This window comes from Ranitomeya variabilis, chromosome 3 (assembly GCF_051348905.1).
Source record: "Ranitomeya variabilis isolate aRanVar5 chromosome 3, aRanVar5.hap1, whole genome shotgun sequence".
Classification (NCBI taxonomy): domain Eukaryota; kingdom Metazoa; phylum Chordata; class Amphibia; order Anura; family Dendrobatidae; genus Ranitomeya; species Ranitomeya variabilis.
Window position 1 is genome coordinate 503111249 of NC_135234.1, and position 144179 is coordinate 503255427.

Here is a 144179-nt window from a genome sequence, read left to right on the forward strand (position 1 = left end):
ATATACGGCAGATAGGAGTTGGGCCATAGAGAATCATTGGGCCGAGTGTAATGTGTATTTTACGGACGTAGTTTATGCGCTCATACATCCGTAAAACTCGCTAGTGTGAGGCCGGCCTAGCTGTGCACAATCCTGCTGAAGGGTTCACTTAAGTATTTTGTGTGACATAATTCTGATTTGACGGTATAAAAATTAAAAGTTTGAAAATTGTTAAATTTTTGCCAAATGTCCAATATTTTCACAATTAAAAGCAAGTCATATAGAACAAATGTTACCACTAACATGAAGTACAATATGTCACGAAAAAACATTTCAGAATCACCGGGATCCGTTGAAGCGTTCCAGAGTTATAACCTGATAAAGTGACTGTGGTCAGAATTGTAAAAATTGATCTGGTCAGGAAAGTGAAAACAGGCTCGGGGATGAAGGGGTTAAAAAAATAAAATAAAATTCACTTCTGAATATGTCTTTAGCATGTGCCCTGTACATAAATAGGGCTGTTTATCAGTTAGATGAACCCTAGGTGCGGATTGAACTCGTGGCCTCTGGCTGCCAGTCAGTGCCAAACCACAAAGCAGCCAAAGTCACTGTGGTGAAGCGTGACTGAGTGACACGAATGTAACCGGAGTGCACGCTCCCTGGCGGCTGGCACCGGAGCCCGAGAACTCTGTCGGGTCCTCTCAGTTCTCGTACCAAACGGCTTCCTGCTCTGCCCACTGGGCGGAGGTGTGGGCGGCATCCTGCTGCGGACCGTGAATAAGTAGCGTTCTCCTCCATCCGCGAGCATCTCAGCCACTCGTCAGGTAGCCATCGCTGTAGGAGCACCATGTCGTACGGCCCCTTCTACAACCCGGTGAGTCTGGGGCTAGTTAAGGTCACGTGATCTGTGGACTTCTCCAGCTGACAGAACGTTTTCATGTACTTCCCCTCTCACCACACATTGGTGCTGGGTCTGACTGACCCCACCAGCAGGAACCTTCCATAGGATATGTACCTAACACTACTTCCTACTGGGCAAAACAGTAGACCCTGCAAATCTCCAGTGAATTGTCACAATGTCCGGGCTATAGACTTCTCTATCCTCAGCACCGCGGAGTAGTGGTCCTGTATGCTGTCTGCAGAACCCAGCACCTCTATATTCTAAGGCTCTTCTGCTAACACCTTAATTCAGAGCCCCGACCATGTTTCGCTGCTGGTCAGCGTCCTCAGGGGACACTCTGGTGTTTCGCCATATGACATGGCCTCCTACTCAGAGACCCAAGGGCTCTACCTCGGTCAGGAGGGTTTGCATAGAATAAACTATTGTTTTTGCTGTATGGAGGAGAATAGCAGGCTGCTCTACCCTACATTGGCGTTCTGTAGCAAACGTGTGCTGCACGGAGCCAATGGGCGACTGTACAGTCAGATCTGTCACTGGTGTACAGTACATACTGTTTAGGTCCATCCCAGAAATATTCTGTTCACAACGGGGCAGGGATTGAGTGTATCCTTGAAGGCATGTGCTGGATGTACGGTACCGTATGGCTGAACAGTGCCCACAACGAGCTTTAGGTGTGTTTTTGACGCTGTGTATTTTTGCTGTGCTAAAACGCAGCAAATTAGATGGGATTTATAGAAACCTCCTGCCCTCTGCACTTCTTATTTACGCCGTGTAAACTAAACTGCGTTGCGTTTTTCAAATCCGCAGCTTGTCAATTTGTGCACTTGCGCCTTATATTTACCTATTATGCCTATCGTGTTGTGTTAGGTCTTACAGTTTGACCCTTTATGCACAGCACTTGCACCTTATCTATCCATCCATGGATTTGTATGTTGGTCTAACATTCAATGGTTAATTGGTGTAACACTAGTATTTTGTACAGTTTTTTTATAAGATTAATTTTTCATGGTGGATTCTTGTGTATATATATATATATATATGGTTATAAACATTCTTTTTGGCATAATTTTTGGGACTATATTTTTTATATGTGTATATATATTTTTTATTATGAAAAATATTTTTTTTTTGCACAGCACTTTATCATTTAATGATGTTTATGTCCATATTCGATTAATAATAATAATTTTTCACTTGATTATATTTATTGATATTTATATATTTGGACACTACATAATTTGTTTTGATTAATTGCTGCAGTATAGTCTGTAAATTATTCACCTGTTTGGTTTCACACCGGCGGCTACTCATGTCTGTCACCTCTATTATGTATACTTAGGGTTTTTTTTATCTTTGTTCATTATCAATAAACATTAGTAATTTTTACTTTGGGCTCAGCACTTCTTTGTTGCTCTGTAGGCTCTTTTTGAGTGTATCCTTGAAGGCATGTCCTGGATGTACAGTACCGTATGGCTGCACAGTGCCCACAAGGAGCTTTTGGTGCGTTTTTGACACTGTGTATTTTTGCTGTGTTAAAATGCAGCAAATTGGATGGGATTTATAGAAACCTCCTGCCCTCTGCACTTCTTATTTACGCCGTGTAAACTAAACTGCGTTTTTTCAAATCTGCAGCTTGTCAATTTCTCTTGGGGGTACGTCGAGTTTCCTGTGTGAAATTTCCCCTTGGACTTTTAGATGCAGAAATTCTTCATGTAAAAAACACACCTGCAGTTTTAGTGCATCTTTGCAGCGAAAAAGCATGTAATCCGCACCTAAGGATATCATTAAAGTTTTGTCAAGGCAACAAAACGAGGCAGCTTTATTTGCAGCATGACAAAAAAAACTTCAAAAACATGATAAAATGCACACAAAGGCCGGCCTCACACTCAGCATATGTAAATACGGTCCGTTTTTTACGGCTGTAATACGCAGAAAAGTCCCCAAAATAGTGATCCGTATGTCATCCGTAGGCAGGGTGTGTCAGCGTATTTTGCGCACGGCATCCTCCGTATGTAATCCGTATGGCATCCGCACTGCGATATTTTCTCACAGGCTTGCAAAACCGACATCTAATGGATTTATGTGCTCAAATGTTCGTTAAAGCATATATACAGTATATATATATATCCAGTCCTGGACCCGTTGAAGCACACTCCGTGCGAAACGGCCGTCGTCCACGCTCCAACACCGCACCCTCCCGTATACCTGATGTCCTAAGGCGGATGTTTTAACCCGTACAAGTTATATCCAATAAAGAACACGAATATACACTGCAAAAGAAGGGTGAGTGCCGCATATTTTCTTCTTCTCGACGATATATATATATATATATATATATATATATATATATATATATATATATATATATATATATATATATGTCATTGAGACACATATATATATATTCTGTATTTATATTTACCGTAATTCAGCGCGAGATATGTGAAAAGCCGGTAATTCAATTGCCGGCTTTTCATTTCTCCTTCCCAAACCCGACATGATATGAGACATGGTTTACATACAGTAAACCATCTCATATCCCCTTTTTTTGCATATTCCACACTACTAATGTTAGTAGTGTGTATGTGCAAAATTTGGGCGCTGTAGCTTGTAAAATAAAGGGTTAAATTGTGGAAAAAATTGGCGTGGGCTCCCGCGCAATTTTCTCCGCCAGAGTGGTAAAGCCAGTGACTGAGGGCAGATATTAATAGCCAGGAGAGGGTCCATGGTTATTGCCCCCCCCCCCGGCTACAAACATCTGCCCCCAGCCACCCCAGAAAAGGCACATCTGTAAGATGCGCCTATTCTGGCACTTGGCCACTCTCTTCCCACTCCCGTGTAGCGGTGGGATATGGGGTAATGAAGGGTTAATGTCACCTTGCTATTGTAAGGTGACATTAAGCCAGATTAATAATGGAGAGGCGTCAATTATGACACCTATCCATTATTAATCCAATAGTACTAAATGGTTAATAAAACACACACACATGATTACAAAGTATTTTAATGAAATAAAGACAAATGTTGTTGTAATATTTTATTAGACTCTTAATCCATCTGAAGACCATCGTCCTGAAACAAAGTAAAAAAAAAAACAAATAACAATATTCCATACCTTCCGTTGTTATGTCCCACGAAGTAAATCCTTCTGAAGGGGTTAAATCATTTTACAGCCAGGAGCTGTGCTAATGCACTCGCTCGTGCCTGTAAACCCCGGGTACTGAAAGGAAAGCTGGGTGATCTGTAGTTACCTTGAGTTGCGGTGATGCGCCCCCTACTGGATGTCCTCATATGAACTCGAGCATGGGAACTTTTCCAAGGCTCCAGTTCATGAGGACATCCAGCAGAGGGCGCCTCACCGCAAATACGGATTTTCTACAAGATTTTATACAAGACCGTATATTACGGATGCGTAATATACGGCAGATAGGAGCTGGGCCATAGAGATTCATTGGGCCGTGTGTAATGCGTATTTTACGGACGTAGTTTATGCGCTCATACGTCCGTAAAACTCGCTAGTGTGAGGCCGGCCAAACACAAGTACACTAATATAACCCCTTAACGACTAGGGGTATTTTTGGTTTTGTGTTTTTGTTTTTCGCTCCCCTCCTTCCCTGAGCCATAACTTTTTTATTTTTCCATCAATATGACCATGCGAGGGCTTGTTTTTTGCGGGATGAGTTGTACTTTTGAACGACACCATTGGTTTTACCATGTCTTGCACTAGAAAATGGAAAAAAAAATTTCAAGTGTGGTGGAATTGCAAATAAAGTGCAATTCCACAATTGTTTATTTTTTGGTTTGGCTTTTTTACTGTGTTCACTAAATGCTAAAATTGACCTGCCATTATGATTATCCAGGTCATTACGAGTTCATAGACACCTAACATGTCTAGGTTCTTTTTTATCTAAGTGGTGAGAAAAAAATTCAAATTTTGTTTAAAAAAAAAAAAAGGCCATTTTTCTGGGGGCTGGCTGAGGGCTTATTTTTTGCGCTCCGATCTGCCGTTTTTATTGATACAATTTTGGTGTAGATCTTTTGATTGCCGGTTATTGCATTTTATTGCAATGTTGCAGCAACCAAAAAAAGTAATTCTGGCGTTTCAATTTTTTTTTTCTCGCTATGCCGTTTACCAATTGGATTAATTGTTTTTATATATTGATAGGGTGAGTCTGAATGCAGCGATACCAAATATGTGTATATTTGATTTTTATTTATTTTTTATTTTGAATGGGGCAAGAGAGGGTGATTTGAACTTTTATTTTTTAAATATTTAAAAAATATGTACGGTATACAGTACAGACCAAAAGATTGGACATACCTTCTCATTTAGGCTATGTGCACACGTAGGAAATGTGGTGCAGAATTTTCTGCACTAAATCTGCATCTCCTGGCAGAATCCGCAGGTGTGTTTTTTGTGCGTTTTCAGTGCTTTTTTTTGTGCAGTTTTGGTGCAGATTTTACCACTGCAGATTTCTATTAATGGAGGGGTGCAGAAACGCTGCAGAAACGCACAAAAGAAGTGACATGCACTTCTTTGAAATCTGCAGCGTTTCTGCGCAGATTTTTCTGCACCATGTGCACAGCTTTTTTTTTTCACATTGATTTACATTGTACTGTAAATCACAGTGCAGTTCTGCAGCGTTTCTGCTGCAGTTCTGCACCAATTCTGCACTAATTCTGCATCGTGTGCACACACCCTTAAAGATTTTTCAGTATTTTCATGACTATGAAAATTGTACATTCACACTGAAGGCATCAACATTATGAATTAACACATGTGGAATTATATACTTAACAAAAACGTGTGAAACAACTGAAATTATGTCTTATATTCTAGGTTCTTCAAAGTAGCCACCTTTTGCTTTGATGACTGCTTTGCACACTCTTGGCATTCTCTTGATGAGCTTCAAGAGGTAGTCACTGGGAGTGGTCTTCCAACAATCTTGAGGGAGTTCCCAGAGATGTTGGCCCTTTTGCCTTCGCTTTGCGGTCCAGCTCACCCCAAACCATCTCGATTGGGTTCAGATCTGGTGACCCCATCACTCTCCTTCTTGGTCAAATAGCCCTTACACAGCCTGGAGGTGTGTTTGGGGTCATTGTCCTGTTGAAAAATAAATGATGGTCCAACTAAAAGCAAACCAGATGGAATAGCATGCCGCTGCAAGATGCTGTGGTAGCCATGCTGGTTCAGTATGCCTTCAATTTTGAATAAATCCCCAACAGTGTCACCAGCAAAGCACCCCCACACCATCACACCTCCTCCTTCATGCTTCACGTTGGGAACCAGGCATGTAGAGTCCATCCGTTCACTTTTTCTGCGTCGCACAAAGACACGGTGGTTGGAACCAAAGATCTCAAATTTGGACTCACCAAATGAAAGCACAGATTTCCACTGGTCTAATGTCCATACCTTGTGTTCTTTAGCCAAAACAAGTCTCTTCTGCTTGTTGCCTGTCCTTAACAGTGGTTTCCTAGCAGCTATTTTGCCATGAAGGCCTGATGCACAAAGTCTCCTCTTAACAGTTGTAGAGATGTGTCTGCTGCTAAAACTCTCTATGGCAGGGCCGGCTCCAGGTTTTTGAGAGCCCCGGGCGAAAAGAGTGTCAGTGCCTCCCCCCCCTTTAACACATACCACGATTCATGATGCACAGATACAGCAGAGAAATATAGTTATAGGACAATGCCAGATTTCTTACATGAGTGATAGCTATTGTAAATTCTACAATACCATACAGCAGAGGGGCTTTATATAAGTCAACCCGTTACATGCCAATTATGCGAGAGCGATGCGCAAGCCTTGCATTGCATCAGTGTATATATACAGGACAGGAGGAGTGGTACTGTGCAGTGTATATATACAGGAGGAGTGGTACTGTGCAGTGTGTATATACAGGACAGGAGGAGTGGTACTGTGCAGTATATATACAGGACAGGAGGAGTGGTACTGTGCAGTGTATATATACAGGACAGGAAGAGTGGTACCGTGCAGTGTATATATACAGGACAGGAGGAGTGGTGTTGTGAATTCCGTTCTCGGGCTCCCTCCTGTGGTCATGAGTGGTACTGTGTGAGTTTGTTCTTGGGCTCCCTCTGGTGGCCTTTAGCGATATGGCTGGGCTCAGCTGCTTCATTTCCTTCTATGCTGGGCCTATTTAACTCACCTGGACCTTCATTTGTTGCCTGCTGTCGGTGTATTCAGTCCTGATTCTGAGCTCTCCTGAATATTCCTTGTGACCAGTCTCCTGCTGGAGAAGCTAAGTTTGTTTGTTCATTTTGCTCATTATTTCCTTGAAAACGTTTCTCAGTATATGATGAGTTCAGTCCAGCTTGCTTTTATGTGATTTTTGCTTGCTGGTTAGTTCTGGGGTGCAGAGGGCGCCCCTCACATCGTGAGTCGGTGTGGGGGTTCTTGTATTCTCTGCGTGGTTTATTTTTGATAGTTTTTGTACTGACCGCACAGAGTCCTATCTATTTTCTGTCTATCTAGTGTTAGCGGGCCTCATTTGCTAAACCTGTTTCATTTCTACGTTTGTATTTTCCCCTTAACTCACCGTTATTATTTGTGGGGGGGCTGTCTATAACTTTGGGGTTATTTCTCTGAGGCAAGTGAGGTCTTTGCTTTCTCTCTAGGGGCAGTCAGTTTCTCAGGCTGTGAAGAGGCGTCTAGGTTTTTAGATAACGCTCCACGGCTGCCTTTAGTGTGTTGGATAGGATCAGGATTGTGGTCAGTATAGCTTCCACATCCCCAGTACTTGTCCTAACATTCTGGTTATATGTATCAGGTCAGTTTTGAGATCCTACCACCGGATCATAACAGTACAGCAGGCCGCAAAGTGTTAATGCAGCAGAAGAGGGAGAAGAGAAATCCTGAAGTCATTTTTTTTTTTCCTCTGCACTGTGTTTTGTCTCTCTCCTCCCCTTAATCTCTGGGTGGTTCTGAGCTCAGCTGCAGATATGGACCTTCAGAGTCTGTCTTCTAGTGTGGATCATCTCACTGCTAGGGTACAGGGCATTCAGGATTATGTAGTCCGCAGTCCTATGTCAGAGCCTAAAATACCAATTCCTGAGCTGTTCTCAGGAGATAGATCTAGGTTTTTGAATTTTAAGAATAATTGTAAGTTATTCTTTTCTCTGAGACCTCGCTCCTCTGGTGATTCTGTTCAGCAAGTTAAAATTGTTATTTCTTTGTTACGTGGTGACCCTCAAGATTGGGCATTCTCTCTGGCGCCAGGAGATCCTGCATTGCTAAATGTGGATGCATTTTTTCTGGCTCTTGGATTGCTTTATGAGGAACCTAATCTGGTAGACCAAGCAGAGAAGGTTTTGCTGGCTCTCTCTCAGGGTCAAGATGAAGCAGAGGTTTACTGTCAGAAGTTTAGGAAATGGTCTGTGCTCACTCAATGGAATGAGTGCGCCCTGGCGGCGATTTTCAGAAAGGGTCTTTCTGAAGCCCTTAAAGATGTTATGGTGGGGTTCCCCACGCCTGCGGGTCTGAATGAGTCAATGTCTTTGGCCATTCAGATTGATCGGCGTTTGCGGGAGCGCAAACCTGTGCACCATCTGGCGGTATTTTCTGAGCAGAAACCTGAGCCTATGCAATGCGACAGGATTCTGACCAGAGTTGAACGGCAAAACCACATACGTCAGAATGGGTTGTGCTTTTACTGTGGTGATTCTACTCATGTTATCTCAGAGTGTTCTAAGCGCACAAAAAGGTTCGCCAAGTCTGTCACCATTGGTACTGTACAACCTAAATTCATTTTGTCTGTTACTTTGATTTGCGCTCTGTCATCCTACTCAGTTATGGCTTTTGTGGATTCAGGTGCTGCCCTGAATTTGATGGATTTGTCATTTGCCAGGCGCTGTGGTTTTATCTTGGAGCCTTTACAATTCCCTATCCCACTAAAGGGAATTGATGCTACGCCATTGGCCAAGAATAAACCTCAGTACTGGACCCAAGTGACCATGTGCATGGCTCCTGCACATCAGGAGGTGATTCGCTTTCTTGTGCTACATAATTTGCATTATTGTTGTGAATTTGGATTCTGGGCTCCCCCGGTGGCCGCTTGTGGAATTGGACTTGTCATCCTCTTTCCTGTTTCACCTGATTCCATCAGTAGTGGGTGTCGCTATTTAAGCTCATTTCTCTGGTGGTTTCTTGCCGGTCAACAATGTTATCTGATGCCTCTCAGTGCTTGTTCCTGCTTCTAGACAACTACTAGATAAGTTGGACTTTTGTCCATGTTTTGTTTTGCCTATTTGTTCCAGTTCACAGCTGAAGTTTTGTTACTGTGTCTGGAAAGCTCTCGTTGATCAGGGATTGCTACTCTGGCGTTATGAGTTAATGCCAGAGTTTAAGGTAATCTCTGGATGGTGTTTTGTTAGTGTTTTTCTGCTGACCATGAAAGTATACTATCTGTCTTCTGCTATCTAGTAATCGGACCTCAAATTTGCTAAGACTATTTTCCTGCTGCGTTTGTTGTTTCATCTGAACTCACCGTCATTATATGTGGGGGGCTACTGTCTTCTTTGGAATATTTCTCTAGAGGTGAGCCAGGTCTTATATTTCCCTCTGCTAGCTATTTAGGTCTTAGGCCAGAGCTGGGCATCTAGCGATAAATAGGAAATGCTACCTGGCTATTTCTAGTTGCGCGGCAGGCTTAGTTCATGGTCAGTATAGTTCCATCTTCCGAGAGCTTGTCCCTCTATAGGCTTGCTATGATCTCTGCCTGCAGAGATCATGACAGTTTGACCGGCCAATAAAGTGTTAAAGACCCAGGTTGAGAAAGGAGAGTTATAAGAAGTCTGCTGGAATTTTTTTTTTTTTTTTTTTCCTCCAGTCTGCCTTGCTGCAGTCTTTTTTCTCTCTCTCCTCCTAATCTCTGTATGCTCTGTGTGCACCTGACAATAATGGATCTCCAGAGTGTAACTGCGGGTTTGAATAATCTCATCACGAAAGTACAAAATTTACAAGATTTTGTGGTACATGCTCCGGTATCTGAGCCGAGAATTCCTTTGCCGGAGTTCTTCACAGGGAATAGAGCTAGCTTCCAGAATTTCCGAAATAATTGTAAGCTTTATTTGTCCCTGAAGTCTCGTTCAGCTGGAGACCCTGCTCAGCAGGTTAGGATTGTGATTTCCTTGCTCAGGGGTGACCCTCAAGATTGGGCCTTCTCATTGCCAGCAGGGGATCCTGCGTTACGCGATGTGGATGCGTTTTTTCTGGCCTTGGGCTTGCTTTATGAGGAACCTCATTTGGAACTTCAGGCAGAAAAAACTTTGATGGCACTATCTCAGGGGCAAGACGAAGCTGAAGTTTTCTGCCAAAAATTCCGTAAATGGTCTGTGCTTACTCAGTGGAATGAGTGCGCCTTGGCGGCAACTTTCAGAGAAGGTCTCTCTGATGCCGTTAAGGATGTTATGGTGGGGTTCCCTTTGCCTGCAGGTCTGAATGAGTCCATGACAATGGCTATTCAGATTGATAGGCGTCTGCGGGAGCGCAAACCGGTGCACCATCTGGCGGTGTCTATGGAAAAGACGCCAGAAAGTATGCAGTGTGATAGAATTCTGTCCAGGAGCGAGCGACAGAATTTTAGACGGAAGAATGGATTGTGTTTCTATTGTGGGGATTCTACTCATGTTATATCGGCATGCTCTAGGCGTACAAAGAAGCTTGATAAGTCTGTTTCCATTGGCACCATTCAGTCTAAGTTTATTTTGTCTGTAACCCTGATTTGCTCTTTGTCATCCATTGCCACGGACGCCTATGTTGACTCTGGCGCCGCTCTGAGTCTTATGGATTGGTCCTTTGCCAATCGTTGTGGTTTTGATTTAGAGCCTTTGGAGACTCTTATTCCTCTGAAGGGGATTGACTCCACCCCATTGGCTAATAATAAACCACAATACTGGACACAAGTAACCATGCGTATCAATCCGGATCACCAGGAGATTATTCGTTTCCTGGTGCTGTATAATTTACATGACGATTTGGTACTGGGATTGCCATGGTTGCAGTCTCACAACCCAGTCTTGGACTGGAGAGCAATGTCTGTGTTGAGCTGGGGATGTAAGGGTATTCATGGGGACGTACCTTTGGTTTCTATTTCGTCGTCCATTCCCTCTGAAGTCCCTGAGTTCCTCTCTGATTATCAAGACGTCTTTGACGAACCCAAGCTTGGGTCGTTACCTCCGCACCGTGAGTGCGATTGTGCCATAGATTTGATACCGGGTTGTAAATATCCAAAGGGTCGTTTGTTTAATTTGTCTGTGCCGGAACATGCTGCTATGCGGGAATATATAAAGGAGTCTTTGGAAAAGGGACATATTCGTCCATCTTCTTCTCCCTTGGGAGCTGGGTTTTTCTTTGTCTCAAAAAAAGACGGCTCTTTGAGACCATGTATTGATTATCGGCTTCTGAATAAGATCACTGTTAAGTATCAATACCCATTGCCATTGCTTACTGATTTGTTTGCTCGTATAGAGGGTGCTAAGTGGTTCTCTAAAATTGATCTTCGTGGGGCGTATAATTTGGTGCGGATCAGGCAGGGGGATGAGTGGAAGACCGCATTTAATACGCCCGAGGGCCACTTTGAGTATTTGGTCATGCCTTTTGGTCTTTCTAATGCCCCTTCAGTTTTCCAGTCTTTTATGCATGATATTTTCCGCGATTTTCTGGATAAATTTATGATAATATATCTGGATGATATTCTGATTTTTTCTGATGACTGGGACTCTCATGTCCAGCAGGTCAGGAGAGTTTTTCAGGTTCTGCGGTCTAATTCTTTATGTGTGAAGGGGTCTAAGTGCGTTTTTGGGGTCCAGAAAATTTCCTTTTTGGGGTATATTTTTTCTCCCTCTTCCATTGAGATGGATCCCGTCAAGGTGCAAGCTATTTGTGACTGGACTCAGCCCTCCTCTCTTAAGGGTCTTCAGAGATTTTTGGGCTTTGCCAACTTTTACCGCCGATTTATTGCTGGTTTTTCGGATGTCGTTAAACCACTGACTGATTTGACCAGACAAGGCGCTGATGTTGCTAATTGGTCCCCTCATGCTGTAGAGGCCTTTCAGGAGCTTAAGCGCCGTTTTGCCTCTGCCCCTGTGTTGCGTCAGCCTGATGTGAATCTGCCTTTTCAGGTTGAGGTTGACGCTTCGGAGATCGGAGCTGGGGCAGTGTTGTCGCAGAAAGGTTCCGACTGCTCCGTCATTAGGCCTTGTGCCTTCTTTTCTCGCAAATTTTCGCCCGCAGAGCGGAATTATGATGTTGGGAATCGGGAGCTTTTGGCCATGAAGTGGGCGTTTGAGGAGTGGCGCCATTGGCTCGAGGGGGCTAGGCATCAGGTGGTGGTATTGACTGACCACAAAAATTTGATTTATCTTGAGACTGCCAGACGCCTGAATCCTAGACAGGCGCGCTGGTCTTTATTTTTTTCTCGCTTTAATTTTGTGGTGTCATACCTACCGGGTTCTAAGAATGTTAAGGCAGATGCCCTTTCTAGGAGTTTTGACCCGGACTCTCCTGGTAATTCTGAACCCACAGGTATCCTTAGGGAGGGAGTAATTTTGTCGGCCGTTTCTCCTGATCTGCGGCGGTCCTTGCAAGAGTTTCAGGCGGATAGACCGGATCGTTGTCCGCCTGATAGACTGTTTGTTCCGGATGATTGGACCAGCAGAGTCATCTCTGAGGTACATTCTTCTGCATTGGCAGGTCATCCCGGAATTTTTGGTACCAGGGATTTGGTGGCAAGATCCTTCTGGTGGCCTTCTCTGTCACGAGATGTGCGAGTCTTTGTGCAGTCATGTGACGTTTGTGCTCGGGCCAAGTCTTGTAGTTCTCGGGCTAGCGGACTGCTGTTGCCCTTGCCTATTCCTAAGAGGCCTTGGACACACATCTCGATGGATTTTATTTCAGATCTGCCTGTTTCCCAGAAGATGTCTGTCATCTGGGTGGTCTGTGACCGTTTCTCTAAAATGGTCCATTTGGTTCCTCTGCCCAAGTTGCCTTCTTCTTCTGAGTTGGTTCCTCTGTTTTTTCAGAATGTTGTCCGATTGCACGGTATTCCTGAGAATATTGTTTCTGACAGAGGTACCCAATTTGTGTCTAGATTTTGGCGGGCATTCTGTGCTAGGATGGGCATAGATTTGTCTTTTTCATCTGCTTTTCACCCTCAGACTAATGGCCAGACCGAGCGGACTAATCAGACCCTTGAGACATATCTGAGGTGTTTTGTCTCTGCTGACCAGGATGATTGGGTTGCTTTTTTGCCATTGGCAGAGTTCGCCCTCAATAATCGGGCCAGTTCTTCCACCTTGGTGTCCCCGTTTTTCTGTAATTCGGGGTTTCACCCTCGATTTTCCTCCGGTCAGGTGGAATCCTCGGATTGTCCTGGAGTGGATGCGGTGGTGGAGAGATTGCATCACATCTGGGGGCAGGTTATGGACAATTTGAAGTTGTCCCAGGAGAAGACTCAGCGTTTTGCCAACCGTCATCGTCGTGTTGGTTCTCGGCTTTGTGTTGGAGATTTAGTGTGGTTGTCTTCTCGTTTTGTCCCTATGAGGGTCTCTTCTCCTAAGTTTAAACCTCGGTTCATCGGCCCTTATAGAATATTGGAGATTCTTAATCCTGTTTCTTTCCGTTTGGACCTCCCTGCGTCCTTTTCCATTCATAACGTTTTTCATCGGTCGTTATTGCGCAGGTATGAGGTACCTGTTGTACCTTCAGTTGAGCCTCCTGCTCCGGTGTTGGTTGAGGGTGAGTTGGAGTACGTTGTGGAGAAAATTTTGGACTCTCGTGTTTCCAGACGGAAACTCCAGTATCTGGTCAACTGGAAGGGTTACGGCCAGGAGGATAATTCTTGGGTCAATGCATCTGATGTTCATGCTTCTGATCTTGTTCGTGCCTTCCATAGGGCTCATCCTGGTCGCCCTGGTGGATCTGGTGAGGGTTCGGTGCCCCCTCCTTGAGGGGGGGGTACTGTTGTGAATTTGGATTCTGGGCTCCCCCGGTGGCCGCTTGTGGAATTGGACTTGTCATCCTCTTTCCTGTTTCACCTGATTCCATCAGTAGTGGGTGTCGCTATTTAAGCTCATTTCTCTGGTGGTTTCTTGCCGGTCAACAATGTTATCTGATGCCTCTCAGTGCTTGTTCCTGCTTCTAGACAACTACTAGATAAGTTGGACTTTTGTCCATGTTTTGTTTTGCCTATTTGTTCCAGTTCACAGCTGAAGTTTTGTTACTGTGTCTGGAAAGCTCTCGTTGATCAGGGATTGCTACTCTGGCGTTATGAGTTAATGCCAGAGTTTAAGGTAATCTCTGGATGGTGTTTTGTTAGTGTTTTTCTGCTGACCATGAAAGTATACTATCTGTCTTCTGCTATCTAGTAATCGGACCTCAAATTTGCTAAGACTATTTTCCTGCTGCGTTTGTTGTTTCATCTGAACTCACCGTCATTATATGTGGGGGGCTACTGTCTTCTTTGGAATATTTCTCTAGAGGTGAGCCAGGTCTTATATTTCCCTCTGCTAGCTATTTAGGTCTTAGGCCAGAGCTGGGCATCTAGCGATAAATAGGAAATGCTACCTGGCTATTTCTAGTTGCGCGGCAGGCTTAGTTCATGGTCAGTATAGTTCCATCTTCCGAGAGCTTGTCCCTCTATAGGCTTGCTATGATCTCTGCCTGCAGAGATCATGACACATTATGTTGTCGTGTTGGGTCTGCCATGGCTGCAGGCTCATAATCCAGTCCTGGATTGGAAAGCAATGTCTGTGTCAAGTTGGGGTTGCCAGGGATTTCATGGCGATGCTCCTTTGGTGTCAATTGCTTCTTCTACTCCTTCTGAAGTCCCTGAATTTTTGTCGGACTACCAGGATGTATTTGATGAGCCCAAGTCCAGTGCCCTACCTCCTCATAGGGATTGTGATTGTGCTATAAATCTGATTCCTGGTAGTAAGTTCCCTAAGGGACGACTTTTTAATTTATCTGTACCAGAACATGCTGCTATGTGGAGTTATATAAAGGAGTCCTTGGAGAAGGGGCATATTCGCCCGTCCTCGTCCCCTTTGGGTGCGGGGTTCTATTTTGTGGCCAAGAAGGATGGTTCTCTGAGACCCTGTATAGATTATCGCCTTCTAAATAACATCACGGTCAAATTTCAGTACCCCTTGCCACTGTTGTCCGATCTGTTTGCCCGGATTAGGGGGGCCAGTTGGTTCACCAAGATAGATCTTCGAGGAGCGTATAATCTTGTGCGCATAAAGCAGGGCGATGAATGGAAAACAGCATTTAATACGCCCGAAGGCCATTTTGAGTACTTTGGTGATGCCTTTTGGGCTTTCTAATGCCCCCTCTGTGTTTCAGTCCTTCATGCATGACATCTTCCGAGAGTATCTGGATAGATTTATGATTGTGTACCTGGATGATATTTTGGTCTTTTCTGATGATTGGGAGTCTCATGTGAAGCAGGTCAGGATGGTATTTCAGGTCCTGCGTGCCAATGCCTTGTTTGTGAAGGGCTCTAAATGTCTCTTCGGAGTCCAGAAGGTTTCCTTTTTGGGCTTTATTTTTTCTCCTTCTACTATTGAGATGGATCCAGTCAAGGTCCAGGCTATTTATGACTGGACTCAACCTACATCTGTGAAGAGTCTTCAGAAGTTCTTGGGTTTTGCTAATTTTTACCGTCGCTTCATCGCTAATTTTTCTAGTGTGGTTAAGCCTTTGACGGATTTGACCAAGAAGGGTTCTGATGTGACGAATTGGTCTCCTGCGGCCGTGGAGGCCTTTCAGGAGCTGAAACGTCGATTTTCTTCGGCTCCTGTCTTGCGCCAGCCCGATGTCTCTCTTCCCTTACAGGTCGAGGTTGATGCTTCTGAGATTGGAGCAGGGGCTGTCTTGTCGCAGAGAAGCTCTGATGGCTCTGTGATGAGACCATGTGCTTTCTTTTCAAGAAAGTTTTCGCCTGCCGAGCGGAATTATGATGTTGGTAATCGTGAGTTGTTGGCAATGAAGTGGGCATTTGAGGAGTGGCGACATTGGCTTGAGGGAGCCAAGCATCGTGTGGTGGTCTTGACGCATCACAAGAATTTGACTTATCTCGAGTCTGCCAAACGGTTGAATCCGAGACAGGCTTGATGGTCGCTGTTTTTCTCTCGTTTCAATTTCGTGGTTTCATATCTTCCGGGTTCGAAAAACGTAAAGGCTGATGCCCTTTCTAGGAGTTTTGTACCTGACTCCCCGGAAGTTTCTGAACCGACTGGTGTCCTCAAAGAGGGGGTGATTTTGTCTGCCATCTCTCCTGATCTGCGACGGGTGTTGCAGGAGTTTCAGGCCAATAAACCTGACCGTTGTCCACCGGAGAGACTGTTTGTCCCGGACAGATGGACCAGTAAAGTTATTTCCGAGGTTCATTCTTCGGTGTTGGCGGGTCATCCTGGGATTTTTGGTACCAGGGATTTGGTGGCGAGGTCCTTTTGGTGGCCTTCCTTGTCGCGGGATGTGCGTTCCTTTGTGCAGTCCTGTGGGATTTGTGCTCGGGCCAAGCCTTGCTGTTCTCGTGCCAGTGGATTGCTTTTGCCTTTGCCTGTCCCGAAGAGGCCTTGGACGTATATTTCCATGGATTTTATTTCGGATCTTCCTGTCTCTCAGAGGATGTCTGTCATCTGGGTGGTTTGTGATCGTTTTTCTAAAATGGTCCATTTGGTACCTTTGCCTAAGCTGCCTTCCTCCTCCGATTTGGTGCCACTGTTTTTTCAGAATGTGGTTCGTTTACATGGTATTCCGGAGAACATTGTGTCTGACAGAGGATCCCAGTTTGTGTCCAGATTTTGGCGGTCCTTTTGTGCTAAGATGGGCATTGAATTGTCTTTTTCGTCGGCCTTCCATCCTCAGACGAATGGCCAAACCGAACGAACCAATCAGACCTTGGAAACTTATTTGAGATGTTTTGTTTCTGCTGATCAGGATGATTGGGTGACTTTTTTGTCATTGGCTGAGTTCGCCCTCAATAATCGGGCTAGTTCGGCTACTTTGGTTTCACCTTTCTGTTGCAATTCTGGTTTTCATCCTCGTTTTTCCTCGGGTCAGGTTGAGCCCTCTGACTGTCCTGGGGTGGATTCTGTGGTGGATAGGTTGCAGCAGATTTGGAACCATGTGGTGGACAATTTGACGTTGTCCCAAGAGAAGGCTCAGCGCTTTGCTAACCGCCGTAGCTGTGTGAGTCCCCGACTTCTTGTGGGGGATTTGGTGTGGTTGTCTTCTCGTTATGTCCCGATGAAGGTTTCCTCTCCTAAGTTCAAGCCTCGTTTCATCGGTCCTTATAAGATTTTGGAAATCCTCAATCCTCTGTCATTTCGTTTGGACCTCCCAACATCGTTTGCCATTCATAATGTGTTCCATAGGTCATTGTTGCGGAGATATGTGGTGCCTGTGGTCCCTTCTGTGGATCCTCCTGCTCCTGTCTTGGTCGAGGGGGAGTTGGAGTATGTGGTGGAGAAGATCTTGGATTCTCGTGTTTCGAGACGGAAGCTTCAGTACTTAGTTAAATGGAAGGTCTATGGTCAGGAGGATAATTCCTGGGTTGTCGCCTCCAATGTCCATGCGGCTGATTTGGTTCGTGCCTTTCATTCGGCTCGTCCTGATCGGCCTGGGAGCTCTGGTGAGGGTTCGGTGACCCCTCCTCAAGGGGGGGGGGTACTGTTGTGAATTCCGTTCTCGGGCTCCCTCCTGTGGTCATGAGTGGTACTGTGTGAGTTTGTTCTTGGGCTCCCTCTGGTGGCCTTTAGCGATATGGCTGGGCTCAGCTGCTTCATTTCCTTCTATGCTGGGCCTATTTAACTCACCTGGACCTTCATTTGTTGCCTGCTGTCGGTGTATTCAGTCCTGATTCTGAGCTCTCCTGAATATTCCTTGTGACCAGTCTCCTGCTGGAGAAGCTAAGTTTGTTTGTTCATTTTGCTCATTATTTCCTTGAAAACGTTTCTCAGTATATGATGAGTTCAGTCCAGCTTGCTTTTATGTGATTTTTGCTTGCTGGTTAGTTCTGGGGTGCAGAGGGCGCCCCTCACATCGTGAGTCGGTGTGGGGGTTCTTGTATTCTCTGCGTGGTTTATTTTTGATAGTTTTTGTACTGACTGCACAGAGTCCTATCTATTTTCTGTCTATCTAGTGTTAGCGGGCCTCATTTGCTAAACCTGTTTCATTTCTACGTTTGTATTTTCCCCTTAACTCACCGTTATTATTTGTGGGGGGCTGTCTATAACTTTGGGGTTATTTCTCTGAGGCAAGTGAGGTCTTTGCTTTCTCTCTAGGGGCAGTCAGTTTCTCAGGCTGTGAAGAGGCGTCTAGGTTTTTAGGTAACGCTCCACGGCTGCCTTTAGTGTGTTGGATAGGATCAGGATTGCGGTCAGTATAGCTTCCACATCCCCAGTACTTGTCCTAACATTCTGGTTATATGTATCAGGTCAGTTTTGAGATCCTACCACCGGATCATAACAGTACAGCAGGCCGCAAAGTGTTAATGCAGCAGAAGAGGGAGAAGAGAAATCCTGAAGTCATTTTTTTTTTTTTTTCCTCTGCACTGTGTTTTGTCTCTCTCCTCCCCTTAATCTCTGGGTGGTTCTGAGCTCAGCTGCAGATTTGGACCTTCAGAGTCTGTCTTCTAGTGTGGATCATCTCACTGCTAGGGTACAGGGCATTCAGGATTATGTAGTCCGCAGTCCTATGTCAGAGCCTAAAATACCAATTCCTGAGCTGTTCTCCGGAGATAGATCTAGGTTTTTGAATTTTAAGAATAATTGTAAGTTATTCCTTTCTCTGAGACCTCGCTCCTCTGGTGATTCTGTTCAGCAAGTTAAAATTGTTATTTCTTTGTTACGTGGTGACCCTCAAGATTGGGCATTCTCTCTGGCGCCAGGAGATCCTGCATTGCTAAATGTGGATGCATTTTTTCTGGCTCTTGGATTGCTTTATGAGGAACCTAATCTGGTAGACCAAGCAGAGAAGGTTTTGCTGGCTCTCTCTCAGGGTCAAGATGAAGCAGAGGTTTACTGTCAGAAGTTTAGGAAATGGTCTGTGCTCACTCAATGGAATGAGTGCGCCCTGGCGGCGATTTTCAGAAAGGGTCTTTCTGAAGCCCTTAAAGATGTTATGGTGGGGTTCCCCACGCCTGCGGGTCTGAATGAGTCAATGTCTTTGGCCATTCAGATTGATCGGCGTTTGCGGGAGCGCAAACCTGTGCACCATCTGGCGGTATTTTCTGAGCAGAAACCTGAGCCTATGCAATGCGACAGGATTCTGACCAGAGTTGAACGGCAAAACCACAGACATCAGAATGGGTTGTGCTTTTACTGTGGTGATTCTACTCATGTTATCTCAGAGTGTTCTAAGCGCACAAAAAGGTTCGCCAAGTCTGTCACCATTGGTACTGTACAACCTAAATTCATTTTGTCTGTTACTTTGATTTGCGCTCTGTCATCCTACTCAGTTATAGCTTTTGTGGATTCAGGTGCTGCCCTGAATTTGATGGATTTGTCATTTGCCAGGCGCTGTGGTTTTATCTTGGAGCCTTTACAATTCCCTATCCCACTAAAGGGAATTGATGCTACGCCATTGGCCAAGAATAAACCTCAGTACTGGACCCAAGTGACCATGTGCATGGCTCCTGCACATCAGGAGGTGATTCGCTTTCTTGTGCTACATAATTTGCATTATGTTGTTGTGTTGGGTCTGCCATGGCTGCAGGCTCATAATCCAGTCCTGGATTGGAAAGCAATGTCTGTGTCAAGTTGGGGTTGCCAGGGAATTCATGGTGATGCTCCTTTGGTGTCAATTGCTTCTTCTACTCCTTCTGAAGTCCCTGAATTTTTGTCGGACTACCAGGATGTATTTGATGAGCCCAAGTCCAGTGCCCTACCTCCTCATAGGGATTGTGATTGTGCTATAAATCTGATTCCTGGTTGTAAGTTCCCTAAGGGACGGCTTTTTAATTTATCTGTACCAGAACATGCTGCTATGTGGAGTTATATAAAGGAGTCCTTGGAGAAGGGGCATATTCGCCCGTCCTCGTCCCCTTTGGGTGCGGGGTTCTATTTTGTGGCCAAGAAGGATGGTTCTCTGAGACCCTGTATAGATTATCGCCTTCTAAATAACATCACGGTCAAATTTCAGTACCCCTTGCCACTGTTGTCCGATCTGTTTGCCCGGATTAGGGGGGCCAGTTGGTTCACCAAGATAGATCTTCGAGGAGCGTATAATCTTGTGCGCATAAAGCAGGGTGATGAATGGAAAACAGCATTTAATACGCCCGAAGGCCATTTTGAGTACTTGGTGATGCCTTTTGGGCTTTCTAATGCCCCCTCTGTGTTTCAGTCCTTCATGCATGACATCTTCCGAGAGTATCTGGATAGATTTATGATTGTGTACCTGGATGATATTTTGGTCTTTTCTGATGATTGGGAGTCTCATGTGAAGCAGGTCAGGATGGTATTTCAGGTCCTGCGTGCCAATGCCTTGTTTGTGAAGGGCTCTAAATGTCTCTTCAGAGTCCAGAAGGTTTCCTTTTTGGGCTTTATTTTTTCTCCTTCTACTATTGAGATGGATCCAGTCAAGGTCCAGGCTATTTATGACTGGACTCAACCTACATCTGTGAAGAGTCTTCAGAATTCTTGGGTTTTGCTAATTTTTACCGTCGCTTCATCACTAATTTTTCTAGTGTGGTTAAGCCTTTGACGGATTTGACCAAGAAGGGTTCTGATGTGACGAATTGGTCTCCTGCGGCCGTGGAGGCCTTTCAGGAGCTGAAACGTCGATTTTCTTCGGCTCCTGTCTTGCGCCAGCCCGATGTCTCTCTTCCCTTTCAGGTCGAGGTTGATGCTTCTGAGATTGGAGCAGGGGCTGTCTTGTCGCAGAGAAGCTCTGATGGCTCTGTGATGAGACCATGTGCTTTCTTTTCAAGAAAGTTTTCGCCTGCCGAGCGGAATTATGATGTTGGTAATCGTGAGTTGTTGGCAATGAAGTGGGCATTTGAGGAGTGGCGACATTGGCTTGAGGGAGCCAAGCATCGTGTGGTGGTCTTGACGGATCACAAGAATTTGACTTATCTCGAGTCTGCCAAACGGTTGAATCCGAGACAGGCTCGATGGTCGCTGTTATTCTCTCGTTTCAATTTCGTGGTTTCATATCTTCCGGGTTCGAAAAACGTAAAGGCTGATACCCTTTCTAGGAGTTTTGTACCTGACTCTCCGGAAGTTTCTGAACCGACTGGTGTCCTCAAAGAGGGGGTCATTTTGTCTGCCATCTCTCCTGATCTGCGACGGGTGTTGCAGGAGTTTCAGGCCAATAAACCTGACCGTTGTCCACCGGAGAGACTGTTTGTCCCGGACAGATGGACCAGTAAAGTTATTTCCGAGGTTCATTCTTCGGTGTTGGCGGGTCATCCTGGGATTTTTGGTACCAGGGATTTGGTGGCGAGGTCCTTTTGGTGGCCTTCCTTGTCGCGGGATGTGCGTTCCTTTGTGCAGTCCTGTGGGATTTGTGCTCGGGCCAAGCCTTGCTGTTCTCGTGCCAGTGGATTGCTTTTGCCTTTGCCTGTCCCGAAGAGGCCTTGGACGCATATTTCCATGGATTTTATTTTGGATCTTCCTGTCTCTCAGAGGATGTCTGTCATCTGGGTGGTTTGTGATCGTTTTTCTAAAATGGTCCATTTGGTACCTTTGCCTAAGCTGCCTTCCTCCTCCGATTTGGTGCCACTGTTTTTTCAGAATGTGGTTCGTTTACATCGTATTCCGGAGAACATTGTGTCTGACAGAGGATCCCAGTTTGTGTCCAGATTTTGGCGGTCCTTTTGTGCTAAGATGGGCATTGAATTGTCTTTTTTGTCGGCCTTCCATCCTCAGACGAATGGCCAAACCGAACGAACTAATCAGACCTTGGAAACTTATTTGAGATGTTTTGTTTCTGCTAATCAGGATGAATGGGTGACTTTTTTGTCATTGGCTGAGTTCGCCCTCAATAATCGGGCTAGTTCGGCTACTTTGGTTTCACCTTTCTGTTGCAATTCTGGTTTTCATCCTCGTTTTTCCTCGGGTCAGGTTGAGCCCTCTGACTGTCCTGGGGTGGATTCTGTGGTGGATAGGTTGCAGCAGATTTGGAACCATGTGGTGGACAATTTGACGTTGTCCCAAGAGAAGGCTCAGCGCTTTGCTAACCGCGGTAGCTGTGTGAGTCCCCGACTTCTTGTGGGGGATTTGGTGTGGTTGTCTTCTCGTTATGTCCCGATGAAGGTTTCCTCTCCTAAGTTCAAGCCTCGTTTCATCGGTCCTTATAAGATTTTGGAAATCCTCAATCCTCTGTCATTTCGTTTGGACCTCCCAACATCGTTTGCCATTCATAATGTGTTCCATAGGTCATTGTTGCGGAGATATGTGGTGCCTGTGGTCCCTTCTGTGGATCCTCCTGCTCCTGTCTTGGTCGAGGGGGAGTTGGAGTATGTGGTGGAGAAGATCTTGGATTCTCGTGTTTCGAGACGGAAGCTTCAGTACTTAGTTAAATGGAAGGTCTATGGTCAGGAGGATAATTCCTGGGTTGTCGCCTCCGATGTCCATGCGGCTGATTTGGTTCGTGCCTTTCATTCGGCTCGTCCTGATCGGCCTGGGAGCTCTGGTGAGGTTTCGGTGACCCCTCCTCAAGGGGGGGGGTACTGTTGTGAATTCCGTTCTCGGGCTCCCTCCTGTGGTCATGAGTGGTACTGTGTGAGTTTGTTCTTGGGCTCCCTCTGGTGGCCTTTAGCGATATGGCTGGGCTCAGCTGCTTCATTTCCTTCTATGCTGGGCCTATTTAACTCACCTGGACCTTCATTTGTTGCCTGCTGTCTGTGTATTCAGTCCTGATTCTGAGCTCTCCTGAATATTCCTTGTGACCAGTCTCCTGCTGGAGAAGCTAAGTTTGTTTGTTCATTTTGCTCATTATTTCCTTGAAAACGTTTCTCAGTATATGATGAGTTCAGTCCAGCTTGCTTTTATGTGATTTTTGCTTGCTGGTTAGTTCTGGGGTGCAGAGGGCGCCCCTCACATCGTGAGTCGGTGTGGGGGTTCTTGTATTCTCTGCATGGTTTATTTTTGATAGTTTTCGTACTGACTGCACAGAGTCCTATCTATTTTCTGTCTATCTAGTGTTAGCGGGCCTCATTTGCTAAACCTGTTTCATTTCTACGTTTGTATTTTCCCCTTAATTCACCGTTATTATTTGTGGGGGGCTGTCTATAACTTTGGGGTTATTTCTCTGAGGCAAGTGAGGTCTTTGCTTTCTCTCTAGGGGCAGTCAATTTCTCAGGCTGTGAAGAGGCATCTAGGTTTTTAGGTAACGCTCCACGGCTGCCTTTAGTGTGTTGGATAGGATCAGGATTGCGGTCAGTATAGCTTCCACATCCCCAGTACTTGTCCTAACATTCTGGTTATATGTATCAGGTCAGTTTTGAGATCCTACCACCGGATCATAACAGAGTGGTACCATGTAGTGAGTATATCATACCTCCCAACCATCCCGGATCTAGCGGGAATGTCCCGATTTTGACAGTCAGCCCCGCGATCCTGGGCGGGACATTAGTTGTCCCGCACTGGTTGGGAGGTGTGTACATCCACGGCAGGGCCGTATCACGTGCTTAGGGCGGGGACAATGCAGGGGGCGGCACCTGAGCAAGGTTTGTTGTTGTGTTTTTTTTTTTTTATAAAAGCTGGGTCACCTCCCGACTGACCCCGGCCGCCTCCCACCCACCCTCCTTGAAGACGATACTCACCCTGCTCCAGCGATGCCTGGTCTCGGCTTCTGCAGCGCTCCTGAATGAGCGGTCACGTTGTACCGCTCATTAAGGTCATGAATATGCGCATATTCATGATCTTAATGAGCGGTATAACGTGACCGCGCACGCAGGAAGAAGGTGTTGCGCCGGGAGTCGGGACAGAGCGAGAGGGATGTCGGCGTGGCTGCGCAGAGAGGAACAGGTAAGTATGAGGGACGGGGGGACAGGTTAGAGGGGATGAAGGAGGACGGTAAGCCGTGCCATTCAAGATGGGAGCGGGGGGTGGAGAGATGAGCCATGCATACAGGAAGGGAAAATATGAGCCATGCATACAGGGGGGGAATATGAGCCATGCATACAGGGGGGGCAACATGAGCCATGCATACAGGAGGGGGGGAATATGAGCCATGCATACAGGAGGGGGAAATATGAGCCATGCATACAGGAGGGGGGGAATATGAGCCATGCATACAGGGGGGAATATGAGCCATGCATACAGGAGGGGGAAATATGAGCCATGCATACAGGAGGGGGAAATATGAGCCATGCATACAGGGGGAGGGGGAATATGAGCCATGCATACAGGGGGGAATAAGCCATGCATACAGGAGGGGGGGTCATTATACAGTATTAAGCATAATGTGGGATCATTATACAGTATGGAGAACAATGTGGCCATTATACAGTATGGAGCATCATGTGTGGCCGTTACACAGTATGGAGCATCATGTGTGGCCAATGGCCATTATACAGTATGGAACATCATGTGTGGCCGTTATACAGTATGAAGCATCATGTGGGATCATTATACAGTATGGAGAACTGTGTGTGGCTGTTATACAGTATGGAGCACTTTGTGTGGCCATTATACAGTATGGAGCACTGTGGGGCCATTATACATTATGGAGCATCATGTGTGACCATTATACAGTATGGAACATCATGTGGCCATTATACAGTATGGAGCATCATGTGGCCATTATACAGTATGGAGCATCATGTGTGGCCATTATACAGTATGGAGCACTGTGTGGCCATAATACAGTATGGAGCATCATGTGGAGCCATTATACAGTAAGGAGCATCATGTGTGGCCATTATACAGTATGGTCAAGCAAAAAAGGCAGCACACTGCAGCGCTAACACATGCAAACATGAAACACAGAAATTGAACTGCATTACTGCACTGAAAATATGAAAAATGAGAGCGTTTAGCGCATAAAAAAGGCCAATTTTATGTGTACCTGATAGCCACTTTACGGCATCTCTCGTATATCAGGTCCTGCGCTATCCTTCCTCGCTGAGAATAAACGTCTCCATGTGAATGGGTACTTATGAAAACCTCTCATGAGACTGACATTCTCTTTCTCTGTGGATGGGTACTGGACCTGCTGCAATCAAGACACCTGTGACTAGGAGGCAGAGTGCTCGGTCAGAAGGCTAGACAATACATTTGAAAAAACTGACCGTCACATCCAAACCTAGATCAAGTGTGAACAGGTGCTGAACCTTAGAGTCACCATTTTTCAAATTATACAGTATGGAGCATCATGTGTGGCCATTATACAGTACGCAGCATCATGTGTGGCCATTATACAGTACGAAGCATCATGTGGGGCTATTATACAGTATGGAGCATAATGTGGCCAATGGCCATTATACAGTATGGAGCATCATGTGTGGCCATTATACAGTATGGAGCATTATGTGTGGCCATTATACAGTATGGGGCACTGTGTAGCCATTATACAGCATGGAGCATCATGTGGAGCCATTATACAGTAAGGAGCATCATGTGTGGCCATTATACAGTATGGGGCACTGTGTGGCCAATATACAGTATGGAGCATCATGTGTGGCCATTATACAGTATGGAGCATCATGTGTGGCCATTATACAGTATGGAGCATTATGTGTGGCCATTATACAGTATGGGGCACTGTGTGGCCATTATACAGCATGGAGCATCATGTGGAGCCATTATACAGTAAGGAGCATCATGTGTGACCATTATACAGTATGGAGCATCATGTGTGGCCATTATACAGTACGAAGCATCATGTGGGGCTATTATACAGTATGGAGCATAATGTGGCCAATAGCCATTATACAGTATGGAGCATTATGTGTGGCCATTATACAGTATGGAGCATCATGTGGACATTATACAGTATGCAGCATCATGTGGGCCCATTATACTGTATGGAGCATCACGTGGGGCCAGTACACTGTACGCAGCATTATTTGGGGCCATTATACAGTATGGAGCATCATGTGTGGCCATTATACAGTATGGAGCGTCATGTGTGGCCGTTATACAGTATGGAGCGTTATGTGTGGCCATTATACAGTATGGAGCATCATGTGTGGCCATATTTTTTTTGTTTATAATTATTGTTTACGAAACATTGTGATCAGAAGTGCTAAATGGGTGTGGTTGGGGCGTGACTAGTTGTGAAATGGGTGTGGTCAGAGGTGTGGCCTAAAATTTGCCGCGGTGTGCTGCGCGCGCCGCTGACTTTGTCCCTCTTTCCCTTCCCCCTTCCTCGAAAGTTGGGAGGTATGGTATATACAGGACAGGAGGAGTGGTACCGTGCAGTGAGTATATACAGGACAGGAGAAATGGTACTGTGCAGTGTATATATACAGGACAGGAGCAGTGGTACTGTGCAGTGTATATATACAGGAGAGGAGGAGTGATACTGTGCAGTGTGTATATACAGGACAGGAGTAGTGGCACTGTGCAGTGTATATACGTCAGCAGACCCCAGGCCCCCAGCACCGGTATATACGTCAGCAGACCCCCAGCACCTGTATATACATCAGTAGCCCCCAGCACCCGTATATACGTCAGCAGACCCCAGGCCCCCAGCACCTGTATATACGTCAGCAGATCCCAGACCCCCAGCACCTGTATATACGTCAGCAGACCCCAGGCCCCCAGCACCTGTATATATGTCAGAAGACCCCAGGCCCCCAGCACCTGTATATGCTTCAGCAGCCGCCTGCTAAGTTCAGCAGTGCAGCCAGGGGTGGGAGTGCAGTTCTGGGAGAGCAGAGCAGGAGAACGTGCTCTCTCTACCCACAAACAATGTCACGCTGCGTTTTTAACCCCTATGTGCCTGCCTGCCCTGACTGAGTCTGAGATGCTTGTAACAGCGCCCACTGTCCGCACCTGTGGAACCGCCGTGCCCGCAGATTTAAAGGGCTGGCAACAGGAAAAATAGCTGGCAAGCGGCGAATGTATCCCAGACAGCGTGAGTGGGCCCCCCGTCTCGCCAGGGCCCCGGCACTTGACCAAGTACACCGGGTGCTGCTCTATGGCATTGACTTGGTCTCTAATCTGAGCTGCTGTTAACCTGCGATTTCTGAGGCTGGTGACTCGGATAAACTTATCCTCAGAAGCAGAGGTGACTCTTGGTCTTCCTTTCCTGGGGCGGTCCTTATGTGAGCCAGTTTCTTTGTAGCGCTTGATGGTTTTTGCCACTGCACTTGGGGACACTTTCAAAGTTTTCCTAATTTTTCGGACTGACTGACCTTCATTTCTTAAAGTAATGATGGCCACTCGTTTTTCTTTACTTAGCTGCTTTTTTCTTGCCATAATACAAATTCTAACAGTCTATTCAGTAGGACTATCAGCTGTGTATCCACCAGACTTCTGCACAACACAATTGATGGTCCCAACCCCATTTATAAGGCAAGAAATCCCACTTATTAAACCTGACAGGGCACACCTGTGAAGTGACAACCATTCCCGGTGACTACCTCTTGAATCTCATCAAGAGAATGCCAAGACATCCTGGACTGAAATGTCGCACATGGGCCAATAAACCACATTTATTTTTTCTATTGGAGTACTGCCTTCATTTTTCTGGATAATAGCATGAGGTTTGGTATATACCTGGAAGGATTTTTTGCACCCTTTGTTTTCTTTTGGTGCTGCTTTTTGTTTTCTTTTTCTATATTATAATATATATATATTTTTTTTTTACTTGCCTCAATTGTCATGTGACACTGGCGCTGATGAGAGGAGGTAATGACGTGCTTCCTGCACATGCATGTTAAATGCCGCTGTCCGCATTTTACAGCAGCATTTAACATGTTAACAACCGCTGGTGAATCACGATTCCACCCAATATTGCCTTGCGCAGGCGTGTACTCCGGAGGACAGAGAATGAACTTCAATCCAATATTGCGGCCAGCATGCAGCCAGCAGGTAAGGAAAGGGTGAATCAAACACCCGAAAACCCCGCCCATATGACCCAAAACCGGTCCCGCCAAATTCAGGTGACAGGTTCCCTTTAATGACCGGGCCAATTTTTACAATTCTGACCACTGTCCCTTTATGAGGTTATAACTCTGGAACACTTCTACAGAACTTAGCGATTCTGTTTTCTCGTGACATATTGTACTTCATGATAGCGGTAAAATTTGATTGATATAACTTGCGTTTATTTGTGAAAAAAACGGAAATTTGGCGAAAATTTAAAAAATTTCGCACTTTTCCAACTTTGAATTTTTATGCCCTTAAAACACAGAGATATGTCACGCAAAATACTTAATAAGTAACATTTCCCACATGTCTACTTTACATCAGCAGAATTTTGGAACCAAAATTTTTTTTGTTAGGGAGTTATAAGGGTTAAAAGTTGACCCGAAATTTCTCATTTTTACAACACCATTTTTTTTTTTTAGGGACCACATCTCATTTGAAGTCATTTTGAGGGGTGTATATGATAGAAAATACCCAAGTGTGACACCATTCTAAAAACTGCACCCCTCAAGGTGCTCAAAACCACATTCAAGAAGTTTATTAACCCTTCAGGTGTTTCACAGGAATTTTTGGAATGTTTAAATAAAAATTAACATTTAACTTTTTTTTCACACAAAATTTATTTCAGCTCCAATTTGTGTTATTTTACCAAGGGTACCAGGAGAAAATGGACCCCAAAAGTTGTTGCACAATTTGTTCTGAGTATGCTGATACCCCATATGTGGGGGTAAACTACTGTTTGGGCGCATGGCAGAGCTCGGAAGGAAAGGAGCGCCATTTTACTTTTCAATGCAAAATTGACTGGAATTGAAATGGGACGCCATGTTGCGTTCGGAGAGCCCCTGATGTGCCTAAACATTGAAACCCCCCACAAGTGACACCATTTTGGAAAGTAGACCCCCTAAGGAACTTATCTAGATGTGTGGTGAGCACTTTGACTCACCAAGTGCTTCACAGAAGTTTATAATGCTGAGCCGTAAAAATAAAAAATCATATTTTTTCACAAAAATGATCTTTTCGCCCCCAATTTTTTATTTTCCCAAGGGTAAGAGAAGAAATTAGACCCCAAATATTGTTGTGCAATTTGTCCTGAGTACGCTGATACCACATATGTGGGGGTAAACGACTGTTTGGGCGCATGGCAGAGCTCGGAAGGGAAGGAGTGCCGTTTGACTTTTCAATGCAAAATTGACTGGAATTGAGATGGGACACCATGTCGCGTTTGGAGAGCCCCTGATGTGCCTAAACATTAAAACCCCCCACAAGTGACACCATTTTGGAAAGTAGACCCCCCTAAGGAACTTATCTAGATGTGTTTTGAGAGCTTTGAACCCCCAAGTGTTTCACTACAGTTTATAACGCAGAGCCGTGAAAATATATATTTTTTTTCCACAAAAATGATTTTTTAGCCCCAAGTTTTGTATTTTCACAAGGGTAACAGGATAAATTGGACCCCAATAGTTGTCCAATTTGTCCTGAGTACGCTGACACCCCATATGTGGGGGGGAACCACTGTTTGGGCGCATGGCAGAGCCTGGAAGGGAAGGAGCGCCATTTGGAATGCAGATTTAGATAGATTGGTCTGCAGGTGTCACTGTTGTGAATTCCGTTTTTGGGCTCCCTCCTGTGGTTGTGAATGGCACTTTTGTAAGTTCTGCCCTTGGGCTCCCTCTGGTGGTTTCGAGTGGAACTGCTGCTCCTTGGGTTTAGCAGTAGCAGCTGCTTCCACTGATCGTTTCTCCTGGCTCTGCTATTTAACCTGGCTCTGGTCTTCAGTTAATGCCAGCTGTCAATGTTTCTGGGTTGGATTCAGATCTCTCCTTGGATTTCTCTGATGGCCTGTCCATTTCAGCAAAAGATAAGTTCTTGCTAGTTCTTTGGGTTGTCCATTTGCTTTGGACTTTATTGCTCAGCTCATGTTATGTTTCTTTTTGTCCAGCTTGTCATTATGATATATTCAGGCTAGCTGGAAGCTCTGGGGAAGCAGATTTGCCCTCCACATCGTGAGTCGGTGTGGAGATTATTTTTGTAAACTCTGCGTGGATTTTTAGTTTTTAATACTGACCGCACAGTATCCTTTCCTATTCTGTCTATCTAGATTAGTATTGGCCTCCTTTGCTAAAATCTGTTTTCATTTCTGTGTATGTCATTTCCCTCTCCACTCACAGTCAATATTTGTGGGGGGCTATCTTTCCTTTTGGGAATTTCTCTGAGGCAAGATAGCTTTCTGTTTCCATCTTTAGGGGTAGTTAGTTCTCAGGCTGTGACGAGGTGTCTAGGGAGTGACAGGAACATCCCATGGCTATTTCTAGTGTTGGTGTTAGGATTAGGAACTGCGGTCAGTAAAGATACCACCTCCTCAGAGCTTGTCCCATGTTGCTCTTTAACCACCCGGTCATATCAGTGTTGCTCTTTAACCACCAGGTCATATCAGTGCTGCTCCTTAACCACCAGGTCATAACAGTACAGCTGGCCTGCAATGTGTTGAATGCATCTCAAAAGAGGGGAAAAAAAGTTCTGAGCCATTTTTTTTTTCCTTTGCAGCCTGTTTTGTCTTTTTTCTCTCCTTAATCTCTGGGTGGTTCAGGATTCTGGTGCTGACATGGAGGTTCAGGGTCTGTTCTCGCGTGTGGATCAACTCGCTGCAAGGGTACAGAGTATCCAAGATTATGTTGTTCAGACTCCGGTTTTAGAGCCTAGAATTCCTATTCCTGATTTGTTTTCTGGGGATAGATCCACATTTTTGAACTTTAAAAATAACTGCAGATTGTTTTTTGCTTTGAGACCCCGTTCCTCTGGTGACCCCATTCAGCAGGTGAAGATTATCATTTCTCTGCTGCGTGGAGACCCGCAGGACTGGGCATTCTCCCTTGAGCCAGGGAATCCTGCATTGCTCAATGTAGACGCATTTTTTCAAGCGCTCGGATTGCTGTATGACGAACCTAATTCTGTGGATCAGGCGGAAAAAACCTTGCTGGCTCTGAGTCAGGGTCAGGAAGCGGCAGAAGTATACTGCCAGAAACGTAGAAAATGGTCTGTGCTCACAAAATGGAATGAGTATGCCCTGGCAGCAATTTTCAGAAAGGGTCTTTCTGAAGCCCTTAAAGATGTTATGGTGGGGTTCCCCACGCCTGCTGGTTTGAACGAATCAATGTCTTTGGCCATTCAGATTGATCGGCGCCTGCGCGAGCACAAGGTGGTGCACCATATGGCGGTGTCCTCTGGGCAGAGTCCTGAGCCTATGCAATGTGATAGGATTTTGACTAGAGCAGAACGGCAGGAATTCAGACGTCAGAATGGGCTGTGTTTTTACTGTGGTGATTCTACTCATGCTATTTCTGATTGCCCTACACGTACTAAGAGGGTCGCTAGGTCTGTTGCCATTAGTACTGTACAGCCTAAATTTCTCTTGTCTGTTACCCTGATTTGCTCATTGTCGTCCTTTTCTGTTATGGCATTTGTAGATTCAGGCGCTGCCCTGAACTTAATGGACTTAGAATTCGCCAAACGCTGTGGTTTTTCCTTGGAGCCTTTGCAGAGCCCTATTCCCTTAAGGGGGATTGATGCTCTGCCATTGGCCAAGAATAAACCTCAGTACTGGACACAGTTGACCATGTACATGGCTCCAGCACATCAGGAAGATATTCGCTTTTTGGTGTTGCATAATTTGCATGATGTTGTTGTGCTGGGTTTTCCATTGTTACAGGTACATAATCCAGTGCTGGACTGGAAATCTATGTCTGTGACGAGTTGGGGTTGTCAAGGGATACATGGTGATGTTCCTTTGATGTCAATTTCCTCTTCCCCCTCTTCTGAAGTTCCTGAGTTTTTGTCGGATTTCCAGGATATATTTGATGAGCCCAAGTCCAGTTCCCTTCCTCTTCATAGGGACAGCGATTGTGCTATTAACTTGATTCCTGGCTGTAAGTTCCCTAAGGGCCGACTTTTCAATCTGTCTGTGCCAGAGCATGCCGCTATGCGGAGTTATGTTAAGGAGTCTTTGGAGAAGGGGCATATTCGCCCGTCTTCGTCACCGTTGGGAGCGGGGTTCTTTTTTGTTGCCAGAAGGATGGCTCCTTGAGGCCCTGTATAGATTATCGCCTTCTCAATAAGATCACGGTCAAATTCCAGTACCCTTTACCTTTGCTTTCTGATTTGTTTGCTCGGATTAAGGGGGCTAGTTGGTTTACTAAGATTGACCTTCGAGGGGCGTATAATCGTGTTCGTATTAAATAGGGTGACGAATGGAAAACAGCATTTAATACGCCCGAAGGCCATTTTGAATCAGGGTGGATTGATTTAAATCACGCCGATTTAAATCATGATTTAAATCACGATTTAAATCAAAAGATTTTTTTCTATTTAAATCGGATCGATTTAAATCATGATTTTAATCATGATTTAAATCACTGATTTAAATCAAAAGTTTTTTTTTAATATAAATCACGATTAAAATGAGAAGTGAGAGCAGTGCGCATGTGCGCCCATAGTTACACGGACGAAACTAGGGGCAACGATCTAACGCCAGGGTGAGGGGGGGACCCCAAAGTAAGTAAAAATCTTTTTTGTTTTACTATATGGCAATAGGTAGGTGTTTAAAAGCAGCATGTCTTAATTGTATAAACTATTAATAGCCTCCACATTTTGTTCATACTGCCCCTTTAATTCCACACTTCTAGCTTGGTTTCACTTTTGGTTTAGTTTCTTTTTCCATTCAGTTGACATGCCCAAACTTGTTGGATAGTCAGCATCCTACAGAAACCTCTGGAAGAGCATGGCATTGTGAATGTTACACATATACAGCCTTTATTCTACTGAGTTAAACAACTCAGCTTTATCTCATGATGGAAGAACCTTTGGATGGTAAAATATTTTCCTCAAAAAGCAGTTTATTGAAAAAAATCCGATTTAAATCAAAAAAATCCGATTTAAATAAAAAAAATCCGATTTTTTTGATTTTTTTAAAAAAACATTGATTTTTATCCACCCTGTTTTGAATACCTTGTGATGCCATTCGGGCTCTCTAATGCTCCATCTGTGTTTCAGTCCTTTATGCATGATATCTTCCGGAATTATCTTGATAAATTCATGATTGTATATTTGGATGATATTTTGTTTTTTTCCGATGATTGGGAGTCTCATGTGAAGCAGGTCAGGATGGTATTTCAGATCCTTCGTGCTAATGCGTTATTTGTGAAGGGGGCTAAGTGCCTTTTTGGAGTTCAGAAGGTTTCTTTTTTGGGTTTCATTTTTTCTCCCTCGGCTATTGAAATGGATCCTGTTAAGGTCCAGGCCATTCATGATTGGACTCAACCCACATCTGTGAAGAGCCTTCAGAAATTTTTGGGCTTTGCTAATTTTTATCGCCGCTTCATTGCTAACTTTTCCAGTGTGGTTAAGCCTCTGACCGATTTGACGAAGAAAGGCGCTGATGTGATGAATTGGTCCTCTGCGGCTGTTGAGGCCTTTCAGGAGCTTAAACGTCGTTTTACTTCTGCCCCTGTGTTGCGTCAGCCAGATGTTTCTCTCCCTTTTCAGGTTGAGGTTGACGCTTCTGAGATTGGGGCAGGGGCCGTTTTGTCTCAGAGAAGTTCTGATGGCTCTTTGATGAAACCGTGTGCTTTCTTCTCCAGAAAGTTTTCGCCTGCAGAGCATAATTATGATGTCGGCAATCGGGAGTTGTTGGCTATGAAGTGGGCATTTGAGGAGTGGCGACATTGGCTTGAGGGAGCCAAGCATCGCGTTGTGGTCTTGACCGATCATAAGAATCTGATTTACCTTGAGTCTGCCAAGCGGTTGAATCCTAGACAAGCTCGATGGTCTCTGTTTTTCTCCCGTTTTGATTTTGTGGTCTCGTGTTATGACCTGGTGGTTAAGAGGCCACACTGATATGACCTGGTGGCTAAAACGCAACATGGGACGAGCTCTGAGGAGGTGGTATCTCTACTGACCGCAGTCCCTAATCCTAACAACAACACTAGTAATAGCCGTGGGATGTTCCTGACTCTCCCTAGACACCTCTTCACAGCCTAAGAATTAACTACCCCTAAAGAAGGAAATAGAAAGCTATCTTGCCTCAGAGAAAACCCCAAAAGGAAAGATAGCCCTCACAAATATTGACTGTGAGTGGAGAGGGAAATGACATACACAGAAATGAAATCAGTTTTCAGCAAAGGAGGCCATTACTAAACTTGATAGACAGAGAGAAAAGGATACTGTGCGGTCAGTATTAAAAACTACAAAAATCCACGCAGAGTTTACAAAAAATGAACTCCACACCGACTCACCGTGTGGAGGGGCAAATCTGCTTCCCCAGAGCTTCCAGCTAGCCTGAATATGACATAGTGACAAGCTGGACAAAAAAGGACATATTTGCAAAGCAATAGAGTCCACAGCAAATGGACAAATAAGAACTAGCAGAAACTTATCTTTTGCTGACAAGGACAGGCCATATGAGAAATCCAAGGAGAGAACCAAATCCAACCTAAGACATTGACAGCTGGCATGAACTAAAGCCCAGAGCAGGTTTAAATAACAAACCCAGGCAAAGCGATCAGTGGAGGCAGCTGCTACAGCCACCTAAAGGAGCAGCAGTTCCACTCGAAACCACCAGAGGGAGCCCAAGGGCAGAACTCACAAAAATACCATTAGCAACCACAGGAGGGAGCTCCAGAACGGAATTCACAACAGTCTCGTATCTTCCGGGATCTAAGAATGTGAAGGCTGATGCCCTTTCTAGGAGTTTTTTGCCTGATTCTCCGGGAGTCCTTGAGCCGGTTGGTATTCTCAAGGAGGGGGTGATTCTTTCTGCCATCTCCCCTGATTTACGGCGGGTGCTTCGGGAGTTTCAGGCTGATAAACCTGACCGCTGTCCAGTGGGGAAACTGTTTGTTCCTGATAGATGAACTACTAAGGTAATTTCTGAGGTTCATTGTTCAGTATTGGCTGGTCATCCTGGGATTTTTGGTACCAGAGATTTGGTTGCTAGGTCCTTTTGGTGGCCTTCCTTGTCGCGGGATGTGCATTCTTTTGTGCAGTCCTGTGGGACTTGTGCCCGGGCCAAGCCTTGCTGTTCCCGTGCTAGTGGGTTGCTTTTGCATTTGCCGGTCCCTGAGAGGCCCTGGACGCATATTTCCATGGATTTTATTTCTGATCTTCCTGTTTCTCAGAAGATGTCTGTCATCTGGGTGGTTTGTGACCGGTTTTCTAAGATGGTCCATTTGGTACCTTTGCCTAAGTTGCCTTCCTCCTCTGATTTGGTTCCATTATTTTTTCAGCATGAGGTTCGTTTGCATGGCATTCCGGAGAATATTGTGTCTGACAGAGGTTCCCAGTTTGTTTCTAGGTTTTGGCGGTCCTTTTGTACTAGAATGGGCATTGATTTGTCTTTTTCTTCAGCATTTCATCCTCAGACAAATGGCCAAACTGAGCGAACCAATCAGACCTTGGAAACTTATTTGAGATGCTTTGTGTCTGCTGATCAGGATGATTGGGTGACCTTCTTGCCGTTGGCCGAATTTGCCCTTAATAATCGGGCTAGTTCGGCTACCTTGGTTTCGCCTTTTTTTTGTAACTTTGGTTTTCATCCTCGTTTTTCTTCAGGGCAGGTTGAGCCTTCTGACTGTCCTGGTGTGGATTCTGTGGTGGACAGGTTGCAGCAGATTTGGACACATGTGGTGGACAATTTAACGTCTCAGGAAAAGGCTCAACGTTTTGCTAACCGTCGTCGGTGTGTTGGTCTCCGGCTTCGTGTTGGGGATTTGGTCTGGTTGTCTTCTCGTCATGTTCCTATGAAGGTTTCTTCCCCTAAGTTCAAGCCTCGCTTTATTGGTCCTTATAAGATTTCTGAAATTATCAATCCGGTGTCTTTTCGTTTGGCCCTTCCAGCTTCTTTTTCCATCCATAATGTTTTCCATAGATCTTTGTTGCTGAGATATGTGGTGCCCATGGTTCCCTCTGTTGATCCTCCTGCTCCGGTGTTGGTTGAGGGGGAGTTGGAATATGTGGTGGAGAAGATTTTGGATTCTCGTTTTTCGAGGCGGAAGCTTCAGTATCTGGTCAAGTGGAAGGGTTATGGCCAGAAGGATAATTCTTGGGTTGTTGCCTCCGATGTCCATGCTGCCGATTTGGTTTGTGCTTTTCACCTGGCTCATCCTGATTGGCCTGGGGGCTCTGGTGAGGGTTCGGTGACCCCTCCTCAAGGGGGGGTACTGTTGTGAATTCCGTTCTTGGGCTCCCTCCTGTGGTTGTGAATGGCACTTTTGTAAGTTCTGCCCTTGGGCTCCCTCTGGTGGTTTAGAGTGGAACTGCTTCTCCTTGGGTTTAGCAGTAGCATCGGCTTCCACTGATCGTTTCTCCTGGCTCTGCTATTTAACCTGGCTCTGGTCTTCAGTTAATGCCAGCTGTCAATGTTTCTGGGTTGGATTCAGATCTCTCCTTGGATTTCTCTGATGGCCTGTCCATTTCAGCAAAAGATAAGTTCTTGCTAGTTCTTTGGGTTGTCCATTTGCTTTGGACTTTATTGCTCAGCTCATGTTATGTTTCTTTTTGTCCAGCTTGTCATTATGATATATTCAGGCTAGCTGGAAGCTCTGGGGAAGCAGATTTGCCCTCCACATCGTGAGTCGGTGTGGAGATTATTTTTGTAAACTCTGCGTGGATTTTTAGTTTTTAATACTGACCGCACAGTATCCTTTCCTATTCTGTCTATCTAGATTAGTATTGGCCTCCTTTGCTAAAATCTGTTTTCATTTCTGTGTATGTCATTTCCCTCTCCACTCACAGTCAATATTTGTGGGGGGCTATCTTTCCTTTTGGGAATTTCTCTGAGGCAAGATAGCTTTCTGTTTCCATCTTTAGGGGTAGTTAGTTCTCAGGCTGTGACGAGGTGTCTAGGGAGTGACAGGAACATCCCATGGCTATTTCTAGTGTTGGTGTTAGGATTAGGAACTGCGGTCAGTAAAGATACCACCTCCTCAGAGCTTGTCCCATGTTGCTCTTTAACCACCAGGTCATATCAGTGTTGCTCTTTAACCACCAGGTCATATCAGTGTTGCTCCTTAACCACCAGGTCATAACTCGTCACGTTGCATTTGCAGAGCCCCTGATGTACCCAAACAGTAGAAACCCCCAACAAGTGACCCCATATTGGAAACTAGACCTCCCAAGGAACTTATCTAGATGTATTGTGAGAACTTTGAACCCCCAAGTGTTTCACTACAGTTTACAACGCAGAGCCGTGAAAATAAAAAATCTTTTTTTTCCCACAAAAATTATTTTTAGCCCCCCCAAATTTTTATTTTCCCAAGGATAACAAGAGAACTTGGACCCCAAAAGTTGTTGTCCAATTTGTCCCGAGTACGCTGATACCCTATATGTTGGGGTAAACCCCTGTTTGGGCGCACGGGAGAGCTTGGAAGGGAAGGAGCACTGTTTTACTTTTTCAACGCAGAATTGGCTGGAATTGAGATCGGACCCCATGTCACGTTTGGAGAGCCCCTGATGTGCCTGAACAGTGGAAACTCCCCAATTCTACCTGAAACCCTAATCCAAACACACCCCTAACCCTATTCCCAACGGTAACCCTAACCACACCCCTAACCCTGACACACCCCTAACTGTAATCCCAACCGTAATTGTAATCCAAACCCTAACCCTAACTTTAGCCCCAACCCTAACCCTAGCCCCAACCCTAACCCTAGCCCTAACCCTAATGGGGAAAATGGAAATAAATACATTTTTTTAATTTTATTATTTTTCCCTAACTAAGGGAATGATGAAGGGGGGTTTGATTTACTTTTATAGCGTTTTTTATAGCGGATTTTTATGATTGGCAGCTGTCACACAGTAAAAGACGCTTTTTATAGCAAAAAAGTTTTTGCGTCTCCACATTTTGAGACCCATAATTTTTCCAGATTTTGGTCCCCAGAGTCATGTGAGGTCTTATTTTTTGCGGGACGATTTGACTTTTTTATTGGTAACATTTTTGGACACGTGACAGTTTTTGATCGGTTTTTATTCCGATTTTTGTGAGGCAGAATGACCACAAACCAGCTATTCATTAATTTCTTTTGGGGGAGGCGTTTATACCGTTCCACATTTGGTAAAATTGATAAAGCAGTTTTATTCTTCGGGTCATATCATTTTTTTATGTTTTGGCGCTTTTATACGATAAAAGCTATTTTATAGAAAAAAAAATTATTTTGGCATCGCTTTATTCTGAGGACTATAACTTTTTTATTATTTTGCTTATGATGCTGTATGGTGGCTTGTTTTTTGCGGGACAAGATGAAGTTTTCATCGGTACCATGGTTATTTATATCCTTCTTTTTGATCGCGTGTTATTCCACTTTTTGTTCGGCGGTATGATAATAAAGCGTTGTTTTTTGCCTTTTTTTTTTTTTTTTTCTTACGTTGTTCACTGAAGGGGTTAACTAGTGGGACAGTTTTATAGGTTGGGTCGTTACGGACGTGGCGATAGTAAATATGTGTACTTTTATTGTTTTTTTTATTTAGATAAAGAAATGTATTTATGGGAATAATATATATTTTTTTTCTTTATTTAGGAATTTTTTTTTTTTTACTTTGTCCCGGGGGGGACATCACAGATCGCTGATCAGACAGTTTGTACAGCACTCTGTCAGATCAGCGATCTGACTTACAGCGCTGCAGGCTTACCAGCGCCTGCTCTGGACCCCGGAGTAGTCCCTGCAGGACCCGGATGCAGCCCCGCGGCCATTTTGGATCCGGGGCCTGCAGGGATAGGAGGTAAGAGACGCTCGGAGCAACGTGATCACATCGCATTGCTCCAAGGGTCTCAGGGAAGCACGCAGGGAGGTGCCGGATGTCAGCTGCGATAGTCAGCTGACACCCGGCCGCGATCGACCGCGCTCCCCTCGTGAGCGCGGCCGATCGCTATGACGTACTATCCCGGCGAGGGTCAGATAGGCCCAGGTCACCTCGACGGGATAGTACATCTAAGGTCAGAGAGGGGTTAAAAAACCAGATCAGGCCGCCGGCTCCCATAGGCTTTCATTGTAGCAAACAGCCGGAAGCGCCTTCAGGCTTTTTCACCGGAGACAAAAAACGTTGCAGTAGACGGTTTTTTCAGACGCCGGAATCGGAATTTTAGCCGGATCCGGAAAAAAACGGAAGGAACGCGGGGCCATGCGGCGCGATCTGGCGCTAATACAAGTCAATGGGGTAAAACTGGTTCCGGTTTTTATTTTTCCCGTTTTTTCTCTAAAGAGCCGGATTTAGCCTGAAACAAAAAGACGGATGTGTGAAAGTAGCCTAAACAAACCACTGAAATGTTGGGTCCATGGCTGGGAAACTCTCCAGTTGTCAGTCCTCAAAAAGCTGGGTGACAAACAAAAATTGTTATAAACTTCCAGTGCTGATCGTCTGTCATCATTCAGCATTTGACTCAGAAGCTGACATCTGAATAAAAGATCTAAAAACACTGACGCTGGAAACTTTGTAAAAACCAAACCCAAATTTGTGTCCATCTCAACTTTTGGTCGCAATTGTACGCTACACCCAAGTATATTATATATATATATATATATATATATATATATATATATATATATATATATATATATATATATATATATATATATATATTTTTTTTTTTTTTTTTTCATATGTGATGTATTTGAGGCAGCAGTGAGGGGTATGTGATGTGATATACTGTGACGCAGCCAGCAGTGGGGAAATTTAGGGCACATTACATTACATGAGGTAGCACCGAGTAGTAGAAGCAGTGGGAAGTATGGGCAGGAGAAGTGGGCACTGGGGCTTGTAGGATATTGAAATTGGGGCACTGTTGATTATGGGTCTCTGCCCTGTATATGGAGCAAAAAGTAGTGGGAGGTTGTTGTGGGTACACTATAATACATACAGTACGATGCGGCAATGGGGAGAATGAGTTGAAAAAGTGGCAGGCACTGCAGTTGTATGATAAATTTAAGCTATGGCAAACAGGTTATGGGCTCCGGTAAAGTTTAGGAGTTGCCCAACGATGGGGAAACGTTGATGGTTCACTAGATCGTGAATCCTGTTGATGCAACTCTCTATCTCTATGACATTATGGTTTTGTATAAAATACATTTTTATTATGCACAACAAACTATAGTGCTCAGTGCTGATTTTGTGTGATTTTATTATTTGTATTCTAATATTTATATTCTTATACTATACCTTACTCTTTCTGACATGTTTGTGGCTTATTGTGTAGATAAGAGAACTTGGATGTGTTTCATAATTGTGATCTTTTCTTTCCAGCCTGTTCCTTTTTGCACAAGTTTTCACAGTGGCATCAGCGATGGCACCGTGGTTATTATCAACGGCTCTATCCTACCTACAGCTGACAGGTTAGTATATTGGTATATTAGTGTATTCAGGCTGCAGCTGTGACAGAGAAAAGTAGCTACTCGTTCTTACGAATAAATATGGTGCAAGAATGGGCTAGCAAGAAACAATATAATTTTTTTTCAGCATCAAAAGTTCATCAAAAGTGTATAGAAGGCAATCTCGCCACAAATATACCAAAAAGGTGCAGGTCTTATCATGATGGTTTTTTTCTGTTTATGATCCACTCCTAAGTGCAGAAGTGAAAAAACCCTTACATGTCTAAGGCCAGTCTCACACGTCCAGATAATTCCGGAACCGGAAAAATCGGTACCGGAGTTATCCGTGTCCGTGTGCTCACGTGGCACATCAGTGTGGCACGCGTGCGGCAGCCGTGTGCCGACTGAGGACCACACGGACCATGCAGGAGACAGCGCTAGAGTTAAGAGCTGTCCCCCCTGCATGTGGTGCTGAAGCCGGAATTCATTCCTTCTCCCCAGCGAACGCTGCTGGGGAGAAGGAATGAATTCCAGCTTCAGCACCACACGCAGGGGGGACAGCGCTTAACTCTAGCGCTGTCTCCTGCATGGTCCGTGTGGTCCTCAGTCTGCACACGGACAGCACACGGACGGCATCTGTGTGCGGTACGTGTTGACACTCACCCATTGACTTTAATGGGTCCTTGTCATCCGTGCGTTCCCACGAGCACTGACATGTCTCCGTGTTTTTCAAACGGACACACGGTCCGTGAAAACACGCTGACATGTGCAGAGACACATTGATTTTAATGTGTCTACGTGAGTCAGTGTCTCCGGTACGTGAGGTAACTTTCACCACACGTACCGGAGCCACTGACGTGTGAAACAGGCCTAACACAGAGTTGGACCTTTTCTATGGCCCCCGGGGATCACGGTGCTCGGGCTGGCAGCTGCATTTTGCCGGCTCTTTAAACCCCCACGCAGCGTTCACATGCATTGAAGGATTACAGCCTGGCCAGCGTGAGGACATACTTTGTGTGTGGCATTAGTGCGCTATGCACTCGTGTCCCACAGATGAAGAGAGCAGCAGCGTCTGTGCCTCGCGGCCCTCCCCGGCGGCGTCTGTACCTCGCGGCCCTCCCCAGCGGCGTCTGTGCCTCGCGGCCCTCCCTAGCGACGTCTGTGCCTCGCGGCCCTCCCCAGCGGCATTTGTGCCTCGCGGCCCTCCCCAGCGATGTCTGTGCCTCGTGGCCCTCCCCAGCATCTCATATGTGATGTATAAGCTTCACAAATATTATTATCACAAAGAGTTGACTGTTCTCCAGACTGACACAAACCTGGAAAAGCAGCATGCTCAAAATCGCCTAAAATCAAAGCCAATCCAGCTATCACATTAGGGGTGACTGAATTAATTGCTTGACCAAATGTATTAGGTAATTTTTCAGTTGATAATTTTTTGCAGCCTTTGAATGATGGTAGAAATTTCAAAATGGCCCTTGGCAGAAAAAAAACAATTCCCCCATCCAGCAAGTGCTCTGATGACCTATTGAGCAGCTATCATGCATTGAATACCCTGTTAAAAATAATAAATAAATAAAAGTATGCATTCAACATATTCATTTTTTTTTATTTTTCTGAACAATCAATATATTTCTCCTTTAGGCTTGCCGTGAACTTTGCGTGTGGTCCTTGTGGCACTGATGATATTGCCTTCCATTTCAATCCACGTTTTGATCAGAAGACTGTTGTTTGTAACACAATGCAAAATAACAATTGGGGGATTGAAGAGGTCAAGTCTGAGTTGCCATTTCATTGGGCTTTACCATTTGAATTACGAATCCTTGTTACAAGCCTGAACTACAAAGTATGTTTGCTTAAAGCAATATTTGAAACAGGCAGGAAATGTGTTCCTGATCATATTGAGTTTATTTAATTTTGTTTCTGTTCTCTAAAATATCTCTTTCTTTCAGGTTTCTGTGAATAAACTTCACTTTTTGGAGTATCGTCACCGAATTTCTTTGCAGAGAGTCAATACTTTGACTATCGGGGGCCCTCTGTGTCTAACAAGTGTTGAGATTCAACCAAAAGGGGTATGTGACATTTTACTACCATGTTATCACAACTTGCAGGATAAGTCACTTATTGCTGGTCTTCCACCATTACAACCAGCACTCATTATGCAAAATGGATGGAGGGCGGTAATGTCACGATGGGGGTAGGCATGCGGCAATGTTGTTGCATAATGGCATCCTGTGATAATCTAATGACTTTTGCATCAGGGACTCGTGCTTGATGCCTATGCTTATATGCATTTTTGTCCCAGCGTTGCTGCTGCTCTTCAAGAGTCTCATTTGCCCTTTGTTTTCTTCGACATTGTGCCTTTGCTGCTTTCCTTTCATTGTCCTTTGCGTACTTTTTAGGAGGAGCCATGTTGGCATTGATATTTGCTTTTTAAAGGGGTTTTCCCACAAACAAAAGTTAATTTTAAAAATTGTCTGTGTCTGACTGTGTACCGAACATACCACAGATTCTGGGCAGGGGAGGAAGCAAAAGACAATACTGACATTACAGCAGGGGATCATAGTGGATTTATTTTGTGAGGTAAAATACTGTTTAAAAACAGTCAGTGAAATATTTTGCCTCACAAAATGAATCCACTGTGATCCCATGCTGTAATGTCAGTATTGTCTTTTGCTTCCTCCCCTGCCCAGGTGATGTGGTATGCTCCATACACGGCCAGACAGACAATTTTTAAAATGAACTTTCGTTTGTGGGAAAACCCCTTTAATGTGACCGGCTTCCTCTGCCTGTAGACACGTCGCTCATCTGCCGCCTGGATCAGCCGAATGAGTCACTGCACCTGCGCTAAATTCACGCAGGCGCAGTAAATGAGACCGCCGCCATCTTTGTGCAGACAGATAGAGGCGATCACATTAAAACTGCACATTCGCTCCTCCTGTACAAAAATGGTGGCAGTCCGTGAATCTTTCGGCGAATCATTCGGCTGATCCCGGCGGCATGTTTGTGACGGTGTTCCACTGGTGGTACCGTGCAAGAGGCTGTGTGAGTGTGTGGTGGGTATAGAGTGTGTGTGTGTGTGTGGTGCGACAGTGTTCCGCTGGTGGTACCGCACAATAGGTTGGTACCAGCAGCAGTTTCCATATTGAGACACCCATCACTTGGGTGTCCCAATATGGCGGTCGGTGAACTTCCTCCGCTTGGAATACTGGGATACGGTGACATCTGGACAGAACAGGAAATGAAAACATTACAAGGCAATTATATAAATGGATGGGGACCCTGAGCATTCCATTGTATATTATTTACAGCCAATGGGACAGCACTTGCCTGAATTAGTCCTATAGACTTTTAATGAAGTGTCAGTGCAGATGAAGCGCTGCTCAGATCAAATGGGACTCTCGATTCTCAAGTCTTATTGGTGGGGTCAGAATGGTGAGACAATTTGTGATTGTGGCACAGGCACTTTTAATTAATGTTTCTATTTCATTATTTCTCATTAGTCAGAATAGTATATTAATGGGGTATTCTTAGAATTGTAAGTCCTCTCATATCTATCAGGGTCTGACCATTGAGACCCCCAACAATCCCAAAAAAAGGCACTATGTTGTGTGAAGAAAGGTAAGTACAGCGTTCAGCTATTTCAGGCAGTCCCACAAAAAATAAATGACGCGCAAGTAGAGCATTTCCATTCCATTGGGATACCAAGATGGGGTTCTGCAGAGCCCTGTTCTCAGGATCAACCCACAACTATCAACAAGTTATCCCCTTTGCAAAGGTTTGGCAGTGTTTGGAAGCCAAAAGCCAGCAGTGGGTTGAAAATACAGAAGGTGTTCAAATCTTTCAATTAGAATCTTTCTGTTTATGTTCCTGTTATGACTGCTGATATAAGGTACTATATACTGTGTGCTCTTTTTGCTGCAGTTCAGGTTTTTTGTTTTTTTTTATGCCAGGTTTTGCTTGCCCACATTACTTTCCATTGTTAAAATTACATGTAGATTATTTAATATAGCATTCATTAACAGTAGCAATTTTCAGTTGCATAGAATACATTTTTAATCACTTTTTTTTTTTTATTAACCCTCCGTCAGGGGCAATATGTTTCATAATGAGTTTAGGGGCATTGCGCCTGTCCGACACAGGCTAGAAAATTGGCTATATTTTAATTTTTCAAAAATTTCAATGCTCTAACAGTGATCAGTTACCTTAATAGGAATGTAATAAATGAGAATACACATAATCAGGTGGAAAAAAAAATGTTTAATAACCAGAAAAGTAATATGTTTCTATGTCTTGAGCATCCTCCTCACTTTCTCCATCTTGATCTGTATCAGACACATCTGGACATTCTTCCACATCATCTTCTGAATCAATGTCACTGTCTTCCCCTAAATCTTCTTGCTGTAAGGGGTCTGTCTCATCAGCAAGCAGTATATTTTGCACTTGCTCAACATGAAGGGCATTGGACAAGTCAAATATTCTTCTCGCTATTTCAGAAGAAAAGCTGAAGCTAGAGAGAGAATATGTGTTGGAGCGCAATGTGCCTGAGAAGCACACTCTTACTTTTAACAAAACCTTCTATGACAAATCCACACATTTAGCACTAGATATTCATAAAACAAGCTAAAAAAACTATTGCTATGAATAAAAACAGCAAATACTAAAAGTCAAAGGTGTGACGCATTCAGGGGCAATGAGCCGGAGAAGCCAAAACACTGATATCTGATCTCCTGCAGCTCTGCAGCACAAGAGGCTTCTCAGGTTTCACACAGCCTTTAAAGTTAGGAAGGTCCTGGGAGGAGGGTGTTTCCCAGACAAACCACTGAAAATAGAGAAATGAAACTATATATACTCGAGTATAAGCTGACCCGAGTATAAGCCGACCCCCTAATTCTGCCTCAAAAAACTGGGAAAACTTAATGACTCGAGTATAAGCCTAGGATGGAAAATGCAGCAGCTACCGGTAAATGTCAAAAGTAAAAATAGATACCAATAAAAGTAAAATTAATTGAGACATCAGTAGGTTAAGTGTTTTTGAATATCCATATTGAATCAGAAGCCCCATATAATGTTCCATACAGTTCATGATGGCCCCATAAGATGTTCCATATTAGAATATGCCCCATATAATGCTGCACAAAGGTTAATAATGGCCCCATAAGATGCTCCATAGACACATTTGCCCAATATAATGCTGCACAAATGCTGATTATGGCCCCATAAGATGCTCCATAAAGATATTTGCCCCATATAGTGCTGCACAAACCTTTATTATGGCCCCATAAGATGAGATGCTCCATACAGACACTTGCCCCATATACCGTAGTGCCCTACAAACGTTAATTATGGCCCCATACAGACACTTGCCCCATATAGTGCTGCACAAACGTTATAGCCCCATATAGTGCTGCACAAACGTTATGGCCCCATAGATGCCCCATACAGACGCTTGCCCCATATAGTGCTGCACAAACTTTATGGCCCCCATATAGTGCTGCACAAACATTATGGCCCCATATAGTGCTGCACAAACGTTATGGCCCCCATATAGTGCTGCACAAACATTATGGCCCCCATATAGTGCTGCACAAATGTTATGGCCCCATATAATGCACAAATGTTATGGCCCAATATAATGCTGCACAAATGTTATGGCCCCATATAATGCTGCACAAACGTTATGGCCCCATATAATGCTGCACAAACTTTATGGCCCCATATAGTGCTGCACAAACGTTATGGCCCCATATAGTGCTGCACAAACGTTATGGCCCCATAGATGCCCCATACAGACGCTTGCCCCATATAGTGCTGCACAAACGTTATGGCCCCCATATAGTGCTGCACAAACGTTATGGCCCCCATATAGTTCTGCACAAACATTATGGCCCCATATAGTGCTGCACAAATGTTATGGCCCCCATATAGTGCTGCAAAAATGTTATGGCCCCATATAATGCTGCACAAACTTTATGGCCCCATATAATGCTGCACAAATGTTATGGCCCCATATAATGCTGCACAAACGTTATGGCCCCATATAATGCTGCACAAACTTTATGGCCCCATATAATGCTGCACAAATGTTATGGCCCCATATAGTGCTGCACAAACTTTATGGCCCCATATAATGCTGCACAAACTTTATGGCCCCATATAATGCTGCACAAACTTTATGGCCCCATATAGTGCTGCACAAACTTTATGGCCCCATATAGTGCTGCACAAACATTATGGCCCCCATATAGTGCTGCACAAATGTTATGGCCCCATATAGTGCTATATAGTGCTGCACAAATGTTATGGCCCCATATAGTGCTGCACAAACTTTATGGCCCCATATAATGCTGCACAAACATTATGGACCCATAGATGCTCCATACAGACACTTGCCCCATTTGTTGCGATAAAAAAAAAAATCACATACTCACCTCTCCGTCGCTCAGGACCCCGGCACTTTCAATAGTCACCTGCAGTGCACCTTGTTCTGGTGCCACTCCATGCTCAGCACTGACGTTCAGCAGAGGGCGCACACTAACTACGTCATCGCGGCCTCTGACCTGAGCGTCACTGCTGAAGACAGAGCGGCGCCCGGAACGAGGAAAGGTGACTATCGCACAGCGCTGCGCTCCCCTCCCCGATATACTCACCTGGTCCTGGCGCTGTGCAGTCCCTGCTTCCCCGACGACGCAGCTTCTAACGGTACTGAGCGGTCACTGTTACCGGTCAATACAGTAATGAATATGCGGCTCCACCCCTATGGGAGGTGGAGCCGCATATTCATTTACTGTAATGAGCGGCACCATGTGACCGCTCAGTACAGGAAGAAGCTGAAGCTGCTGCTGCCGGCGCCGGGGAAGCCAGGGACCTGCAGGGACCGCGCCTGGACTAGGTGAGTATTTTTAGACAGCCCCCGCTCCCCCTCCTCTGCCGACCCCTGAGTAAGACTCGAGTATAAGCCGAGAGGGGGACTTTCAGCCCAAAAAAGTGGGCTGAAAATCTCGGCTTATACTCGAGTATATACGGTAAGTTAGCTGCACCTGTCAGATCAGTTTCCCCTGACGGAGGGTTAAAAATCCTAAACACATTATATTGTTTGACAAAATTCTTTCAAAATTGTTTGCACTATCCCCATAGATGGCATACTTTTAATATAATATTCGTGAACAAATTCCTGATATATGTTCCTTTTCTAGTGTGGATTTCCCCACCCACCATGTCAGGCCAGTCTCACACGTCCAGATAATTCCGGTACCGGAGAAAACGGTACCGGAGTTGTCCGTGTCCGTGTGCTCACGTGGTACATCCGTGTGATGTCCGTGAGTCCGTTTTTAGGGTCCGTGTGCTGTCAGTGTGCTGTACGTGTGTCCGTGTATTGAAACAATTTTTTTTAATTTTAACCCTATGACAGGAAAAACGCACACGGACAGCACACGGACAGCATCTGTGTGCGGTACATGTTTACATGGACCCATTGACTTTAATGGGTCCGCATGATCCGTGCGCTCCCACCAACACTGACATGTCTCCGTGTTTTGCACTATCCCCATAGATGGCATGCTTTTAATATAATATTCGTGAACAAATTCCTGATATATGTTCCTTTTCTAGTGTGATTTTCCCCACCCACCATGTCAGGCCAGTCTCATACGGCCAGATAATTCCGGTACCGGAGAAAATGGTACCGGAGTTATCCGTGTCCGTGTGCTCACGTGGTACATCCGTGTGATGTCCGTGAGTCCGTTTTTAGGGTCCGTGTGCTGTACGTGTGTCCATGTATTGAAACAATTTTTTCAATTTTAACCCTATGACAGGAAAAACACACAGGGACAGCACACGGACAGCATCTGTGTGCTGTATGTGTTTACACGAACCCATTGACTTTAATGGGTCTGCGTGATCCGTGCGCTCCCACGAACACTGACATGTCTCCGTGTTTTGCAAACAGACACACAGTCTGTGAAAACACGCTGACATCTGCAGAGACACATTTATTTTAATGTGTCTACGTGTGTCAGTGTCTCCGGTACATGAGGAAACTGTCACTACACGTACCGGAGGCACTGACATGTGAAACAGGCCTCAAGGTGGTCAAATGCAAAATGTAAGTATCACCATTAACAAAGTGGTTATTGGCAATACAGTGCAAGTATTGTACTATCCGCAAATGTGGCTTGTGCCAAATGTATAATTCTGTGGACCCATCCTCCAATCCAACAGATGTCCAGGTTTAGGGCTTGTTTCCATTTGCGAGAAACACGTCCGTGTCTCGCATGTGGAAACAAAGCTCTGGTGCCGGCACTCCAGAGCGGAGTGTGCAGCTCCATGTGTTGCTATGCGGCCGCACGCTCCGCTCCCAAGTGCCGGCACCAGAGCTTCGTTTCCACATGCGAGACACGGACGTGTTTCTCGCAAATGGAAACAAGCCCTTAGGCCGGTTTCACACGTCAGTGGCTCCGGTACGTGAGGTGACAGTTTCCTCACGTACCGGAGACACTGACACACGTAGACCCATAAAAATCAATGCATCTGTTCAGATGTCATTGATTTTTTGCGGACCGTGTCTCCGTGTGCCAAACACGGAGACATGTCAGTGTTCGTGGGAGCGCACGTATTACACGGACCCAATAGAGTCAATGGGTCCGCGTAAAACACGGACCTCACACGGACATTCTCCGTCTGGGGTCCGTGTGCGTGCAGGAGACAGCGCTACAGTAAGCGCTGTCCCCCCCACATGGTGCTGAAGCCGCGATTCATATGTTCCCTGCAGCAGCGTTTGCTATAGAGAAAATATGAAGAATAGTGTTAAAAATAAAGATCCATGTGTCCGCCGCCCCCCCACCCCCTGTGCGCCCCCCCGCTGGTCAGTAAATACTTACCCGCTCCCTCGCTCCTTCCTGGTCTGGCCGCGGCTTACTGTATGCGGTCACGTGGGGCCGATCATTTACAATCATGAATAGTCGGCTCCGCCCCTATGGGAGGTGGAGCCACATATTCATGACTGTAAATGATCGGCCCCACGTGACCGCATGCAGGAGAAGCCGCGGCCAGACCAGGAAGGAGCGACAGCCGACGGGGGACCCGGGTAAGTATTTTCTGACCAGCGGGGGGGCGCACAGGGGGTGGGGGGGCGGCGGACACCTAAATCTTTATTTTTAACACTATTCTTCATATTTTCTCTGCAGCAAACGCTACTGCAGAGAGGATATGAATCGCAGCTTCAGCAGCTTCAGCACCATGCAGAGTGGGTACCACACGCTCCGTGTGGTACCCACTCGCCATACGGGCGGCACACGTGTGCCACACGTATGGCCTCCGTGAGTTCCCAGGCACACGGACACGGATAACTCCGGTACCGATTTATTCCGGTACCGGAATTATCTGGACGTGTGGGACAGCCCTTAGAGAGAGAGTTCTGGATTGTCCAGAATTGTTATAAATCTGACTGCTGACATATAAATCCCAACCTGGAATTAACATGTTTCATTATAGAACCAAAGCAAGAGCTGCATGAACATAATGACGTGTATTTAAACAATCCAAGCTTGCATGTTATTTATTCTTAATCTTTTTTACTTGTTGCAATTAGCCCTTCCCGCAACCCAACATAATAGGTCTGAAAAATAAGGCAGTTTAAAACAACTTAAAGAGAAACCATCATTTTAACTTTTTTTATTATTATTATCCCCATAAATCAATAGTACATATTACAAAGTTTCTGAAATTAATGTCTTTATCAAACTTGTTAATTCATGAAAAAATCTGTCCTCTGCAGATTTTCCTATTACTGGGGGGGAAGATGGCAACAGGTGCTTATATAGTTCTATGAAGAACTGTAGCTGTCATTTCCAGAGAGCCTACAGAAGAGTCTCTAGCTCCTCTCTCCATAATCCATAAAACGTTATAAGCAACGTTATTTTCAGCTCCTATCTCGGCAACTGAAAATCTGTACAGATTTTTACCCACGATTTCAGAGTGAAAGATCAATCTAGGAGGAGAAAAAGGCAGATTTCCATGATCAAAATAAAGTTGATTATTTTCACGTGTACTTTTTATTATGGGATTTGTCTTCATTCAAACACTTGTGCAGCATTTTTGGTGTATAAAAAAAAAAAAAAAAACACCATATTTTGAGGACGAGAAGACTCACCCCAAATTTTTGGGAGGAAAATTTTGAATAAAACAGTGGTGCATCTTGTAGCCCAGTGCTCCCCCAACTCCGGTCCTCAAGAGCCACCAACAGGTCATGTTTTCAGGATTTCCTTAGTATTGCACAGGTGATGGAATTATTGCCTTTTTTTTTTTTTTTTTGCAATTTCACTGCACTTTGAATTTTTGTTTCCCCCTTTTCCAGTACACGATGTGTTAAAACCAATGGTGTCATTCAAAAGTACAACTCCTCCCGCCCACAAAAAACAAGCCCTCACATGGTGATATTGACCAAAAAAAATAAAAAAATGATGGTTCTGGGAAGGAGGGGAGCAAAGAAAACGAAAATACCTTCGGGGGTTAATTATCAATTTTTAGTGTAGTGAAAATAATGACTAGTATATTTCTCAGAGGCAAAAAGTTCAACTTCAGGGGGAAAAAGAACAGATTTTTGTGTTTCTATTTGTTCTGTTTTATTTCCTGGAATTTACATTTGTGTTTCTTTTACAGCCACCTCCATGTAATCCTTGCCCGTGTCCCACACAATATGTAAGTACGCAGAGTAGAGCTGTATATTCATAGCTGCAAGTATAGAAGGCCTACCCAGTTTTATAGACCCTTGTATTAGACATGAAATAACAATTCTGTACATAGCGAGAGAGTGGTCAGTCAGCTGGAGCACGGAGGGGAGAATCCAGCTAGGGACGTCAGTGGACTAGTCAGGTCTCTGCCTTAAGTCCCCTTCTGACTTTTCATGCTGCAGCATTTCAGAGTAAGAAACACCTGGCTGTAATTGTCCATCCAGGCTCTGATTTATTATGCCAGTGGTTGTGGCAGCATAAATCTAATGACAGATTCTCCTTAAAATACAAGTTAGGGTATGTGTTCACGTTCAGGAAACGCTGCGGTTTTGACGCAGCGTTGAGCAGCATGCATAAAAAACGCAGCGTCCAGATGTTACAGCATAGTGGAGGGGATTTCATGAAATCCTCTCTCCACTATGCAGTAAAAGACGCATGCGGTACACCCGAGAAAACTCACATGCGTCGCGTCTTTTAAGAACGCAGCATGTTCTTACATTGCAGAAAAAACTCAAGGACAACGCAGGTGACCTGCCAGTGACCTCAGGTGCAGATTTGGTCAGGATTTTACCTGCATAAAATCCTGACCAAATCCTGAACGTGGACACTTAGGGTATGTGTCCACGTTCAGGATTGCATCAGGATTTGGTCAGGATTTTTCATCAGTATTTGTAAGCCAAAACCAGGAGTGGAACAATTAGAGGAAAAGTATAATAGAAACATATGCACCACTTCTGCATTTATCACCCACTCCTGGTTTTGGCTTACAAATACTGATGAAAAATCCTGACCAAATCCTGATGCAATCCTGAACGTGGACACATACCCATACCCTTAGGGTGAGTGTCCACGGTAAGTAAACGCTGAGTGATTGACGCTGCAGCGTCAAACACACAGCGTCCAGATGTTCCAGCATAGTGGAGGGGATTTTGTGAAATCCCATGTCCACTATGCGTGGAAACCCGCACGCGGCGGCCCTGCGACTCCGGACATGCTGCGCGTCTTTTCAGATCGCAGCATGTCCGTGCTACCTGCGGCGACACTGCGTCGCCGCAGGTAATATCACAGGGCCCTATGGCGAGGGGTGTGATGATCCCGGATGTGTACAGTACACATCCGGCATGATCGCGTCCCAGAAAGGGGGCGGGGCTTAGCGCCGAGCGGCTTCGCCGCTGCGGCGATACCGCCGGCCATCCTGAGCGTGGACACGCAGCCTTAGTTTGCCATACACAAGCTCGTCTAGTGCTGCATCAGTGAGGAAAATAATATCATACTTGGAATGTGGAGGGGGGAGGGAAATAAGGAACACTCCTATTGGTGGTAGTAGTAGCAGCAGTCACCGCCTCCAATTAGAAATGTTGCAGAGTTCTTCTGATCAGCTATGCCACTTACCCCATGTGCAGGCCATTGCAGTACCTTGAATATCCATGATTACTTGCTCAAACCACTAAGGCTACTTTCACACTGGCGTTAACTGCAATACGTCGCAATGCGTCGTTTTGCCGAAAAAACGCATCCTGCAAAAGTGCTTGCAGGATGCGTTTTTTCTGCATTGACTAACATTAGCGACGCATTGACACACGTCGCAACCGTCGTGCGACGGTTGCGCCGTGTTGTGAGGGACCGTCGGGAGCAAAAAACGTTACATGTAACGGTTTTTGCTCCCGACTGTCCGCTTTTTCCGACCGCGCATGCGCGGCCGGAACTCCGCCCCCACCTCCCCGCACTTCCCCGCACCTCACAATGGGGCAGCGGATGCGCTGGAAAAATGCATCCGCTGCACCCGTTGTGCGGCGGAGACAACGCTAGCGTCGGGAACCTCGGCCCGACGCACCGCGATGGGCCGAGCCCGACGCTAGTGTGAAAGTAGCCTAAGGCTGCCCTCACTCCTCACACTAGCAGTATTTGGTCAGTATTTTACCTCAGTATTTGTAAGCCAAAACCAGCAGTGGGTGATAAATGCAGAAGTGGGGTTCATGTTTCTATTATACTTTTCCTCTAATTGTTCCACTCCTGGTTTTGGCTTACAAATAATGATGTAAAATACTGACCAAATACTACTAGTGTGATGGGAGCCTAACTGTCACTATATGAGTGGTTGTAACCATGGATACTTAATCTACTGCAGTGCCTTGCACATGGGGTAAGCTACATGGCTTAACAGAAGAACTATACTACATTTGTAATTGGAGGTATTTGCTAATATTATTTATTGTTGCTACATAATAGGATAGGATCTTGGAGATGGGAATACCCCTTTAATGATCTACACCGTTAATTCAGTATGTCTTTTTGTTTCAATAAACGGGTGACATAATATAGTAATGGGGCATTGGAGGGCGTGCCAAGCTTACCATTGCTTTCTTTTCTGTTCTTTCAGGCAATCCCATTCCAAACTAACATCAATGGAGGCCTGTTTCAAGGCAAGGTGATTGTCATCAGAGGAGCTGTTGCTGCACACAACCCACAAAGGTATTTACATGCTACTATTCAGCACCAAGGTGTTTTACAGCATTGCCATCACAGATGTCAGTGCTGTACTGTGTAGATCTGATGATTATCAGGGGGCGCAGTCAGATGGCTGTGTAAATCGGACCGCCCATACGGTATTGTACAGTGTATATCTTATCACTATTAGTCTTGCAGTGTGTTGATATACACACTAAAGGTACCTTCACACTGAACAACTTAACAACGATAACGATAGCGATCCGTGACGTTGCAGCGTCCTGGATAGCGATATCGTTGTGTTTGACACGCAGCAGCGATCAGGATCCTGCTGTGACATCGTTGGTCGGAGCTAGAAGGCCAGCACCTTATTTCGTCGCTGGATCACCCGCTGACATCGCTGAATCGGTGTGTGTGACGCGGATTCAGCGATGTCTTCACTGGTAACCAGGGTAAACATCGGGTTACTAAGCGCGGCCCTGCGCTTAGTAACCCGATGTTTACCCTGGTTACCCGGGGACTTCGGCATCGTTGGTCGCTGGAGAGCTGTCTGTGTGATAGCTCTCCAGCGACCACACAACGACGAAACAGCGACGCTGCAGCGATCGGCATCGTTGTCTATATCGCTGCAGCGTCGCTTAATGTGCCGGTACCTTTACTGTAGTAAGATGCATCAATTGTGAATGAGTGTATTGCATTTTTTTTTTTCAATTGCCATTTAATACAGAAGAAATATATGCCAGTCAGGGACTGGGGTATATTTGCTATGATTTACACGACTCTTGTGGTGAAAAAAATATAGTGAATTTTTCAGCATTGCTCAGCCAGGCCTCATTCCCATGAAGCTCTCCCTGCTTTTTAGAAAGTCGGCAACGCTGGCTGAATCTAGCTTTCAAAAAAAATTTTTTTTTTCTCTTTGCGTAACAAGTTGCACAAAAAATTGTTGACATTTCATAAAATATTGTGCCATAATTATTGCAAAAACTTGGCACTTTCTTGTTTCTTATGTGTGCACTTTTAATAGATATATTATTAAAAATAACCTTTCTTTCCATTTACTAAATTGTTAGTATTATTGTAACTTTACTGTTTAATCTATTACTTCTTTGAGTCATCGTATGGACATCCTGTGTGGTACCACTGTAGTCAATTTTGATCTTTGTTCTTGTGCCATCTCCTTATCTACTGCAGAATTATCTTAAAGGGGTTGTCCAGTTTCAAATATTGTTATCTCATAAACTCACAAACTTAAAAGAAAACAAACTGAGCTCTTACCTTTCTTGACTGGCTGCAGACAATCTGCAAAGACTAGATCAGTTTTTTAGAGGAAAATCTGGTCCCAGGGAGGGTGACTAAGTCTGCAAGTTTATTGGCTGAAATAACTGAAATGGCATTACCACTTTTTTCCTCCCTGTTCACTGTTGTCTTCCTTAGTGGCATAACTAAAGTCCCCTGGGCCCCTGGTGCAAAATTTGGACCCGAGTCCCCACCTGCATGTTGGTCAGATGTATGGGCACTTGTAGGGTTCTAGATCCTATGACATACAGTTGTGCTGAAAGTTTACATACCCCGGCAGAATTTTTGCTTTCTTGGCCTTTTTTTCAGAGAATATGAACACCAAAATTTTCTCCACTCATGGTAAGTGGTTGGGTGAAGCCAGTAATTGTTAAAACTTCACATACCCATTTCTTAACACCATGTATTGCCCACTCTAACATCAATGACAGCTTGAAGTCTTTTGTGGTAGTTGTGGATGAGGTTCTTTATTTTCTCAGATGGTAAAGCTGCCCACTCTTCTTGACTAAAAGCCTCCAGTTCCTGTAAGTTTCTGGGCTGTCTAGCATGAACTACGCGCTTCACTTTGTTCTGCTGTAGCCAATGATGGGTCGACTTGGCGTTGTGTTTTGGATCGCTGTCATGTTGGAATACCCAAGTATGTCCCATGCGCGGCTTCCGGGCTGATGAGTGCATATTTGCCTCCTGTATTTACTGATAATGTGCTGCATTCATCTTTCCTTCAACTTTAACCAAGTTTCCTGTGCCTTTGTAGCTCACACATCCCCAAAACATCAGCAATCCACCTCTGTGCTTTACAGTAGGAATGGTGTTCCTTTCATCATAGGCTTTTGTTGACCTCTCTCCAAATATAACATTTGTGATTGTGGCCAAAAAGTTAAATTTTGGTCTCATCACTCCAGATGACCTTGTTCCAGAAGTTTCGAGACTTGTCTCTGTGCTGTTTTGCGTATTGTAAGCAAGATACTTTGTGGCATTTGCAATCACCAGCCCGGTAGCTGCGCATGGGACGTACTTGGACGTTCCAACATGACAACGATCCAAAATACAAAGCCAAGTCGACCTGTCATTGGCTACAGCAGAACAAATTAAAGTGGCCATCTCAGTCTCTTGACCTCAATATCATTGAGCCACTCTAGGGAGATCTCAAGCAAGCAGTTCATGTTATGATTTAAAAAGAGAAAACACAGTATTTTGGCAATAAATGGCTGCACCCAACCACTAACCATGAGTGGAGAAAAAGTTTTGGTGTTATCATTCATATTCTCTGAAAAAAGGCCAAGAAAGCAAATATTCTGCTGAGGTATGTAAACTTTTAAGCCCAACTGTATATGTTTGCTCCCCATGTAACCATGTCCGCTATCTTGGGCCCAATCCTGTAATAATGTCCTCTGTTCTCCTGCTCGTTTTCCAACATAACTTAAAAAAAAAAACCTTTTCCTTTTTACCTTCTTCCAGTTCCACAGCCAGCGCTGAGGCAGGCAGCTGATATTGGCTTACCTGTCATGCAGTCCCCCATGGTAGGCATGTCGATGTCAGCAGGGAGTTGGCAGGTCTCTGCACTGCAATACATTTCAGCTGAATCTGCGTTTTTGGATGCACAACTAGCTAAAATAGGAACTTGCATCAAATGGTCCCCTTCCTGCAACGGCCTGTTTGCAGTCACACCATCTGCGATCGCAATAGTTATTGCCTTGGTCTTCCTAGTGAAGATCTTCAATGGGCCAGCTCATTAACTTGTTGCCATTTAGCTCTGCCAGCACCTTTCCGCATTGGCTGACGTTCCTCTCACGATTTAGCCCATCAATCGAGAGCAAGTATTGTAATTTGGCTCTTTAACTTTTTTTTTTTTTTTTTTGCAGCTGCTTCTTGGGTGAACATGCATATAATACACAGGCATATACAGTGCTCAGCATAAATGAGTACACCCTTTTGGAAAAGTAAGATTTTAACCCCTTCATGACCCCAGCTTTTTTCAGTTTTGCGTTTTCGTTTTTCGCTCCCCTTCTACCTAGAGCCATAACGTTTTTGTTTTTTTTTCCCCCGTCAATATGGCCATGTGAGGGCTTATTTTTTGTGGGATGAGTTGTACTTTTGAACGACACCATTGGTTTTAGCATGTCGTGTACTCGAAAACAGGTAAACATTTCCAAGTGCGGTGAAATTGCAAAACAAAGTGAAATCTCACACTTGTTTGTTTGGCTTTTTTGCCAGATTCACTAAATGCTAAAACTGACCTGCCATTTTGAGTTTCCAGGTCATTATGAGTTCATAGACGCCAAATATGTCTAGGTTCTTTTTTAAGTGGCGAAAAAAATATTCCAAACTTTGCTAATAAAAAAAATTGCGCCATTTTCCGCTACCTGTAGCGTCTCTATTTTTTGGGATCTCAGGTTGGGTGAGGGCTTATTTTTTGCACGCCAAGCTGATGTTTTTAATGATACCATTTTGGTGCAGATACATTGTTTTGCATCATTCCAAAAGTTAATTGTAAGAAAAATAGCGGCACTCACCAGTTGGCTGAGCCACAATGTTTAATCCATGTGCAGGTTAATACAAACACATCTTGGAAAGTGCAGAGGGTGCGGGGAGTGCAGAGGGACAACGGCCGTTTCGTGCGATTAGCACTTCTACGGGTCCAGGACCCGTAGAAGTGCTAATCGCACGAAACGGCCGTCGTCCCTCTGCACTCCCCGCACCCTCTGCACTTTCCAAGATGTGTTTGTATTAACCTGCACATGGATTAAACATTGTGGATCAGCCAACTGGTGAGTGCCGCTATTTTTCTTACAATTAACTTTTGGAATGATGCACTGCAATTCTTGAATGCATAGCTGAGCACCATAAACCCAGTTGTTCCACGCCGACTGCACCCGCATGGAGAGATGTGATTGAAAGTCTGCGTGCTGTGATTCATGTGGTCCTAGTGCCATTCCTTTTCTGAAGATTATAACAGATACATTGTTTTGATCGCCCGTTATTGCATTTTAATGCAATGTCGCGGCTACCAAAAAAGTACCATATATACTATATATAAGGCGAGATTTTCAGCACAGTTTTTTTGTGCTGAAAATGCCCCCCTCGGCTTATACATGAGTCAGTTGTCCAGGACGCTGGAGGGGGAGCGGCGTAGCAGAGGCAGGAGCCAGCGGCTGTGGCACAGTGACAGCTGCAGGCTAACAGAAGACATCATACTCGCCCTCTGTCGCTGCATCTCCGTTGTCCCGGCGGCTCTCCTCTCCTGCTCAGCGGTCACATGGTACCACCCATTAAGGTAATAAATATGGATGCATCTGCACTCCCGTAGGGGTGGAGCGCATATTCATTACCTTAATGAGCGGTACCACGTGACCGCTGAGGAGAGGACAGCCACAGAGACAACGGAGATGCAGGCACGAGGAGGGTAAGTATGATGGGGAGGGGGGGGGCAATGTCAGCCATGCGTACAACCAGGGGAAGGGGGGAGCTGAGCAATGCGGGACCGGGGGAGCCATGCATACAACAGGGGGAGCCACACATACCAGGACAAGGGGAGCCACGCATAGCAGGACAGGGTTGAGGGGGACAATGCATACCCAGCTTATACTCGAGGCAATAAGCTTACCCAGTTTTCCGTGGCAAAAGTAGGTGCCTTGGCTTATACTCTGGCCAGCTTACACTTGAGTATGTTCGGTAATTCTGGCGTTTTGACTTTTTTTTTATCACTGCGCAATTTTGCAATCAGGTTAATCCTTTTATTTATTTTTTTAATTGATCGGGCGTTTCTGAATGCGGTGATACCAAATATGTGTAGGTTTAATTTATTTATTTTTTTTGAATGGGGTGAAAGGGGGGTGATTTAAACTTTCATATATTTATTTTTATCATATTTTTAACATTTTTATTAAATTTTTGCATGTTTCAATAGCCTCCATTGGAAACTAGAAGCTGGTACAACTTGATCGGCTGTGCTACATAGAGGCGATGCTCAGATCGCCTCTATGCAGCAGAATCACAGCATTGCTATGAGTGCCGACTACAGGGTGGCGCTCATAGCAATCCAGCATCAACACCCAGAGAGGTCTCAAGGAGATCTCTGGTAGTTATGCCGACGCACCAATGACCCCCAATCACATGACGGAGGTCACCGGTGCACACATTTCTGTCCGGATGGTAGGAAGCGCTTGTTAAATGCCGCTGTCAGTTTGGCAGCAGCATTTAACTAGTTAATAGGCGCGGGCTGATCGCGAATCTGCCCGCGCCTATTGCGGGCACATGTCAGCTGTTCAAAACACCTGACATGTCCCAGCTTTGATGTGGGCTCACCGCCGGAGCCCACATCAAAGCGGGGGTTCTGCCCTCGGATGTACTATTCCGTCTGAGGGCAGAAAGGGGTTAATCAAGATGTCTCTGAACACAAGGACAATTTCCAAAATTTGGATAAGACTGAGTTTTATAGAGCATTTTTTAACCCATTTACATGAAAATAAAACTAATAACTTTTCATTTTAAAAACTTCAGTTTCACTTACATTATTTGATGCAGAAGTGAATACACCCCACATCAAAAACTACCACATCTAATATTATGTAAGACCTTAATAATGTTTAAGGATAGCATGAAGTCTTTTAGGGATAGAATGAACAAGTTGGTGACTTATTTCAACATCAATCTTTTTCCATTCTTGAAGACTGACCTCTTTTAGAGCCTGGATGCGGATGAAGAGTGATGCCCAACTTGTCTCTTCAGCGTTCCCCAAAATTGTTCGATTGGGTCCAGATCAGGAGACATACTTGGCCTCTGAATCACTTTCACCCTGTTCTTCATCAGAAATGCAACAGATGTGTGTTTTTGGATAATTCTGAAGTTTGAAAGATGCACGTCTACTAGTGATGTGTCGTTCGCGAACGAGCCGACACAAAGAGCCGGCTCCCTGCTGTGAACGATGGGAGCCGGCACGCCAGTGAGAGCCACTAAAATTCCTGAATGGCTCTCACTGGGTGTAAAATCCCGGGCTTCGGCATGTGTAACTCCGCCCACCTGAGCAAAACCCCGCCCACTCTTCAATTTAATTGGCTCTAAGAAGTGGGCGGAGTTTCTGCGGTAGGTGGGCGGAGTTTCGGTCGCCTGAACAGATATTCAATAGGGATCCATTTAGGATCCAAAAAGAGCCGCTTTGTGACCCGAAAGAACCGGCTCTTTTTGGTGAGCGGAGCCATGAAAGCCGGATCACCAAAAAGAGCCGGACTGCCCATCACTAACGTCTACCAAGGGCACGAAGTGATGGTGACATCTTCTCTAGCTTCTCTTTTAATATAGAAGAGCACAACTGTGAAATCATGAAACCATCAATGAAATCAATCATTGGATTCTTAGATAGTTATATATCTATCTTCTATATCCAGAAATGTAGCATTTCAGTATATTGCTATTTTATACATCTCCCTTCTAAAGTAGCTTGTATACAAAGTATGTGTGGAAAAATTGTATTCAAATAATTTTTCTAATCAACAGATTTAATATCGACCTGAATTTTTGTGGAGGAATTGCCTTTCATTTTAATCCAAGATTTAATGAAAAAACTATAGTCCGAAACAGTATGCTGAATAACAGTTGGGGAAAAGAAGAACTGGAACTGCATTGCGGAGGATTTTGTTTTGCACCTGGACAGAGCTTTGTGGTAAGTGTAGGGTAGAGATGGATAAATGTGCAGAAGTGTTATTGCATAATTCTCATTTTATTAACCTAGATGGCTGCTTTACTGTGTGTGTGTGTGTGTGTGTGTGTGTGTGTGTGTGTGTGTGTGTGTGTGTGTGTGTGTGTGTGTGTGTGTGTGTGTGTGTGTGTGTGTGTGTGTACGTTTATGAAAAGAACATGTATGGGAGCCTATTGATTGTTGGAGATGTACTTTGTGGCTTACTTTTGACCCATCCCTCTGACATGAACAAACGAGAGATGATCATTGCCTAAGAGAAAATCTTTTTATAGTGAAGATCAATTAGATGTTTTGGCGTAATCGGTTTCCCGGATGTCTTTATAGCTTAAGAGGAGCTGTCGCCACTCCTGACTTGTCTGTCTTTTTCCCCCTGAAATTAATATCTCAATTTAAAAAACAAAAAACAAAAGAAAACGAAGGATGATTCTCTATTTATTTATTTTTTTGAAAAGTAGATAAAAAAACAAACAGTTCTTTCACATGAGAGAATTTACACACCAAATATATACCTAAAGTGTGGAAACAGAAATCTTTACTAAGTAAACACCTGCATACCAATCAGATATTGATCACAAAATATTTACCTATAATGATCCAGAATGAATAACAAAGTAAAAGAACTAACAATGGTACTCTTCCTGCTACTTTTCACATGAACTGTTGTGTAAGCTGATACCGCTGTTACAGGTAATCTAAAGGGTGAAAAACATATATTAACATTTAGGTGCAGATTATATTCATTTTTGATACGTTTCCGCTGCGGAAACACTTTTGAGCGCGCGTAATGTAAGTCTGTGGGCACAATCTGCACAGAAAACTCAGCAATTGACATGCACCACTGGTGAGTTTACGCAGCGCAAATAAGAAGCGCAGTGGGCAGGAGATTTCTATGAATCCCATCCACTTTGCTGAAACTCTTAAGTCGCTGCATTTTTTACACAGGGAAAACACACAGTGTCAAAAAGCGATAAAAGCTCATCATATGAACGTAGTCTTAATGACGAGATCATTTCCTACAACTCGCGTGACCGATGTTCACAGCCTCAGACTAAGGATATATTCTCACAGCATTTTTTTTCATCTGTCAAAAACATCCTTTTTTTTTTCAAGCAGCGAATGCTTCAGGAATCGCTACTTTTCCCTGGAACTTTATAAACCTGAAGCATCTTTTATCACCATGTTTAAGGTAACAGTGAAATATATCGTGGCACAGCTGTGTCGGTGCACAAGATAGGTTCCCCACACCAGTAAGCATATGATAAGTAAATAACTTGGCACTCAACTTGTAAATGGTGATGATATTAGAAATGTTTTTTTTATTACTGGATAGCAGTCCAAATTATAAGACGTTTCGGTCAAACATTAGACCTTCTTCAGTTAACCGACTGCTTGTATGATGAAAGTTTAAGGTATCCCTGGATATAGGGTGAGTCCTACAGTATAATTTCAGACGGACCTTATGGGGAAATAATTTCCCGGTTAGGTAATGGAACAAAATAACGTCTGGGCCTACTGTTCCAAGTAAGGAGTAGGTGATGGCTAATTTAGGTGGTACAACGTAAACACAATACTGTGTATATCCACTGTGTTTCCAGAAGATATGTAAATACCCAATGTAATAACATAAAGAAGAAAGAAACCGTATAATGCATATAATGGCATCAAGACGCTGGAATGTCCAGTAATAGTGGTGTGTAAATCTGATTCAACTAGCGGCGGATACCGCGTTGAGGTACACCACTCGCCCACTATACTTTGTATGGGCAGCAGACGTAAAGGCGCCCACCCCATGAGGCATCCCAATGTGCTTTAATCAATAGATTTACACACCACTATTACTGGACACTCCAGCGTCTTGATGCCATTATATGCATTATACGGTTTCTTTCTTCTTTATGTTATTACATTGGGTATTTATGTACATATCTTCTGGAACCACAGTGGATATACACAGTATTGTGTTTATGTTGTACCACCTAAATTAGCCATCACCTACTCCTTACTTGGAACAGTAGGCCCAGACGTTATTTTGTTTCATTACCTAACCGGCAAATTATTTCCCCATAAGGTCCGTCTGAAATTATACTGTAGGACTCACCCTATATCCAGGGATACCTTAAACTTTCATCATACAAGCAGTCGGTTAACTGAAGAAGGTCTAATGTTTGACCGAAACGTCTTATAATTTGGACTGCTATCCAGTAATAAAAAAAACATTTCTAATATCATCACCATTTACAAGTTGAGTGCCAAGTTATTTACTTATCACATGTTTAAGGTAACAACTTCTTAAGCACTTTTTCAATGTTTTTGTTCGCCAGCGTTTTTTTGCGTGGTTTAGCGTTTTAAGACTTCTTTCTGCTGGCTTTTTTTTTTTTTTTTATAGCAAAAATTAAGTCTTTATACAATAGACATCAAAGGGAAAGCTAAATATACTGAAAAATGTACAAGGCCTCAAAATATGTCAATTAAATTGTTTCCATTTTTTTTTCTTTTTCTTTTACAGATTGAAATAATTTGTGAACACCATCATTTTAGAGTGAATGTGAATGGGAACCATGTGTGCAACTTCAATTATCGTGTGCCAAATCTCCAACAGATTAACTCCCTGGGAATTGGAGGCGATGTTGTACTTCAGCATGTTCAGATTTAGATTTGTTCACCTTTGTGCCCACTGCAGTTACTGCTTTTCCAGGTTCTCACTTTCTTACTCAAAAATATGGCAAGTACATAAATGTAACCAGGAAAAAACATTGAGGCATATTTATCAATAAGTTTTATACTGTATCACACGTTGGACCGCGTCACTTTTCAACACAGTTAAGTCCCTTTGTCAGACAAGGTGCAGAAAGTGTCTAAAATACTTTGCATAACAAATCCTGAGAGCTGCTTAGCTTGATAAATATGCCCCAATATGTCTAGTATATAATGCTTTTATATAAAAGAATACATGGATAATAAAGATAAATATCATGACTTGAACCTAAAATTTGAATTAAATTACAAACATTAATTTCAATTGTTTTGCTTTTTTTTAATGAAAAAATATAGTTTCTTGGAAATCACTAAAGACTGTTGTAACCAGGGCTGTGGAGTTGGTAAGTCAAATCTCTGAACATTACATGACACCGGCTCAGACCCCACAGCCCCTGCCTCACTACTGAGCATGTACATAAAGTGCAGCACAGATTCATCTCAACTAGAAGCCGAGATCCTTAGATCGGGAACAGAACAGACATTTATAGGACATTACATGACACCGGCTCAGACCCCACAGCCCCTGTCTCACTACTGAGCATGTACATAAAGTGCAGCACAGATTCATCTCAACTAAGAGCCAAGATCCTTAGATCAGGAACAGAACAGACATTTATAGGCTGTTACACAACTTTCCCAAATTCTTATGAAAACAATTAAGCACATACTGCATAGAGTTACCATTATACAAAATAGACACCGACTCCAGCTCCACAGCCCTGGTTGTAGCTCAGGTTCATGAGCTTACATAAATGTCGTCTTTAATTATAAAATAACAAAAAACTGTAATACATTGTGTTGCAATATGGCTCAGCTACATACTGACCACTGAGGAGATAGCAGTTATAGTAGATGCTGAGCAGAGTTTGTAAACAAGAATAGGAAAAAATAAGTTTGTAGTGTAAAAAAAAAAAACGATTGCACACGGATGACAAGTGAAGGGAAAAAAAATCGAATTCTACGTCTACTTACAAAAGTACTGGACAAGAGGTTCTTGCAAAATGCGTACCCTCGAAATTTGGTTTACACCTAAGTGATGGATCCTATTTTGTCCTTAATGACCAAGCTCCATTTTTTCAAATCTGAATATTGTCACTTATGTGGTATTAACTCTGGAATGCTTCTACAGTGGGGAAAATAAGGATTTCATACACTGCCGATTTTGCAAGTTTACGCTCCTACAAAGAATGGAGAGGTCTGTAATTTTTATCGTACAGAAACCATTGTTTGCAATTAGAGGTCAGATGTTTCCTGTAGTTTTAGGCCCACTCCTCCATACAGATCTCCATCTGGGCAATATTTGCGTTTCGGTTCCCTCCAAAGATTTTTCTATTGGGTACAGGTCTAGAGAGTGGCAAGGCCATCTTTTGTGAACTCTATTTTTGGGCTCCCTCTAGTGGTCACAAGCGGTACTGTGTAGTGTTGTCTTTCTGCAGGTTGGCTTCATCACCTGGTTCGTTATCCTTGGTTGGTTTCCTATTTAACTCACCTGGATACTCAGTTCCTTGCCTGCTATCAATGTATTCAGTGCTCTTCAGATTCCTGGTGACTACCTTGCTCCCAGTCTCTCCAAGACAAGCTAAGTTTTTGTTTGTTCAGTTTCTGATTATCAGCGTTCATCATGTTTTTTTGTCCAGCTTGTTAAAATGTGATTTCTTACTTGCTGGTTGCTCTAGGGGACTGAGTTTCTCCCCTCACACCGTTAGTTGGTGTGGGGGTTCTTGAAATCTCAGTGTGGATATTTTGTAAGGGTTTTTTACTGACCGCATAGACCCCTTTTCTATTTTCTGCTATCTAGAATTAGTGGGCCTCTTTTGCTGAATCTGCTTTCACCCCTGTGTATGTGCCTTCCTCTTACCTCACCGTTATTATCTGTTGGGGGCTTCTATATCTTTTGGGGATTATTTCTCTGGAGGCAAGAGAGGTCTTTCTTTCTCTCTAGGGGTAGTTAGTTCCTCAGGCTGGCTCGAGACGTCTAGGATTTTAGACACGTTCACCGGCTGCCTCTAGTGTGGATGGATAGGTTCAGTTTTGCGGTCAGTCCAGTTTTCCACCTCCCTAGAGCTTGTCCTATGTTTAGTCACCTTGCTGGAGTAATTTGTGATCCTCAACCACTAAGGATCATAACAGTATAGCAGGCCCAAAAGTGTTTTTTGCATCGCAGAAGTGGGATTAAAAGAAGACCTGAGTACATTTTTTTTTTTGTGTGTGCTGCAGTCTGTCTAGCTTCTTTCATCCCCTTGAACTCTGAGTGGTTTTGAGCTCAGCTGCAGACATGGATGTTCAGACTCTGACTTCTAGTGTGGATCATCTTGCTGCACAGGTGCAAAGTATTCAGGATTTTGTTATTCATAGCCCTATGTCAGAACCAAAGATACCCATTCCTGAGTTGTTTTCTGGAGATAGATCTAGGTTTCAGAATTTTAAGAATAATTGTAAGTTATTTCTATCTCTGAGACCTCGTTCCTCTGGTGATTCCGCTCAGCAAGTAAAGATTGTTATCTCCTTGTTGCGTGGCGACCCGCAGGATTGGGCTTTCTCTCTGGCGCCAGGAGATCCTGCATTGCTTAATGTTGATGCGATTTTTCTGGCTCTTGGATTGCTTTATGAGGAGCCTAATCTTGAGAATCAGGCAGAAAAAGCGTTGTTGGCCCTCTCTCAGGGGCAAGATGATGCAGAGGTGTACTGCCAGAAATTTCGGAAATGGTCGGTGCTTACTCAATGGAATGAGTGTGCCCTGGCTGCAAATTTCAGAAAAGGTCTTTCTGAAGCCATTAAGGATGTTATGGTGGGGTTCCCCACCCCTACAAGTCTGAGTGATTCTATGGCTTTAGCCATTCAGGTTGATCGGCGTTTGCGGGAGCGCAAATCTGCTCATCCTTTGGCGGTATTTTCTGAACAGGGACCTGAGTCTATGCAATGTGATCGAACCCTGACCAGAATTGAGCGACAAAGTCATAGACGTCAAAATGGGTTGTGCTTTTACTGTGGTGATTCTGCTCATGTTATCTCAGCATGCTCTAAACGCTTAAAAAAGGTTGCTAAACCTGTCACCATTGGTACTATACAGCCTAAATTTATTTTGTCTGTTACTTTGATTTGTTCTTTGTCGTCTTACCCGGTTATGGCTTTTGTGGATTCGGGTGCTGCCCTGAATGATGGATTTGTCGTTTGCCAGACGCTGTGGTTTTGTCCTGGAGCCTTTGGAATTTCCTATTCCTCTGAGGGGAATTGATGATACGCCATTGGCTGAGAATAAGCCTCAGTATTGGACGCAAATGACCATGTGCATGACTCCCGTACATCAGGAGGTGATTCGCTTTCTAGTTTTGCATAATTTGCATGATGTTGTCGTTTTGGGTCTGCCATGGCTGCAGGCTCATAATCCAGTTTTAGATTGGAAAGCTATGTCTGTGTCAAGTTGGGGTTGTCAGGGAATTCATGGCGATACTCCGTTGGTGTCTATTGCTTCTTCCACTCCTTCTGAGGTCCCTGAGTTTTTGTCTGACTACCAGGATGTATTTGATGAGCCCAGGTCCAGTGCCCTGCCCCCTCATAGGGATTGTGACTGTGCTATAAATTTAATTCCTGGTAGTAAATTCCCTAAGGGACGACTTTTTAATTTGTCTATACCAGAGCATGCCGCGATGCGGAGTTATATAAAGGAGTCTTTGGAGAAGGGACATATTCGCCCATCCTCTTCCCCTCTTGGTGCAGGATTCTTTTTTGTGGCCAAGAAGGACGGTTCTTTGAGACCGTGTATAGATTATCGCCTTCTGAATAAAATCACAGTCAAATTTCAGTATCCTTTGCCACTATTGTCTGATTTGTTTGCTCGGATTAAGGGTGCCAGTTGGTTCACCAAGATAGATCTCCGTGGTGCGTATAATCTTGTGCGCATTAAGCAGGGAGATGAATGGAAAACAGCATTTAATACGCCCGAAGGCCATTTTGAGTACTTGGTGATGCCTTTTGGACTCTCTAATGCTCCTTCTGTGTTTCAGTCCTTCATGCATGACATTTTCCGAGAATATCTGGATAAATTTATGATTGTTTATCTGGATGACATTTTGGTTTTTTCTGATGATTGGGAGTCCCATGTGAAGCAGGTCAGGATGGTGTTTCAGGTCCTGCGTGCTAATGCTTTATTTGTGAAGGGCTCAAAATGCCTCTTCGGAGTACAGAAGGTCTCCTTTTTGGGTTTTATTTTTTCTCCTTCTACTGTGGAGATGGACCCAGTCAAGGTCCAGGCTATTCATGACTGGACTCAGCCCACGTCTGTTAAGAGTCTTCAGAAGATCTTGGGTTTTGCTAATTTTTACCGTCGTTTCATCGCTAATTTTTCTGGTGTGGTTAAACCTTTGACGGATTTGAGCAAGAAGGGCTCTGATGTGACTAATTGGTCTCCTGCGGCCGTGGAGGCCTTTCGGGAGCTTAAGCACCGGTTTTCTTCAGCTCCAGTCTTATGTCAGCCAGATGTCTCTCTCCCCTTCCAGGTCGAGGTTGATGCTTCCGAGATTGGAGCAGGGGCTGTTTTGTCGCAGAGAAGCTCTGAGGGCTCTGTGATGAAGCCTTGTGCTTTCTTTTCAAGAAAGTTTTCGCCTGCCGAGCGAAATTATGATGTTGGTAATCGGGAGTTGTTGGCTATGAAGTGGGCATTTGAGGAGTGGCGACATTGGCTCGAAGGAGCTAAACATCGTGTGGTGGTCCTGACTGATCACAAAAATCTGATTTACCTCGAGTCTGCCAAGCGCCTGAATCCTAGACAGGCTCGTTGGTCGTTGTTTTTCTCCCGTTTCAACTTCGTGGTCTCATACCTGCCTGGTTCGAAGAACGTGAAAGCTGATGCACTTTCTAGGAGTTTTGTGCCTGACTCTCCGGGAGTTTCTGAGCCGGCTGGTATTCTCAGAGAGGGAGTGATTTTGTCTGCCATTTCTCCAGATTTGCGACGAGTGCTGCAGAAATTTCAGGCGGATAGACCTGACCGTTGTCCACCAGAGAGACTGTTTGTCCTGGATAGATGGACCAGCAGAGTTATTTCCGAGGTTCATTCTTCGGTGTTGGTGGGTCATCCTGGGATTTTTGGTACCAGAGATTTGGTGGCTATGTCCTTCTGGTGGCCTTCCTTGTCGCGGGATGTGCGTTCCTTTGTGCAGTCTTGTGGGATTTGTGCCCGGGCTAAGCCTTGCTGTTCTCGTGCCAGCGGTTTGCTTTTTGCCTTTGCCTGTCCCGAAAAGGCCTTGGACGCACATTTCAAATGGATTTTATTTCGGATCTGCCAGTATCTCAGAAAATGTCTGTCATCTGGGTGGTGTGTGATCGTTTTTCCAAGATGGTCCATTTGGTGCCCTTGCCTAAGCTGCCTTCCTCCTCCGATTTGGTTCCTCTATTTTTTCAGAATGTGGTTCGCTTGCACGGCATTCCTGAAAATATTGTGTCTGATAGAGGATCCCAGTTTGTGTCCAGGTTTTGGCGAACTTTTTGTGCTAAGATGGGCATTGATTTGTCTTTTTCGTCGGCCTTCCATCCTCAGACTAATGGCCAAACCGAGCGAACTAATCAGACGTTGGAGACTTATTTGAGATGTTTTGTTTCTGCTGATCAGGATGATTGGGTGACTTTTTTGCCATTGGCCGAGTTTGCTCTTAATAATCGGGCTAGTTCTGCTACCTTGGTTTCGCCTTTTTTCTGCAATTCTGGTTTCCATCCTCGTTTTTCCTCGGGTCAGGTTGAGTCTTCTGACTGTCCTGGGGTGGATTCTGTGGTGGATAGGTTGCAGCAGATTTGGAGCCATGTGGTGGACAATCTGAAATTGTCACAGGAGAGGGCTCAGCGCTTTGCCAACCGCCGCCGCGGTGTGGGTCCCTGACTTCGTGTTGGGGATTTGGTGTGGCTGTCTTCTCGGTATGTTCCTATGAAGGTTTCATCTCCTAAGTTTAAGCCTCGCTTCATCGGTCCTTATAAGATCTTGGAAATCCTTAACCCGGTGTCTTTTCGTTTGGATCTCCCGGCATCGTTTGCCATCCATAATATGTTCCATAGGTCTTTGTTGCGGAGGTATGTGGTACCTGTGGTTCCTTCTGTTGAGCCTCCTGCTCCGGTGCTGGTCGAGGGCGAATTGGAGTACGTGGTGGAGAAGATTTTGGATTCTCGTATCTCTAGACGGAGACTTCAGTATCTGGTTAAGTGGAAGGGCTATGGTCAGGAGGATAATTCCTGGGTTGTCGCCTCTGATGTTCATGCGGCCGATTTGGTTCGTGCCTTCCACGCAGCTCGTCCTGATCGCCCTGGGGGTCTTGATGAGGGTTCGGTGACCCCTCCCCAAGGGGGGGGTACTGTTGTGAACTCTATTTTTGGGCTCCCTCTAGTGGTCACAAGCGGTACTGTGTAGTGTTGTCTTTCTGCAGGTTGGCTTCATCACCTGGTTCGTTATCCTTGGTTGGTTTCCTATTTAACTCACCTGGATACTCAGTTCCTTGCTGTTGTGGATTCTGTTTTTGGGCTCCCTCTGGTGGTTACAACTGGTACTGGGTGACTTTGATGGGTTGCGGTCTCTGGTTTCCACCTGTCCATCAGAGGCTGGGTGTTTCCTATTTAGCCTGGCTTTCCTGTCATTCCCTTGCCGGCTATCAATGTATCAGTGTGTCTCTGTTACCTTTGCTACCTGCTTCTAAAGCCTTCAAGACAAGCTAAGTCTGGAATTCCCTGTTTCATGTTTGCTTTCATGTTTTTAGTCCAGCTTGCAGATATGTAATTCTCTGCTGCTGGTTGCTCTAGTGGGCTGAAATTACCACTCATGTGCCATGAGTTGGCACATGAGTTCAAGTAATTTCAGGATGGTATTTTGAAGGGTTTTAAGCTGACCGCGCAGTTCACCTTTTGTATCCTCGGCTATCTAGCTTTAGCGGGCCTCATTTTTGCTGAATCTGTTTTCATTGCTACGTTTGTGCCTTCCTCTCATTTCACCGTCATTATATGTGGGGGGCTGCTATTTCTGTGGGAATATTTCTCTGGAGGCAAGAGAGGTCTGTTATTCTTCTGATAGGGGAAGCTAGATCTCCGGCTGGCGCGAGGCGTCTAGAGTCCCCCCAGGAACGCTCCCCGGCTACTGTTAGTTGAGTGTTGAGGTTCAGGATCGCGGTCAGCTCAGGTTCCATCACCCTAGAGCTCGTCCTGTTTTTGCCCATGTTCTGTTGCTAATTTCCCTGCCATTGGGAACATGACATTATAGCCGGCCCACAAAGTGTTAATTGTTTGGGCTGAAGCAGGAGAAAAAAGAAGTGTTGAGGGGAAATTTTTTTTTTTTCCCCTCAGAGTTTTGCTGCCTAGCCCTTAATTGCTGTCTAGCTGCTTCTTACCTCCTCTTAACCCTTGAATGGCTCTGACCTTAGCTGTTTAAACATGGATGTCCAGAGTTTGGCTTCCAGCCTAAATAATCTCGCTGCTAAAGTTCAAAACATACAGGATTTTGTTGTTCACACTTCTATGTCTGAACCTAGAATTCCTATTCCAGAGTTTTTTTCTGGAGATAGATCTACCTTCCTGAATTTCAGGAACAATTGCAAATTGTTTCTTTCTTTGAAATCTCGCTCCTCTGGAGACCCTGCTCAGCAGGTCAGGATTGTGATATCTTTCCTGCGGGGCGACCCTCAGAATTGGGCATTTGCATTGGCACCAGGGGATACTGCATTGCTCAGTGTGGATGCGTTTTTTCTGGCACTGGGATTGCTCTATGAGGAACCTAAGCTGGAGATTCAGGCTGAAAAGGCTTTATTAGCCCTCTCTCAGGGGCATGATGAAGCGGAGGTTTATTGTCAAAAATTTCGGAAATGGTCGGTGCTTATTCAGTGGAATGAGTGCGCCCTGGCTGCAAACTTCAGAGATGGTCTTTCTGAGGCCATTAAGGATATTATGGTGGGGTTTATTATGGTGGGGTTCCCTGCGCCTACAGGTCTGAATGAGTCTATGACTATGGCCATTCAGATTGATCGGCGTTTACGGGAGCGCAAACCTGTGCACCAGTTGGCGGTGTCTTCTGAACCGGCACCTGAGACTATGCAATGTGATAGAATTCAGTCCAGAAGTGAACGGCAAAATTATAGGCGGAAAAATGGATTGTGTTTTTATTGTGGTGATTCAGCTCATGTTATATCAGCATGCTCTAAACGCACAAAAAAGGTTGATAAATCTTTTGCTATTAGTACTCTGCAGTCTAAGTTCATTTTGTCTGTAACTCTGATCTGTTCACTGTCATCCATTTCCGTTGATGCCTATGTGGATTCGGGCGCTGCCCTGAGTCTTATGGATTGGTCATTTGCCAAACGCTGCGGTTTTAGTCTGGAGCCTCTGGAAGTTCCTATTCCTTTGAAGGGAATTGACTCTACACCATTGGCTATGAATAAACCGCAGTACTGGACACAAGTGACCATGCGCATGACTCCCGTTCATCAGGAGGTGATTCGCTTCCTTGTACTTTATAATTTACATGATGTACTTGTGCTTGGTCTGCCATGGTTACAAACTCATAATCCAGTCCTGGATTGGAAAACAATGTCTGTGTTAAGCTGGGGATGTCAGGGGGTTCATGATGATGCACCTCTGATTTCAATTGCTTCATCTACTCCTTCTGAGGTCCCTGCGTTTTTGTCTGACTATCGGGATGTTTTTGAGGAGCCTAAGCTCAATTCGCTCCCTCCTCATAGGGATTGTGACTGTGCTATAGAGTTGATTCCTGGCAGTAAGTTCCCTAAGGGTCGTTTATTTAATCTGTCAGTACCAGAGCATACTGCTATGCGGAATTACATTAAGGAGTCCTTGGAAAAGGGACATATTCGTCCATCTTCGTCCCCTCTGGGAGCAGGTTTTTTTTTCGTGGCTAAAAAAGATGGTTCCCTGAGGCCTTGTATAGATTATCGCCTTCTGAATAAGATTACAGTCAAGTATCAATATCCATTGCCATTATTGACTGATTTGTTTGCTCGCATTAAGGGGGCTAGGTGGTTCACTAAGATAGATCTTCGCGGTGTGTATAATCTTGTACGGATAAAGCAGGGTGATGAGTGGAAAACCGCATTTAATACGCCTGAGGGCCATTTTGAGTATTTGGTAATGCCTTTTGGACTTTCTAATGCTCCTTCAGTCTTTCAGTCCTTTATGCACAATATTTTCCGTGAATATCTGGATAAGTTTATGATTGTGTATTTGGATGATATTTTGGTGTTTTCTGATGACTGGGAGTCTCATGTTCTACAGGTCAGGAAGGTGTTTCAAGTTCTGCGGGCCAATTCTCTGTTTGTGAAGGGCTCAAAATGTCTCTTTGGAGTCCAGAAGATTTCTTTCTTGGGGTACATTTTTTCTCCTTCTACTATTGAGATGGATCCCGTCAAGGTTCAGGCTATTTGTGACTGGACACAGCCTACATCTGTTAAGAGTCTTCAGAAGTTCTTGGGTTTTGCTAATTTTTATCGTCGGTTCATTACTAATTTTTCCAGTGTTGTTAAACCTTTGACTGATTTGACTAAAAAGGGTGCTGATGTTGCTGATTGGTCTCCTACGGCTGTGGAGGCCTTTCAGGAACTTAAGCGCCGGTTTTCTTCTGCTCCTGTGTTATGTCAACCAGATGTTTCACGTCCTTTTCAGGTTGAGGTTGATGCTTCCGAGATTGGAGCGGCGGCGGTTTTGTCACAGAGAAGTTCCGATGGCTCGGTGATGAAGCCATGTGCGTTCTTTTCTAGAAAATTCTCGCCCGCCGAACGCAATTATGATGTGGGTAATCGGGAGCTTTTGGCCATGAAGTGGGCATTTGAGGAGTGGCGTCATTGGCTTGAGGGTGCTAAACATCGTGTGGTGGTCTTGACTGATCACAAAAATCTGATTTACCTTGAGTCTGCCAGGCGTCTGAATCCTAGACAGACTCGTTGGTCCTTGTTTTTTTCTCGTTTCAATTTTGTGGTTTCATACCTGCCAGGTTCAAAGAATGTGAAGGCAGATGCTCTTTCCAGGAGTTTTGTGCCTGACTCTCCTGGAGATTCTGGGCCTACTGGTATCCTTAGGGATGGGGTAATATTGTCCGCCGTCTCCCCAGACTTGCGACGTGCATTGCAGGAGTTTCAGGCGGATAAACCTGATCGTTGTCCACCAGAAAGACTGTTTGTTCCGGATGATTGGACCAGTAGAGTCATCTCCGAGGTCCATTCTTCTGTGTTGGCTGGTCATCCTGGAATATTTGGTACTAGAGACTTGGTGGCCAGGTCGTTTTGGTGGCCTTCTTTATCAAGGGATGTGCGTACCTTTGTGCAGTCTTGTGAAGTGTGTGCTCGGGCTAAGCCTTGCTGTTCTCGGGCCAGTGGGTTGTTGTTGTCCTTGCCTATCCCGAAGAGGCCTTGGACGCACATTTCCATGGATTTTATTTCAGATCTCCCTGTCTCACAGAAAATGTCCGTTATCTGGGTTGTGTGTGACCGCTTTTCTAAGATGGTTCATTTGGTACCCTTACCTAAGTTGCCTTCCTCCTCTGAGTTGGTCCCTTTGTTTTTTCAGAACGTGGTTCGTTTGCATGGGATTCCGGAGAATATCGTTTCTGACAGGGGATCCCAGTTTGTGTCTAGATTTTGGCGGACGTTTTGTGCTAAGATGGGCATTAATTTGTCTTTCTCGTCTGCATTCCATCCTCAGACGAATGGCCAGACGGAGCGAACTAATCAGACCTTGGAGACTTATTTAAGGTGTTTTGTTTCTGCTGATCAAGATGACTGGGTTGCCTTTTTGCCACTGGCCGAATTTGCCCTTAATAATCGGGCTAGTTCTGCTACTTTGGTTTCTCCTTTCTTTTGTAATTCGGGGTTTCATCCTCGTTTTTCCTCTGGTCAGATGGAGCCTTCGGATTGTCCTGGAGTGGACATGGTGGTGGACAGGCTACATCAGATTTGGAATCAGGTGGTGGACAATTTGAAGTTGTCTCAGGAGAAGGTTCAGCAGTTTGCTAATCGCCGTCGCCGCGTGGGTTCCCGACTTGGTGTTGGGGACTTGGTGTGGTTGTTTTCTCGTTTTGTCCCTATGAAGGTCTCTTCTCCTAAGTTCAAGCCTCGGTTCATCGGTCCTTATAAGATCTTGGAGATTCTTAACCCTGTGTCTTTTCGTTTGGATCTCCCAGCATCGTTTGCTATTCATAATGTGTTCCATCGGTCGTTATTGCGGAGGTATGAGGTGCCCGTTGTTCCTTCGGTTGAGCCTCCTGCTCCGGTGCTGGTGGAGGGAGAATTGGAGTATGTTGTTGAGAATATCTTGGATTCTCGTGTTTCCAGACGTAGACTCCAGTATTTGGTTAAGTGGAAGGGTTATGGTCAGGAGGATAATTCCTGGGTGGTCGCCTCTGACGTTCATGCGACTGATTTGGTCCGCGCCTTCCATAGAGCTCATCCTGATCGCCCTGGGGGTTCTCGTGAGGGTTCGGTGACCCCTCCTCAAGGGGGGGGGTACTGTTGTGGATTCTGTTTTTGGGCTCCCTCTGGTGGTTACAACTGGTACTGGGTGACTTTGGTGGGTTGCGGTCTCTGGTTTCCACCTGTCCATCAGAGGCTGGGTGTTTCCTATTTAGCCTGGCTTTCCTGTCATTCCCTTGCCGGCTATCAATGTATCAGTGTGTCTCTGTTACCTTTGCTACCTGCTTCTAAAGCCTTCAAGACAAGCTAAGTCTGGAATTCCCTGTTTCATGTTTGCTTTCATGTTTTTAGTCCAGCTTGCAGATATGTAATTCTCTGCTGCTGGTTGCTCTAGTGGGCTGAAATTACCACTCATGTGCCATGAGTTGGCACATGAGTTCAAGTAATTTCAGGATGGTATTTTGAAGGGTTTTAAGCTGACCGCGCAGTTCACCTTTTGTATCCTCGGCTATCTAGCTTTAGCGGGCCTCATTTTTGCTGAATCTGTTTTCATTGCTACGTTTGTGCCTTCCTCTCATTTCACCGTCATTATATGTGGGGGGCTGCTATTTCTGTGGGAATATTTCTCTGGAGGCAAGAGAGGTCTGTTATTCTTCTGATAGGGGAAGCTAGATCTCCGGCTGGCGCGAGGCGTCTAGAGTCCCCCCAGGAACGCTCCCCGGCTACTGTTAGTTGAGTGTTGAGGTTCAGGATCACGGTCAGCTCAGGTTCCATCACCCTAGAGCACGTCCTGTTTTTGCCCATGTTCTGTTGCTAATTTCCCTGCCATTGGGAACATGACACCTTGCCTGCTATCAATGTATTCAGTGCTCTTCAGATTCCTGGTGACTACCTTGCTCCCAGTCTCTCCAAGACAAGCTAAGTTTTTGTTTGTTCAGTTTCTGATTATCAGCGTTCATCATGTTTTTTTGTCCAGCTTGTTAAAATGTGATTTCTTACTTGCTGGTTGCTCTAGGGGACTGAGTTTCTCCCCTCACACCGTTAGTTGGTGTGTGGGTTCTTGAAATCTCAGTGTGGATATTTTGTAAGGGTTTTTTACTGACCGCATAGACCCCTTTTCTATTTTCTGCTATCTGGAATTAGTGGGCCTCTTTTGCTGAATCTGCTTTCACCCCTGTGTATGTGCCTTCCTCTTACCTCACCGTTATTATCTGTTGGGGGCTTCTATATCTTTTGGGGATTATTTCTCTGGAGGCAAGAGAGGTCTTTCTTTCTCTCTAGGGGTAGTTAGTTCCTCAGGCTGGCTCGAGACGTCTAGGATTTTAGACACGTTCACCGGCTGCCTCTAGTGTGGATGGATAGGTTCAGTTTTGCGGTCAGTCCAGTTTTCCACCTCCCTAGAGCTTGTCCTATGTTTAGTCACCTTGCTGGAGTAATTTGTGATCCTCAACCACTAAGGATCATAACAGCCATCATCCCTTCAATATGGTGCAGTTGTCCTGTCCCCTTTGCAGAAGAGCACCACCCAAAGTATGATTTTCCCTCACCATGCTTCACAGTTGGGACAGTGTTCTTGGGGTTGTACTCATCCTTCTTCTTCCTCCAAACACGGCGAGTGGAGTTGATACCAAAAAGTTCTATTTTGTTTTCATGTTACCTCATGACCTTTTCCCCATGCTTCCTTTGGATCATCCAAGGGATCATTGACAAACTCCAAACGGACCTGGACATGCGCTTGTGAAGCAGAGGGAACTTGCGTGCCCTGCAGGATTTTAATCCTTGACGGCGTAGTGTGTTACTATCAGTAATGTTTGAGACTGTGGTCCCAGCTCTCTTCAGGTCATTGACAAGGTATTCCTGAATAGTTCTGGGCTGATTCCTGCTCTTTCTCAGAATCATCCTTGCCTCACGAGGCGAGATCTTGCATTGAGCACCAGACTGAGGAAGATTGATAGTCATCTTGTGTTTCTTCAATTTTCTAATAATTGCACAGTTGCTGCTTTCTCACCAACCTGCTTGCCTATTGTCCTGTAGCCCATCACAACCTTGTGTAAGTCTACAATTTTCTCCCTGAGGTCCTTAGATAGCTATTTGGTCTTGGCCATGGTGGATAGGATGGAGTGTGATTGAACTCGTTACCTATATAAAAGAAACCTGTACTCAAACAGGTACATTAATACAGGTAAAGAGTAGGAGGGCTTCTTAAAGAAAAACTAACAGGTCTGTGAGAGCCAGAATTCTTGATGGTTGGAGGTGATTAAATACTTAATTAAAAATCATTCAATTAAATTTAATTATTTCATGCAATAAAATGTGATTTTCTGGTTTTTATTTTTAGATTGTCTCTCACAGTTGAAGTGTACCTACAATAAAAATAACAGCCCTCTCTACTCTTTGTAGGTGGGGGCAAACTTGCAAAATCTACAGTGTCTCAAACAGTTATTTTCCCCATTATACATATTCCAGTAATTGAGATTTTCTTTTTTTGTGACACATGGTACTTTATTTGTAAATTTAGGTGTTTTTTTTTTTAAAAGACAAAATCAGAAATTTGTTACATTTTGAAAATGTACCGTATATACTCGAGTATAAGCCGACCCGAGTATAAGCCGACCCCCCTAATTTTGCCACAAAAAACTGGGAAAACTTATTGACTCGAGTATAAGCCTAGGGTGGAAAATACAGCAGCTACCGGTTGAATTTCAAAAATAAAAATAGATGCTCCATACCGTTCATTATTGCCCCAAAGGAGGTTCCATATAAAGCTGTGCCATATATAATGCTCCATACCGTTGATTATTGCCCCATAGATGCTCCATATATAGCTGTGCCATATAGAATGCTCTGCACCGTTCATTATTGCCCCATAGATGCTCCTTATAAAACTGTGCCATATATGCTCTGCACTGTTCATTATTGCCCCATAGAGGCTCCTTATAAAGCTGTGCCTTATATGCTCTGCACTGTTCATTATGGCCCCATAAATGCTCCTTATAAAGCAGTGCCATATATGCTCTGCACTGTTCATTGTTGCCCCATAGATGTGCCATATAATTCTGTGCCATATATGCTCTGCACCGTTGCCCCATAGATGTGCCATATAATTCTGTGCCTTATATGCTCTGCACCGTTGCCCCATAGATGTGTCATATAATTCTGTGCCTTATATGCTCTGCACCGTTGCCCCATAGATGTGCCATATAATTCTGTGCCTTATATGCTCTGCACCGTTGCCCCATAGATGTGCCATATAATTCTGTGCCTTATATGCTCTGCACCGTTGCCCCATAGATGTGCCATATAATTCTGTGCCTTATATGCTCTACACCGTTGCCCTATAGATGTGCCATATAATTCTGTGCCATATATGCTCTGCACCGTTGCCCCATAGATGTGCCATATAATTCTGTGCCTTATATGCTCTGCACCGTTGCCCCATAGATGTGCCATATAATTCTGTGCCTTATATGCTCTGCACCGTTGCCCCATAGATGTGCCATATAAATCTGTGCCATTGCTGCTGCTGCAATAAAAAAAAAAAAAACACACATACTCACCTCTCTTGCTGCTTGCAGCTCCTCAGCGTCCCGTCTCGGCGTCTCTCCGCACTGACTGATCAGGCAGAGGGCGGCGTGCACACTATATGCGTCATCGCGCCCTCTGACCTGAACAGTCAGAGCCAGAGGACGGGAAGACAGAGCAGCGCCCGGCGGGTGGAACGTGGACAGGTGAATATAAAATACTCACCTAGTCCCGGCGCTCCTGACGCTGTCCCTGCCTGTCACACTGTCTTCGGGTGCCGCAGCCTCTTCCTCTGTCAGCGGTCACTGGCACCGCTGATTAGAGAAATGAATAGGCGGCTCCGCCCCTATGGGAGTGGAGTCCATATTCATTTCTCTAATGAGCGGTCCCACGTGACCGCTGAACAGGGGAAGAGCTGCGGCACCCGAAGACAGTGTGACAGGCAGGGGGAGCGCCAGGAGCGCCGGGACTAGGTGAGTATGCCTCAGCGCCCTCCCCCCCTCACCCGCCGACCCTGCTGCCGACCGTGACTCGAGTATAAGCCGAGAGAGGCACTTTCAGCCCAAAAATTTGGGCTGAAAATCTCGGCTTATACTCGAGTATATACGGTATGTGTGTATAATAAATAAATATATATATATATATATATATATATATATATATATATACAGTACAGACCAAAAGTTTGGACACCCATTCTCATTTAAAGATTTTTCTTTATTTTCATGACTATGAAGGTTGTATATTCACACTGAAGGCATCAAAACTATGAATTAACACATGTGGAATTATATACTTAACAAAAAAGTGTGAAACAACTGAAATTATGTCTTATATTCTAGGTTCTTCAAAGTAGCCACCTTTTGCTTTGATGACTGCTTTGCACACTCTTGGCATTCTCTTGATGAGCTTCAAGAGGTAGTCACCGGAAATGGTTTTCACTTCACAGGTGTGCCCTGTCAAGTTTAATACTTAAAAAAAAAAAAACACCATAAGAGGAAAAACCTCCACTATACTAAACAAAAAAACACACAGCACACAGGCAGAGATGCTTACCTGTTCAAGGCCTCCAACAATTGCACTAACCAGGGTGCACCAGGCCCAAGTAGAGATAGCAAATACACAGGTGCAAATAATACTAATGCAGCCAACCTACAATCAGGAATTGGCCGCTTGGAGCACCCGTGCAAAAAATAGTCTGTATGTGGCATGTTCACACAGGAATGCAAAGTATATGGTGCAAAGCCTATTAATGACACCATATGTATAGCGGGCTAACCATGATGCATCCTGTGTGAACAGAGGCCACAGTGTACAGAGCCATCTAGGGCCCAGTCGCACCCTGAAAAATATACAGTGCCCAAAAACATAACAATGTATGCAAGGTATTGGTTGATATTATGGCCACAATATTTAAGCTGCCAACCCATGTCAAGGGTCCTTGTATATTGGCAGTCCTAATCTAAAAAAAAACAAAAAAACACCATAAGAGGAAAACCTCCACTATACTAAACAAGTGAAGACAAAACGGCCAACAAGTGCTAAGCATCTCTGGGAATTCCTTCAAGATGGAAGACCATTTCCGGTGACTACCTTTTGAAGCTCATCAAAGCAAAAGGTGGCTACTTTGAAGAACCTAGAATATAAGACATATTTTCAGTTGTTTCACACTTTTTTGTTAAGTATATAATTCCACATGTGTTAATTCATAGTTTTGATGCCTTCAGTGTGAATTTACAACTTTCACAGTCATGAAAATACAGGAAAATCTTTAAATAAGAAGGTGTGTACAAACTTTTGGTCTGTACTATATATATATATATATATATATATATATATATATATATATATATATAATCAACGGACACCTCCTGAGCTCCAAACTGAGCCTGTCCCCTGGCCTCCCCTAATGCCCTAAGCGGGCCCAAACACCCACCCTGCAGCCATTACGTACCTCGCCCCTAACTGTTACCTCACCGTGCCCTGGCTAGTGCACTAGCCGGCGAGGGCGCTAGCCTCACCACAGCAGATGGTGCAAACACGAGACAGACAAGGTAAAAAAACCAAAACTTAGCTCCAGACTCTGCTGCCAAGCTCCACACCACAGAGGATACGGAAAAAGGACCCCAAAATCCACAGAAATTCAGCGCTGACAACTTAGAGCTGCAACTGCAAGGCTAGTCTACATAGAAAAACTCTATTACCTACAGTCAGCTAATGTGTCAGGTGACTATTTAGAGGATGGTGAGGGAAGTCACCACCCACATCAGCTGACCAGCAGCGCAGCAGCTGCTAGCCAGAAAACACATTGACCCTTGCCGGCCTGAAAGGAAAAAAAACTACATTTAAATTATAGCGGAGCCAGAGCTGCCATGAGTCCGAAGCTGAATCGTGACAATACCCCCCCCCCTCCCCTTTCGACGAGGTGCCTCTGGGCCCTCAACCCCAAACCTCACAGGAAATGATGTACGGTGAGGACGCTTCCACCCACTAGGATTCACTTCCACAGTCAACTGATCCTCAGGTTTACAGCAAATGCAGCCCAATGGTGACTGAAATAACATAGGCTCCGGAAGGCGCCACAAGTCTCCAGAGTGACGACCTGTGGAATACGTTCTGTACCTGCAGTACTGGGGGTAACTTCAACTGGAAGGTCCTAGGGCTGAGAACGGCTGACACCCGATATGGCCCGATCACCCTAGAACTCCAGGTCCCAGATGTGTACTTCCACTTGATGCTTCTAGTGGACACCCACATGTACTCATTCACACACAGGTCCGGACCTGAATATTTCCACACGTATGTTTGCCAACAGATGGCAATCTCCTTGAGGAACTGACAACAGAGGGGTACCTCATGTCACCAAACTCATTCCCTCACTAAATTTAGGGGGAACCACCACCCTCCCCTGATCACACTCCCTGATCCTGCCTCCTGAGAGAACCCCGAGACTCAGGGTTTACTTGTGTTTAGGGTAGAATCCTGCCCCTATTCCCTGGTAGCACCTTAGCTGCCTCCACTGGAGAAGAAGGGGTAGATTTAAGAAGGACGGCAGAGATCGTAGCACCCAGGCAACAGTCTGTACAAGACTGGCCCCAACTCACTACTTCCCCGGACCGCCAATCTCTGACTGGATTGTGTCTTTTCAGCCAGGAAAGGCCTAAGATGATGGGAGTAGGTATGCCCTCCAAGACGTAGCACAACAGGGACTCTTCATGAAAAGTTCCTATACGCAGATTAGCCTTATCTACAACTTGGGTCACACTCTCCTGGCTGAGAGGAACAGCGTCCATTGCCCGAATGGTTTTGGGTCTTGCCAGTTTCCCTCCAATCAGACCATGGGTCTGAGCTAAGAGAGAATCTACCAGATTGACTCCAGCTCCACTATCCACAAGTACCGGTATAGTCTGTTTCCCCACCAACCACCACTTCAGCCGTAATGGTAAACTGAGATGTAAAGGTGGATGAAATATACACACCCTGGTAACCTCCCTCCACACGGCCAGGGGAACACAGCTTTTGTAATGAAGTACAAACTTTGGCACTAGCTGGGCAGACATTGATGAAATGATCAGTCAGACCACAGAAAAAACATGCCCCTGTCCCACAGTGAACTGCAGGCAACCTAGTTTGAGAGGAGGCTCCTCCCATCTGCATGGGTTCATCTGTCTGCACCAGTGTGTCCTCCTCCTTAGAAAGAACAACGGGGTAGATTTGGTGTATGTCTCTCCCTGAGTCTTTTATCCACCTGGATAACAAGGGCCATGGCAGCCTCCAATGACCCAGGAGTAGCATACTGCACCAGAGTATCCTGAAGCCTAGCTGACACACCATGACAAAAATGGCTCTTAAGGGCAGGGTCATTCCACTGAGTGTCAGTGGCCCATCTCTGAAACTCTGAGCAGTACTCCTCAGGCGGACGGACCCCCTGCTTGATCTTGCGGAGTAAGAACTCAGCCAGAGAGACACATCAGGATCACCATACATCAGCACCAATGCCGCGAAAAACTCATCCACCGACCGCAAAGATGATGAATCGGTCGGCAGGGAGAAGGCCCAGGATTAGGCATCACCCTTGAGAAGGGAGACTATAATTCCTGCACACTGTTCCTCACTCCCTGAGGACGAGGGTGAAACCTGAAATATAATTTACAGGCTTCCTTGAAGACCAAAAATGTATCTCTCCCTCCAGAGAACCTGTCTTGGAGGGATATTTTGGGTTCCAGTTGAGCTTGGACATGAGCCGAGACCAAGAACCCCCCACACCCGCTGAAACTGCTGCACCAACTGAGTCCGCCACTCTGTGACCTCATCTGTGAGGGTCTGGATCACGCAAGCAAAAGCCTCAGCTTGAGCCATGGGTTCCCTGGAAAATAGTACTGGTTGGTTATAATGTCACGACCCAACAGGGGTTCGGTCCAGCGGATGGCACAACACACACACAACGGGAAAGAGGGATGGGACAACCTGAGCTCCAACCTGAGCCTGTCCCTGAAATCCCCTAACGCCCTAAGCGGGTCCTTCCCTCCGCTGCCGTCACGTACCTTATCCCTAACTGTCACTTCTCAATGACCTGGCTAGTGCATTGACCGGCAAGGGCGCTAGCCTCACCACTGCAGATGGTACAAATACAGGGGATAGTAAAAAACACGAGACAGAGAAGGTAAATACACAAAACTTAGCTTTTGACTTCACTGCCAAGCTCCACACCGCAGAGGATACGGAAACAGAACCAACAAAATCCACAAAAGAAGCAGATTCAGCGCTGACAACAGAGAGCTGCAACTGCAAGGCTGGTCTACATAGAAAACTCTATTACTAAGAGTCAGCTGATGCGTCAGGTGACTATTTATAGGATGTTGGGACTGGTCACCACCCAAATCAGCTGACCATCAATGCACCAGCTGACAGCAAGAAACAGACATTAACCCTTGCTGGACTGAAAGAAAAAAGGCTACATTTAAATTATAGCAGAACCAGAGCTGCCACAAATCCAAACCTGAATCGTGACAGTATATCCTTAAACCAGATAGCAATATCATACAAACTAATTTATAAACAACATTTTCCATATGACTACTTTACATCTGCATGATTTTTCAAATGTTCTTCAATTTGTAAGGATGGTAGAAGGGTTAACATTTTGCAGCGATTTTTTTCAATGAAACTTACAAATCAAATTTGTTATGGACCTATTCAATTTTGAAGGTACTTTATAGGGCCTATGTATTCCAAAACCTTCTAAAGTGATACTATTTTAAAGCTGCATCCCACAAATTATCCAAAACTGCTGTCAGGATATTTGTAAATTCTCTAAGTAATTTAAAGTAAATAAAATGGAATGAAAAAAAAAAAACATTTACATTCTTTCACACTAAAGTATTGCTTTAGCCTCAACTTTTTAATTTTATACAAGGGATAATATGAGAAATCCTACAATTTATTATGTAACTTCTCCTGAATGTGTCAATACCCCATATGTGGTCAGAAAGTTTTGTTTAGGTAGTGACCTCATTTTGGAAACTAGCCCCCCTGCAAGAAATTATTTTATAGGTGTGTGGAGCATTTCCAACCTACATGTTCTTCACAGAACTTTTGTTATTAACGTGACACACTCACACATGGGTAACAAGAATAATGAAGACCTATTATAGAGAAAAGCCGCACCCACACTCTACTGGTCCCAGACTAGACTAGACATTCCCTAGCCACACAAGTAAAAACACCATTTCAGACTTGACTCCCTAAAAGGCTGTCAAAGAGTTTCTCGCATCTCCTGAGGGAGGCCGCTACACACTATATTCAGGGAAAGGAAAGTGTGAAAGGACACACCCAGGGTGAGAAATCTTGAAGAACGTTTATGAAAGGAAGAGGGAAAACTAAGGAGAGCCAAAAATGAAAACAAAAAATGAAACAAGAATAACCCCCCAGAATCCAAACTGTGGTCAAAGGAAAAGGTGCTAGGAAGTTAAACAGACACTCAGTAGGAATACAAATAGTGTTTGTCTAGGAGGGAAAATCTTGTAACACAGATCTGGGCAAACTGCGGTCCACATCTGGCCCTCTGGCTTTTTGAGTCCCGCCCACAGACCAAGACAGCCGAAGGGCTGAAACAGTGACCCCTGGGACGTTCAATGACACAACCCGCCCACTGTCCATCCTCAGGATTCAGACAGTGGTGATATCTATCCGAGTACGGAGCTGCAGGCTCCATCTTCCACCAATCAGCATGTTAACCAGAAGCGATGACGTCATTTCATCACCATGCTGCTGAGACTCAGTAGACAGGAGCAGAGCGCCGGGGGAATGGAAGCGAGGTGAGTATAGTTTTTGTGTTTTTTTTTCATGTGAATGGCAAATTTATATGGAGGCTATATGGGGTTCACACTGCATTTGTGAAGGCTATGTGTGTGGCTCATACTGTATATAAGAGGCTATTTGGGGGCTTACACTGTATATATGGGGCTATGTGGGGCTCGCATTGCATATATGGAGGCTATGTGAGGGCTCTCACTGCTTATAGGAGGCTATACACATACAGTTGGGAAAAAAGTATTTAGTCAGCCACCAATTGTGCAATTTCTCCCACTTAAAATGATGAGAGAGGCCTGTAATTGACATCATAGGCAGACCACAACTATGAGAGTCATGTCGCTGGCCAACATGGACTTTCAACTCCCTCCAAAGGTTTTCTATGGGGTAGAGATCTGGAGACTGGCTAGGCCACTCCAGGACCTTCATATGTTACTTATGAAACCAATCCTTCATTGCCCTGGCGGTGTGCTTGAAATCATTATCATGCTGAAAGACCCATCCACGTTTCATCTTCGGTGCCCTTGCTGATGGAAGGAGGTTTGCACTCAAAATTTCACGATACATGGCCCCATTCATTCTTTCATGCAGACGGATTAGTCATCCTGGTCCCTTTGCAGAGAAACAGCCCCAAAGCATGATGTTGCCCCCCCCATTCTTCTCAGTAGGTATGGTGTTCTTTGGATGCAACTCAGCATTCTGTCTCCTCCAAACACGATGAGTTTTGTTTCTACCAAACAGTTCTACTTTGGTTTCATCAGACCATATGACATTCTCCCAATAGTCTTCTGAATAATCCAAATGCTCTCTAGCAAACTTCAGACGGGCCCAGACATGGACTGGCTTCAGCAGGGTTATACATCTGGCACTTCAGGATCTGAGTCTCAAGTATGTTACTGATGATAGCCTTTGTTATGGTGGTCCCAGCTCTATGCAGGTCATTCACTAGGTCCCCCGTTTGGTTCTTGGATTCTTGCTCACCGTTCTTGTGATTATTTTGACCCCATGTGGTGAGATCTTGCGTGGAGCCCCAGATCGAGGGAGATTATCAGTGGTCTTGTATATCTTCCATTTTCTTATTATTGCTCTCACAGTTGATATCATCACACCAAGCTGCTTGCCTATTGCAGATTCAGTCTTCGCAGCCTGGTGCAGGGCTACAATTTTGTTTCTGGTGTCCTTCGACAGCTCTTTGGTCTTCACCATAGTGGAGTTTGGAATGTGACTGTTTGAGGTTGTGGACAGGTGTCTTTTATACTGATAAGAAGTTCAAACAGGTGCAATTGCTACAGGTAATGAGTGGAGGACAGAGGAGCCTCTTAAAGAAGAAGTTACAGGTCTGTGAGAGACAGAAATCTTGCATTTTTTAGGTGACCAAATAACTTATTTTCCAACATAATTTGCAAAATAAATCTTGCCAAATCAGACAAGGTGATTTATGGATTTCTCATTTTAACTCTCATAGTTGTGGTCTACATATGATGTCAATTACATGCCTCTCTCATCTTTTTAAGTGGGAGAACTTGCACAATTGATCGTTGACTAAATACTTTTTTCCCCACTTTATTGCTCTTTTCCTCAAGGAGCAGCACCCCTGAGAATTGAGGCAACTCAGCCCCATGTTAAGTCTACGGACAGTTCGGGGTGCCGCTTTCTCAGCCGTAGAAGGTCTGATCATCACAAAACTTTCAGCGTGCATGAAGGACATCTAGACCTACACATAGAGAGGCGACACTTGTGCAATGTGTGATATGTCCCCCAAACACATGAGCTGCAGGTGTTTCCCCTGGCTCTGCTGAAATTGGGGATGCAGGGCCCATTGTGACCAGAGGAGGAGGTGGGGGAAAAAACTGAGTAGGAGGAGGAGGCAACATGTACCGAGAAATGTCCAGCAAGCCTCAGTGGTGGTAGGACATTTTCTGGAATGCCTTCCGCCCCTGTCCCAGCCGCCGCTACATTGACCAAGTGGCCAATTAGGGAGATGTAACGTCCCTGCCTATGTTTATCTTCTGTAACGTAGACCTTGCCAGTGATAGTGTTGCATAGTGCACATATTATCTGGTCAAAAACTTGTGTGGACAGGGATGGTTTGCCTGGCAAAGTAGTGGCGGCTGGGAACCACAATCTATGGGACAGCCGCTGACATCCGTTTTTTTAAACAGCTTGCAAATAACCTGCCGCTTGTCTTCACTACATTGGGTGAAGAAATCCCACCCCAGGTAGCTCACTTTTGGGGGCTCATTCCCTTGGAGCATGGGGACAGTGGCAGACAACGTACTGGCTATGGGCCAGCCACTGTGCTTTTTCACCCTGCTCCCTCTTTTGCTGTGCTGATCAGGAAGCGTGACCACCTCCTATTCCTCCGATCTGCACATGTCACTATAAGACCCTTCGATCCATGTGTAGTCAAGGACCTCATCATCTTCCACCCAGACCCCTGCACTCCTTGACAGTAGGCACACTGGTGGTATGCTAACCATGCACACTGGCTGTCACACATACTCATCCTCTGACAAAACAAGTGGCTGGGCATCAGTACACTCAGTCTCTTCCATTTCTGCGGCAGGGCCAGGTGGATTGGCCACGGAACACCAGCCTGCAGACTCTTCAAACAGCATAAGAGACTGCTGCATGACTTGTGGCTCAGACTATTTGAATGTTTTATAAGGGGCTGAGGTGGAAGAACGATGACTAAGATCCTCAAGGACAACAGAACACTTTCTGCAGGGGATTGGGTGGAAAAAAATGTGAAGGAGCGGGAGGCACTCTCAGCCAATAACACGGCCTCCATATGTTCTGGACTCACCATTCGGGGTGTACTAAATACCGCCGAACGTCCTGCTGCTTGCATGTACACCTTACAGTGGACAGGTAACGGGCGCAGATTGACCGCATCCTCTCGCTGCAGCAGCTACACCAACACCACCAGCAGCACCATGTCCACGTCCCCTATTTGTTCTGCTCCTTGGGGAAGAGAGCAATCCTCCCAATATTTTCAGGGTCTGCAAAGGAAATCTAACGCTACTAGAGTCATATTTTGAATTGTCGGTCTGACCCCAAGAACCGGGAACTGGCAGTTACGGAAAACCTGGGTCTTGGGGTCAAAAATAAGTGACACCCCCCTATAAGTGTAGGTCTAGATGTGCTCTATGAACCCTGAAAGCTTGGTGACGATTGGACTTTCTGCGGTGGATAAACCAGAACTGGAACAGGAGCACCCTGAACCGTAAATAGATTTAACATGGGGCCAAGTTATTTCACTTCTCACAGGGGCTGCTCCTTGAATAAATTAGCAATCCTACCCAAATCTTCAGAGTTTGTAGAGGATATCTAGGGTTAAAGAGTCATATTTTGGAGTTTCGATCGGACCCTTGAAACCAGGAGCAATCGGTATCGGCAGTTTGAGAAACCCTGGTTACTGGACCACAAATAAGTGCTGCCCCTCTATGTGTAGTCCTAGATGTGTTCTATGAACCCTGAAGGTTTTCAGCTGATCAGACCATCTACAACAGAGAAACTGGTGCCCCAAACCAACCATAGACTTCACATGGGGCCGAGTTGCCTCACTTCTTGGGGTGCTGATCCTCGAGGAAAAGAGCAATCCTCCCCAATTTTTCAGGGTTTGCAGAGGACAACTAGGGCTACAAGATCAGACCCCCGTAATCGGAAGTAATAGTTACTGGCAATTTGGGAAGATCTGGTTCATGACCCCTGAGGCCACAAATAAATTGCCACCACTGTATGTGTTGGTCTAAATGAGCTCTATGCACCCTGAAAGTTTGGTGATCGGACCTTTAACAGCAGAGAAAATGGCACCCGAAAGAGGGTACCATGAACCGTCCATAGTGTTAAACAGGGATCGTGTTCTCTTGGTTCCTGGGGGTGTTGTTCCTCGAGGAAAACAGTTCTTTTGCAATTTCACTGCACTTGGAATTTTTTTCCTGTTTTCCAGTACACTATGTGGCACAATGAGTGATGTCATTGAAAAGTACCACTCATCCCCCCAAAAAAATATGCCCTGTGAGGCTGTTGCCTCTGTTACAGCTAGGGGGCCCTTTTTGTGCTCCCCAGAATGTGCATGAAGATGGATGAAGTCCATAGGTGTGCATGGGAGTCACAGATTTCCGATCCGGGTTTTCCATGTGGCTGAAGGCCACAGGTTTGTGTGTGTAAAAAAAAAACAACCTGCAGTTAGCGGTATGTGTGTGTCAGGTGTGCGAGGTGCAGGCCAGTGTCAGTCTGATGTGTGCTGCTGTGTAGAGCAGAGGCCTGCAGAGCACTGGCTAAGTGCATGGAGGCACAGGCCAGAGGAGCAAGCACCCAGGGCAGCTGAATAGCCTGACACCCACAGCGTACGCAGCAATGCAAGTCATCCATGGTACTAGTCTCGGATGTGGATAGTCATGTGCCCGGAGGTGGATGTCCTGTGCCCGAAGGAGTCGGATGTGGACAAGTCCTGTGCCTGGAGGTGGATGTCCTGTGCCTGAAAGAGGACTAGCATGTGTAACAATAGCAAACAGGTGAATATGGTGCCCGGCTGCTATTCGGAGGATATCCTGGACTGTGTATGGCTGTGTGAGTAAAGTGACTGTGAGAGTCTGTGATACAGCGATGCAGGACACCCACGAGAACTAGTCAGAGGAAGGTTTGCATGTGTAGTGTTTGCAACATATGATGCTGTGTGTATGGAGACTGTAATATGGCGTGCGGTCACCCAGGGAAACTGGACAAGGGACGTCTGGCCTGTTTAGGGACTGCAAATCTAAAGCCATGTGATATGTATTGCTATGAACTGGTGTAAACTGATCACTGATAATATACACTGAAGTTATATGCATTTGTGTGAATTGGACTTTAATGCTGTGAGGAAACACATTAAAAGAGACTTTTGTGTTTGAACTTTATGGGTCACTGCCTCTTCACTACGTACGATGCTACTAGAATCTTACAGCCCTCATATGGCTATATTGATGGAAAAATGAAAAAGTTATTCCTCTTGGAAGAAGGGGAGGGCAAAACACCGAGTTTATTTTCATACATTAATAGCACAAATGAAAATATTAAACTTTGTAATATACAGGTGATTCTCACTAAATTAGAATATCATTAAAAAGTTAATTTATTTTAGTTATTCAATACCAAAAGTGAAACTCGTATATTATATAGAGTCATTACAAATAGAGTGATCTATTTCAAGTGTTTATTTCTATTAATGTTGATGATTATGGCTTACAGCCAATGAAAACCCAAAAGTCATTATCTCACTACATTATACTAATTAACAAAAGCACCTGCAAAGGCTTTTTTAGCTTTTAAAAAGGTCCCCTAGTCTGTTTCAGTAGGTTCCACAATCATGGGGAAGACTGCTGACTAGACAGATGTCTAGAATGCAACCATTGACAGACTCCACAAGGAGGGTAAGCCATAAATGGTCATTGCTAAACAAGCTGGCTGTTCACAGAGTGCTGTATCCAAGCATATTAATGAAAAGTTAAGTGGAAGGAAAAAGTGTGGTAGAAAAAAGTGCACAAGCAATCGGGATAACCACAGCCTTGAAAGGATTGTTAAGAAAAGGCCATTCAAAAATTGGGGGGAGATTCACAAGGAGTGGACTGCTACTTGAGTCATTGCTTCAAGAGCCATAACACAGACGTACCCAGGACATGGGATATAAGTGTTTCACTCCTTGTGTCAAGCCACTCATGACCTGTTATGATCCTAGTGGCTGAGGATCACAAAACGGACTAGCTAAGTATATGAACATAGACACGAGCTCTAGGGAGGTGGTAACTGGACTGACCGCAAACCTGATCCTAACCAACACACTAAAGGTAGCCGGTGAACGTGCCTAAAATCCTGGATGTCTCGACGCAGCCTGAGAAACTATCTACTCCTGGAGGGAAAGTAAGACCTCACTTGCCTCAAGAGAAATCACCCCAAAGATATAGGAAGCCCCCAACAAATAATAACGGTGAGGTAAGGGGAAAACACAAACGTAGAAATGAAAACAGATTCAGCAAATGAGGCCCGCTAATACTAGATAGCAGAAGACAGATAGGGAACTGTGCGGTCAGTAAAAAACCCTATGCAAAATATCCACGCTGAGAATACAAGAACCCTCACACCAACTAACGGTGTGAGGGGAGAAACTCAGCCCCCTAGAGCTACCAGCAAGCAAGGAAATCACATATTTAGCAAGCTGGACAAGAAACATAAATAAACCAAGAAACATATGACCACTGATGGTCAAAAAATGAACCAAGCAAAACTTAGCTTCTCTTGAAGAGACTGATAACGAAGGACTGCAGGAGAGCTCCAAAATAGCACTGAAGACATTGACAGCAGGTAACAACTGAGAGTCCAGGAGAACTAAATAGGAACCAGCTAACAGATAACGAGACAGCTGATCAGCCTCAGACCTGCAGAGTGACCCAAAGAACCACCAGAGGGAGCCCAAAGACAGCACTCACACAGTACCAGTTGTGACCACAAGAGGGAGCTCAAAAACAGAGTTCACAACAGTACCCCCCCCTTGAGGAGGGGTCACCGAACCCTCATCAAAACCCCCAGGGCGATCAGGATGAGCCACATGGAAGGCATGAACCAAATCGGCCACATGAACATCAGAGGCGACAACCCAGGAATTATCCTCCTGACCATAGCCCTTCCACTTAACCAAATACTGAAGCCTCCGTCTAGAAATACGAGAATCCAAGATCTTCTCCACCACGCACTCTAATTCGCCCTCAACCAGCACCGGAGCAGGGGGTTCAACAGAAGGAACAACAGGCACCACATACCTCCGCAACAAAGACCTATGGAACACGTTATGAATGGCAAACGACGCTGGGAGGTCCAAACTAAATGACACCAGGTTAAGGATTTCCAAAATCTTATAAGGACCGATGAAGCGAGGCTTGAATTTAGGAGAGGAAACCTTCATAGGAACATACCGAGAAGACAGCCATACCAAATCCCCAACAAGAAGTCGGGGACCCACACCACGACGGCGGTTGGCAAAGCGCTGAGCCTTCTCCTGTGACAACTTCAAATTGTCCACCACATGGTTCCAAATCTGTTGCAACCTATCCACCACAGAATCCACCCCAGGACAGTCAGAAGGCTCAACCTGACCCGAGGAAAAACGAGGATGAAAACCAGAATTGCAGAAAAAAGGCGAAACCAAAGTAGCAGAACTAGCCCGATTATTAAGGGCAAACTCGGCCAATGGTAAAAAAGTCACCCAATCATCCTGATCAGCAGAAACAAAACATCTTAAATAAGTTTCCAAGGTCTGATTTGTTCGCTCGGTTTGGCCATTCGTCTGAGGATGGAAGGCCGACGAAAAAGACAAATCAATGCCCATCTTAGCACAAAAGATCCGCCAAAATCTGGACACAAACTGGGATCCTCTGTCAGACACAATATTTTCAGGGATGCCGTGCAAGCGAACCACATTCTGAAAAAATAGAGGAACCAAATCGGAGGAGGAAGGCAACTTAGGCAAGGGCACCAAATGGACCATTTTGGAAAAACGATCACACACCACACAGATGACAGACATTCTCTGAGAGACTGGAAGATCCGAAATAAAATCCATGGAAATGTGCGTCCAAGGCCTCTTCGGGACAGGCAAAGGCAAAAGCAAACCGCTGGCACGAGAACAGCAAGGCTTAGCCCGAGCACAAATCCCACAGGACTGCACAAAGGAACGCACATCCCGCGACAAGGAAGGCCACCAGAAGGACCTAGCCACCAAATCTCTGGTACCAAAAATCCCAGGATGGCCTGCCAACACCGAAGAATGAACCTCGGAAATAACTCTGCTGGTCCATCTATCTGGGAAAAACAGTCTCTCTGGTGGGCAACGGTCAGGTCTATCCGCCTGAAATTTCTGCAGCACTCGTCGCAAATCTGGGGAAATGGCAGACAAAATCACTCCCTCTCTGAGGATACCAGCCGGCTCTGAAACTCCCGGAGAGTCAGGCACAAAACTCCTAGAAAGAGCATCAGCCTTCACGTTCTTTGAACCAGGCAGGTACGAGACCACAAAATCGAAACGGGAGAAAAACAACGACCAACGAGCCTGTCTAGGATTCAGCCGCTTGGGAGACTCGAGATAAATCAGATTTTTGTGATCAGTTAAGACCACTACACGATGCTTAGCTCCCTTGAGCCAATGTCGCCACTCCCCAAATGCCCACTTCATAGCCAACAACTCCCGATTACCAACATCATAATTCCGCTCGGCAGGCGAAAACTTTCTTGAAAAGAAAGCACAAGGCTTCATCACAGAGCAATCAGAGCTTCTCTGCGACAAAACAGCCCCTGCTCCAATCTCAGAAGCATCAACCTCGACCTGAAAAGGAAGAGAGACATCAGGCTGACACAAAACTGGAGCCGAAGAAAACCGGCGCTTCAGCTCCCGAAAGGCTTCCACAGCCGCAGGAGACCAATTAGTCACATCAGAACCCTTCTTGGTCAAATCTGTCAAGGGTTTAACCACGCCAGAAAAATTAGCAATGAAGCGACGGTAAAAATTAGCAAAACCCAAGAACTTCTGAAGACTCTTAACAGATGTAGGCTGAGTCCAGTCATGAATAGCCTGGACCTTGACTGGGTCCATCTCAATAGTAGAAGGAGAAAAAATAAAACCCAAAAAGGAAACCTTCTGTACTCCGAAGAGACATATTGAGCCCTTCACAAATAAGGCATTAGCACGCAGGACCTGAAATACCATCCTGACCTGCTTCACATGGGACTCCCAGTCCTCAGAAAAGACCAAAATGTCATCCAGATACCAAATCATAAATTTATCCAGATATTCTCGGAAGATATCATGCATGAAGGACTGGAACACAGAAGGAGCATTAGAGAGTCCAAAAGGCATCACCAAGTACTCAAAATGGCCTTCGGGCGTATTAAATGCTGTTTTCCATTCATCCCCCTGCTTAATGCGCACAAGGTTATACGCACCACGAAGATCTATCTTGGTGAACCAACAGGACCCCTTAATCCGAGCAAACAGATCAGACAACAATGGCAAAGGATACTGAAATTTGACCGTGATTTTATTTAGAAGACGATAATCTATACAAGGTCTCAGAGAACCATCCTTCTTGGCCACAAAAAAGAATCCTGCACCAAGAGGGGAGGAGGACGGGCGATGTTGTGATTTTGCTTTTTGCTCCCTCTAGTGGTCATTAGTGATTTGACTCTGGAGCTTCTGTCTTTTCCTATATCCTCACCTGGGCCGTTAGTTCAGGGGCGTTGCTATATAAGCTCCCTGGACCTTCAGTTCAATGCCTGGCATCGTTGAAATCAGAGCTAATCTGTTGTGCTCTTGTCCTATGATCCTGGTTCCTGTATTTCAAGCTAAGTCTGCTTCCTTGCTTTTTGCTTTTGTTTTGTTTGGTATTTTTGTCCAGCTTGTTCCAATCTGTATCCTGACCTTTGCTGGAAGCTCTAGGGGGCTGGTGTTCTCCCCCCGGACCGTTAGACGGTTCGGGGGTTCTTGAATCTCCAGCGTGGATTTTTATAGGGTTTTTGTTGACCAGATAAGTTATCTTGCTATATTCTGCTATTAGTAAGCTGGCCTCTCTTTGCTGAACCTGGTTCATTTCTGTGTTTGTCATTTCCTCTTACCTCACCGTTATTATTTGTGGGGGGCTTGTATCTTGCTTTGGGGTCCCTTTCTCTGGAGGCAAGAGAGGTCTTTGTTTTCTTCTCCTAAGGGTAGTTAGATTCTCCGGCTGGCGCGAGTCATCTAGCGATCACCGTAGGCATGATCCCCGGCTACTTCTAGTGTTGGCGTTAGGAGTAGCTATTTGGTCAACCCAGTTACCACAGCACTATGAGCTGGATTTTTGAATCTCGCAGACTTACACGTTCCTCTGAGACCCTGTCCACTGGGGTCATAACAGTATGCCAGGCCAGTATTAAATGTTTAATGCATTGCAGAAGTGGGATTATAAGAAAGAAAATTTTGAGTTTTTTTTTTCCCTCTCTCATTTTTTTTTTTTTTTTTTCTCTTTTCCCCTTTACCTCAGAGTGGCTTAAGCTTGCTGCAGACATGAATGTCCAGACCTTGATTACAAGTGTGGACCAGCTTGCCGCTCGTGTGCAGGGTATACAAGATTATGTTACCAGAAATCCTAGGTCTGAACCCAAGATTCCGATTCCTGAACTGTTTTCAGGAGACCGATTTAAGTTTAGGAATTTCAGGAATAATTGTAAATTGTTTTTGTCCCTGAAACCTTGTTCGTCTGGAGACTCTGCTCAACAAGTAAAAATTGTTATTTCATTCTTACGGGGTGACCCTCAAGATTGGGCTTTTTCGTTGGCGCCAGGAGATCCGGCATTGGCTGATATTGATGCGTTTTTTCTGGCGCTCGGTTTACTTTATGAGGAACCCAATCTTGAGATTCAGGCAGAGAAAGCCTTGCTGGCTATGTCTCAGGGCCAGGACGAGGCTGAGGTGTATTGCCAAAAATTTCGGAAATGGTCCGTGCTGACACATTGGAACGAGTGTGCACTGGCCGCTAATTTTAGAAATGGCCTTTCTGAGGCCATTAAGAATGTTATGGTGGGTTTTCCCATTCCCACAGGTCTGAATGATACCATGTCCCTGGCTATTCAAATTGACCGGCGGTTGCGGGAGCGCAAAACCGCAAATTCCCTCATGTTGTTGTCTGAACAGACACCTGATGTGATGCAATGTGATAGAAAAACCGCAAATTCCCTCATGGTGTTGTCTGAACGGACACCTGATTTGATGCAATGTGATAGAATCCTGACTAGAAATGAGAGGAAAATTCATAGACGCCGGAATGGCTTGTGCTACTACTGTGGTGATTCTACACATGTTATCTCAGCATGCTCTAAACGTATATCTAAGGTTGTTAGTCCTGTCACCGTTGGTAATTTGCATCCTAAGTTTATTCTGTCTGTAACTTTGATTTGCTCACTGTCATCTTATCCTGTCATGGCGTTTGTAGATTCAGGTGCTGCCCTGAGTCTTATGGATCTCTCATTTGCTAAGCGCTGTGGTTTTATTCTTGAACCATTAGAAAATCCTATCCCTCTTAGGGGTATTGATGCTACGCCATTAGCAGAAAATAAACCGCAGTATTGGACACAGGTTACCATGTGCATGACTCCTGAACACCGCGAGGTGATACGTTTTCTCGTTCTACATAAAATGCATGATTTGGTTGTTTTGGGGCTGCCATGGTTACAGACCCATAATCCAGTCCTTGACTGGAAGGCTATGTCAGTGTCTAGTTGGGGCTGTCGTGGTATTCATGAGGATTCCCTGCCTGTGTCTATTGCTTCTTCTACGCCTTCGGAAGTTCCGGAGTATTTGTCTGATTATCAGGATGTCTTTAGCGAGTCCAGGTCCAGTGCATTGCCTCCTCATAGGGAATGTGACTGTGCAATAGATTTGATTCCAGGCAGTAAATTTCCTAAGGGAAGACTGTTTAATCTGTCGATACCTGAACATACCGCTATGCGTTCATATATCAAGGAGTCTCTGGAGAAAGGACACATCCGTCCGTCTTCTTCCCCTCTTGGTGCGGGATTCTTTTTTGTGGCTAAAAAGGACGGATCTTTGAGGCCTTGTATTGACTATCGTCTTTTAAATAAGATCACTGTCAAATTTCAGTATCCTTTGCCGCTGTTGTCTGACTTGTTTGCCCGGATTAAAGGTGCCAAGTGGTTTACCAAGATAGACCTTCGTGGTGCGTACAACCTTGTGCGCATTAAGCAAGGGGATGAATGGAAAACCGCATTCAATACGCCCGAAGGTCATTTTGAGTACTTGGTGATGCCTTTTGGGCTCTCTAATGCCCCTTCAGTTTTTCAGTCCTTTATGCATGACATTTTCCGGAACTATCTGGATAAATTTTTGATCGTTTATCTGGATGATATTCTGTTTTTTTCTGATAATTGGGACTCGCATGTGGAGCAGGTCAGGATGGTCTTTAAAATTTTGCGTGAAAATTCTTTGTTTGTCAAGGGCTCAAAGTGTCTTTTTGGTGTACAGAAGGTTCCCTTTTTGGGGTTCATTTTTTCCCCTTCTGCTGTGGAGATGGACCCAGTCAAGGTCCGAGCTATTCTTGATTGGACTCAGCCCTCGTCAGTTAAGAGTCTTCAGAAGTTCTTGGGTTTCGCTAACTTCTACCGTCGTTTTATCGCTAACTTTTCTAGCATTGTGAAACCTTTGACGGATATGACCAAGAAGGGCTCCGATGTGGTTAATTGGGCTCCTGCTGCCGTGGAGGCTTTCCAGGAGTTGAAACGTCGGTTTACTTCGGCGCCTGTTTTGTGCCAGCCTGATGTCTCGCTTCCCTTTCAGGTTGAGGTGGATGCTTCAGAGATTGGAGCAGGGGCCGTTTTGTCGCAGAGAGGCCCTGGTTGCTCTGTTATGAGACCTTGCGCCTTTTTCTCTAGGAAGTTTTCGCCTGCGGAGCGAAATTATGATGTGGGCAATCGGGAGTTGTTGGCCATGAAATGGGCATTTGAGGAGTGGCGTCATTGGCTCGAGGGTGCTAAGCATCGTGTGGTGGTCTTGACTGATCACAAAAATCTGATGTATCTCGAGTCTGCTAAACGCCTGAATCCTAGACAGGCCCGCTGGTCATTGTTTTTCTCCCGTTTTGACTTTGTTGTCTCGTATTTACCAGGTTCAAAAAATGTGAAGGCCGATGCTCTTTCCAGGAGCTTTGTGCCTGATGCTCCTGGAGTCGCTGAACCTGTTGGTATTCTTAAGGATGGTATTATCTTGTCAGCTATTTCTCCAGATCTGTGACGTGTGTTGCAGAGATTTCAGGCTGATAGGCCTGATTCTTGTCCACCTGACAGACTGTTTGTGCCTGATAAGTGGACCAGCAGAGTCATTTCCGAGGTTCATTCCTCGGTGTTGGCAGGTCACCCAGGAATTTTTGGCACCAGAGATCTGGTGGCCAGATCCTTTTGGTGGCCTTCCTTGTCTAGGGATGTGCGGTCATTTGTACAGTCCTGTGGGACTTGTGCTCGAGCTAAGCCTTGCTGTTCTCGTGCCAGCGGGTTGCTCTTGCCCTTGCCTGTCCCTAAGAGACCTTGGACACATATCTCCATGGATTTCATTTCTGATCTTCCGGTGTCTCAAGGCATGTCTGTTATCTGGGTGATATGTGATCGCTTCTCCAAGATGGTCCATTTGGTTCCTTTGCCTAAGCTGCCTTCCTCTTCCGATCTGGTTCCTGTGTTTTTCCAGAACGTGGTTCGTTTGCACGGCATCCCTGAGAATATTGTGTCAGACAGAGGATCCCAGTTCGTTTCCAGATTCTGGCGATCCTTTTGTAGTAGGATGGGCATTGACTTGTCGTTTTCGTCTGCTTTCCATCCTCAGACTAATGGACAGACGGAGCGAACTAATCAGACTTTGGAGGCTTATTTGAGGTGTTTTGTCTCTGCTGATCAGGACGATTGGGTGACCTTCTTGCCGTTGGCTGAGTTTGCCCTTAATAATCGGGCTAGTTCCGCCACCTTGGTTTCGCCGTTTTTCTGCAACTCTGGTTTCCACCCTCGTTTTTCTTCGGGTCATGTGGAACCTTCTGACTGCCCTGGGGTGGATTCTGTGGTGGATAGGTTGCAGCGGATCTGGAATCTTGTGGTGGACAACTTGAAGTTGTCACAGGAGAGGGCTCAGCGCTTTGCCAACCGCCGCCGCGGTGTGGGTCCCCGACTACGTGTTGGGGATTTGGTGTGGCTTTCTTCCCGCTTTGTTCCTATGAAGGTTTCCTCTCCCAAATTTAAACCTCGTTTTATTGGTCCTTACAAGATATTGGAAATCCTTAATCCTGTATCCTTTCGCCTGGATCTTCCTGTGTCGTTTGCTATCCACAACGTGTTTCATAGGTCCTTGTTGCAGCGGTACGTTGTGCCTGTGGTTCCTTCTGCTGAGCCTCCTGCTCCGGTGTTGGTTGAGGGCGAGTTGGAGTACGTGGTGGAGAAGATCTTGGATTCTCGTCTCTCCAGGCGGAGGCTTCAGTACCTGGTCAAGTGGAAGGGCTATGGTCAGGAAGATAATTCCTGGGTGGTCGCCTCTGATGTTCATGCGGCCGATTTAGTTCGTGCCTTTCACGCCGCTCGTCCTGATCGCCCTGGTGGTCGTGGTGAGGGTTCGGTGACCCCTCACTAAGGGGGGGTACTGTTGTGATTTTGCTTTTTGCTCCCTCTAGTGGTCATTAGTGATTTGACTCTGGAGCTTCTGTCTTTTCCTATATCCTCACCTGGGCCGTTAGTTCAGTGGCGTTGCTATATAAGCTCCCTGGACCTTCAGTTCAATGCCTGGCATCGTTGAAATCAGAGCTAATCTGTTGTGCTCTTGTCCTATGATCCTGGTTCCTGTATTTCAAGCTAAGTCTGCTTCCTTGCTTTTTGCTTTTGTTTTGTTTGGTATTTTTGTCCAGCTTGTTCCAATCTGTATCCTGACCTTTGCTGGAAGCTCTAGGGGGCTGGTGTTCTCCCCCCGGACCGTTAGACGGTTCGGGGGTTCTTGAATCTCCAGCGTGGATTTTTATAGGGTTTTTGTTGACCAGATAAGTTATCTTGCTATATTCTGCTATTAGTAACCTGGCCTCTCTTTGCTGAACCTGGTTCATTTCTGTGTTTGTCATTTCCTCTTACCTCACCGTTATTATTTGTGGGGGGCTTGTATCTTGCTTTGGGGTCCCTTTCTCTGGAGGCAAGAGAGGTCTTTGTTTTCTTCTCCTAGGGGTAGTTAGATTCTCCGGCTGGCGCGAGTCATCTAGCGATCACCGTAGGCATGATCCCCGGCTACTTCTAGTGTTGGCGTTAGGAGTAGCTATTTGGTCAACCCAGTTACCACAGCCCTATGAGCTGGATTTTTGAATCTCGCAGACTTACACGTTCCTCTGAGACCCTGTCCACTGGGGTCATAACAGGGCGAATATGTCCCTTCTCCAAAGACTCCTTTATATAGCTCCGCATTGCGGCATGTTCTGGTACAGACAAATTAAAAAGTCGTCCCTTAGGGAACTTACTACCAGGAATCAAATTTATAGCACAATCACAATCCCTGTGAGGAGGTAGGGCACCGGATCTGGGCTCATCAAATACATCCTGGTAGTCCGACAAAAACTCAGGGACCTCAGAAGGAGTGGAAGAAGCAATTGATACCAAAGGAGCATCGCCATGAATCCCCTGGCAACCCCAACTTGACACAGACATAGCTTTCCAATCCAGAACTGGATTATGGGCCTGCAGCCATGGCAGACCCAACACGACAACATCATGCAAATTATGCAGCACAAGAAAGCGAATCACCTCCTGATGCACAGGAGTCATGCACATGGTCACTTGAGTCCAATATAGAGGCTTATTCTCAGCCAATGGTGTAGCATCAATTCCCCTCAGTGGAATAGGGAATTCCAAAGGCTCCAGGACAAAACCACAGCGCCTGGCAAACGACAAATCCATCAGATTCAGGGCAGCACCTGAATCCACAAAAGCCATAACCGAGTAGGACGACAAAGAACAAATTAAAGTAACAGACAAAATGAATTTAGGCTGTATAGTACCAATAGTGACAGGTTTAGCGATTTTTTTAACGCGCTTAGAGCATGCTGAGATAACATGAGTTGAATCACCACAGTAAAAGCACAACCCATTTTGACGTCTATGATTTTGCCGCTCAATTCTGGTCAGAACTCGGTCACATTGCATAGACTCAGGTCTCTGTTCAGAAAACACCGCCAGATGGTGCGCAGATTTGCGCTCCCGCAAACGCCGATCAATCTGAATGGCCAAAGCCATTGAGTCATTCAGACTTGCAGGCGTGGGGAACCCCACGATAACATTCTTAATGGCTTCAAAAAGACCTTCTCTGAAATTTGCAGCCAGAGCACACTCATTCCATTGAGTAAGCACCGACCATTTCCGAAATTTTTGACAATACACCTCAGCTTCATCCTGGCCCTGAGAAAGAGCCAGCAAGGCCTTTTCTGCCTGGTTCTCAAGATTAGGTTCCTCATAAAGCAGTCCAAGCGCCAGAAAAAATGCATCCACATTCAGCAATGCAGGATCTCCTGGCACCAGAGAGAAAGCCCAATCTTGAGGGTCGCCACGTAACAAGGAGATAACAATTTTAACTTGCTGAGCGGAATCACCAGAGGAACGAGGTCTCAAAGATAGAAATAATTTACAATTATTCTTAAAATTCAGAAATCTAGATCTATCTCCAGAAAACAACTCAGGAATAGGTATTTTTGGCTCTGACATAGGGCTATGAACAACAAAATCCTGAATGCTTTGCACCCTTGCAGCAAGATGATCCACACTAGTCACACCGTGTGCTCAGTGTCTCTGTGTGAAATGCTATTCCCTGTCTTAGGGCACCACGAGTGTGATAAGGAGTAGGAGAACTTATTGGCTGTAAGCCATAACAATCAACATTAACAGAAATAAACACTTGAAATAGATCACTGTTTGTAACGACTCAATATAATATATGAGTTTCAATTTTTGTATCGAAGAACAGAAATTTTGGGATGTCATTATGATTTAAAAAAAAGAAAACACAGTAGTTTGACAATAAATGGCTGCACCCAACTAGTAACCATGAGTGGAGAAAAAGTTTTGGTGTTATCATTCATATTCTCTGAAAACAGGCCAAGAAAGTAAAAATTCTGTCGGGGTATGTAAACTTTTGAGCACAACTGTATATCTATTTTATCTATTCTAATCTAACCTGTCAGTGTGATTTTACTGTACCCCGCATATGAATTGCCAGCTTTTCAAATGAGATCGGTATGTAAAAATCGGACAGCACTCGCATGGTTTGAGTGCTGTGTGATTTTTTTCTCGCACTCCTTGACTTCTATTGCGGGATGCAATCTGATTTCCGATTACAGTCGCAGCATGCTGCCACTTATTTCCAGTCCGATCATGATCCGATCCCAGCTGAAAAAAAAAAACGCATATGAACACACAATCATGGAATAACATTGGTCCGAATTCATTCTGATTTTTTATCAGATTGAATTTGTCTGATTGTATCGCAAGTGGGAATGATCCCTTAGAGTTAGGGTTGGTATTTTGCTTGATTGATGTGCTGCCAAACCCCCAACCTCTGCCCCAGATTCCCTGTATTAGCTACTCTTTAGAAAGTAAGAGAAGTGGGGGAGGAGTATATACCTATTAATATGCACTGGGGCATGTTCATATCTTTGCACCTAGCCATCAGTGGGCAGGCACAGGACCTGCCCCATCTCTCACTTAAGCCATCCTCATACATTAAAACCGAAAGTGACATACACGTTTCACCGACGGCTTTTGCGTTCCACCAACTGGAAGTGACGTCTTTGTGACCCGGATATGATGCCATTGGGTTTCCGGAATGGATACAAATGAAAGGGAGGTAACAACACACTGCAGCATGCAGGGACTCATCTGATTTGTCCAGTAGTGTCTCCTGCTACAGGACATATCAGATGATCAAGAAGACTCTGCTGATAAAGCACTGATAAGAAAAGCATTGGGAGAAATACTGGTAACTTCCTGGGTCGCTGCGGGCTCATCCAGCTTACCTAAGGAGATACCTGGAATATGTCCACATCCACACTACATTGGATGAGAATGTTTCTTTTACATTATGATGGTTGCTGAATCAAGCATCATTTGAAATGGTTATGTACCGCTGCACTGTCTGAATGAATTTTTGATCTTGGGATTGGGTTGGTACCCGCTATGTCACTGATCTAATGCAACTGCAGTACAACCTCTGAGATGGGGCCTGTTAACATTGGCTCAAAGTACCACTGTGGGGTATCTTGTGATTTGTGTGCCTTTTTGCCATGATTTCTGACCTACTTGTTTGGGTCTATTAGGTGCAAGTGAGGAGTCTTCTCTATTTGGCACTGTGGTCGCCTTATACCACTATTAGACATAATGACATGGTCTTGCTGCTTTTCAGGAACATTTATATTTTTTAACATTACCTATTTTTTTACTTGAACAATTAAAAGTTATATTTGAATAATCCATTACTCGCTACACATAATCTATGTTGGTGGGATCTTATATAATTATACCCAGCAACCTGTCTCTTTAATATTTTCCTCTCCTTCTTCCAAGTGCTATAACTTTTTTATTTTTTTGTTAACGTAGCTATGAAGAAACCAGATTGTATCTTACCGGTAATTTCCCACACAACCATGTTTTTGCAAACCAAGAACTTTTTATCTGTATATTGTCTTGTGGATTTAAGTCTTTATGTCTGGTGGGTCAAGAAGAAAGACTTGCAAACTAATATACCATTTAACATGCTGTGTATGTCTGTAATAGTGACTTGTATAGAGTGTGTGGTTATCTTTGTTCATTGTGTGCTGATATGCTAATTGAGTATTTTATTCTATAACCAGTTTGTTGACTTCAAAGGTAAATAGGGAAAGGCTGTGAGGGGGTCTGAAGGACTCTGGGTAAATCTAAAAATAGCTTACAGGCCTAGGGTATTCTTTTCTTCTCTTTGGTATCACTCTTGAGGATCACAGCTGAGGGTACACCGGACCCGGCTGAAAGAACACAGGACTGCTCTCAGATATCTCCCTACGCTTGTCGTTACTTCCTTTCTGCGTGCATATCACAGGTGGACAAAACAAAAAGAAACGAACCTCACGATCAAAAAGTCCAAAGCATTGTAAAAAGATTACCGTATATACTTTATTAATGAATACATAGTGAAGGGAATGTTACAACGACTGTGAAACACACATAAAAAATGCTCAAGGACAGGCAGGACCCAAATGGGCCAATATTCCAGGTAAATACAATATACTATATAATTGTCTTTCTGTCTGTCCTTCTGTCTGTCTGTCTTTCTTTGTTTCTGTCATGGATATTCATTGGTCGCGGTCTCTGTCTGTCATGGAATCCAAGTCGCTGATTGGTCTCGCCAGCTTCCTGTCATGACTGCCGCGACCAATCAGCAACAGCCACAGTCCGATTAGTCCCTCCCTACTCCCCTGCTGTCAGTGCCCGGCGCCAGCTCCATACTCTCCACAGTCACCGCTCACACAAGGTTAATGCCAGCGGTAACAGACCGTGTTATGCCGTGGGTAACTCACTCCATTACCGCCGCTATTAACCCTGTGTGACCAAGTTTTGCAGCGTCAATAGTAAAAACATCTAATGTTTAAAAATAATAATAAAAAAAATCATTATATACTCACCTTTCCCGCTCCTCGTGACGCTCCGGTGACCGCTCCATGCAAGTGGCAGGTTCCAGTGCTAAGGATGCTCTGCGACTTTTTGATTGTGAGGTTCATTTCTTTTTGTTTTGCTTGTCTAATTGACGATTTGTCCATATTTGGTCCATATTATTTGATTGGTTACCATTTTCGAATTTATTGGAATATTCATACTTTATATCTAACCAATGCTTTTCATAAGTTATTGTTATATCACAGGTGGAGTAGCAACCCTGGGAGCTCGGACATAACATCTACCATTATCCCGGCGAGTCAGCGGAAGTGTGAGGCCCTATAATGTGCACCATCTTGTGGTAATTGCTGAGATTGTTTTGTTTGCTATTGGGTATTGTGGTTCAATAAAGTATTGCCACGCCGTTTTACCCTAACCCTGTGTTGTCTGTGTAGTGTATTGCCCATCGGGAGATAGAGAGTGGGGTTCAGTGGTATGAGCCCTGGTCCATGCAGTCTTGCTAAAGGCAGCCGGGCCAGCGGACGAGAGCACCCATTGACCCCGTTTCCCCACAATTGGTGGCAGCAAGTGGCACACTACTCAGCCCAGCGGAACCGGGGAAGCTGCAGGGGACTGGTGTTTGTAGACACCGACCAGGGAGGCATACAGACAGACCCAGCAGACCATTGATGAGGCATACACAGTAGGTTTCGGACGCCACCATGTCCAACCCCACCAAGTTGGCCTTGGGAAGAGGACCAGAGTGGATGTATAGCCGTAACAAGAAACAACAACTACAGGAGTTGTGCCAGCTTCGATGGATTGAATACCGGACCACAGTGAAATGCCCAGAAGTTATGGAGGATGACGAAAACTCTGCTGAGATGGACCCAGAGGAATTGCCAGAGCCAGGACCCTGTGCCGGTCTGGAATCTACCCTGTCACCTTCAGCCTGAATCCAGGAGTTGTTGGTTGCATTGGGACCTGGAGCCTCAAGTGGTGAAAGAGCTTGTGTTATGGAATCAGTTTTGGGAGTTCCAGTAGCCCTATAGCCAGCATCTGACCCTAACCCCATGGTAATCCCCCAACAAGGAATGCAGCTCTGCTACAGAGACGTGCCAGTGTTTAATGAGACCAACACTGAAGTCGATGAACATCTGCAAGATTTTGAGATTTTAATGCTGATGCACCAGGTGCCCATAGCTGACTGGGCTAAATACCTATGGACTAGTGTGACTGGTCGGGCACGGGATGCTGCCCGGTCACTTGGGCCTCAATACTGCCAGGATTATGGAACTATTAAGGACACCATGCTGGCACTTTTAACCATCACCCCCGAGAGGTATTGCGCCAAGTTCTGGACATTGTCTCGCCAGGGGGTCTCCTGTGTAGAATTTGGCAGTCAACTCCGGAGATACTGCAACCGCTGGCTTGACGGTAGGGCTGCCCACTCTGTTGCTGCCCTTCGGGACGTGATCGTGCTTGAGCAACTTATGGAGAAGATGGCCCCAGAAATTCGAGAGTGGGTAGCCGACCGGAAGCCCGACACTCCAGAGCAAGCAGCCCGATTGGCTGATGACTTTACAGCCAACTGACCCTGCTGGAGACCTGATATGCCCACCAATCCAAGAAGACCCTTCAACCAAAGTTTTGACCGACAACCAGGACCAAGGGTTACCAACAGTACCCGTGAGTTGCCCAACCCACAATGCTGCTATACATGTGGGCGCCTTGGACACATTGCCAAAGACTGTCCCGAGGGCCGGGGCCCCATGCCTGGAGCCCGATTTCCAGCTCAGCCGGCCAACATCTGCCAACACGAGCCAGCAGGGTTGGAGGGTGTTGTGAATTCCGTTCTCGGACTCCCTCCTGTGGTCATGAATGGTACTTTGGTTGGTTCTGCTCTTGGACTCCCTCTGGTGGCTTCGAGCGGAACTGCTGGTCACTGAGGTTGGCTTTATCAGCTGCCCTCGTTTACTGCTATGCTGGCTTCCCTATTTAACTCCACTCAGATCGTTACTTCATGCCAGCTGTCAATGTTTCAGTATTGGTTCAGATCTCTCTTGGACTTCTCTGAGGACCTGTCTACTCCAGCAGAAGCTAAGTCTTTGCTAGTTCATTTGTTGTTACTGCTTCCTGAATATATTTCTTAGTACTGCTAAATTCTAGTCCAGCTTGCTATCATGATATTCCCTTGCTAGCTGGAAGCTCTGGGGGTGCAGAGTGGCACCTCCGCACCGTGAGTCGGTGTGGGGAGTCTTTTTGCTTACTCTGCGTGGCTTTTTTTGTAGTTTTTTGTGCTGACCGCAGCGTTCCCTTTTCTTTCCTCTCACTATTTAGTTAAGTCTGGCCTCCTTTGCTAAAACCTGTTTCATTCCTGTGTTTGTGACTTTCCTCTTAACTCACAGTCAATATATGTGGGGGGCTGCCTTTACCTTTGGGGAATTTCTCTGAGGCAAGGTAAGGCTTCTATTTCTATCTTAGGGGTAGTTAGCTCTTAGGCTGTGAAGAGGCGTCTAGGGAGAGTTAGGTACGCTCCACGGCTATTTCTAGTGTGTGTGATAGGAGTAGGGTTTGCGGTCAGCAGAGTTCCCACTTCCCCAGAGCTAGTCCCGATTTTGAGTTTACTCATCAGGTCATTCCGGGTGCTCCTAACCACAAGGTCCATAACAGGAGGGATCCTATTCCCAGGATACACAAGCAACAGTGATATAATGGCCAGCCTACAGCAGCCAACCTCATATGCCACATCCAGCCAGTCAAGGTCGGTGATATCCAGGCCCAGGGACTTCAGGACACTGGGTCCTCCATCACACTGGTCAGCCCAGATATTGTCCCACCTGAACACTATTTACCAGGTCGCCAAGTGACCATCTCCCTGGCTGGAGGTCAGCACTCGGACACCCCTCTAGCCCTTCTGCAGCTGGACTGGGGTACTGACCACGGAGAGGTCAAAATGGGACTCAAGGACAGCCTCCCCACACCTGTAATTTTGGGGAATGACCTTGGAAAAGGACTGTCCAGCCAATTTGTTACTGTCATCACCCGAAGCCAATCCAAGAAACACCCTGATGTGGATCCTTCTGCCACCCATCCCGAGGATAACCAACACTCCAAGCCTCTGTCAACCCCCTCTGAGCTGACAGCGGTAAGTACACTTGACCAGACTGTTGCCATTGACTTGGGGAGACAGATCGCAAAGAGTTTAGGGAAGCCCAACTCACGGACCCCACCCTAGAATTTGTCCGCAGTACGGCTGCTCGATCTGGGGAAACAAATCAGGGAGAGGTGTATAAATGGGTGAATGGACTGCTATATAGGGAAAACCATGCATCATGCCCAGAGAAACCTTGGACCCATGTCCATCAGCTCTTAGTGCCTCAGCAGTATTGGCCCCAACTCCTGCGCTTGGCACATGACGTTCGTGCAGCTGGGCACATGGGGGTGAGAAAGACCCGGGGCTCAACTACTGCATAGCTTCTTTTGGCCAAAGGTCACTCAAGAGGTGCGGAAATACCAAGTCTCTTGTCCAGTTTGTCAACGGATGGGGGAGCACCCTGTTGTGTCCCGCTCCAATCCATGCCCTTGATAGGTGAACCCTCCCAGAGGGTTGCCATCGATTTAGTGGGTCCTTTAGCCATCCCCAGCCGCAGTGGAAAGAGGTTCATCCTCACCCTGGTTGACTTTGCCACCCACTATCCAGAGGCCATTGCCCTGTCATCCATAGATGCAGATCACGTAGCTCAAGCTCTACTGGACATTTTTAGTTGAGTAGGGTTTCCATAGGAGGTATTGACCGACCAGAGGACCCAGTTCCAAAGCGAGCTGATTCAGAGTCTCTGGGAGAAACATGGTGTCCACCCCATGCATACCACCCCGAAACTAATGGGCTGTGTGAACGTTTCAATGGAACGCTCAAGCAGCTCATTAGTTGGCATGTGGAGTCCGAGGGAGGGAACTGGGAGAAAAACCTGCAGCAGTTCCTGTTCACCTACCAGGAGGTGCCACAGGATTCTAACGGGTTCTCTCCTTTTGAATTGCTGTATGGCCAAAAAGTATGAGGGCCATTAGAGCTAGTAAGAGAGAGTTGGGAGAGCACTTTTCCAGCAGAAGAGGTTCCCATTCTGAAGTATGTCCAAAAGTTTCGGGAGAAGATGAGGTACCTCATGGCCTTAGCCCATGGGAATTTAGAAATAGCTCAGGAAAGGCAACGACGGTGTTACAACCATACTGCCAGATAGCGAGAATTTACTTGTGGACAGAAGATTCTAGTACTAGTACCAGTACACAAAAACAAGCTGCAAGCCATGTGGGCAGGTCTGTTCACCATCACCAGGAAAAGTGGGGAGACTGACTACACTGTGGCTTTGGATCGAGCGGGTGTATCATTATCATGATAATAGGCTAAAAGCTTATGAGGAAAGGGAAGTTACCAATCTAGCAGTTTGTTGTCCCCATTTAGATGAACCAGATTTGGACCAGATCCCAGACTTATTGGTGGAATCCAAAAGAGGACTGGGGGTAGCGGATGTCCCGTTGGAGGAGCGGCTTGGTCCATCACAGAAGCAACAATTAACAGAACTGCTTGGAACATATGGCTCCCTGTTTATGAGTCAGCCTGGTCGAACCCCCTTGGTCCAGCATCATGTCAACATAGGGTAGCCGCTCCACTCAGACAACTGGCCTACTGGGTGACACCTCCAGTGTTGGCAATGATGAAGGCCGAAGTGGATGACATGTTGAATATGGGGGTCATAGTTCCTTCCCATAGCCCCTGGGCAGCCAGTGTAGTGTTGGTGCCCAAGAAAGACAAGAGTACTTGCTTCTGTGTGGACTATATGCAACTCAATGAGGTTACCGTTACTGATGCGTACCCCATGCCTCAGGTGGATGAACTATTAGAGAGATTAGGCGGATCTCAGTTCATATCTACCATCGATTTGAGCAAGGGATACTGGCAGATCCCACTCACAAAAGAGGCTCAAGAGAAGTCTGCATTCATCACCCCTTTTGGCTTTTATGAATTTACCAGCATGCTCTTTGGGATGGAGAATGCCCCGGCTACCTTACAAAGGATGGTGGACCAGTTACTAGAGGGATGTCAGGGGTATGCCCAGGCCTACCTGGATGACATCTCTATCTTCAGCGATACCTGGGTAGAGCATCTTCAACATGTGTCACAGGTGCTGCAGATGGTAGCAAAAGCCCAGCTTACCATCCGACCTGACAAGTGCCAAATAGGGATGGCCGAGGTACTATACCTTGGACATCGGGTAGGAAGTGGGCCTCGCCCAGCCAACCAAAAACAGGTACGTGCCTTTCTAAGGACCACAAACTATTATCGAAAGTTTATCCCCAATTATAGTACAGTAGCAAAGCCTCTCATGGACCTTACCACCAAACGTTATGCCCACAATCTCATCTGGACCTCAGAGTGCAAGTCCGCATTCCTCCAGTTGAAAACCCAGCTAGCCCAAAACCCAGTCCTGACTGCTCCTGACTTCTGCCGTCGGTTCATAGTCCAAACAGATGCATCGGACACCGGATTGGGAGCCGTACTCAGTCAAGTGGGGGATGATGGTAAGGAGCACCAGGTAGCGTACGTTTCCCGGAAACTGTTGGACCGGGAGAAAGCATACAACACAATAGAATAAGAATGCTTGGCCATAATCTGGGCCTTAAAGCAATTGTAGCCCTAATTCTACGGCAAGGAATTCAGAGTCATAACTGACCATAATCCTTTAAGTTGGCCAAATCAGACTGCTGGGGACAATGGACGTTTACTCAGATGGGGTCTGGCCTTACATTCCTATAATTTTTCTGTCTCCCATAAAAAGGGCAAAGATCATGGAAATGTCGATGGACTGTCCCAACAAGTAGAGAAGGATGACCGGAAGCCTATCATGTCTGGTTTATTAAGATGGGAGAGCAATGTGAAGAAACCAGGTTGTATCTTAATTTCCCAGACAACCATGTTTTTGCAAACCAAGAAGATTTGACTTTTTTTTCTGTATATTGGTTTGTGGATTGAAGTGTTTATGTCTGGTGGGTCAAGAAGACAGACTTTCAAACTGATATACCGTTTAACATACTGTGTAAGTCTGTAATAGTGACTTGTACATAGTGTGTGATTATCTTTGTTTATTGTATGCTGATATGCTAACTATGTATTGTATTCTATAACTAGTTTGCTGACTTCGAAGGTAGATAGGGAAAGGCTGTGAGGGGGATGGAAGGACACTGGGTAAATCTAAAAATAGCTTACAGGCCTCAGATATAAAAGAGACTTTTCTTCTGGTTGGTGTCACTCTTCAGGATCACAGCTGAGGGTACATCGGACCTGGCTGAAAGAACACAGGACTACTCTCAGATATCTCCCTACGCTTGTCGTTACCTCCTCTCTGTGTGCGTATCACAGGTGGAGTAGCGACCCTGAGAGCTCGGACACAACATCTACCATTATCCTGGCGAGTCAGCGGAAGGGTGAGGCCCTGTAATGTGCACCATCTTGTGGTAATTGCTGAGATAGTTCTGTATGTTATTGGGTATTGTGGTTCAATAAAGTATTAATATGCTGTTTTACCCTAACCTTGTGTTGTCTGTGTAGTGTATTGCCCACCGGGAGATAGGGCGCGCATTCAGTGGTATGAGCCCTGGTCCTTGCAGTCTTGCTAAAGGCAGCTGGGCCAGCGGACGAGAGTACCCACTGACTCTGTTTCTCCACAGTAGCCATATGAAAGCTTATTGTTTTTGCAAGCCAAATTGTAGTTTTAAATAACACTTCTCATTTTATCATACAATGTACTAGAAAATGCTAAAACAAATTCTAAGTAAAATACTGATTACTAATTAATTAAATTATTACTAATTCATTATCTATTCCAGCATCTAACAAGGTAAGGGAATGTTAACCCATGTTGTGCTGCTGTAGGAAACCTTCATTGGTCACGGTTAGTAGTTCATATTTAGTTTAATCATGTTTTAGGTCATCCGATTTTGCCACCTAGTGGTAAAAGTGTAGATAGCATACCTGATATTTCACACATAAACTATCAACTATTTGAAATCTGATATATAGTCAGATATTGCCATCCCATGGAGAAAGAATATATGAATCAGAACTACAGCCTGTCTATTATATTCCTTAGAGGGAACTTGTCACAATAAAAATTAAGTCCAATCTGCAGGCAGCATGCTATAAAGCAGGAGTCGAAGAGCAGATTCATAAATAGTTTTCTGACAAAAAAATCAGTATTACCTGTGGTTTAATTATTGAAATCTCTGCTCTTTCTGGAACTTTCAGTTAAGTCGGTGGTCCTGTTCAGTTATTAACAGCCTTCATTGTATAACTATGCACACAGAGATCGTTGTAAGTCACTAATTAGGGCTGTCCACTCGAAGAAATCAATAATGACCAGTTATTAAATGGTTACTGTCAATACAAACAACTTCATTTAATAAACATATGATGGATGAAATCTGAATATCATATTTTTAAAAATGTTGGTGTTTTACTTAGGCTATGTTCACACGTTGCATTTTTTCTGCATTTTTTCTGCATTTTTTCTGCGTGTAAATCCTGCTCTCTGGGCAATTAGGAAGCTACTTACAAAAAGTAGGTTTTGCTGCCTTTTTATCAGATACATTTGTCTTTTGTGCATATTGGTACAGTAAAAGTGAACAAAAAATGTCATGTGCCCAAAAATGGTTCCAATAAAAACGTCAACTCGTCCTACAAAAAACAAGACCTCACATGACTCTGTGGACCAAGATATGGAAAAATTATAGCTCTCAAAATGTGGAGACGCAAAAACGATTTTTTGCAATAAAAAGCGTCTTTTAGTGTGTGACAGCTGCCAATCATAAAAATCCGCTAAAATACCCGCTATAAATAGTAAATCAAACCCCCCTTCATCACCCCCTTAGTTAGAGAAAAATAATAAAATTAAAAAAATGTATTTATTTCCTTTTTCCCATTAGGGTTAGGGTTAGGGTTGAGGCTAAAGTTAAAGTTAGGGTTGGGGCTAGGGTTAGGGCTAGGGTTAGGGTTGGAGCTAGGGTTAGAATTGGAGCTAGGGTTAGGGTTTGGGCTAGGGTTAGGATTGCGGTTAGAGTTGGGACTAGAGTTAGGGTTGGGGCTAGGGTTAGGGCTACAGTTAGGGTTGGGGTGTTATGAGCTGGTGGTTTAGGAGCAACATGGGACGAGCTCTGGAGGAGGTGGTACCTGTACTAACCGCAGTTCCTGAGCTTATCACAACACTAGAAGTAGCCGTGGGATGTTCCTGTCACTCCCTAGACACCTCGTCACAGCCGGAGGACTAACTACCCCTAAAGATGGAAACAGGAAAGCTATCTTGCCTCAGAGAAAATCCCCAAAGGAAAGGCAGCCCCCCACAAATATTAACTGTGAGTGGAGAGGGAAATGACATACGCAGAATGAAATCAGAATGTAGCAAAGGAGGCCAGTCTAGCTATATAGATAGAACAGGACAGAATACTGTGCGGTCAGTATAAAAAAACTAGAAAAATCCACCACAGAGTTTACAAAATCTCCACACCTGACTAAAGGTGTGGAGGGTAAATCTGCTTCCCAGAGCTTCCAGCTTAACTGAATAAATCCATATTGACAAGCTGGACAAGAAAAAACATAGAAAGAGTGAACGATAAAGTCCACAATATGTGGACAGCAAAAGAACAAACAAGGACTTATTTTTGCTGAACTGGTCAGAATATCAGGGAAATCCAAGCAGAGATGTGAATCCAACCAGGAACCATTGACAACTGACCCAGGCTGAAGGATAGAGCCAGGATAAATAGCCGAGCCAGAAAGACGATCAGTGGAAGCAGCTGCGACTGCTAAATCCAAGGAGCAGCAGTTCCACTCAAAACCACCGGAGGGAGCCCAAGAGCAGAACTCACAAAAGTGCCACTTACAACCACCGGAGGGAGCCCAAGAGCGGAATTCACAACAGTACCCCCCCCTTGAGGAGGGGTCACCGAACCCTCACCAGAGCCCCCAGGCCAATCAGGGCGAGCCAAGTGAAAGGCACGAACCAAATCGGCGGCATGGACATCGGAGGCAACAACCCAAGAATTATCCTCCTGGCCATAACCCTTCCACTTGACAAGATACTGAAGCCTCCGCCTCGAAAAACGAGAATCCAAAATTTTCTCCACCAAATATTCCAACTCCCCCTCAACCAACACCGGGGCAGGAGGATCAACTGAGGGAACAACGGGCACCACATATCTCCGCAACAAAGATCTATGGAAAACATTATGGATGGCAAAAGAGGCTGGAAGGGCCAAACGAAAAGACACCGGATTGATAATCTCAGAAATCTTATAAGGACCAATAAACCGAGGCTTGAACTTAGGGGAAGAAACCTTCATAGGAACATGACGAGAAGATAACCAGACTAAATCCCCCACCCGAAGCCGGGGACCAACACACCGACGGCGGTTAGCAAAACGTTGAGCCTTTTCCTGAGATAACGTCAAATTGTCTACCACATGAGTCCAAATCTGCTGTAACCTGTCCACCACAGAATCCACACCAGGACAATCAGAAGGCTCATCCTGCCCTGAAGAAAAACGAGGATGAAAACCAAAATTACAAAAGAAAGGTGAAACCAAAGTAGCCGAACTAGCCCGATTATTAAGGGCAAACTCGGCCAACGGCAAGAAAGCCACCCAATCATCCTGATCAGCAGACACAAAGCATCTCAAATAGGTTTCCAAGGTCTGATTAGTTCGCTCAGTTTGGCCATTTGTCTGAGGATGGAACGCCGAAGAAAAAGACAAATCAATGCCCATCCTAGCACAAAAGGCCCGCCAAAACCTAGAAACAAACTGGGAACCTCTGTCAGACACAATATTCTCCGGAATGCCATGCAAACGAACCACATGCTGAAAAAACAATGGAACCAAATCAGAGGAGGAAGGCAATTTAGGCAAAGGTACCAAATGGACCATTTTAGAGAACCTGTCACAAACCACCCAGATAACAGACATCTTCTGGGAAACAGGAAGATCCGAAATAAAATCCATGGAAATATGCATCCAGGGCCTCTCAGGGACCGGCAAAGGCAAAAGCAACCCACTAGCGCGGGAACAGCAAGGCTTGGCCCGGGCACAAGTCCCACAGGACTGCACAAAAGAACGCACATCCCGCGACAAGGAAGGCCACCAAAAGGACCTAGCAACCAAATCTCTGGTACCAAAAATCCCAGGATGACCAGCCAACACTGAAGAATGAACCACAGAAATTACCTTACTAGTCCATCTATCAGGAACAAACAGCTTCCCCACTGGACAGCGGTCAGGTTTATCAGCCTGAAATTCCTGAAGCACCCGCCGCAAATCAGGTGAGATGGCAGAAAGAATCACCCCTTCCTTAAGAATGCCAACCGGCTCAAGGACTCCAGGAGAATCAGGCAAAAAACTCCTAGAGAGGGCATCAGCCTTAACATTCTTAGATCCCGGAAGATACGAGACCACAAAATCAAAATGGGAGAAAAACAGGGACCATCAAGCCTGTCTAGGATTCAGCCGCTTGGCCGACTCGAGGTAAATCAGATTCTTATGATCGGTCAAGACCACAACGCAGTGCTTGGCTCCCTCAAGCCAATGTCGCCACTCCTCAAATGCCCACTTCATAGCCAACAACTCCCGATTGCCAACGTCATAATTGGGCTCCGCAGGCGAAAACTTCATGGAAAAAAAGGCACATGGCTTCATCAAAGAACCATCAGAATTCCTCTGAGACAAAACGGCCCCTGCCCCAATCTCAGAAGCATCAACCTCAACCTGAAAAGGAAGAGAAACATCCGGCTGACGCAACACAGGGGCAGAAGTAAATCGGCGTTTAAGCTTCTGAAAGGCCTCAACCGCCGCAGAGGACCAATTCGTCACATCAGCGCCTTTCTTCGTCAAATCGGTCAGGGGCTTAACCACACTGGAAAAGTTGGCAATGAAACGGCGATAAAAATTAGCAAAGCCCAAAAATTTCTGAAGGCTCTTCACCGATGTGGGTTGAATCCAGTCATGAATGGCTTGGACCTTAACAGGATCCATTTCTATAGACGAGGGAGAAAAAATAAAACCCAAAAAAGAGACCTTCTGAACTCCAAATAGGCACTTAGACCCCTTCACAAATAAAGCATTATCACAAAGGATCTGGAATACCATCCTGACCTGCTTCACATGAGACTCCCAATCATCGGAAAAAATCAAAATATCATCCAAATACACAATCATGAATTTATCAAGATAATTGCGGAAAATATCATGCATGAAGGACTGAAATACAGAAGGAGCATTAGAAAGCCCGAAAGGCATCACAAGGTATTCAAAATGGCCTTCGGGCGTATTAAATGCAGTTTTCCATTCGTCACCCTGTTTAATACGAACAAGATTATATGCCCCTCGAAGGTCAATCTTAGTAAACCAACTAGCCCCCTTAATCCGAGCAAACAAATTAGAAAGCAAAGGTAAAGGGTATTGGAATTTGACCGTGATCTTATTAAGAAGGCGATAATCAATACAAGGTCTCAAGGAGCCATCCTTCTTGGCAACAAAAAAGAATCCCGCTCCCAATGGTGACGAAGATGGCCGAATATGCCCCTTTTCCAACGACTCCTTGACATAACTCCGCATGGCGGCATGCTCTGGCACAGACAGATTGAAAAGTCGGCCCTTAGGGAACTTACAGCCAGGAATCAAGTTAATAGCACAATCACAGTCCCTATGTGGAGGAAGGGAACTGGACTTGAGCTCATCGAATACATCCTGGAAATCTGACAAAAATTCAGGAACATCAGAAGAGGGGGAAGAGGAAATTGACATCAAAGAAACGTCGCTATGTACCCCTTGACAACCCCAACTAGTCACAGACATAGATTTCCAATCCAGCACCGGATTATGTTCCTGTAACCATGGAAAACCCAGTACAACAACATCATGCAAGTTATGCAACACCAGAAAACGGCAATCTTCCTGATGTGCTGGAGCCATACACATGGTCAGCTGAGTCCAATACTGAGGTTTATTCTTGGCCAATGGTGTAGCATCAATGCCCCTCAAAGGAATAGGGCTCTGCAAAGGCTGCAAGGAAAAACCACAGCGCCTGGGGAATTCCAAGTCCATTAAGTTCAGGGCAGCGCCTGAATCCACAAATGCCATGACAGAAAAGGACGATAATGAGCAAATCAGGGTCACAGATAAGAGAAATTTAGGCTGTACAGTACTGATGGTAACAGACCTAGCGACCCTCTTAGTACGCTTAGGGCAATCAGAAATAACATGAGCAGAATCACCACAGTAAAAACACAGCTTATTCTGACGTCTGAATCCCTGCCGTTCTGCTCTAGTCAAAATCCTAACACATTGCATAGGCTCAGGACTCCGCTCAGAGGACACTGCCATATGGTGCACAACTTTGCGCTCGCGCAGGCGCCGATCAATCTGAATGGCTAGAGACATAGATTCGCTCAAACCAGCGGGCGTGGGGAACCCCACCATAACATCTTTAAGGGCTTCAGAAAGACCCTTTCTGAAAATTGCTGCCAGAGCATCCTCATTCCATTTAGTGAGCACAGACCATTTTCTAAAATTCTGGCAGTATAATTCTGCCGCTTCCTGACCCTGACACAGGGCCAACAAGGTCTTTTCTGCATGATCCACAGAATTAGGTTCGTCATACAATAAACCGAGCGCTTGAAAAAATGCGTCTACATTAAGCAATGCCGGATTCCCTGATTCAAGGGAGAATGCCCAGTCCTGAGGGTCACCACGCAGCAGAGAGATGACAATCTTAACCTGCTGAATGGGATCACCAGAGGAACGGGGTTTCAAAGCAAAAAACAATTTGCAGTTATTTTTAAAGTTCAAAAACTTAGATCTGTCCCCAAAAAACAAATCAGGAGTAGGAATTTTAGTCTCTAAAGCCGGAGTCTGGACAACATAATCTTGGATACTCTGTACTCTTGCAGCAAGTTGATCCACACGAGAAAACAAACCCTGAACATCCATGCCAGCGCCAAAATCCTGAACCACCCAGAGATTAAGAGGAAAAAAAAAAGACAAAACAGACTGCAAAAAAAAAAATGGCTCAGAACTTTTTTTTCCTTCTTTTGAGATGCATTTAATTCATTTTTGGCCAGTTGTACTGTTATGAGCTGGTGGTTTAGGAGCAACATGGGACGAGCTCTGGAGGAGGTGGTACCTGTACTAACCGCAGTTCCTGAGCTTATCACAACACTAGAAGTAGCCGTGGGATGTTCCTGTCACTCCCTAGACACCTCGTCACAGCCGGAGGACTAACTACCCCTAAAGATGGAAACAGGAAAGCTATCTTGCCTCAGAGAAAATCCCCAAAGGAAAGGCAGCCCCCCACAAATATTGACTGTGAGTGGAGAGGGAAATGACATACGCAGAATGAAATCAGAATGTAGCAAAGGAGGCCAGTCTAGCTATATAGATAGAACAGGACAGAATACTGTGCGGTCAGTATAAAAAAACTAGAAAAATCCACCACAGAGTTTACAAAATCTCCACACCTGACTAAAGGTGTGGAGGGTAAATCTGCTTCCCAGAGCTTCCAGCTTAACTGAATAAATCCATATTGACAAGCTGGACAAGAAAAAACATAGAAAGAGCTGAACGATAAAGTCCACAATATGTGGACAGCAAAAGAACAAGCAAGGACTTATCTTTGCTGAACTGGTCAGAATATCAGGGAAATCCAAGCAGAGATGTGAATCCAACCAGGAACCATTGACAACTGGCCCAGGCTGAAGGATAGAGCCAGGATAAATAGCCGAGCCAGAAAGACGATCAGTGGAAGCAGCTGCGACTGCTAAATCCAAGGAGCAGCAGTTCCACTCAAAACCACCGGAGGGAGCCCAAGAGCAGAACTCACAAAAGTGCCACTTACAACCACCGGAGGGAGCCCAAGAGCGGAATTCACAACATTGGGGCTAAAGTTAGGGTTTGGGTTGGGGCTAAAGTTAGGGTTAGGGTTGGGTTCAAAGTTAGGGTTAGGGTTTGGATTACATTTACGGTTGGGATTAGAGTTGGGATTAGGGTTAGGGGTGTGTCAGGGTTAGGTGTGTGGTTAGGGTCACCGTTCGGATTAGGGTTAGGGGTCTGTTTGAATTAGGGTTTCAGTTATAATTGGGGGGTTTCAACTGTTTAGGCACATCAGGGGCTCTCCAAACACGACATGGCGTCCGATCTCAATTCCAGCCAATTCTGCATTGAAAAAGTAAAACAGTGCTCCTTCCCTTCCGAGCTCAGGACAAATTGCACAACAACGTTTGGGATCCAATTTCTTCTCTTACCCTTGGGAAAATAAAAAATTGGGGGCGAAAAGATCATTTTTGGAAAAAATATGATTTTTTTATTTTTACGGCTCTGCATTATAAACTTCTGTGAAGCACTTGGTGGGTCAAAGTGCTCACCACACATCTAGATAAGTTCCTAAGGGGGTCTACTTTCCAAACTGATGTCACTTGTAGGGGGGTTTCAATGTTTAGGCACATCAGGGGCTCTCCAAAAGCAACATGGCGTCCCATCACAATTCCAGTCAATTTTGCATTGAAAAGTCAAATGGCGCTCCTTCCCTTCCAAGCTTTGCCGTGCGCCCAAACAGTGATTTACCCCAACATATGGGGTATCAGCGTACTCAGGACAAATTGGACAACAACTTTTGGGGTCCAATTTCTTCTCTTACCCTTGGGAAAATGAAAAATTGGGGGCGAAAAGATCATTTTTGTGAAAAAATATGATTTTTTATTTTTATGGCTCTGCATTATAATCTTCTGTGAAGCACTTGGTGGGTCAAAGTGCTCACCACACATCTAGATAAGTTCCTTAGGGGGTTTACTTTCCAAAATGGTGTCACTTGTGGGGGGGTTTCAATGTTTAGGCACATCAGTGGCTCTCCAAATGCAACATGGCGTCACATCTCAATTCCTGTCAATTTTGCATTGTAAAGTCAAACGGCGCTCCTTCCCTTCCCGAGCTCTGCCATGCGCCCAAACTGTGGTTTACCCCCACAAATCGGGTATCAACGTACTCAGGAAAAATTGCACAACAATGTTTGGGATCCAATTTCTTCTCTTACCCTTGGGAAAATAAAAAATTGTGGGTTAAAAGATCATTTTTGTGAAAAAATATGATTTTTTATTTATTTTTACGGCTCTGCATTATAATCTTCTGTGAAGCACTTGGTGGGTCAAAGTGCTCACCACACATCTAGATAAGTTCCTTAGGGGGTTTACTTTCCAAAATGGTGTCACTTGTGGGGGGGGTTTCAATGTTTAGGCACATCAGTGGCTCTCCAAATGCAACATGGCGTCACATCTCAATTCCTGTCAATTTTGCATTGTAAAGTCAAACGGCGCTCCTTCGCTTCCGAGCTCTTCCATGCGCCCAAACAGTGGTTTACCCCCACAAATGGGGTATCTGCGTACTCAGGACAAATTGTGCAACAACTTTAGGGGTCCATTTTCTCCTGTTACCCTTGGTAAAATAAAACAAATTGAAGCTGAATTAAATTTTTTGGGGAAAAAAGTTGAATGTTCATTTTTATTTAAACATTCCAAAAATTCCTGTGAAACACCTGAAGGGTTAATAAACTTCTTGAATGTGGTTTTGAGCACCTTGAGGGGTGCAGTTTTTATAATGGTATCACACTTGGTTATTTTCTTTCATATAGACCCCTCAAAATGACTTCAAATGAGATGTGGTCCCTAGAAAAAAAGGGTGTTGTAAAAATGAGAAATTGCTGGTCAACTTTTAACCCTTATAACTCCCTAACAAAAAAAAAATTTGGTTCCAAAATTGTGCTGATGCAGAGTAGACATGTGGGAAATGTTACTTATTAAGTATTTTGTGTGACATATCTCTGTGATTTAATAGCATAAAAATTCCAAGTTGGAAAATTACGACATTTTCAAAATTTTCGCCAAATTTCCATTTTTCTCACAAATAAACACAAGTAATATCAAAGAAATGTTACCACTATCATGAAGTTCAATATGTCTCGAGAAAACAGTGTCAGAATCACCAGGATCCGTTGAAGCATTCCAGAGTTATAACCTCATAAAGGGACAGTGGTCAGAATTGTTGTTATGCCGCTGCCGCCTTTTCTGCCCACTCATACTCACCTGTCTTCGTCATTCTGGCACGCCTCCTCTCCTGTGGCGTCTTCCTCTCTGCGCTCGTTCCCGGCCTCTGATGCTCATCGGGCGCGTGCGCATGCCAGATTCAGCACTGCGCGTGAGCACTTCTGATCTTCCTGCCGGGCGCTCCTTCTCGTCCTCTCTATCTTCCTGAAGGACTGCTACCCAGGAGTGTTCTTCGCGCTGGTATGTATACCGCTTCCTGCTGCCCCTCTGTGCCTGATGATCGCTTGTGTTCAGCAAGTGCTCTTGGCCTCTCGTCTGTGCTGTATGCTCCTTGATCCTGGTTTCCCCTTTGCCTCTTCCAGCACCATTCCTGTGTCTCTGCTGCCCTGGTCCCCGCACTCCAGTGTTCCTGTTGTCCCTGTCTCGCCTGACCCGTATCACCGCAGTCCTCCTGCCCTCTCTGTCTTGCCAGTCCTGAATCACCACAGTCTTGCTCCGTTGCAGTCCTGAGTCCTTGCTACTTTCTCGCCGTTCCTAGTTCCAGCGTTTCTGTGTATCTGCTGTTCCAGTTTCTTCAGTCCGGTATCATCTCTGTCCTGTGTCTCTCCCGCTCCCGTCAGTCTGGTGCCTCTTTTGTTTCCCCCGGTCCCACATTTCCTTTTGTCTGTCCCATCCTGCTTCCCCAGCTTCCGTGGTGATAGTCCCTCACGGGCCTGCCCCTAACTCTCCCTGTATAGGGGGCGGTCCACCTGGTCAGCTTGTACGTGAGGGGATCGTCGTCACGGTCCAGTGGGTCCACTTTCCATCTTTTCCCTTGTGAATCCTAACAATTGTAAAAATTGGCCCGGTTATTAACGTGCAAACCTCCCTTGGGGGTAAAGGGGTTAAAAAACATGTCAACATAGCCTAAAGATGCCTCCAGTCGGTTTCTCTCAATCTGCTGTTCACTTCTGGGTGTTAATGCTAATCCATCTTTATTAACAGAGACGCCAAGATGAATTACAGGAAACAGAGGCAGGTGTAGCAGTATGACAGGCAGTTTCTAGTATACTAATTTATTTTGCTTTGCTTATATAGCGCTATCATATTTCACAGCACTTTACAAACATTACCATCACTGTCCCCATTGGGGCTCACAATCTAAATTCCCTATCAATATATGTCTGGAGTGTGGGAGGAAACCGGAGAAGCCGGAGGAAACTCACACAAATATGGGGAGAACATACAAACTCTTGCAGTGGGATTTGAACACAGGGCCCCAGCACTGCAATGCTAGCCACTGAGCCACCGTGCTGCCCTTTTATAGACACTGGCACCCTCAGTATGTCCCTTGCCATTGTAGTTGATGAGCTTTTGTGTTTTTGAAAAAAGCTCGGTCCCCAGGCACAGGTTGTTTTTTAAAAAGCATACTGTCCCTTACTCAGCTACCCGGATACAGTGCGCGGTTTCCGCTGCAGCTCCTGATGCCAGTTCTTGTCTGCAGCCAGGGCTGCCGCTAGGAATTTCGGGGCCCTATACTGGCAAAATTTTTGGGGCCCCCTTGAGACTCAGCCCAGGCTCCACCGCTCGGACTGTCCACAGTCCCACCGCTCTCTCTTGGAAAAACTCCACTTCTCACCAATCACATTAACAGTTCCCATCAACAGATCACACACATAGCCAGCAGCTTTTGTTTTGGCCAAAAGATTTTTTAAGCTGCCAAAACAACAAGGTAGACTCTTTTGGCCGAGCACTACTCTACTCTAACCTATGAAACATTTGTTAAAATATCCAATACAATTTAGGTATATTTTTATTTATTTTTCAATTTTTGAAATGACCAATAATATTGCATACAAGGGACAAATACCACCGCACCATGACCAGACCACATATTACCACCACAGTGACTGAATAATAGCTGTTGTGATTTTGCTTTTTGCTCCCTCTAGTGGTCATTAGTGATTTGACTCTGGAGCGTCTGTCTTTTCCTATATCCTCACCTGGGCCGTTAGTTCAGGGGTGTTGCTATATAAGCTCCCTGGACCTTCAGTTCAATGCCTGGCATCGTTGAAATCAGAGCTAATCTGTTGTGCTCTTGTCCACTGATCCTGGTTCCTGCGTGTTTAAGCTAAGTCTGCTTCTTTGCTTTTTGCTTTTGTTTTGTTTGGTATTTTTGTCCAGCTTGTTCCTATCTGTATCCTGACCTTTGCTGGAAGCTCTAGGGGGCTGGTGTTCTCCCCCCGGACCGTTAGACGGTTCGGGGGTTCTTGAATCTCCAGCGTGGATTTTTATAGGGTTTTTGTTGACCAGATAAGTTATCTTGCTATATTCTGCTATTAGTAAGCTGGCCTCTCTTTGCTGAACCTGGTTCATTTCTGTGTTTGTCATTTCCTCTTACCTCACCGTTATTATTTGTGGGGGGCTTGTATCTTGCTTTGGGGTCCCTTTCTCTGGAGGCAAGAGAGGTCTTTGTTTTCTTCTCCTAGGGGTAGTTAGATTCTCCGGCTGGCGCGAGTCATCTAGCGATCACCGTAGGCATGATCCCCGGCTACTTCTAGTGTTGGCGTTAGGAGTAGCTATTTGGTCAACCCAGTTACCACAGCCCTATGAGCTGGATTTTTGTATCTTGCAGACTTACACGTTCCTCTGAGACCCTGTCCACTGGGGTCATAACAGTATGCCAGGCCAGTATTAAATGTTTAATGCATTGCAGAAGTGGGATTATAAGAAAGAAAACAAAGACCTCTCTTGCCTCCAGAGAAAGGGACCCCAAAGCAAGATACAAGCCCCCCACAAATAATAACGGTGAGGTAAGAGGAAATGACAAACACAGAAATGAACCAGGTTCAGCAAAGAGAGGCCAGCTTACTAATAGCAGAATATAGCAAGATAACTTATCTGGTCAACAAAAACCCTATAAAAATCCACGCTGGAGATTCAAGAACCCCCGAACCGTCTAACGGTCCGGGGGGAGAACACCAGCCCCCTAGAGCTTCCAGCAAAGGTCAGGATACAGATAGGAACAAGCTGGACAAAAATACCAAACAAAACAAAAGCAAAAAGCAAAGAAGCAGACTTAGCTTAAACACGCAGGAACCAGGATCAGTGGACAAGAGCACAACAGATTAGCTCTGATTTCAACGATGCCAGGCATTGAACTGAAGGTCCAGGGAGCTTATATAGCAACGCCCCTGAACTAACGGCCCAGGTGAGGATATAGGAAAAGACAGACGCTCCAGAGTCAAATCACTAATGACCACTAGAGGGAGCAAAAAGCAAAATCACAACAAATAGCACATACAAATAATAAATACCACCACACCATGACCAGACAACATATTACCACCACAGTGCCCAAATAATATCACATACAAGGAACAAATACCACCACACCATGTCCAGCCCACATATTACCACCACATGGTGAACAATAATACCACATACAAGGAACAAATACCACCACACCGTGACCAGACCACATATTACCACCACATAGTGACAAAATAATAGCACATACAAGGAACAAATACCGCTACACCATGGCCAGACAACATATTACTACCACATAGTGACTGAATACTACAATACTGATCATTAATAAAAGAATGCAATACTAATATCACTATAAATGCCATTATACACAGAAGATCTGTACTTGGTATGCAGTGTCTGTGTACAGGTAATACAGTGATTACCGGTGACATTATACACAGGAGCTCTGTATATAGTGTCAGTGTACAGGCAATACAGTGGTCACCAGTGACATTATACATACGAGAACTGTATATATTGTACAGGTTATACAGTGATTAATGACATTATACACAGGAGCTCTGTATATAGTGTCAGTGTAAAGGTAATACAGTGATCACTAGTGACATTGTACACAGGACTGCTGTATATAGTATACAGGGCACAGTATCAGTGTACAGGTAACACACCGACTCACCAGTGACTTCTCTAGGTGAAGTCCTTCATCTTTGCTTTTCATGTTCATCCAGCACAGACCGCCATCACTTCTTCCAGTCAGGGCTAGTCTCTGCAGGAAATAACACAGTTTTCTAGAGCTCCGCTTGCAGAACACATTACTTATTTTTTTCCCAAATTCTAAACTACATCAGATGAAGAATAAAAGGCGACAGTGTCGCTCTGCACAGTAACAGGATCGCCTCCCCCATTTAAAACAGTATCCTCAAAAAATAAAATAAATACATCACTGCAGTAATTAGCCCCTATGGTAATAATATCCCCATCCTGGCCCCCTTGTGTCTCATTTATGGCTCCAGACATATGTTCCTCCATCGTGCCCTCATGAGTATCCATTCTGCCACCATCCTGCCCCATCTGTCCCATGATCCTGCCCTATCTGTCTCCATCATATCCATCCTGCCCAATGATTCTGCCCCATCTGTCTCCATCCTGCCCGTGTCTCCATCCTGCCCCCGTGTCTCCATCCTGCCCCGTGTCTCCAATCCTGCCCTTGTGTCTCCAATCCTGCCCTCGTGTCTCCCATCCTTTACGTGTCTCCCTTCCAGCCACCGTGTCTCCCATTCTGCCCCGTATCTCCATTCTGCCCCGTGTCTCCATTCTGCCCCGTGACTCCATTCTGCCCGCGTGTCTCCATCCTGCCCTTGTGTCTCCATCCTGCCCTGTTTCTCCCATCCTGCCTGTCTCCCATCCTGCCCCGTGTCTCCATTCTGCCCCTATGTCTCCATCCTGCCTCGTGTTTCCATTCTGCTCCCGTGTCTCCATTCTGCCCCCTTTGTCTCCATTCTACCCCCTTTGTCTCCATTCTGCCTCTCGTCATTCTGCCCCTTATCTCCATTCTACCTAGTGTCTCCATTCTGCCCCGTGTCTCCATTCTGCCCCATGTCTCTATCCTGTCCCTTTGTCTCCATTCTGCTCCTTGTCTCCATTTTGCCCTGAGTCTCCATTCTGCCCCCGTATCTCCATTCTGCTGCCATGTTTCCATTCTGCCCCATGTCTCCATCCTGCCCCTTTGTCTCCATCCTGTCCCCTTTGATTCCATTCTGCCCATGTGTCTCCATTCTGCCCCCGTGTCTGCATTCTGCCCCGTCTCCATTCTGCCCCTTTGTCTCCATCCTGCCCCCTTTGTCTCCATTCTGCCCCTTTGTCTCAATCCTCCCCCTTTGTCTCCATTCTGCCACTTTTGTCTCCTTCTGCCCCCATGTCTCCATCCTGCCCCTTTGTCTCCATCCTGCCCCCTTTGTCTCCATTTTTCCCCGTGTCTCCATTCTGCCCCGTTTCTGCATTCTGCCCCGTGTCTCCATTCTGCCCCTTTGTCTAAATCCTGCCCCCTTTGCCTCCATTCTGCCCCTTTGTCTCCATTCTGCCTCTCGTCATTCTGCCCCCCTTGTCTCCATTCTACCTAGTGTCTCCATTCTGCTCCGTGTCTCCATTCTGCCCCATGTCTCTATCCTGCCCCTTTGTCTCCATTCTGCTCCTTGTCTCCATTTTGCCCTGAGTCTCCATTCTGCCCCCGTATCTCCATTCTGCTGCCATGTTTCCATTCTGCCCCATGTCTCCATCCTGCCCCTTTGTCTCCATCCTGTCCCCTTTGATTCCATTCTGCCCCTGAGTCTCCATTCTGCCCCCGTGTCTGCATTCTGCCCCGTCTCCATTCTGCCCCTTTGTCTCCATCCTGCCCCCTTTGTCTCCATTCTGCCCCTTTGTCTCAATCCTGCCCCTTTGTCTCCATTCTGCCCCTTTTGTCTCCTTCTGCCCCATGTCTCCATCCTGCCCCTTTGTCTCCATCCTGCCCCCTTTGTCTCCATTCTTCCCCGTGTCTCCATTCTGCCCCGTTTCTGCATTCTGCCCCGTGTCTCCATTCTGCCCCTTTGTCTAAATCCTGCCCTCTTTGCCTCCATTCTGCCCCTTTGTCTCAATCCTGCCTTTTTTGTCTCCATTCTGCCACCATGTCTCCATTCTGCCCCGTGTCTCCGTCTTGCCCCCGTGTCTCCATTCTGCCCCTGTGTCTCCATTCTTGCTGCTTTCAATAAAAATTTAAAAAAAATCTATCCTTACTTGGCTGCGCTCCGGCAGCGAAGATCACTCCTGGCGTTTCAAGTGCGCACTAGCCAACGAATGGCAATGACGTCATATGCTGGCACCGAGTGCGCTAATGTCAGCTGCCAGCCCGATTGGCTGGTGGCTCTAACTATTGCCTTGCAGGCCAGCACGGGCCCGCAAGGCAATAGAGTAACAACCTGCGTCTCAGACGCAGGTTCAGTTACCGCATCTGCAGAATCCTGTCGCTGGGCCCGATGAGCAGAAGAGACGGGGCCCGATGTGGGCTTCCTCTGCCCACCGGGCCCCATACGCCAGTCAGGGCAGTAATGCCCTGATGGCGGGCCTGTCTGCAGCAGTGACATCATATTGACAGCAATGCCGCCAATATATGGGTTCAGCAAGAGGCTCGGCCCGAGTAGATGCCATGAACCGCTAACCTCACTGATTGGCCACCGACAAGATATCAACACAGACAATAACAGACCCAGCGGGAGAGGCTCAGTACTGTACCTGGGGAGGGTGAGTAAAACAGTTTGTACATTGAAAACAAACTGTGACTCGGACCATGCTTTTCTGAAAATGGAAAACACCATTAAATCTCTCTTCTAATAAGCTCCAACTATGGAGATCACCGAAAGCAGAATATAGATAAGAAGGAAAGCACATGGAGAAGACATGTGGGTAGTCCTAGCGATATGCTCATGAAAGAGAACAATTGAAGGTAGCAGCACACGTGGTACACACAGGTCTTGCGTCAAGCGTATATTGCTGGCAGAGGTAGACTCACAAGAGAAATTTTAATATTTGGATCAGGCTGCAAACTGAATGTCAAGAGAACTGAACATAAATGTAGGAATGAAAATGGCCAACTAAAATTTTTTTTAAAAGAAATTAATAACATATGTAAAAAGGATTTTTTGTATGTCAAAAGTGTCCGTACTCTTTAAAGAGATAGTCTCATGTTCATTAATAGTTAAAATTGCAAAGTGCATGTGAAAACAAACAACTTTACAATTTACTTCTGATTAAAAATCCTATCATTCAGGAGAACAGAGGCATTTCCAATTATATAATTTAATTTTTGTTGCTTAGGCTACTTTTACACTTCCATCTTTTTGCCTCCGTCGCAATGCGTCGTTATGGCAAAAAGGATCCTGCAAATGTGCCCGCAGGATACGTTTTTTTGCCATACACTTTAATGGACGACGGATTGCAACGGATGGCAACACGTCGCATCCGTCGTGCGACGGATGCGTCGTGTTTTAGCGGTCCGTCGTGACAAAAAACGTTCAATGTAACTTTTTTTGTCCGTCTGATCCGCCATTTCCGACCACGCATGCGCGGCCGGAACTCTGCCCCCTCCTCTCCGCTCATCACAATGGGCAGCGGATGCGTTGTAAAACTGCATCCGCTGCCCACATTGTACTAAATTTAGCACAACGTCCATCGGTACGTCGGGCAGACAGTTTGCGACGGCCCCGTACAGACGGAAGTGTGAAAGTAGCCTTAGGCTACCAGCCAAGTCAGAGTGACAGGTCTCCAAGGCAAGGAGTACACACTTGCAAGATTACTGATATACAGGTGTGATCCGGCCAGCTTCTGCGTTCGAGCACTACTCCCATGCTGCAGAGGCAAAGTTGCACACTCCAGATCGGTGGTGCAACCTTGCTGCTGGTTTGACTTGTCAATTTTCAGGAGAGAATCCTCAGCGGCAAGCAGGAAGCATGGAGACAGAGGATCGGTGCACTTATAACAACAGAAGATGAGCACACCCCTTTAAGCTTTCTAATATCAAACATATTATTTTTAAACTGCATATAAATATATATTGTTCATCATTCAAAATCAAGTTCAATCAATTTCAATTATCTTGGATTTCAAAAGAAAATCAGAATTGTGTCTTCATATTTAAAATCATAAAATTACTATGAACATTTTGAATTATTGAAATAATTGCCATTGACATTAAAGAGTTATTCCCAGAAATGCATTATTTTTAACAATGCACTGCAAATGCGCGTTGCTAATTGTTAATATACAGACTAAGCCCAACACACCATTTCTTTCTTGTATCTTTGTGCATTTTTTATTTTCTATCTGCTCTTTTGTGCATCCATCTTCAAACAGCTGAATAAGTGGTCCTAATCTTGTACTGCTAAAACTACTGTCACGGGTTTACTGTGACAGAGAGGAGCCAGACGACCAAAGCGTCTGATTTCTCCTACTCCTGCACTGGTTAGAAGAACTTCACCTTCATATTAAACATTGTAAATTTATTTTTGCAGTGCAGGAGTTAATCTGCTCAAATGAGAGCTCCTGGAGCTTAAGGCTCTCAGCTGTGTAAGCTACTCATTGTCAGATATAGCTTATGCTGCATTGCTGGAGGTTGTTGGTTATCATTGGAGAAGGTGTTTGATGGATTTATCTGTAGCTGTTGCTAGGCTTTGAGTGTGTGATAATTACCTTTCTTCTCCTACTTTGGTTTAACCCCATCCTCCACTCTCCGATGCATTCCTCTGTTATACTGTATGTGTAAATATATTTGGATGTTTGTATTTTTCATTACCCCAGTTCATATTGCCTTGCTAGTTGGTGTACTACGGTATACTACTACTCCCCTCTTCCATGGGTGGGGGTCGGGTACAGACTGAGGATAGATTCAGGAGCAAAATATGTGGCCCCGGTGTCTTCACCATCAGAAGTAATGCGGGGAGCAGGGCGAGCTAGTGCGTCCCTAATGTTAGGGACAGGGAAGGAGCCCCTGGTCCTGGGGCACTCGACAACAGAGTTGTGACAACTACATTGCCTAGCAGCAGTTTGTTTTTCCGCAGTGCTGCAGAACTCTCCCCCTTCACTGTGTGCTCCTGACTAGTCCCATATTTCTGAGCTATCACTAAGCTAATCTAAGTTTTAAATTCAACTTTTGCTGCAGCATCATAGTTGCTTGTGCTGGTTCTAGCAGAGTTTAATCCCTTCACGACCTTGCCCTTTTCCGTTTTTGCATTCTCGTTTTTCACTCCCCTTTTCCCAGAGCCATAACTTTTTTATTTTTCCGTCAATATGGCCATATGAGGGCTTTTTTTTTGCAGGACAAGTTACACTTTTCAACGACATCATTGGTTTTAACATGTCGTGTACTAGAAAACGGGAAAAAAATTCCAAGTGCGGTGAAATTGCAAAAAAAGTGCAATCCCACACTTGTTTTTTGTTTGGCTTTTTTGCTAGGTTCACTAAATGCCAAAACTGACCTGCCATTTTGATTCTCCAGGTCATTATGAGTTCATAGACACCAAAAATGTCTAGGTTACGTTTTATCTAAGTGGTAAAAAAAAATTCCAAACTTTGCTAAAAAAAAAAAAAAAATTGCGCAATTTTCCGATACCCGCAGCGTCTCCATTTTTCGTGATCTGGGGTCAGGTGAGAGCTTATTTTTTGTGTGCCGAGCTGGTGTTTTTAATGATACCACTTTTGTGCAGATATGTTCGCCCGTTATTACATTTTAATGCAATGTCGCGGCGACCAAAAAAACGGAATTCTGACGTTTCGAATTTTTTTCTTGCTACGCCATTTAGCGATCAGGTTAATCCTTTTTTTTAATCATAGATCGGGTGATTCTAAACGACCAAATATGTGTAGGTTTGATTTTTTTTTAATTGTTTTATTTTGAATGGGGCGAAAGGGGGATTGTTGTGAATTCTGTCTGCCATCTCCCCTGATTTGCGGCGGGTGCTGCAGGAGTTTCAGGCTGATAGACCTGACCGTTGTCCAGCGGAGAAGCTGTTTGTCCCTGATAGATGGACTAGTAGAGTTATCTCTGAGGTTCATTGTTCGGTGTTGGCTGGTCATCCTGGAATCTTTGGTACCAGAGATTTGGTGGCTAGATCCTTTTGGTGGCCTTCCTTGTCACGAGATGTGCGTTCTTTTGTGCAGTCCTGTGGGACTTGTGCTCGGGCTAAGCCCTGCTGTTCTCGTGCCAGTGGGTTGCTTTTGCCCTTGCCGGTCCCGAAAAGGCCCTGGACGCATATTTCCATGGATTTTATTTCTGATCTCCCTGTCTCTCAGAGGATGTCAGTTATCTGGGTGGTTTGTGATCGCTTCTCTAAGATGGTCCATTTGGTACCTTTGCCTAAGTTGCCTTCCTCCTCTGATTTGGTTCCATTGTTTTTCCAGCATGTGGTTCGTTTACATGGCATTCCGGAGAACATCGTGTCGGACAGAGGTTCCCAGTTTGTTTCAAGATTTTGGTGGTCCTTTTGTGCTAAGATGGGCATTGATTTGTCTTTTTCTTCAGCTTTCCATCCTCAGACAAATGGCCAAACCGAACGAACCAATCAGACTTTGGAAACATATCTGAGATGCTTTGTTTCTGCTGATCAGGATGATTGGGTGTCCTTCTTGCCTTTGGCTGAGTTCGCCCTTAATAATCGTGCCAGCTCGGCCACTTTGGTTTCGCCTTTTTTCTGTAATTCTTGTTTCCACCCTCGTTTTTCTTCAGGGCAGGTTGAGCCTTCGGACTGTCCTGGTGTGGATTCTGTGGTGGACAGGTTGCAGCAAATTTGGACTCACGTAGTGGACAATTTTACTTTGTCCCAGGAGAAGGCTCAACGTTTCGCTAACCGCCGTCGTTGTGTTGGTCCCAGACTTCGTGTTGGGGATTTGGTTTGGTTGTCGTCTCGTTTTGTTCCTATGAAGGTTTCGTCTCCTAAGTTTAAGCCTCGTTTCATTGGTCCTTATAAGATTTCTGAAATTCTTAATCCTGTCTCATTTCGTTTGGACCTTCCAGCTTCTTTCGCCATCCATAATGTGTTCCATAGGTCGTTATTGCGGAGATATGTGGCTCCTATGGTTCCCTCCGTTGATCCTCCTGCCCCGGTGTTGGTTGAGGGGTAGTTGGAGTATGTGGTGGAGAAGATTTTGGATTCTCGTGTTTCGAGACGGAAACTTCAGTACCCTGTCAAGTGGAAAGGTTATGGTCAGGAGGATAATTCCTGGGTGGTTGCCTCTGATGTTCATACTGCCGATCTTGTTCGTGCCTTTCATTTGGCTCGTCCGAATCAGCCTGGGGGCTCTGGTGAGGGTTCGGTGACCCCTCCTCAAGGGTACTGTTGTGAATTCTGTTCTCGAGCTCCCTCCGGTGGTTATGAATGGTACTTCGGCGAGTTCTGTTCATGGACTCCCTCTGGTGGCTGTGAGTGGAGCTGCTGGTTCTGAGGTTCCTTCTCCCAGCTGATCTCGTTTAGGCCTTGGCTGGCTGCTCTATTTAACTCCACTCAGATCGTTACTTGATGCCAGCTGTCAATGTCCTAGTACTGGTTCAGTTCTCTTGGATCTTTCAGATGACCTGTCTATTTCAGCAAAAGCTAAGTCCTTGCTAGCTTATTTGTTACCACTGTGTTTTTGTCCAGCTTTCTATTATGAGTTTATCTTGTTAGCTGGAAGCTCTGGGATGCAGAGTGGCACCAACGCGCCGTGAGTCGGTGCGGTGGTTTCTTTTGCACACTCTGCGTGGTTTTTTGTTAGCTTTTTATGCTGACCGCAAAGATACCTTTTCTATCCTCAGTCTGTTTAGTTAAGTCTGGCCTCCTATGCTGAAACCTGTTTCATTCCTGTGTTTGTGACTTCCATCTTAACTCACAGTCAATATATGTGGGGGCTGCTTATTTCTTTGGGGAATTTCTCTGAGGCAAGCTAGGCTGTATTTTCTATCTTTAGGGGTAGTTAGCTCTTAGGCTGTGAAGAGGCGTCTAGGCAGAGTCAGGAACGCTCCACGGCTATTTTTAGTTGTTGTTGATAGGATTAGGGGCTGCGGTCAGCAGAGCTCCCACTTCCCAGAGCTCGTCCTGTATTGCTAGTTTGCTCATCTGGTCATTTCTAGTGCTCCTAACCACCAGTTCGATCATAACAGGGGATGATTTCAACTTTTATATTTTTTTCATATTTTTTAAAACATTTTTTTAAAACTTTTGCCATGCTTCAATAGCCTCCATGGGAGGCTAGATGCTCGTACAACTGGATCGGCTCTGCTACATAGCAGCGATCTGATGATCGCTGCTATGTAGCTGAATTGCAGGCTTGCAGGGTGGCGCTCACAGCAAGCCGGCATCAGTAACCATAGAGGTCTCAAGGACCTCTATGGTTACCATCCTGATGCATTGCCGACCCCGATCATGTGACGGGGGTCGGCGATGCGATTGTTTCCGGCCGCGCGGCTGGAAGCGCCGGTTAAATGCAGCTGTCAGCATTTGACAGTGGCATTTAACTAGCTATTGTGGGCACATGTCAGCTGTTTAAAACAGCTGACATGTCCCGACTTTGAGGTGGGCTCAGCGCCAGAGCCCACATCAAAGCAGGGGACCCGACCTCCGCAGTAATAGTACGGCGGAGGTTGGGAAGGGGTTTTAACCCCTTTACCCCCAAGGGTGGTTTGCACGTTAATGACCTGGCCAATTTTTACAATTCTGACCACTGTCCCTTTATGAGGTTATAACTCTGGAACGCTTCAACAGATCCCGGTGATTCTGACCTTGTTTTCTCGTGACAAATTGTACTTCATGATAGTGGTAAAATTTATTTGATATTATCTGCGTTTATTTGTGAAAAAAACAGAAATTTGGTGAAGATTTTGAAAATTTCGCAATTTTCCAACTTAGAATGTTTATGCAATTAAATCACAGAGATATGCAAAATAAAGGCGTCAGTTATATATAACACATAACTATGGCGACTCTTAATATAAGTAATGATACTAAGGAGAACCGAGAGTCAAAACTAGCCAATATAGGTATACAACAAATTAAATTTTATTTCAAAAAAGTTACATACATAAAACTGTACCATAAAGTGGTAAATAGCAACTATATCCTAAGTACATCAAAAAGAGCGATCCAGGGAGCAACAGGACATAAGTAAATTCAGTGGACACTACTTCTCAATCGTGTGCATATCAGTAGGTGCTCTCACACACATGGGACCTGCTAGTCAGTGGCAAGCGGTGATAAAACCAAGCAGTGTGCTTCTAATAGCGTTATCAGATCAATTCCCCACATAACATACGGCAATCGTTACTAGTACAACAGACTAACATAGTTAGATGAATTTACCCATTTGTATGCAGGCGTCCTGTGTAAATCCGGGATCGCAAAACCCCAACGCGCGTTTCGCGTGCAAGTCTCGTCGCTTCCTCAGGGGGCGTGGTTTAATATGGATCTCACTGTGATTTAAATAAAGCTCATATCCGATCATGTGATAGTGCAAATATATTAAAGTGCGCATGCGTGAAACGCTGACGTTTCCCCGCACTGCGCTCCAAGCCTCAGCTTCCTGCAGGTCCCGGTCACATGAGCGGGCCAGCGCCACGCCCACATCACGCGACACAGGACACTGCCAAGGAGGAAAGGCAATGCGCAGCCGGTTTGTAAACATCAGCGTACATAAAAGTGACAGTGCCTATAAAGTGCATAAGTGAAATGGGAACAAATGGCCACATAGCTATGTCGCCATATAGTCATATTAAGGGAATACTTAAAAACAATGGATTCCTCACTGTGTTACTGCCATATTAGTTACTCTGGTATCGCAAGCCAGATTAATCCCTTATAAAAAATAAAAATAATAATTGATTAAACAAAAACAAGTGCTTAATTGTGATAAAAGTGTATTGTGATAATTCATCAAATAAATATATATCTCCCCTATATAAAATAAAGTAAGTCTACATAGGATACAATAGGCACATAATATTACAAATAGTACATAGACATGACACTGTTAAAATATACCGACATCACAGACAGGTGAAAAAATACATTGGGAATACATGGGAACTGTGAATTATAAACATATTATTTCACATTAATATAAGAAGGTCCCATATTATTGCCTATAGGGATACATAATGTGTATCATGTTGTTATATGACTGTCCATTTTAATTCTTCATTATTCTTTCTTTAAAGCAATCGGGAATTCCTCCGTCACCTTAGTCCCGTAAGCCAGCTCCACATCGATCTTCCCAGTGCCAAAATGTCACACTGACATGGATGTAAGTCTAAAAACACTAAAACATAATAATTCATAATAATTAAAACTAAATAAAAAGAGATACCAAATTAAAACTAATGATGTAAGGTAAAGAGAACAAGCATATTATAATCCACCTAAGTGCCTTATTTTATAAGAAAGAGGAGAACCCATGAGTTTCATTGAGACCAATAGGTGTCATGGTACCCAATGTACTAATCCATCGGCATTCTCTTTGGGCTAGAATACGCCTCACATCCCCTCCCCTAATGCCACATTGTATATGGTCGATTCCCCGTGCCATAAATGACTTGGGATTGCAGCCATGATGCTGTTTATAATGGCGTGGTATAGTTTTAAGTCTCATCATGTCCTTTTCCTCTCTCGCAGCCACTATATCCCGCACATGCTCGCGTATGCGTGTGCCCAAACGACGGGATGTCAGTCCTATATATATTTTTGGACAGTCGCATACAGCATAGTAAATCACCTGTGTTGTGTTACACGTTATGTGATGATTTATGGAGAAGGTTCTCCTCCCATCAGCTGTATCAAAAGTGGCCATGCGAGAGATATTTGGGCATGAGATACAGTTACCACAGGGGAAACATCCTCTAGATGGTCCACCTGATCCAAAATTGTACTTGCTCACTCTAGGAACATAGTGGCTTGAAACTAATAGGTCTTTTAAATTTTTACTTCTCCTAGCCGTCATAGAGGGGTAATCCTTAAGGCATTTTGAGAATAATGGGTCACTCTGAAGAATGCCCCAGTGTTTCTGGAGACATCTCCTCATTGTGGCCCATTCTCCATTGTAAGTAGAGATAAATCGTACCAGGTCATACTGTTTAGACATCTCTTTACTTCTCTGATTGTTGGTTTTATTGCTCGAACACAATAGTTCTTCCCGTGTGGAGTATTTGGCTCTCATATAGCCTTTTTTGATGTTCCTATTACTATATCCTCTTGCTTGGAATCTGCTTTTGAGGTCCAGTGCCTGGGCCTCAAACTTGGTAGTAGAAGAGCAGATCCGCCTCATTCTAAGATGCTGACCAACTGGGATGGCTTTTATTGTGCTATAGGGGTGTCCCGAGTCCGCATGCAGGAGTGCATTGACGGACGTGGACTTTCTGAAGACATCCGTCTGTAAATATCGATCACCATCAACCTCTATTTTGATGTCCAGAAAGTCCACCTCCGTCCTGCTTGCCTGATACGTTAATTTGATGTTATATGAATTATCATTAAGTTGTTTCATGAACTCATGTAGAACGTTCTCGGGCCCCTGCCATATGATGAACAGGTCATCGATATAGCGCAGCCAGCACTGCACATGGTCCGCGGCCTGCGGCCCCCCCCCCCACCAAAGATCTCCCGCTCCCAGTATCCCAGGAAGAGATTGGCGAAGGAAGGCGCACAGGCCGCGCCCATGGCAGTGCCGCGCTGCTGTAAGTAAAACACATCCTTGAACACGAAAAAATTCCTTGTTAGAATGAATGTTAGTAATTCCATGACCAGGTCACAAATGGCGCCATCCCAGCTGCTAGCATCCAGGAAGAAGCGGACCGCTTTTAGACCCACCTCATGCCCAATACAGGTGTATAAGGATTGTACATCTGCAGTTACAAGGCACATGTTGTCTTCTAATTGGATCCCATTGATCCGACACAGGACGTCAGACGTGTCCCTGGCATAGGAGGGGAGGGACTCCACTATAGATTTTAAATAGTAGTCCACAAATTTACATATGGGGTCACTCAACCCCCCAATGCCAGAGACTATCGGACGGCCCGGTGGATCAATGGGATTTTTATGAATCTTCGGGACAAAGTATAACGTGGGAACCCTAGGGGATTTGGTGAGGAGCCCATCCAATACTTGTTTGGGAATAATGCCCCTCTCATGTGCCTCAACTAAAATTCCCTCCAATTCACATTGGAAGCTATTCATTGGATTATGTTCTAACCTCCTATATGTGTCTCTATCTTTAAGATGTTTAGACACCTCTCTTTCATAGAGAGTACTAGGCCAAATTACCACATTTCCCCCCTTGTCCGCTGGTTTGATTACAACATCCTCATATTTCCTAAGTTGTTCAATTGCCAATCTTTGTTTGGATGTTAGATTGTCATGTCTACGTCTGGTAGGAATATTTTGAAATTCCTGTGTTACCAACTTAGTGAAAATCTCCACTGCTGGACAGTAAGACAAGGAGGGAAATGTGGTAGACCTGGGTTTACAATCACGTGGGAAGGTACTCACCGTCTCAGATGTCTGTTCGTCCAGGAGATCCTCCAGTGCCATCAACGCCTCCCTCTCAACATCATCAGTAGTCAGCTCATGGTCGCCTCTCTCAAACATTTTTTTAAAAATTAATTTCCTTGAGAAGAGGTGCAAATCTTTAATGGCTGTAAAAAGATCGAATTTGTTAGTGGGGGAAAATGTAAGACCCCTCTGTAAGACATCCATTTGGTCATTGGTGAGAACATGGTGGGAAAGGTTAATTACCTCCAGACCCTTTTTATCCTTTTTGCTGGGTTGTTTTTGTGTTGGGTTATTCTGGGGGTTTTTTCGTTTCCCAGCATTTCTCTCTCTATTAAATCCAGAATTTCGTAAATCATAAAACCTAGATTGTGTCTTATTTAACTCCTCACTGGATGATATTGATATGGTTGAGGCAGATCTGGCACGAAAGGATCCCCTTGACCGGTTCCTTCTCCTATTCCATCTGTACATGGTATTAGATTGTTGATCACCCAGATCACGTTGAAATTTTCTAGATTTGTTTTCACAAATATTTTTCTCCCATTTACTGAATTCGTTATCAATTTCCGCATTGAATTGAGCCAGGACATCACCTGGTAGATCTTGTTTAAATTTGATCTGGAGATCCTCAATGTTTTTGTCCAGGGTCTCCAGATTAGCTTGATTGTTCTGTACTAAGAGTTCCATGAACCCTCTGGAGCACCCTGTAGCTAATTCCTCCCATTTTTGTTTGAATGTGGCGTCATCTATTTCAAAAGAAGGGAAGACCTGAATTCTGAGTCCTCTTGGTATGAGGCCTTTTTCCAAATATTTATTGAGAAATGCCCGGTTCCACCAAATTCTTAGGCGTTTATTAAGAAGATCTTTTAATTGTCTAAATATTTCCTGCTTGTCCCTACCATTACCCATCACAGATGTACCAGGATCGTCACAAAATACATCATTGAGTTGTGTCAGCCACGTCTGTTCACGGGCTCTAAAGTCCATGTTGGAACTGACTTTGGTTGCTGTAGAGTATACAGAAATAAACAGATAAGCAAAATAAAGGCGTCAGTTATATATAACACATAACTATGGCGACTCTTAATATAAGTAATGATACTAAGGAGAACCGAGAGTCAAAACTAGCCAATATAGGTATACAACAAATTAAATTTTATTTCAAAAAAGTTACATACATAAAACTGTACCATAAAGTGGTAAATAGCAACTATATCCTAAGTACATCAAAAAGAGCGATCCAGGGAGCAACAGGACATAAGTAAATTCAGTGGACACTACTTCCCAATCGTGTGCATATCAGTAGGTGCTCTCACACACATGGGACCTGCTAGTCAGTGGCAAGCGGTGATAAAACCAAGCAGTGTGCTTCTAATAGCGTTATCAGATCAATTCCCCACATAACATACGGCAATCGTTACTAGGACAACAGACTAACATAGTTAGATGAATTTACCCATTTGTATGCAGGCGTCCTGTGTAAATCCGGGATCGCAAAACCCCAACGCGCGTTTCGCGTGCAAGTCTCGTCGCTTCCTCAGGGGGCGTGGTTTAATATGGATCTCACTGTGATTTAAATAAAGCTCATATCCGATCATGTGATAGTGCAAATATATTAAAGTGCGCATGCGTGAAACGCTGACGTTTCCCCGCACTGCGCTCCAAGCCTCAGCTTCCTGCAGGTCCCGGTCACATGAGCGGGCCAGCGCCACGCCCACATCACGCGACACAGGACACTGCCAAGGAGGAAAGGCAATGCGCAGCCGGTTTGTAAACATCAGCGTACATAAAAGTGACAGTGCCTATAAAGTGCATAAGTGAAATGGGAACAAATGGCCACATAGCTATGTCGCCATATAGTCATATTAAGGGAATACTTAAAAACAATGGATTCCTCACTGTGTTACTGCCATATTAGTTACTCTGGTATCGCAAGCCAGATTAATCCCTTATAAAAAATAAAAATAATAATTGATTAAACAAAAACAAGTGCTTAATTGTGATAAAAGTGTATTGTGATAATTCATCAAATAAATATATATCTCCCCTATATAAAATAAAGTAAGTCTACATAGGATACAATAGGCACATAATATTACAAATAGTACATAGACATGACACTGTTAAAATATACCGACATCACAGACAGGTGAAAAAATACATTGGGAATACATGGGAACTGTGAATTATAAACATATTATTTCACATTAATATAAGAAGGTCCCATATTATTGCCTATAGGGATACATAATGTGTATCATGTTGTTATATGACTGTCCATTTTAATTCTTCATTATTCTTTCTTTAAAGCAATCGGGAATTCCTCCGTCACCTTAGTCCCGTAAGCCAGCTCCACATCGATCTTCCCAGTGCCAAAATGTCACACTGACATGGATGTAAGTATAAAAACACTAAAACATAATAATTCATAATAATTAAAACTAAATAAAAAGAGATACCAAATTAAAACTAATGGTGTAAGGTAAAGAGAACAAGCATATTATAATCCACCTAAGTGCCTTATTTTATAAGAAAGAGGAGAACCCATGAGTTTCATTGAGACCAATAGGTGTCATGGTACCCAATGTACTAATCCATCGGCATTCTCTTTGGGCTAGAATACGCCTCACATCCCCTCCCCTAATGCCACATTGTATATGGTCGATTCCCCGTGCCATAAATGACTTGGGATTGCAGCCATGATGCTGTTTATAATGGCGTGGTATAGTTTTAAGTCTCATCATGTCCTTTTCCTCTCTCGCAGCCACTATATCCCGCACATGCTCGCGTATGCGTGTGCCCAAACGACGGGATGTCAGTCCTATATATATTTTTGGACAGTCGCATACAGCATAGTAAATCACCTGTGTTGTGTTACACGTTATGTGATGATTTATGGAGAAGGTTCTCCTCCCATCAGATGTATCAAAAGTGGCCATGCGAGAGATATTTGGGCATGAGATACAGTTACCACAGGGGAAACATCCTCTAGATGGTCCACCTGATCCAAAATTGTACTTGCTCACTCTAGGAACATAGTGGCTTGAAACTAATAGGTCTTTTAAATTTTTACTTCTCCTAGCCGTCATAGAGGGGTAATCCTTAAGGCATTTTGAGAATAATGGGTCACTCTGAAGAATGCCCCAGTGTTTCTGGAGACATCTCCTCATTGTGGCCCATTCTCCATTGTAAGTAGAGATAAATCGTACCAGGTCATACTGTTTAGACATCTCTTTACTTCTCTGATTGTTGGTTTTATTGCTCGAACACAATAGTTCTTCCCGTGTGGAGTATTTGGCTCTCATATAGCCTTTTTTGATGTTCCTATTACTATATCCTCTTGCTTGGAATCTGCTTTTGAGGTCCAGTGCCTGGGCCTCAAACTTGGTAGTAGAAGAGCAGATCCGCCTCATTCTAAGATGCTGACCAACTGGGATGGCTTTTATTGTGCTATAGGGGTGTCCCGAGTCCGCATGCAGGAGTGCATTGACGGACGTGGACTTTCTGAAGACATCCGTCTGTAAATATCGATCACCATCAACCTCTATTTTGATGTCCAGAAAGTCCACCTCCGTCCTGCTTGCCTGATACGTTAATTTGATGTTATATGAATTATCATTAAGTTGTTTCATGAACTCATGTAGAACGTTCTCGGGCCCCTGCCATATGATGAACAGGTCATCGATATAGCGCAGCCAGCACTGCACATGGTCCGTGGCCTGCGGCCCCCCCCCACCAAAGATCTCCCGCTCCCAGTATCCCAGGAAGAGATTGGCGAAGGAAGGCGCACAGGCCGCGCCCATGGCAGTGCCGCGCTGCTGTAAGTAAAACACATCCTTGAACACGAAAAAATTCCTTGTTAGAATGAATGTTAGTAATTCCATGACCAGGTCACAAATGGCGCCATCCCAGCTGCTAGCATCCAGGAAGAAGCGGACCGCTTTTAGACCCACCTCATGCCCAATACAGGTGTATAAGGATTGTACATCTGCAGTTACAAGGCACATGTTGTCTTCTAATTGGATCCCATTGATCCGACACAGGACGTCAGACGTGTCCCTGGCATAGGAGGGGAGGGACTCCACTATAGATTTTAAATAGTAGTCCACAAATTTACATATGGGGTCACTCAACCCCCCAATGCCAGAGACTATCGGACGGCCCGGTGGATCAATGGGATTTTTATGAATCTTCGGGACAAAGTATAACGTGGGAACCCTAGGGGATTTGGTGAGGAGCCCATCCAATACTTGTTTGGGAATAATGCCCCTCTCATGTGCCTCAACTAAAATTCCCTCCAATTCACATTGGAAGCTATTCATTGGATTATGTTCTAACCTCCTATATGTGTCTCTATCTTTAAGATGTTTAGACGCCTCTCTTTCATAGAGAGTACTAGGCCAAATTACCACATTTCCCCCCTTGTCCGCTGGTTTGATTACAACATCCTCATATTTCCTAAGTTGTTCAATTGCCAATCTTTGTTTGGATGTTAGATTGTCATGTCTACGTCTGGTAGGAATATTTTGAAATTCCTGTGTTACCAACTTAGTGAAAATCTCCACTGCTGGACAGTAAGACAAGGAGGGAAATGTGGTAGACCTGGGTTTACAATCACGTGGGAAGGTACTCACCGTCTCAGATGTCTGTTCGTCCAGGAGATCCTCCAGTGCCATCAACGCCTCCCTCTCAACATCATCAGTAGTCAGCTCATGGTCGCCTCTCTCAAACATTTTTTTAAAAATTAATTTCCTTGAGAAGAGGTGCAAATCTTTAATGGCTGTAAAAAGATCGAATTTGTTAGTGGGGGAAAATGTAAGACCCCTCTGTAAGACATCCATTTGGTCATTGGTGAGAACATGGTGGGAAATGTGGAGCTGGCTTACGGGACTAAGGTGACGGAGGAATTCCCGATTGCTTTAAAGAAAGAATAATGAAGAATTAAAATGGACAGTCATATAACAACATGATACACATTATGTATCCCTATAGGCAATAATATGGGACCTTCTTATATTAATGTGAAATAATATGTTTATAATTCACAGTTCCCATGTATTCCCAATGTATTTTTTCACCTGTCTGTGATGTCGGTATATTTTAACAGTGTCATGTCTATGTACTATTTGTAATATTATGTGCCTATTGTATCCTATGTAGACTTACTTTATTTTATATAGGGGAGATATATATTTATTTGATGAATTATCACAATACACTTTTATCACAATTAAGCACTTGTTTTTGTTTAATCAATTATTATTTTTATTTTTTATAAGGGATTAATCTGGCTTGCGATACCAGAGTAACTAATATGGCAGTAACACAGTGAGGAATCCATTGTTTTTAAGTATTCCCTTAATATGACTATATGGCGACATAGCTATGTGGCCATTTGTTCCCATTTCACTTATGCACTTTATAGGCACTGTCACTTTTATGTACGCTGATGTTTACAAACCGGCTGCGCATTGCCTTTCCTCCTTGGCAGTGTCCTGTGTCGCGTGATGTGGGCGTGGCGCTGGCCCGCTCATGTGACCGGGACCTGCAGGAAGCTGAGGCTTGGAGCGCAGTGCGGGGAAACGTCAGCGTTTCACGCATGCGCACTTTAATATATTTGCACTATCACATGATCGGATATGAGCTTTATTTAAATCACAGTGAGATCCATATTAAACCACGCCCCCTGAGGAAGCGACGAGACTTGCACGCGAAACGCGCGTTGGGGTTTTGCGATCCCGGATTTACACAGGACGCCTGCATACAAATGGGTAAATTCATCTAACTATGTTAGTCTGTTGTACTAGTAACGATTGCCGTATGTTATGTGGGGAATTGATCTAATAACGCTATTAGAAGCACACTGCTTGGTTTTATCACCGCTTGCCACTGACTAGCAGGTCCCATGTGTGTGAGAGCACCTACTGATATGCACACGATTGGGAAGTAGTGTCCACTGAATTTACTTATGTCCTGTTGCTCCCTGGATCGCTCTTTTTGATGTACTTAGGATATAGTTGCTATTTACCACTTTATGGTACAGTTTTATGTATGTAACTTTTTTGAAATAAAATTTAATTTGTTGTATACCTATATTGGCTAGTTTTGACTCTCGGTTCTCCTTAGTATCATTAAATCACAGAGATATGTCACACAAAATGCTTAATAAGTTACATTTCCCAAATGTCTACTTTACATCAGCACAATTTTGGAACCCAAATTTTTTTTTGTTAGGGAGTTATAAGGGTTAAAAGTTGACCAGCAATTTCTCATTTTTACAACACCCTTTTTTTCTAGGGACCACATCTCATTTGAAGTCATTTTGAGGAGTCTATGTGATAGAAGTTTATTAACCGTTCAGGTGTTTCACAGGAATTTTTGGAATGTTTAAATAAAAATGAACATTTACTTTTTTTCACAAAAAATTTAATTCAGCTCCAATTTGTTTTATTTTACCAAGGGTAACAGGAGAAAATGGACCCCAAAAGTTGTTGTACAATTTGTCCTAAGTACGCTGATACCCCATATGTGGGGGTAAACCACTGTTTGGGCGCATGGCAGAGCTCGGAAGCGAAGGAGCGCCATTTGACTTTTCAATGCAAAAATGACTGGAATTGAGATGGGACGCCATGTTGCTTTTGGAGAGCCCCTGATGTGCCTAAACATTGAAACCCCCCACAAGTGACACCATTTTGGAAAGTAGACCCCCTACGGAACTTATCTAGATGTGTGGTGAGCACTTTGACCCATTAAGTAATTCACAGAAGTTTATAATGCAGAGCCGTAAAAATAAAAAATCATATTTTTTCACAAACATGATCTTTTCGCCCCCAATTTTTTATTTTCCCAAGGGTAAGAAAAGAAATTGGACCCCAAAAGTTGTTGTACAATTTGTCTTGAGTACGCTGATACCCCATATGTGGGGGTAAACCACTATTTGGGCGCATGGGAGAGCTCAGAAGGGGAAGGAGCGCCGTTTGACTTTTCAATGCAAAATTGACAGGAATTGAGATGGGACGCCATGTTGCGTTTAGAGAGCCACTGATGTGCCTAAACATTGAAACCCCCCACAAGTGACACCATTTTGGAAAGTAGACCCCCTAAGGAACTTATCTAGATGCGTGGTGAGCACTTTGACCCACCAAGTGCTTCACAGAAGTTTATAATGCAGAGCCGTAAAAATATAAAATCATATTTTTTCACAAAAATGATCTTTTCGTCCACAATTTTTTTCCCCAAGGGTAAGAGAAGAAATTCGACCCCAAAAGTTGTTGTACAATTTGTTCTGAGTATGCCGATACCCCATATGTGGGGGTAAACCACTGTTGGGGCTCATGGCAGAGCTCGGAAGGGAAGGAGCGCCATTTGACATTTCAATGCAAAATTGACAGGAATTGAGATGGGACGCCATGTTGCGTTTAGAGAGCCACTGATGTGCCTAAACATTGAAACCCCCCACAAGTGACACCATTTTGGAAAGTAGACCCCCTAAGGAACTCATCTAGATGTGTTGTGAGAGCTTTGAACCCCCAAGTGTTTCACTACAGTTTATAATGCAGAGCCGTGAAAATAAAAAATCTTTTGTTTTCCACAAAAATTATTTTTTAGCCCCCAGTTATGTAATTTTCCAAGGGTAACAGTTGAAATTGGACCCCAAAAGTTTTGTCCAATTTGTCCTGAGTACGCTGATACCCCATATATGGGGGGGAACCACCTTTTGGGCGCATGGGAGAGCTCGGAAGGGAAGGAGCGCCATTTGGAATGCAGACTTAGATGGAATGGTCTGCAGGCGTCACATTGCGTTTGCAGAGCCCCTAATGTACCTAAACAGTTGAAACCCCACCACAAGTGACCCCATATTGGAAACTAGACCCCCCAAGGAACTTATCTAGATGTGTTGTGAGAACTTTGAACCCCCAAGTGTTTCACTACAGTTTATAACGCAGAGCCGTGAAAATAAAAAATCTTTTTTTTCCACAAAAATTATTTTTTAGCCCCCAGTTTTGTATTTTTCCAAGGGTAACAGGAGAAATTGTACTCCAAAAGTTGTTGTCCAATGTGTCCTGAGTACGCTGATACCCCATATGTTGGGGTAAACCCCTGTTTGGGCGCACGGG

The 144179-nt window shown here is 44.8% G+C and overlaps 1 protein-coding gene across 1 annotated transcript; it reads left to right on the forward strand.

The window, feature by feature from the left end:
* The first annotated feature begins 599 nt into the window (after window positions 1-599).
* On the forward strand, window positions 600-63471 carry LOC143818342 (galectin-9-like). The gene is made up of 8 exons (XM_077299683.1): window positions 600-853; window positions 40226-40314; window positions 41932-42133; window positions 42240-42359; window positions 50947-50985; window positions 53398-53489; window positions 60255-60420; window positions 62963-63471. The coding sequence occupies exons 1-8, from the start codon at window positions 827-829 to the stop codon at window positions 63107-63109; spliced, it is 882 nt and encodes a 293-aa protein (XP_077155798.1). The 5' UTR covers window positions 600-826; the 3' UTR covers window positions 63110-63471.
* Window positions 63472-144179: the final 80708 nt, after the last annotated feature.

Bases quoted from the DNA above. Each gene is read 5' to 3' on its own strand.
- LOC143818342 (XM_077299683.1), top strand. From the start codon at position 827: ATGTCGTACGGCCCCTTCTACAACCCG. The intron at 42,360-50,946 runs GTATGTGACATT...TTTCTTTTACAG, and splicing joins TTGAGATTCAACCAAAAGGG to CCACCTCCATGTAATCCTTG. The intron at 50,986-53,397 runs GTAAGTACGCAG...CTGTTCTTTCAG, and splicing joins GCCCGTGTCCCACACAATAT to GCAATCCCATTCCAAACTAA.